Source organism: Rhinopithecus roxellana, chromosome 12 (assembly GCF_007565055.1).
Source record: "Rhinopithecus roxellana isolate Shanxi Qingling chromosome 12, ASM756505v1, whole genome shotgun sequence".
Classification (NCBI taxonomy): Eukaryota; Metazoa; Chordata; class Mammalia; order Primates; family Cercopithecidae; genus Rhinopithecus; species Rhinopithecus roxellana.
Genome location: NC_044560.1, coordinates 121,558,535 through 121,696,023, shown reverse-complemented (window position 1 = coordinate 121,696,023; position 137,489 = coordinate 121,558,535). Strand labels below are relative to the sequence as shown.

Genomic DNA, 137,489 nt, shown 5'->3' with positions numbered 1-137,489 from the left:
CCGCTTCGCGGAAGGTAAGTCGCGCGCCGCCGGCCGGGGCCCCCGCCCGACTGGGGGGGCGTGGCCAGGAGGCGGCTGGGGGCGGGACGGGGGCGTGGCAGGTCCCGGGCGGTGGGCGGGGCCGAACCCTGACACTCACCCTAACCCTAACCCTAACCCTAACCCTAACCCTAACACTAACCCTAACCCTAACCCTAACCCTAACCCTAACCCAAACCCTATGCCGCCAGGGGGCGTTTCCGAGCGGCCCGAGGGCGAAAAAATGGCGCTGGGCGCGGGCCTAGCGGCCGCCGGGAACCGCTTCGCGGAAGGTAAGTCGCGCGCCGCCGGCCGGGGCCCCCGCCCGCCGGGGGGGGCGTGGCCAGGAGGCGGCTGGGGGCGGGACGGGGGCGTGGCAGGTCCCGGGCGGTGGGCGGGGCCGAACCCTGACACTCACCCTAACCCTAACCCTAACCCTAACCCTAACCCTAACACTAACCCTAACCCAAACCCTATGCCGCCAGGGGGCGTTTCCGAGCGGCCCGAGGGCGAAAAAATGGCGCTGGGCGCGGGCCTAGCGGCCGCCGGGAACCGCTTCGCGGAAGGTAAGTCGCGCGCCGCCGGCCGGGGCCCCCGCCCGCCGGGGGGGCGTGGCCAGGAGGCGGCTGGGGGCGGGACGGGGGCGTGGCCGGTCCAAGGGTGGTGGGCGGGGCCCAACCCTGACACTCACCCTAACCCTAACCCTAACCCTAACCCTAACCATCTCTCTCAGCCTCAAAGTACCCTGGCAGTCACAGGAACGGCCATGTGGGTTCTGGCCTGTACAAGAAAGTAGGCTTTTGGTTTGAGGCATGCTACTGCACCACAAAACCAAGTTCTGCCTGACAAAGAAAAACAGTCCACTCACTCTCCCTAATATCCCAGGTGGTAATCTAAGAACAATATCTGCTTGACACCACTCCTCCTCCACCCTCCATATCCAACCTATCACCAAGGCCCTGGCAATCCTACCTCCTAAATGTCTCTCAAATCCACTTCTCTCCCTTCGGTGTCCAGGCCACCAGCATGACTTCTGCATGTGTGTAGCAGCCTCCTAGCAGGATCTAAAAATGCAAATGTAGGCCGGGCGCGGTGGCTCAACCCTATAATCCCAGCACTTTGGGAGGCCGAGACGGGTGGATCACTAGGTCAGGAGATCGAGACCATCCTGGCTAACACGGTGAAACCCCGTCTCTACTAACAATACAAAAAACTAGCCGGGCAAGGTGGCGGGCACCTGTAGTCCCAGCTACTCAGGAGGTTGAGGCAGGAGAATGGCGGGAACCCGGGAGGCGGAGCTTGCAGTGAGCTGAGATCCGGCCACTGCACTCCAGCCTGGGCCACAGAGCGAGACTCCGTCTCAAAAAAAAAAAAAATGCAAATGTAGTCATAAATTCTGTGAAAACAAAATCTTGGGGCCCCAAAATTACTAAGCTAAAGGGAAAAGTCAAGCTGGGAACTGCTCAGGGCAAACCTGCCTCCCATTCTATTCCAAATCACCTATCTCCTCACTAAGATAGGTGCACATCCGATCGCCTCCTTTGGAGAGGCTAACCAGAAACTCAAAACAATGCAACATTTGTGTCTCACCTATCTATGACCTTGGAAGCCCCCTCCCTGCTTCCAGTTGTCCCCACCTTTCTGGATGGAAGCAAGGTACTTCTGACATGTATTGACTGATGTCTCATGCCTCCCTAAAACCAAGCTGTGCCCTGACCACCTTGGGCACTTGTCACCAGGATCTCCTGAGGCTGTCACAGGTGCACGTCCTCAACCTCGGCAAAATGAACTTTCTAAATCACCTGAAACCATCTCAGATAGTCAGGGTTCACAGCTCCCTTTCCCGAACCCTCCCAGGAGCCCCTCGTGGGCGCCCAGGTCCTGCATGCTGTTGTGGCCCAGGCTCACCTGGAGCAACTCGACTCTTCCTTACAGCCTCATGAAACTTTCAGTTCCTAAAGCTATTTAGCCTGTGAAAGGAAAATGAATCTGAGGGCCCAAAAATCACTAATCTAAAGGGAAAAAAGCTGGGAACTGCCTAGGGCAAACCTGCCTCCCCTTCTATTCAAAGTCACCCCTCTGCTCACTGAGATAAGTGCATATCTGATAAGGCCTCCTTTGGGGAAGCTATTCAGAAACCCAAAAGAATACAACAGTTTGTCTCTCACCTACCTGTGACCTGGAAGCCCCTCCCTGCGTCGAGTTGTGCCGCCTGTCCCGATGGAACCAACGTTCATCTTACATATATTGATGTCTCCTGTCTCCCTAAAATGTATAAAACCAAGCTGTGTCCCGACCACCTTGGGCACATGTCGTCAAGACCTCCTGAGGCTGTGTCCCGGGCGTGCATCCTCAACCTTGGCAAAATAAACTTTCTAAATTGACTGAGACCATCTCAGATATTCGGGGTTCACAAGTCCATGCATGGGGATGTCCCCTGGGGTAGCGCCTCTCCTCCACTGAGCTCACTCACGTCCTCCTTGTGCATTTTCATCAGAAGAAAATTCACAGCTACTTGGTCCACACCTGTGGGCCCTACAGGAAACGCTGTTCTCCACAGGAACATGGGCAGCGTACCTGCTGGGTTGTATGGAGAGGACCAGGTTCCCCTCCTAATTCCCGCTCAGTTAATAACAAATGTCAACAAGTCGAGAAATTTGCTAACCCTAACCCTAACCCAACCCTAACCCCAAACCCAACCCCAACCCCAACCCTAATCTCAACCACAACTCCAACCCCAACCCCAACCCTAAACCCAATCCCAACCCCAACCCTAACCCTTAACCCTTAACCCTAACCCTAACCCTCCCTCCTCCTCCAGGAAGCCCTCCTGAGTCCACGCCCAGAGGCCAAGCAGCACCTGTGTCTTGAACATTCTGTCTTTCCTCCATGTGCCAGTCCAGCCTCATCATGGGACCCTGAGTCCCTTCAGGCTACTCACCACTCCACCAGCACAGAGCCTGGTGCTCATAGCAGCCTCAAGCAAGGTACAGATGGTAACATCTGCCCAGGACAGAGCCAACTCCTGACAGCATGTGCCTCAAGGCCTTTCAGCAGCTACAGAACCGGGCATTCCCACCACACACACCCACACACGTACACACACACACACAAACACGAGTTGCTGTCAGGACTGGTGACTTTCAAAGCACTGGGCTAAGGCTAACAGACCAGGATCCTTCTGTGGGGCCACAGGAGGCCCCCACCTCCAAATGGAAGCTGTTCCCTTGGTGAGACCAGGAACCTCCATCCCATGCACCACACACACCACACCCTCCATCACTGCACTGCTCCCTGGAGACCAACCTACAGCACCAGATCCCCACCAGAGGGTCTAAATAACCCCTGGCAGGTGCCCTTGTTCTCTAGGGAAGAGCTGGTGCCTGCAACAGGATGACAGTCCAGGGCAAGTCACAATCTGTGCCCTGCTCAGCCTTGTTCTCAGCTGCCCAGGCTCTTGATGGTCACACCTACTACCTTGGGGAAAGAGGGGGACTCTGCCAAGAGCCAGGTGCCCGGTTTACAGTTCAAATTAAATGTTTGCACAGAAATCTTGAAAACCAGTCTCGTCATTGAGAGAGAAAAGGATTTTTTCTGCACACTAAGCTGCAGCAGCAGTATGGAGGAGGCATCCTTGCCGCACAGGGCCCAGGGATACCCTAGAGCACAGGGAGGGAAGATCCTGGAGAAGAGAGGTCAGCTTGGCCCAGAACCCAGGGAGGTGCCCTCACTGCTTCTTGTCCTTTGCCCAAAGTGAGGAGTTTGAGGGGAAAAACCAGAGGCCACTCACTGGAGTCCTCCTTCTCCTGCTCCTCCCATTCAGGCAGCATGAACCACCAGCCCAGCAGGGAGGGGAGGGCCTGATGCAACCCCCAAGTTGCTCACTGATTCCTAGGCTGTGGGGGCCCAAGAGGGCCACAGAGGGGGAAGTGCAGAGCTCACTCGTCATCTGTGGTTCTGGCATGCGTTCCAGGGGGACCAGGGGACCAGGCAGAGCAGGAACCCAGAGGCAGTGAGAGCACCGAGGGCAGTGCACACACCACAGACCCTTCCCCATGGCCACAGGACAGATAGCTTCCCAGAAGGAGGAGGTAAGGCACATGGTGCGTGCAGACAGCGGCAAACCAGAGGGGCAGAGATGAGTCATGAGAAATTTACATTTTTCCATCAACAATGGAACTGGAGACATGAGAACAAAAAGAAATCAGCAATGGAAAATAAAGCTAGTTTTTCCCCATTTGAGACACAGCGTATAAATTGAAATACACTAAATACACAAAAAAGGCTCCAAGCACTGACAAGGCTCCCTTACTGGCCGCCAAACCTTCATGGAAGCCAACATCTCGGGCAGGCCAGAGCTCTGGGCAACACCTGCCCCCGACGCCCTGCTGTGGTCTCTGCATACACCTGGAAGTTCCCATTGTGCACACCGTGGAGGGCTGGAAGAACGCCGCTGGAGAGGACACATTCTGATAGAAGGTTCTCTTCACCTGAGGCCAGTAGAGGCCAGTCAGAGGCCTGTGGGGACCCAGGCAGCCTGAGGTCACTGCAGAGGCTGAGCTTCCTTCCATCAGCAGGAGGCCCGCCCACCTCATCCCCTGACACCGCCTCTCTCCGGATCTCATCACATCCTGCTGGGGGTCAATGGGGGCCAGTGGGGTGCCCACAGGGAGACGATCTGGCATGAGCCAGTGAAAGAAGTGGAGACAGAGCAAAGTGGAGGGAATTGCAGGATCTTAGGAGCTGAAATAGAGGGGTGTGTGGCTGGATGAGATCTGAGGGGTGACCCCTGAGGTGGGGAAACGGGAGACAGCCTTACAGGGAGGTTGGTGAAGTCTATTTGGCCTGTGTAATGCTCCTCCTCTGCCACGTCATCCTCCAGTGTGGCCATCTGAACATGCAGCCTGGCATCATGGATAAAGCCAGAGTCCAGCTCAAAGGCTTCAAGTATGAGCCAGGTCACCCTGACAAAGTGATCCCTGTGCTAGGCCCGCTGTGGGGTTGGGGACAGTTAGCAGGTGTTGAAGGGGGGCTGCGTCCCTCAGCCCTCGAGAACACACACATGCACACGCTCACATAACACTCACAGGAACACTCATCACATTCACGTGCACACACACACAGAGAAGGCATACGCACACACAGAAACAGCTGTGTTTGCCCACACATATATGCACACACAGGTAAACATGTATACAGGCACACACTCATCGTACTTGCATGCACACTCATATACACAAGTGTGTGCACAGAAGCAACTCACCACACTCACATACACAAGGTGTGCTCTGAAACACACTCACCACTCACATACACAAGGTGTGCTCTGAAACACACTCACCACACTCACATACACAAGGTGTGCTCTGAAACACACTCACCACACTCACATACACAAGGTGTGCTCTGAAACACACTCACCACACTCACATACACAAGGTGTGCTCTGAAACACACTCACCACACTCACATACACAAGGTGTGCTCTGAAACACACTCACCACACTCACATACACAAGGTGTGCTCTGAAACACACTCACCACACTCACATACACAAGTGTGCACAGAAGCAACTCACCACACTCACATACACACTCATACACATAGGCAAGCCCATGTGCACACTCACAGATGCAAACAAAAGGCACAGACACACTCACAGGTACACTTACATACAAAGGGAAGGCAAGGGGAGGAGGGAGGGAGGGAGGAAGGAAGGGAGGGAAAGGAAAAGGAAGGGAAGGGAAGGAAAGGAAAGGGAGAGGAAAGGAAAGCAAAGGGAAAGTGAAAGGGAAAGGAGTGGAAGGGAAGGGAATTAGAAAAAAAAATTACAGTTTTGTTAATCCTCTACTGTTAATTTTTTTATTTCATTAATTTATCTTTTTTTTTTTTTTTTTGAGACGGAGTCTCGCTCTGTCGCCCAGGCTGGAGTGCAGTGGCGCGATCTCGGCTCACTGCAAGCTCCGCCTCCCGGGTTCACGCCATTCTCCTGCCTCAGCCTCCCGAGTAGCTGGGACTACAGGCGCCCGCCACCACGCCCAGCTAATTTTTTTTTGTATTTTTAGTAGAGACGAGGTTCACCGTGATCTCGATCTCCTGACCTTGTGATCCGCCCGCCTCGGCCTCCCAAAGTGCTGGGATTACAGGCATGAGCCACCACGCCCGGCCAATTTATCTTAACTATTATTTGTCCTGTGAAAACCACAAGCTCAACTTCAATGTCTTTTTTTGTTTTTCGGTTTTTTTTTTTTTTTTTTTTTGGAAATAAGGTCTCACTCTGTCACCCAGGCTGGAGTACAGTGGCACGATCAGGGCTCACTGCAGCCTCAACCTCCCAGGTTCAAGCAATCCTCCAGCCTCAGACTCCCAAATAGCTGGGACCACAGATGTGCATCACAATGCCTAGCTAATGTTTTTTTTTGGTAGAGATAGGGCCTCACCACATTGCCTAGGCTGGTCTTGAACATCTGGGCTCAAGCGATCCCCCTACCTTTTTCTCCTAAAGTGCTGCAATTACAGGCCAGAGCCACCAAGCCCAAGCTTGCAATGCCTTTCTTCACAAAATTTAATTCTGCCGGCAGGAGTATGTAGCATGACCTTCACGTCTGTGCTACCTCTTCATTTCCTCCAACATTTGTGCTTCGCTCCATGTCAGATACTGACATGAGCCTCATGCAGCACGTCACATGCGTTCTCATTTTTCGCACAGTAGCAAAAGTTGCTGTTGCCTTCTGAGAGGGGATGCTCAGCATTTCCTCACTCCCAATGCAAAGAGCATCCAATTGCTCCAGGTGGCAGAGCAAGAGGGAAGACTTCCTCTTTTCCCTGGCCTTTTGCATTTGTTTGACTATCTCGCTGTATTTGTCACTTGTCAAGTACATGGAATTATCTCTCTCTTTGGAGAATGGAATGTGAAAGCAGTGATAAAAACTTCTGCTTGATATCATACCCAAGGTCCACCCCAATGTGGCTGGGAGCTGTGACAATGACAGCAGGAAGATGTGCTGGCAGGAAACTGTAACGCATGCCCAGGAAAGACTTTAGTTTACTGAAAACTGCCCAGTCTCCCTGCCTGGCACACACTAACCAGCGGATGCCAACTGATGTCAGTGTGACTCCCCCCATCTGACTAATACACCCCAAGATGCTATTTGTTTGCTGTTGTTTGCGACAAGGTCTCACTCTATTACCCAGGCATCAGTGCAGTGCCACAGTCACGGCTCACTGCAGCCTCAACCTCCTGGGCCCAACCTCAACCTTCCTGCCTCAGCCTCCGTGAGCAACTGGGTGTAGGGTCCAGCCCTACAGGGCTTAGTGGGTGTTCTTCCCGTGTGTGGAGACAAGAGATTGTAATAAATAAAGACACAAGACAAAGAGATAAAGAGAAAACAGCGGCCGGGCGCGGTGGCTCAAGCCTGTAATCACAGCACTTTGGAAGGCCAAGACGGGAGGATCACCAGGTCAGGAAATCGAGACCATCCTGGCTAACACGGTGAAACCCCATCTCAACCAAAAAAATACAAAAAAACTAGCCGGGCCTGGTGGCGGGCACCTGTAGTCCCAGCTACTCGGGAGGCTGAGGCAGGAGAATGGCGTAAACCCGGGAGGCGGAGCTTGCAGTGAGCTGAGATCCGGCCACTGCACTCCAGCCTGGGTGACAGAGCCAGACTCTGTCTCAAAAAAAAAAAAAAAGAGAAAACAGCTGGGCCGGGGGGACCACTACCATCAAGATATGGAGACCGGTAGTGGCCCCAAACGGCTGGGCGCACTGATATTTACTGCACACAAGACAAGGGGGCAGGGTAAAGAGGGTGAAACTTCTAAGTGATTGACAAGGTGAAGCAAGTCATGTGATTACAGGATAGGGGGCCCTTCCCTTTTAGGTAGCCGAAGCAGAGAGAGAAGGCAGCATACGTCAGCATTTTCTTCTATGCACTTATAAGAAAGATCAGAGACCTTAAGACTTTCACTATTTCTTCTACTGCTATCTACTACAAACTTCAAAAAGGAACCAGGAGTACGGGAGGAGCATGAAAGTGGACAAAGAGTGTGACCAATGAAGCACAGCACCACAGGGAGGGGGTTAGGCCTCTGGATGACTGCGGGCAGGCCCGGATAATATCCAGCCTTCCACAAGAAGCTGGTGGAGCAGAGTGTTCCCTGACTCCTCCAAGGAAAGGAGACTCCCTTTCGCAGTCTGCTAACTAATGGGTGTCTTCCCAGACACTGGCGTTACCGCTTGACCAAAGAGCCCTCAAGTGGCCCTTATGCGGGTGTGACAGAGGGCTCACCTCTTGCCTTCTAGGTCACTTCTCAAAATGTCCCTTCAGCACCTGACCCTATACCCGCCTGTTATTCCTAGGTTATATTAGCAATGCAACAAAGAGCAATATTAAAAGCTAATGATTAATAATGTTTATAATAATGATTGATAATTGTTCATGATCATCTCTATATCTAATTTGTATTATGATTATTCTTATCCTATTTTATTCATTATACTGAAACAGTTTGTGCCTCGGTCTCTTGCCTCAGCACCTAGCTAATCCTCCACCCACAACTGGGACTACAAGTGCATGCCACCACACCTGGCTTTTTTTTTTTTTTTTTTTTTTTTGTAGAGACAGGGCCTTACTGTGTTGCTCAGGTTAGTCTCAAACCCCTGGCCTCAGGCTATCCTCCTGCCTCGGCCTCCTAAAGTGCTGAGATTATAGGTGTGAGCCAATGCACCCACCCCAAAGGTGGTGTTCAAAGTTGATTTCTCATCCAACTCTGATTCTAGACTGAATGGCACAGACCCTCAAATGTGAGGTGCTGACTAGCAATCCAGGAATCCAGAGATATACCCATGATGGACAGCCCAGAGAAAGCCCCAGTGTTGGTGCAGAAGCCGCCTGCTCAGCTGCAAGAGGCCTAGCCACTTGGGAGTGTTCCTCACATGCATGTTATCTGAGGTTAGGTCTGGGAATGCCTCAGCCAGGTGCGCAGAGATGTGTATGGAGAGCAGGTGGGAGACATGGGCACCTGGACTCCCCAGCAAAATCTTCAAGACAAGCTTAGTGCAACCAATCCCCTGGGCTGTTCATAACAACCCCTCTCTGGTCCTGCAGAAGGGAGGTAGACTCATATAGAGGCTTCCTGGCAGGACCCTACAGCTGGAGACAGAGGCCACCCACTTAAGGACCTGCATCCTGCAATGAAGCCAACTCATGCCCTGAAACCCAAGCCCTTACCCAAATGGATCACATCCCCATGGCTTTCCCATGTGCTGTCCCTGCAAGCCTCTTTCTGAGGGGCATCAGGTGCCCCCCAGTACTCCCTCATGGGATCTAGGGCCTTGTGTCCAAATGCCACCCCTTCCTTGGAATGAGCCCATATCCATGGGAAAAAGAGAGTCTAGGGGGTGTCGCAGGAGTCCATGGGAAAACAGCAGAAAGGAGTGCAGGGCAGAGAAAGCAGGGAGAGTGGGGAGACAAGAAGAGAGAGGGAGAATGAGCACCCAGGCCTGGCCAGGGGATGCCTGCAACCATGAGGATACCCCACAACAGGGCTGGGATGCTGGGAGGGCAGAGCCCAGCTGCGCTGCCTCACTAGCTCACCTACCACAGATCTGCTAGGGCAGAGCATCATTTCAGAGGCAGCATGGCAAGAAGCATCCAGGGCCCAGGAGGAACACAGCTGGAAGGTGTGTGGCTGGGAAGTCCTCTCGTTCACACTCACATTTGAATCTCTTTGGGGGCTCAGCTGGCTCCATCTTTGCAGTCTGCAGGATTGAAGGTCAGTGGAAAGGTGAACGGAAAATAAGCAGGATGTCCATCTATCCCTGCTATCCCTACCTCTGGACACATGGAAGCCTCAGCAAAGTGGGGATAGTCTCCAGGAAGACCACGGAGGGAGACGCTGCACAGTGAACCTGGCTTTCTCCTGGGCTTCCACTAGGTCAATGGCACACTGTGCTCCAAGGGCCCCAGGCTGTCATAAGTCACGCTTGAGAGTTCATGGAAGCTTTTGAGAACCATGTATTTGAGATGGAAGTTCACTTGAGATAATAAATTAACACAGATTAAAACAATATTTGGGGAATTAAAGGGCTGGGCGTGGTGGCTCACGCCTGTAATCCCAGCACTTTGGGAGGCTGAGGCGGGTGGATCACGAGGTCAGGAGATGGGACCAACCCAGTCAACACGGTGAAACCCCATCTCTATTAAAATACAAAAAAAAAAAATTACCCGGGCATGGTGGTGGGCTCCTGTAGTCCCAGCTATTCGGGAGGCTGAGGCAGGAGAATGGCGTGAACCTGGGAGGCAGAGCTTGTAGTGAGCCGAGATCGTGCCGCTGCACTCCAGCCTGGGCGACAGAGCGAGACTCCTTCTCAAAAAAAAAAAAACAAACAAACAAATCTGGGGAATTAAATATAATGAAGTGGGAACATTCAGAACAGTACCACTTTCACTGAGGGAGAGAGACAGGAGGATCTTCTTTCCCCCAACAAAGTCCTGTGCCTCAGAACTCCCACCTCCAGCTCACACCCAGGTCCTACTTGGGACCTCTCTTCCCCTTGAAGAGCTCCTGGTAGCAGTTGATCGTGTTGCTGATGCCCTGACAGATGTTGAGACTGTGCTCCAAGTTGGGATCACCGTCACTGATGATCTGCAGGCCAGCACCAAAGTGTGCAACGGCCTTGGCCAGGTGCCTGGCTGTGAGCTGGCGGCACACTGCCAAGCTGTCCTCGCCCTCCTCCCAGGCTGCCCGCTCCTGCTCCCATCCCATCAACTCCTTGTTGGACGGATCCGCCCCACGACACTGCAGCAGCTCCCTCGTGTTGGCCTCTGCCACCTCCACAAAACCTGTGCTGTGCGCCAACACCATGATGTCGCCCTGGATCTGCAGGAGAGTTTCCATGAGCCAGATGCCCACATTGCCATGGACGCGCTCAGGCCATAGCTTCTTCCACCTTCCGTTCAGAGCAACTGGTAGGAGGTCAGGTGCGGTGGCTCATGCCTGTAACCCCAGCACTTTGGGAGGCCGAGGCAGGTGGATCACCTGACGTCAGGAGTTCAAGAGCAGCCTGGCCAACTTGGTGAAATCCTGTCTCTGCTAAAAATATTTTTAAAAATTAGCTGGGTTGGCCGGGCGCGGTGGCTCAAGCCTGTAATCCCAGCACTTTGGGAGGCCGAGGCGGGCGGATCACGAGGTCAGGAGATCGAGACCATCCTGGCTAACACTGTGAAACCCCGTCTCTACTAAAAAATACAAAAAACTAGCCGGGCGAGATGGCGGGCGCCTGTAGTCCCAGCTACTGGGAGGCTGAGGCAGGAGAATGGCGGTAACCCCGGGAGGCGGAGCTTGCAGTGAGCTGAGATCCGGCCACTGCACTCCAGCCTGGGCGACAGAGCGAGACTCCGTCTCAAAAAAAAAAAAAAAAAAAAAAAAAAAAAAAAAAAAAAAAAAAAAAAAAAAAAATTAGCTGGGCATGGTGGCGAGGCCCTGTAATCCCAGCTACCCAGGAGGCTGCGGCAGGAGAATCACTTGAACCCGGGAGGCGGAGGTTGCAGTGAGCCGAGATAGCACCACTGCACCACTCCAGCCTGGGCGACAGAGCGCGACTCCATCTCAAATTTAGGGGAAAAAAAAGACCAGACTTGGTGGCTCACGCCTGTAATCCCAGCACTTTGGAAGGCCGAGGCAGGCAGATCATGAGGTCAGGAGATCGAGACTGTCCTGGCTAACACAGCGAAACCCTGTCTCTACAAAATACAAAAAATTAGCCGGGCATGGTGGTGGACGCCTGTAGTCCCAGCTACTTAGGAGGCTGAGGCAGGAGAATGGCGTGGACCCAGGAGGCCGAGCTTGCAGTGAGCCGACATCCGGCCACTGCACTCCAGCCTGGGCGACTGAGCCAGACTCCATCTCAAAAAAAAAAAAAAAAAAAAAAAAAAAGAGCAACTGGTGGGAGTTCCTCCTGGGACTCGGACTCAGAGATATTGTAGACAGTGTCAAGGACGGTGTAGTCCTTCCAGAAGTCCCTTACTGTCGTCTGCCAGTCTGGGCCGTCCGCCTAGGCCATCAGCAGGCAGAAGATCCTCCGCAGGTACCAGGCCTTGAGAGGGCCGCTACATCCCGGTTCATGGGCTGGATGAAAGCCGTGGTGATCTTGGCAGGTATTCCATGCGCATGTGGTGCAAGGGGTCCTCCAAGTTCCCAGGGGGGCCGGGAGTGCTGTCCAGGATAAGCAGCACCTTGTAGGAAAGGTCGTGCTGGGTGCAGCACCTCTCCACTGTGGGGCAGAAGTGCAGGAACCACTCCTGGGAGAGGCTCATGGTTACCCAGGCTTTCCTGTGCGAGCACCACACCACGGGCAGGTTGGACTTGGAGGAGCCCTTGAGGAAACACGGGTTCTCCGAGGGGTACCCCAGCAGGGCCTTCAGCTTGAAGTCGCCGGCCGCATTGCCACCGAGCAGCAGGGTCAGGAGGTCTCCGGCGGCTTTGACCCAGGGGCCGACTCATCTTCCACAGGAAAATGAACGTCTTTCTCGGCAGGCGCTTACAGAAGAACCTGGGCTTATCCATGTTGAACACCAGCCAAGGTGGGTAGCTGCCCTCTGGGATCAACCTGTGCGTTAGCGCTGGGTTCTTGTGCGCAGTCTCCCGGTCCGCACCTGCAGCGGGGCCGCTGGCCCGGATGCGGAGCCGTGGCGCGCCTTGAAACCAGCGAAGTACCCGCGACTCGCCCCGAAGCTCTCGGACTAGGCGCCCTTGCCCTGCCCCTGCTTGAGGTTCTTGAATGGGCCGTGGACTTTCTCCTGAATGAGCACCACACTGACCTGCACGTTGCGCTGGCTCTGGTCCTCCATCCACACACTCAGCAGCTGCCCCGTGTTCTCTATCATCAGGCTGTGGCTACGCCTCAACTTGGTGGCCGCCTGCAGTGTGGCCGCCTGGGAACTCGCCCAGATCTTTGCCTTGTCACGAATGGTGGCCAAGGTGGAGGTGGACAGCCCCAGCGCATTCCCGATTCTACTGACCTTCTCTCCGGCTTCAAAGCGCCACAGCGCCTGGAGCATCACCTGTAGGTTGATGGCCTTGAAGTCCCACCTGACGCCTCGGTAATCGCGGGCGCTCAGTGGCCTCTTCAGACGGTGGAGCAGGTGTCCTCCAGACATGGCAAGGGGGTACTTGTGTTCCTGCTACTGAGCCCGCTGATCTCAGCAACTGCCCCCACTAGGGCCCCAGCCCTGACCCGCGCTGTAAAATTCGGACACAAGGCTTACTGGTGGGGAGTACTGACAGGCTTGGGTAACACCTGGTAAAGATAATTTACCAAGTCTCTCTCTTTAGGGAGCAGATTCGGGCCATATTAGGGTCACAAGGCTCACTTCCCACTGGACGTTTGCCCCATGCACTACACTAACTTCACTCTCAGGAATGCAGCAAGCTTCTGTAAACACACTAGGACTGTATAAGCTTTCCCTGCCCCCCACACTGACCATCAGGATTCCAAGTCACCTACTCCTTGGCCTCTCCAAAGATCCAGGTTGGCACCATAAACAATGAGCTGAGATTACAGGTGCCAGCCACCACACCTGACCTGAAGGTTTCTTTTTAAAGGTAATATGCAGCATGGAAAATAACCCCGATCAACTGCAGGAGAACCAGGAAAGGGAAGTGTGTCCCTCCTATCACAGGGCCCAGAAGCAGCCACCAGACCAGTTTCTCATGTGTCACTCGACCAGGGGGCAGGCCAGGAACCTTATTTCTTCCACTAACAGGATCTCCCAGAACTCTGCTTTCGCTCTTGATTTGTGAAGAGATTTACACTAAAGCAGCCCTGGCTGCTCTCTCAAAGTTGCAGGAATGCCAGTAACTCACACAGGACACCTGGTGAGTGTGGCTCTGGGGTAGATCTGGGCAGGGCCACCGTAAGAGTTCCAGTCCTTGCAGGGTTTCAGGAAGGTCCAAGAATGGCAGTCAAGGGAAGGGAAGGCCAGGCTGTGGTCACTGCTCACCTGGCAGGAGACCCCAGAATGCTCCTCAGCTGTTCTGCCCTCCTTCTCATGCATGCTTAGTCAGTGTCTGTGAGCAGATCCCTCTCTCCTTCCTGGGTTACCTGCCGGGACCACAAATAGATGAGTGTACTGTGACACAGACAATCTTTGATATCTACCTCACAGGGCAGAGCCACCCCTGGGAAGGCTGCACTGAAGGTTTCCTATATCAAGGCAAGTCTAGCTGGCAAATGGGATGTGAGCTGTTTGCCACGACCCACCTTAGCTCCCTTCCCTGGCCAACTGGGGGAACCACATAGGTCTATTGGGAGGACTGGGTGTGTAACACCCCTACACAGTGCTCAGTACCCAAGCAGGGGCTCCAGGGACGTCCAGGGACTGAAGGCCGTGAGGGGATACAGAGTACAGGCAGCCCTGAATGGCAGAGGGTGCAAAGAGGAGTGGCAGAAAGGGCAAGGGTGTGTGTTCTAGGGTAAGAAACAGACAGCAACCCACATGTTCTGGCTAGGCTGCGCAACTGACTCCTATGGATCCTCTAAAAAGAAAAGGGGAAGTTGCTCACATCACTAGAAGGGCCCCCATGAGAAAGAGTGAAAACAGTAGGGCCTGGAGCATTAGTGGGGCTTCCTTTGGAAGTATTTATGCACCTACATTCATACACATACACATGTGTGTGCCACATATGCACATGTGAGAAGGGAGGAAGGACAACAGTTAACAGTGGCTACCTCTAAAGGAGACTGGGTGTGAGGCTATAACTTTATATGCCTTTTTAAAAATTATTTTATGATACACACATATTAAATTTATAAATTAAAAAAATAAAATGGGGTCAGTGCAGTGGCTCATGCCTGTCATCCAGCACTTCGGGAGGCAGAGGCCAGTGGATTGCTTGAGATCAGGAGTTTGAGACCAGACAGGGCAACATGGTGAGACCCTGGCTCTATTACAAATACTAAAAAATGAGCCGGCGTTTTGGTGCACACCTGTGGTTCCAGCAACTCAGGAGGCTGAAGTAGGAGGACCGTTTGAGCCCAGGTTGCAGGTGGCAGGGGGGAGTGGGTAGAGGTTGCAGTGAGCCAAGATTGTGCCACTGCACTCCAGCCTGGGTGACAGAGTGAGACCCTGTCTCCAAAAGTAGATAAATCCATAATAAAATGGGAAGACAGATAATAATTGGGTATATTTCTTTCTATCTCTGGGCAACAGAAATAACTAAATTAATCAAAGAAAACCCACTTTTGGAAAGTCGGGCAGAGCCCAAGGGTGGAGAGTGAGACAAGCCTGCTGGGGTTGGGGATGGGGCTACACAGAGCCTGACAAAAGCAAAGCCAAGATCCAAGCCAGCCCAGGAGGCACAGCCAAGGCACCAGGAATCCCAGCCCCCCAACACACACTGCAGGCTGGCATGGTGGACACAGTCCACAGAGATATCCTCTGGGCCTGCCTGAGACTGTTTTAAATTGTGAACTGGGCCAGGTACGATGGCTCACACCTGTAATCCCAGCACTTTGAGAGGCCGAGGCGGGTAGATTATGAGGTCAGGTGTTCAAGACCAGCCTGGCCAAGATGGTGAAACCCCATCGCTACTAAAAATACAAAAGTTAGCCAGGCATGGTGGTGGGCACCTGTAATCCCAGATACTTGGGAGGCCGAGGCAGGAGAATCACTTGAACCTGGGAGGAGAGGGTTGCAGTGAGCCAAGATTGCGCCACTACACTCTAGCCTGGCAACAGAGCAAGACTCCAACTCAAAAGAAAAAAAAAAGTGAACTGCGTGCCAACAGTAAAAAATTGGATTCTGGCTTTCCTTGCATCACTGTTTGCCCCAGTCAAAAGCAGCTGAAATGTGGCAGCACCACCTGGTCACTTCTGCCTTCTTCTGGCCCCAGGCTGGCTCCTGTGCCTGTGAATTTGGGACCTGGAGTCCCAAGACACAGGGACAAACACCTACTCCACTATTCAAATGGCATGAGCCTGCGAAGGAGAAACCCTAAGAACCAGGAGCTGCTGACCAGGCTCGGCTGCTTAATATACCCCCTTGCCCCTCCATGGCCTGGGGTGAGGAGGGGTTGGGGAGTGCAGGGTGTCAGCAGAATGTAGCATCTCTGACCTTGTTAGACTAACAGTTCACTTGAGCTCCATCCACAAAAGGTTTGGCAGCCTCTGCCAGCTCTCCAGACTGCCAGTCCTCAGAAGCAGCCTAGGTCAATGCTAAGGAGAGAGGGAAGCATTAGTATCCTCAGCCCTACTCTAAGCACAAAGGGGCCAGGCCCCTAGACCAACCAATCAATCAGGCCAGTCATCATGTGGCCAGTGTCCCTAAGTGTTCACTGCACCAGCTCTCATAATGTCCCAGGACATTGGCCTAGGATTGTGGCTGGACAGGACATGGGCCTGCCCTCCAGACCACACAGAATGCCCTGTCCCTAGTTGACATGCAATCCCCTCTGGTATACACACACACACACACACACACACACACACACACACACAATCCAAGAGTACACCCAAATCCCTGATAAACAAGTCATTGAAACAAAGAAAATGATCGTGAGATAAGAAGCTTCCTTCAGCTGTAGCCAAGTGTGCCGTACAGGGTTAATTCAGCAGGCCTAGGCTGTCCAACCCCTGCACATTCAAAACAAAGGTCTGGCCCTTGACCCGCTCTTGGGAGGTAACCTCAAAGCCCTTGGAATATCTGCCTGTTAAGAGTGTCTTTTTCACACCAGATAGTTTATGCTAACAGTGTGATTTCTGGTGCGGGCCTTGGACCAGTGCTGCATCATCTGATCTCTGGGGGGTGCTAGAGACTTAGTAACTGCATTCAGTCATGTGGATGCCGCACGCCTGTGTGACTGAGAGACTTAGTAACTGCATTCAGTCATGCGGATGCTCCATGCCTATGTGACTGACCCCAGTGAAAACCCAGGACACCATGGCTCAGGTGAACCTCCCTGGTTGACAGTACCCCCTGTGTGTTGTCACACATCATTGCTGGGAGAATTAAGTGCTATCCACACAACTCCATTGCGAGAGGAGAACTGGAAGCGCATGCCTGGTTGCCCCTGGATTCTGCCTTATGCACCTTTTTCCACTGCTAATTTTAATGTTTCCTTTCACTGTAATAAACTACAACCAGGAGTATAACAGTTTTGCTGAGTTCTCTGAATCCTACTAGCAAATCATCAAACCTGAAGGTGGTCTTTGGGACCCCCAAATCCACTGGGATGGTGACAACCAAGAAGAGCTCAGTAGCTCTCACTCCTGGACTCCCTGACAGCAACACAAGAGCCCACCCCCACTCAGGGCCAGCCCCTCCCCTTCTCTCATGTGGGGGCATCAGGGGCACCAGCAGTAATGGGCAGAGCTGAGACAAGGTAAGGACACAGGGTGGAGGTGGGTGGATCACCTGAGGTCAGGAGTTCGAGACCAGCCTGGCCAACATAGTGAGCCCCTATCTCTATTAAAAATAGAAAAAATTAGCTGGGCATGGTGGCACACGCCTGTAGTCTCAGCTACTCAGGAGGCTAGGGCAAGAGAATTGCTTGAACTGGGAGGCAGAAGCTGCAGTGAGCCGAGATTGTGCCACTCCATTCCAGTCTGGGTGACAGAGCGAGACTCCATCTCAAAAAAAAAAAAAGAGAGAAAAAGAAAAAAGGACACAGGGCAAAGGCAGAGTCTCCATGTAAATGTTAGCCAGAGTGTGCTTGAAAACATATGGTTTCAAGGCTGAGTGGCCCTCACCATTCACAACCCATGGGGATTGCTGTAGACTGCTGTACCAATATTCCTGTGGTCATGATGCCAAATCCCTATTTATTATTTCTCTATTATTATTATTATTATTATTATTATTATTATTATTATTTTGAGAGGGAGTTTTGCTCTTCCACCTGCCCAGGCTGGAGTGCAGTGGCACGATATCGGCTCATCACAACCTCTGCCCCCCGGGTTCAAGTGCTTCTGCTGCCTGAGCCTCTTGAGTAGCTGGAATTATAGACGCCCACCACCATGCCTGGCTAATTTTTTTTTTTTTTTAGATGAAGTCTCACTCTTGTCCCCCAGGCTGGAGTGCAATGGGGCAATCTCAGCTCACTGCAACCTCCACCTCCTGGGTTCAAGTGATTCTCCTGCCTCAGCCTCCCAAGTAGTTGGGATTACAGGTGCGCGCCACCACGCCTGGCTAATTTTTATATCTTAAGTAGAGACGGGGTTTCACCATGTTGACCAGGCTGGTCTTGAACTCCTGACCTCAAGAGATCCACCTGCCTCAGCCTCCCAAAGTGCTGGGATTACAGGCGTGAGCCACCTGTCTCTACTAAAAACACAAAATTAGCCGGGTGTGGTGGTGCATGCCCGTAATCCCAGCTACTTGGGAGGCTGAGGCAGGAGAATCCCTTGAACATGGGAGGCAAAGGTTGTGGGGAGGCAAGATCGCACCATTGCATTCCAGCCTGGGCAACAAGAGCAAAACTCTGTCAAAGAGAGAGAGAGAAAGAGAGAGAGAGAGAGAGGGAAAATAGAGCCCAGCACTACAGCAAAAAAAAACAAAACAAAAAAAAAAAAACACCCCACAGGGACCATAGATATGTGCATCCAAGATGTCTCATCTGCCCCTCATATTCATGTGTAGGGAAAACCAGTCCTGCAAAATCAAGGCTTTCAATCCCCCCAGCAGTAGCTGAAGCCAGTTTGCAGCTTTTCCAACATGTGTAGAATCAGCTTCATGAAGGGTCCGTGGAGACCCCAGCACCAGCCGGCAGCACCTCCCCGGGATCCGGATCCCAGCGCCCCCACCACCACATTCCCCTCCTTTGAGCTTCTCTCAAAGACTAAACCCAACCTCTTCCCTTTGTTCACAAAGCTCTAGGAATGGATGTTGTTCCCTGCAGTTCCTACCAACATGACATCTTAGGGCTCTTTTTGTGCTTTTTTACTCCTTCAATATCTCAGTAACATTTTTAACCTTAACTTCCCTCTGTTAAAACAAGTGGTGTGTTAGCAGTTCCTCAAAAGGTCAAATAGTGTTACCATATGACCCAGCAATTCCACTTCTGGGTATACAACCAAGAGAAATGAAAACAAACATCCACACAAAAACATCTACATGAACATCCATAGCAGCATTATTCATAATAGCCAAAAAGTAAAAGCAAGCCAAATGCTGATCAAAGAATACATGAATAAATAAAATGGGTCACATCCATACAATAGAATATTATTTGCTCATAAAAATGAAGTTCCGGCTGGGCGCGGTGGCTCACGCTTGTAATCCCAGCACTTTGGGAGGCTAAGGCGGGCGGAGCACCTGAGGTCGGGAGTTCAAGACCAGCCTAACCAACATGGAGAAATCCCGTCTCTACTAAAAATACAAAATTAGCCGGGTGTGGTGGCCTGTGCCTGTAATGGCAGCTATTTGGGAGGCTGAGGCAGGAGAATCACTTGAACCGGGAGGCGGAGGTTGTGATATGCCGAGATCGAGCCATGGGCAACAAGAGTGAAACCCTGTCTCGAAAAAAAAAAAAAAATGAAGTTCTGACATGTTAAAACATGGGTGAACCTCAAAAACATTATGCTCTGAGAGAAGCCTCTAAAAGGCCACATACAGTGTGATTCCATTTAATGAAATGTCTGGAATAAGCAAATCCATAGACACACAAAGCAGATTAGTGATTGCCGGGAGCTTAGAGGGGGCTGATGGGTGACTACTAATGGGCATGAGGTTTCTTTTGGTTGTAATTAAATTCTGGTATTAAACGGTGGTGATGGTTGTACAACCTTGTGAATATACTAAAAATCCCTGAATTGTATATTTTTTTGGTATGTCAACTATAACTTGGTAAAGGTGTGCTTTTTAAAAAAGTGATATAGTTTCTACCTCCTGACAGAGAATCAGGGAGGCAGAAGACACTGCACAGTCATGCATGAGTAATCAAGTGAACAGAGGAACAAATGCGAATGGTGGCTGTAACCAACCTTCTCTCCTATCTTGTACTTGTCACCCCCTCGCAAGCACAAATGCATACACACATGTGTGGAACCCAAGCTTACAGTGAAGATGTTAGGCACTGGAAACTACAAAGCTGCTCCCTGCCAGGCCAGTCTCCTTGCTCACCTCCTCCTCCCCCCACCTCCTACAGGGAAAGGATACCTGCACTGTGACTGATGGTCTCGTGGTCCATTTCTCCAACCAGACTAGGCTCCATGAATACAAGTGTCTTTCCCTGCTGGACCAATAGGGCCTGGCATATGGCAGGCACTTGGTGACCTTGCGGGGAAGGAAAGAAGGATGGGAAAGGAAGCCTGGTCTACCCCGAGAGAGGGGGTCACATCAACCTCAAGCTCATGCCTCTGGGGGGCTCAGAGGCTGCAGAAGTCTCCAAATGTGTCACGGCTTCTAGGTCCCCCTCCCCAAGACAGGGATATTGAGGGCCCAGGCAGACTGAGGGAGGCACTCAGGGCCCAGGGTCATGAGCTGTGACCCCTCATAGATTCCCTTACCCCTCGGGCCAACTCCTGGACCCCTGTGGCTCACCAGTCTTCAACATCTGGGTGAAGTCCTCCACCAGCGCCATAGCCTCCTCACTGCTCTCAGGGCACTGGGACTCCACCCAGACCCAGATGGCAGGTGGCAGGACACCCAGGAACTGCTCCAGTACCAGAAGCCCCTCCTTGGAGAGCACCTCAGGACACAGCCACTGGTGGCACAGCTCATGCAGCTGGGCCAGGGCCTCTCAAGGGCTCACTGCTCCTCATAGTGGAAGCTATGGAAGTGCTGCCAGGGGTCTCTGCTAAGCCCAGGTGGCAGGGTCGGGGACTAAGGATTGAAGAGGGGTCCAGGATTCAATGGGAGAGCCTCATCCTCCTCCATCTTGATAATCAGGACCTCTTCCTGTTCTAGGGATGCTGGGTTAGCCACCATGGCAGGGCAGGAAGCCAGCCTCCCTGGCCTTCGCTCAGGCCACACACACCATCTGCCTGAGACTCATACCCATCTAGGCAGGGCCATGGACCACTCACAACCCTCCACCCACCGACACCCTGCAAGGCCACCTGTTGTGGGGGAAACTGTCCCTACAAAGGCTTCCCTGGCTTTTCCACATCCTAACCAGCTGGCAAACCGGGCAGGGAGCACCTACAGCCTGAACCTCCCCATCTTTGCCCTCAAGAGGATGCCTGGCACTGGGAATCTGGATAAGAGGAAGAAGAGCACCCATGCTCAGGCCAGACTGGGTTAAATGGCACGAAGGGCTGTCACCAGTCCCAGGCAAGGAAGACTGCCCCTAGGGACAGGAGAACAGCAGAAGACCAGTGCCCAGGGAGCATTTGAGCAAGTGAAGGATGCAGTCTGAGGGACACAAGGAAGAGGGATGTGGGGGACAGACTGGAAGGGCAAGACAGTGGCTGGAGCAGCTGCAGTACAGCCAGTACTGGGATCCAACAGGTGGCTCCTCCACTGGAAGGCCTTCCTTCCCCCATGGCAGACACCTACACAGCCTGAGAAGCTCAGTTCCAGTAGCCACGACCCAGATGACAGCAAGAGACGTCTACACCATAATGCTGAACAAAAAAGTATGCTGGAGCCCTCTTCACCCACCATGATTCCACTAATGTTAGAATTTCAAGACAACATTATTTTTACCTATGTTCAGAAAAGGGTCCTAAAAAACAAATGCCAGGCTGACAATTCTGGGGAAAGGATTAGAAGAGGCTGCCCATTTTTTCCTTTATAAATTTCTATATACCATCTGAATTTTCTTTGCAATAGCCATTTGTTATCACTGAAACTTGAAAAAAAAAGCCAGACACAGTGGCTCATGCCTATAATGCCAGCACTTTGGGGAGCTGAGGCGGGAGGACTGCTTGAGCCACAAGTTCAAAAGCAGCTTGGGCAACATTGGGAGACATGCCCCTATAAATATAAAAAATCAGCTGAGTGCGTCGGCGCACACCTGTTGTCCCAGCTACTTGGGAGGTTGAGATGAGAGGATCACTTGAGCCCCGGATATCAAGGCTGTAGTGAGCTATGATGTCACCACTTGCATTCCAGCCTGGGCAGCAGAGCGAGACCCTGTCTCCAAAAAAAAAGAAAGAAAAAGAAAAAAAAGAAACTTGAAAAAAAAATTTAAGAATTGTTTCAATGTCAATGTCAATCTTTTCCCTTTTCTTTTTTTTTTTTTTTTTTTTCAGACAGTCTCTGGCTCTGTTCCCCAGGCCAGAGTGCAGTGGCCACATGGCTCACTGCAGCCTCAAACTCCTGGGCTCAAGTGATCCTCCCACCTCACCCTCTCAAGTAGCTAGGACTACAGGTGCGCAACACCACACCCAGCTAAGTTATTCTGCAGAGATGAGATCTCACTATGTTGCCCAGGATACTCTGGATCCTCTTGCCTCAGCTTCCCACACCCAGTCACCAATGAGTTTTTTTTTTTTGTTTTTTTGTTTTTTTTTCTTGAGACGGAGTCTTGCTCTGTCACCAGGCTGGAGTGCAGTGGCATGATCTCAGCTCACTGCAACCTCTGCCTCCCGAGTTCAAGCGATTCTCCTGCCTTAGCCTCCTAAGTAGCTAGGATTACAGATGTGCACCACCACACCCAGCTAATTTTTGTATTTTTAATTGAGACTAGGTTTCACCATGTTGGCCAGGATGGTCTCAATCTCCTGACCTCATGATCTACCTGCCTCGACCTCCCAAACTGCTGGGATTACAGGCGCGAGCCACCACACCCAGCCCCCAATGACTTTTTCTTGAGATGGAGTCTCGCTCTGTCGCTCAGGCTGGAGTGCAGTGGCCCAATCTCGGCTCACTGCAAGCTCCGCCTCCTGGGTCCATGCCATTCTCCTGCCTCAGCCTCCCAAGTAGCTGGGACTACAGGCGCCCGCCTCCACGCCCAGCTAATTTTTTGTATTTTTAGTAGAGACAGGGTTTCACCGTGTTAGCCAGGATGGTCTCGATCTCCTGACCTTGTGATCTGCACGCCTCGGCCTCCCAAAGTGCTGGGATTACAGGCGTGAGCCACCGCGCCCGGCCGACTTCAATATTTTTCATCTGCCTCTTCTTACACGTTGGCCGAGGCTTATACTACGCGTGATTTATATTTCTAGAAACCTGAAACATTGGCATTATCCTCCTACTCACAACTATAGCAACAGTGTTCATAGGTTACATGCTCCAAATATCATCCTGAGGCGCTTCAGTAATTACAAATCTACCATCAGCCATCCCATATATTGGAACTGCCTTTGAACAATGAATCCAAGGCGGATTCTCAGTTGACGGAGCCCCCTTACACAATTTTTTGCCTCCCATTTCACCTTACTCTTCGTCATTATAGCTCTAGCAACTGTTCACGTCCTATTCTTACATGAAACAGGATCTAACGACCCTTCAGGGGTTTCATCAGACCCCAACAAAATCACTTTCCACCCCTACCACACAACCAACGATATTCTAGGTTTAATTTTTCTCCTCCTCCTCCTAATAACTCTAGTACTATTTTCACCTGACCTCCTGAGCGACCCAGATAATTACACTTTAGCCAACCCCCTCAATACCCCACGCCACATTAAGCCAGAGCGATACTTTTTGTTTGCATATGCAATCTTATGATCCATCCCTAACAAACTAGGAGGCGTACTGGCCCTTACATTCTCCATTCTCATTCCAGCAGTTATTCCCGTACTTAACACGTCTAAACAACAAAGCATAATATTCCGGTCATTAAGTCAATGCCTATTCTGAATCTTAGTGGCTGACCTGCTCCCACTCACATGAATTGGAGGACAGCCAAATATCCTTTTATTGCCATCGGACAGACAGCATCCATCATGTACTTCTCTACCTTCCTCACCCTTACACCACTCACTACCCTAACTGAAAATAAACTACTTAAATGAAAATGTCCTCGTAGTATAATTCAATACTCTGGTCTTGTAAACCAGAAATGGAGAATCTCCTCCCCCAGGACAACTCAAAGCATTCCCCCCTCACCTACCTTCACCAAAGGGAAGGACCAAAAAAACTAATTAGGGCTGAATAAGTAGCTCCTGTGTAAATTAAAAACTCAATCTTGGCTGGGTGCGGTGGCTCACACCTGTATTCCCAGCCCTTTGGGAGGCCGAGGTGGGTGGATGATGAGGTCAGGAGTTCAAGACCAGCCTGGCCAAGATGGTGAAACCCTGTCTCTATTAAAAATACAAAACATTAGCTGGGCGTGGTGGCGGGCACCTGTAATCCCAGCTACTCGGGAGGCTGAGGCAGAGAATTGCTTGAACCCAGAAGGCAGAGGTTGCAGTGAGCCGAGGTTGCACCATTGAACTCCAGCCTGGGCAATAACAGCGAAATTCCGTCTCAAAGAAAACAAAACAAAAAAGCCCTCAACCTTATTCCCTGCCACAGTTAGGGATACCTGAGGCTCAGCCATAGAGACAGCAAATACAGGAGCCTGGATGGCATCTGGACCCCATCAGTCATCTCTTTCTGCCTTCTGAGTTCTCTAAGTTTCTCAGTCAAGGAACAGAGGTAGGGGCATTTGCGGTTGCCATCCTCCCAAACTGGCCCACAAACCGGGGTTGCTGGTTGTGTGATGGCCCTCCTGCACAAGGCAGAGAGGGGCAGTCCCATTTCCAATGCCCTGCTTGTTTGCAGTGAGGACAGGGTCACTGAGGACCAGAATATGGCTGGGGAGGATTTGGGCATTTCCAGCTGATTTGCCCTGGCTGGTGATAGTGAGAGCAGATAGTGGGCTCCTTAGTGGCTGTTAGGCTCCATCCTGATGGCTGGCCTGGGGCCCTTGGGATAGGCAGAGAATTTGCAATGGCAGTAGCCATGTGGTGAACCTGCCACTTATCTCTTTCTTGATCTTTCCTATCCCATTCAGCCTGCGATATTTCCTTGTTTTTATCTTAACAAGGTTATCTAATTTCGTCTTATTATTTAAAGACCTTGAAGGCCATGTCCAGCAAAGTGGGGAATGGAATTTGTGGTTCTTGGTCTAGTGTTTGCAGTTTGTGTCTAATATCTGAAGAAGCCTGGCTAATAAAATGAACAGTCAAAATGCTGAGGCCTTTTCAGCTCTTAGGATCCATAATAGTATATTTTCTCATGGCTTCTGCCAACCTGGAGTAATATAGAGCTGGGTTTTCATTTGCCCCCTGTGTTACTTCTCTTAGTTTGGCATAGTTGACTGGTTTTTTTTTTTTTTTTTTTTTTTTTGAGATGGAGTCTGGCTCTGTTGCCCAGGCTGGAGTGCAGTGGCCGGATCTCAGCTCACTGCAAGCTCCACCTCCCAGGTTTACCCATTCTCCTGCCTCAGCCTCCCGAGTAGCTGGGACTACAGGTGCCCGCCACCTCGCCCGGCTAGTTTTTTGTATTTTTTAGTAGAGACGGGGTTTCACCGTGTTAGCCAGGATGGTCTCGATCTCCTGACCTCGTGATCCGCCCGTCTCGGCCTCCCAAAGTTCTGGGATTACAGGCTTGAGCCACCGCGCCCGGCCAGTTGACTGGTTTTATGGCAGTCTTCTTCATGCCTTCAATTAAACAAGTAATCATATGATTACAGCATTCCCTACTAGTGTTTCCCTCTTGGTAGTTCCATCTAGGATCAACACCAGGAACTGCCGTTCTCCCCAGGCCAGACTCCTGAGGGTTCTGGGCATGAACGTCGTCTGACCATCATTGAGCTAGAGACCTGAGGTAGGACTTTTCCTCATAAGCACAACAGGTGGTAAAGATCATATAAATGTCCTGCCAAGTGCTATTAAATAAAATGGTAAGTCCTCTCCATCTTTTTATGCAACAGGAAGAGTCTTGGCTAAAGGAGACAACCTTAGCTTCTAGCTGAGACAGGTCAGACACTGGGAAAGGAACATGGACTCTGATGGTTCCTACATCCCCATTTGCCATGTCTCAGAGCAGCAGAAACTTGTCTGGAGCTCAAGTGGGATCATAAGTGACCCACAACCTAGTATGTGAATGGGGACAAGGGTCCCTGAAAAGGAGTCGGAACTGGAAAACGACATCCAAGGTTGAGATGACAAGGAGGTGAGGGACAAGGAACAGATGGAGTAGGTACAGCTGAACATGAAGGTGACATGCACGGGGGTGGCCTCTTGGCTGGGTGCGGTGGCTCATGCCTATAATCCCAGCATTTTGGGAGGCTGGTTGGGGAAAGCAGAAGAGGATAAAGGAATGGTTATCTAGAATGTCAGAAGAGTCAGTGGGGCCAGAGAATTTAGCCAAGCACATTCGACAGATTTGGCGGGGACTGGGATCCAGAGAGACAGTCATGAAATCCTGGACATAAAGAACTTCAGGCTGGGCGCGGTGGCTCAAGCCTGTAATCCCAGCACTTTGTGAAGGGGTGGCCTGCCCCTCCACACTTGTGGGTGTTTCTCGTTAGGTGGAAACGAAAGACTTGAGAAAAGGAATAAAACACAGAGACAAAGTGTAGAGAAAGGAAAGCGGGGCCCAGGGGACCGGCGCTCAGCTTACAGAGGACCCACGCCGGCACCGGCCTCTGAGTTCCCTTAGTATTTATTGATAATTATCTTTACCATCAAAACGATAAGGGAGTGGCTGGACAATAGGATCATTGTAGGGAGGAAACCAGCAGTAAGACATATGAACAAAAAATCCTTGTAACATGAATAAGTTTAAAGGAAAATGCTGTGCCTTGAGATGTATATGCGACATCTCCATAAACCTTTTAGCAGTATTGCTCCAGCAAGTCCCACCTTATTCCTAAAGGCGGTTTCTCCTTACTCAGTAAACAAGGCACACAATGGGCATTACCCGGAGATGTTCCATAGCCCAGGGAGGGGCAGGAGACAAATGTTTTTCTCTTTCTTGAGATTAAAGAGAATGGTGATGACCTTTAACCATAAGCAGCCTTTAGGCACTTGTTTAACAAAGCACATTCTGCACCACCCAAAATCCTTTTAACCTTAAGTCACCACAGCACATGTCTCTTGCAAGGACAAGGTTGGAGGTAAGGTCACAGTTTAACAGCATCTCAAATACAGAACTAAATGGAGTCTTTTATGTCTACTTCCTTCTATATAGACATGGTAACAAGCTGATCTCTCTTTCTTTTCCCCACATTTCCCCCTTTTCTTTTCAACAAAACCACCATTGTCATCATGACACCGAGATTACATACTTCACAAGGTAATAGAATATCACAAAGCAAGTGGAGACTGGACGAGATCACAGGATGGTGTTAAAATTAAGGTTAAAATTGCTAACGAAATTTTGGGCACGCATAGTCATTGATAACATTTTATCAGGAAATAGGGTTTGAGAGCAGACAACCTGACTGACCAAAATTTATTAGGTGGGAATTTCTTCATCCTAATAAGCCTGGGAGCACTACAGGAGGCCGGGGCTTATTTCATCCCTTCGGCTTCAACCGTAAAAGGCGGCACGCCTCCAAGGGGGTCGTTTATAGGCCTACCCTCAGAGCGCATTCTCTTTCTCAGGGATATTCCTTGCTGAGAAAAAGAATTCAGCGATATCTCTCCTATTTGTGTGCAAAAGGAGAAAAGATATGGCTTTGTTCCGTCCGGCTCACCGGCGGCCAGTTCAAGGTTGCCTCCCTTGTTTCCTGAACATCACTGTTATCCTGTTCTTTTTTCAAGATGCCCAGTTTTCGTATTGTTTAAACACACGTGCTCTACAAACAATTTGTGCAGTTAAGGCAATCATCAGTGTCCTGAGGTGACATATATCCTCCTCAGCTTACAAAGAAAATGGTGGGATTAAGAGATGAAAGTAAAGATATAGGAAATTACAGAAGTATTAATTTCGGAGAACTAATAAAATGTCCATGAAATCTTCATATTTTTTGTTTTCCTGCTGTCACCACTTGATTCATCTTGCGAATCAATGGTGCTCGATTGCGGTGTTTCCGTCTCCATGGAGGCGCTTTTCTTTGCATCTCCAATGGGTTCATTGTAGAACTTCAAATGTCTAGTGGGTATCCAAACAGGAAGCTGATTTTCTCCTGGTGAAACACAAGCAAAACCTCTTCCCCAGGTTATCACCTTCCCTATTTCCCATGTCCTATTTTTGTTGTCTTTCCACCAAATCAGTTTTCCTTCATGTGGACTGTTCTTTTTACCAGTAAGATGTTGTTCTGCAGAAGTAGTAGTCTGATTTCTATAAATGTTTAAAAAATTTAAAGTATAGAGTGCTAGATTAAGCTGCATCTGAGGAGAGGTACACTCCTTACTGTCTCCCCCTTTTTTTTGTTTAACTAACTGAGTTTTGAGTGTTCTATTAGTTCTTTCAACTATGGCCTGTCCTTGGGAATTATAAGGAATTCCTGTTGTATGTGTGATATTCCACTGATTTAAGAATTTTTGGAAAGCTTTACTACAATAACCTGGTCCATTGTCAGTTTTAATTTTTTCTGGAACTCCCATCACAGCAAAACAAGATAATAAATGTTTTTTAACATGGGAAGTACTTTCTCCTGTCTGGCATGTTGCCCATATGAAATGTGAGTAAGTATCAACTGTTACATGAACATATGATAATTTTCCAAATGAAGGTACATGGGTAACATCCATTTGCCATAATGCATTAGGACACAGACCTCTGGGATTAACTCCTGCCTCTTGAGTGGGCAGGTGTAGTACTTGACACTGGTTACAATGTTGTACAATATTTTTTGTCTGTTTCCATGTCACATCAAATTTGTTTTTTAACCCTGCTGCATTTACATGAGTCAAAGCATGAAGTTCTTGTGCTTTTATGAATGCAGAGGATACCAGTAAGTCAGCTTTTTCATTTGCTTTAGTTAAAGGTCCTGGTAAATTAGTATGTGCTCGAATATGAGTAATATAAAATGGGAAATTCCTTTTTCTTACAGTTTGTTGTAACAAATTGAACAGCTGGTTTAACTGATTATCTATGCTATACTTAATTAGCGCTGTCTCAACTTCCCTTGTAGCCTGTACTACATATGCAGAATCTGATATAATATTAACAGGTTGATTAAAATCTTCTAACACTGTAATGACTGCAACCAACTCTGCCCTTTGAGCTGATTGATACTGAGTTTTGATTACTCGCTCCTTTGGCCCTGTGTAAGCCGCTTTTCCATTGCTGGAACCATCAGTAAATACTGTTAGAGCATTTTCTAAAGGTTTATGTCTGGTAATTTTAGGTAAGATCCAAGTAGTCAATTTTAAAAACTGGAAGATTTTTGTTTTTGGGTAATGATTATCAATAATTCCCACAAAATCAGCAAGGCCAATTTGCCATGCACCAGAATTGATAAAGGCTTGTTTAACTTGTTCCTTGGTTAAAGGAACAACTATTTTGTCTGGGTCATTACCACACAATTTTATTATTCGTAATCTTGTCTGACCAATTAACGTAGCTATTTGGTCCAAGTACAATGTAAAGGTCTTAATTGTACTGTGAGGAAGGAATGACCACTCCACAAGATCAGTATTTTGAACAATGATGCCTGTTGGAGAATGTGTAGTGGCAAAAATCAAAAGTTGGAGTGGGGCTAAAGAATTTATTCTACTTATTTGCGCTGACTGAATTTTTTCTTCCACTAATTTAATTTCTTTTGTTGTCTCTGGGGTTAATATCCTTCTACTATTTAAGTCTGGATCTCCTCTTAGGATAGAGAACAAATTTGACATGGCATAAGTAAGAATGCCTAGAGTTGGCCGAATCCAATTAATATCACCTAACAATTTCTGAAAGTCATTTAATGTTTTTAATGTGTCTTTTCTTATTTCTATTTTTTGTGGCTTAATTTTTCTATTTTCTATTTGCATCCCTAAATAATGAAAAGGATCAGAGGTTTGGATCTTATCAAACGCTATTGTTAGTCCTGCGTTGGCAACCTCTGCTTGCAGAAATGTGTAACAGTCAATTAATTTGTCTCTTGTTTCTGCAGCACATAAAATATCATCAATATAGTGAATGATATAACAGTCTGAAAATTTGTCTCTAACTGGTTGAAGGACTTGACCTACGAAAGTTTGACAAATAGTTGGACTATTAAGCATTCCCTGAGGTAATACTTTCCACTGAAACCTGGTGGCTGGTTCTTTATTATTTATGGCTGGTATAGTAAAGGCAAATTTTTCACAATCTTGCTCTGCCAGAGGAATGGTAAAAAAGCAATCCTTTAGATCAATTATAATTAAAGGCCAGTCTTTTGGGATCATGGCCGGAGAGGGCAATCCAGGTTGGAGAGGCCCCATGGGTTGAATTACAGCGTTTACGGCTCTTAAGTCCATTAACATACGCCATTTGCCTGATTTTTTCTGAATTACAAATACAGGAGAATTCCAGGGTGAGAATGAAGGCTCAATATGTCCCTTTTCTAATTGTTCCTTTGTTAATAAATGTAAAGCCTCCAGTTTTTGCTTTGGTAGCGGCCACTGATTTACCCATACCGGTTTTTTCTGTTTTCCAAGTTAATGGAATGGGTTTAGGAGGCTCTACAGTGGCCGCTCCTAAAAAGGATAGCCTATTCCTTTTCTTTCTTGATTTTTCTCAGTCTCAATTGGGACTTTAATGCCATTTTCATTTTTTCCTAATCCCTTTCCTGGTATATATCCCATCTTAGTCATGATTTTTTGACTTGTGGGGCTGTATAATGGAGCAGGCATAATGATCTCCGCACCCCATTGTTGTAACAAATCTCGACCCCATAGATTAACGGGAATTGAAGTAATCATTGGCTGAACAGTACTTTCTTGATTATCTGGCCCTAAACAATGTAAAATCATTGTACTTTCATACACTTCTGAGGCAGTGCCTACGCCGACAAGTCTTGTAACAGCCTTTTGTTTAGGCCAATTTTTTGGCCACTGATTTAAAGCAATGACAGAGATATCTGCTCCTGTGTCTACCAACCCTTCAAACTGTTTTCCTTGAATAATGGCCTTACACACAGGTCTGCTTTCAGAGACCAGACTTGCCCAATATGCAGCCTTTCCTGCCCGATCAGTGCTTCCGAACCCTCCTGTTCTTTTTATCTTACTGTTTCCAATTTTAATATAAGGTAGGAGTAATAATTGAGCAATTCTGTCTCCTGGACTGGCACTCCAAGGAATTGAGGAACTAATAACCAATTGAATTTCTCCTTCATAGTCTGAATTAACCACACCAGTATGAATTTGAACTCCTTTTAGATTTAAACTTGATCTTCCTAAGATTAGTCCTACAGTCCCCTCAGGCAATGGGCCGTATACCCCTGTGGGGATTTTTTGTGGAGGCTCCCCTGGAAGCAGAGAGACTGCTTGTAAAGCACATAGATCTACTGCTGCACTGCCACTTGTGGCGGGGGATAATTGCTGTACTGTGATAACTGGCTTATTCCCTGAGACACTTGCGACAGTGGGGGTTGTTTTTCCTGAAAACCCTGAGGAACAAAGGGTTGAATTTGGAATGCCCCAGTTTGTTGCGGGGCCTGAGGCTGGCCCCTCCTCTCATTTCCCGACAGTGGTTGCCCATTTTTATCAAATTTAGAACGACATTGAATACTCCAATGTTTTCCCTTTTTACATCTTGGACATAGGCCAGGTGGCCCTTTATCTGTTGTTGTAGTAACTTGAGTAGTTACATTTTGCTTATTTGTGACTAGGCAATTCTTTTTTAGATGACCAATTTGACCACAATTATAACATTTTCCCCCAAATGTTTTCACTTGTCCTCCTAAAACAACCCCTGTGATTGCTTGAGCCATAAGCATAGCTTTATGCATAGCTCCTCCAATTCCATCGCAGGCTTTAACGTACTCTGAGATTACATCTGATCCTGCGGGAACTCTTCCTTTTAATGGCTTAATGGCTGATTGACAATCAGGATTGGCGTTTTCATATGCCATCAACTCCACTATGACTTTGCGGGCATTCTCATTGGTAATTGACTTTTGAGCAGCATCTTGAAGTCTTGCTACAAAATCAGGGTAGGGCTCTTTAGAGCCTTGTCTTATTGTGTTAAAGGAAGGGCAGGCGGTTCCTGGGTCTTGGATTTTCTCCCAGGCCCTAAGGCAGATAGCCCTGATTTGCTCAATGGCCTCATTTGGCATTATTGCCTGTTGGTCAACAGTGCTCCAATTTTGACCTATTCCTAATAGTTGATCTGCATCTATGTTAATTGGAGGATTGGCAGTCCTATTTCTTCGGACTTGTACTTGTGCCCCATCAATCCACCAAGTCTTAAATTGTAAAAATTGAGAGGGGGAAAGTGATGATTTTGCCAGAATCTCCCAATCATAAGGAATGAGTCTATGTCCATGAGCAATGGAATCTAATAATGTTCTCATGTAAGGAGAGTTGGGTCCATACTGTTTTACTCCTTCTTTCATCTCTTTTAGCATTTTTATAGAAAAGGACTGATATCTGGCTTCAGCCACGGGAGGCTCTCCCTCTTGGGCCCCTTCTCCAGGTGGTCTTGCTTCTAATATTACTGGGAATTGCCACGCCTCAATATCTCCCTGTTTTCTTGCCTCATCGATACTTTTATGTATTGCACTACCTTGTGTACTAGGCGGTGCCGTAGGATTAAGTCTCATGGTGGGCGGCTGAGGATATGGCACCCTGCCCTGTGGCACTGGAAGTGTTCCTGGCTGTCCATACAGATTTTCTGGGGGCTGCTGATACTGCAGTTCAGCTGGCGGCCAGTATTGATAGGGTACTGGCGGCTGGATCTTACTTTCTACCTGCTGATATTGTGGACACTGTATTTGGATTGGCATTGCCGCGACAGAGACTCTATCTTTTTCTATTTGATCTTCTTTTGGAGTTTGTACTTGTTTAACCTGCATTTGAGGTTCTAAGGTTGCAGGCATCTGAGCTGTTGTAAGAGTTGGCCATCGTGGTTTAGACTCTGATGGCTTTGTTAATTCTAGATCTTTTTTCTCTAATTTTAACGTTTCAGGATATATTACCTCCTGTAATTGATTATTGTCAACATTTTGCGTTGACCGAGCCATTACCAGCTCTGCTACACATTTACAGTGTGAACTTTCTTTTCTTTTCCGGGATTCTATCCCTGCCTCTTTTTCACAATCTACTGCACAGCTTTTAGGGACATCGGAAATTGGAATGCTATCTTCTTCTGTTTGCAACGGTTCTAAAGCTACTTTAATAATGACCCAACCATTCCATACTGTAAGTGGAATGATTTTACCTTCCCTACTTGCTTGTTTTAATTCTTTGCCAATTTTTTCCCAATCTTTTAGATCTAAAGTTCCCTGTTCCGGAAACCATGGACAAAACTGTTCTATTGTTTGAAAGAGCGTATTTAGATTTTTGGTAGACACTTTAACTCCCCCTCTTTTTAAGAGAATTTTTATAAAGCTGCGATAAGAGGCATATTTACTTTTAGTTTGCCCCATTGTTACCCTAGGTTCTTCCGAGCGCACAAGCTTACCGCAAGGCTGACTGTAGACGTACTCGGGAGTCTCTCGTCGACTTGTCCTCAATGACCACGCTCCAGCGTACCTTCACCTTAGAGAAAAGCTTCCACGTTGGGCACCAGATGAAGGGGTGGCCTGCCCCTCCACACTTGTGGGTGTTTCTCGTTAGGTGGAAACGAAAGACTTGAGAAAAGGAATAAAACACAGAGACAAAGTGTAGAGAAAGGAAAGCGGGGCCCAGGGGACCGGCGCTCAGCTTACAGAGGACCCACGCCGGCACCGGCCTCTGAGTTCCCTTAGTATTTATTGATAATTATCTTTACCATCAAAACGATAAGGGAGTGGCTGGACAATAGGATCATTGTAGGGAGGAAACCAGCAGTAAGACATATGAACAAAAAATCCTTGTAACATGAATAAGTTTAAAGGAAAATGCTGTGCCTTGAGATGTATATGCGACATCTCCATAAACCTTTTAGCAGTATTGCTCCAGCAAGTCCCACCTTATTCCTAAAGGCGGTTTCTCCTTACTCAGTAAACAAGGCACACAATGGGTATTACCCGGAGATGTTCCATAGCCCAGGGAGGGGCAGGAGACAAATGTTTTTCTCTTTCTTGAGATTAAAGAGAATGGTGATGACCTTTAACCATAAGCAGCCTTTAGGCACTTGTTTAACAAAGCACATTCTGCACCACCCAAAATCCTTTTAACCTTAAGTCACCACAGCACATGTCTCTTGCAAGGACAAGGTTGGAGGTAAGGTCACAGTTTAACAGCATCTCAAATACAGAACTAAATGGAGTCTTTTATGTCTACTTCCTTCTATATAGACATGGTAACAAGCTGATCTCTCTTTCTTTTCCCCACACTTTGGGAGGCCGAGATGGGCGGATCACGAGGTCAGGAGATTGAGACCATCCTGGCTAACACAGTGAAACCCCGTTTCTACTAAAAAATGCACAAAAAAAAAAAAAAAAAAAACTAGCTGGGCGAGGTGGCGGGTGCCTGTAGTCCCAGCTACTCCGGAGGCTGAGGCAGGAGAATGGCGTGAACCCGGGAGGCGGAGCTTGCGGTGAGCCGAGATCCAGCCACTGCACTCCAGCCTGGGCGACACAGCAAGACTCCGTCTCAAAAAAAAAAAAAAAAAAGAACTTCAGACCATTTACAGGAGTTACGACAGAAAAGGTCGAGCTGTAAAACAGTACTGGGGGCAAGGTTCTCATTCAGAGGCCTGAATTTCTGACCCAGAAGTTTATAAAGCAGGCAAGCCACATTGCATAGGAAAATTAAGCATTGAAGCATTTCTTTTTGAGACTTTGGGGGTCAAATTTTTTCCAGTATTTTATTTTTTATCTTATTTTATCTTTTTTTTTTTTTTTTGAGGCGGAGTCTCACTCTGTCACCCGGACTGGAGTACAGTGGCCAGATCTCAGCTCACTGCAAGCTCCGCCTCCCGGGTTTACGCCATTCTCCTGCCTCAGCCTCCCGAGTAGCTGGGACTACAGGCGCCCGCCACCTCGCCCGGCTAGTTTTTGTATTTTTAGTAGAGACGGGGTTTCACCGTGTTAGCCAGGATGGTCTCGATCTCCTGACCTCGTGATCCACCCGTCTCGGCCTCCCAAAGTGCTGGGATTACAGGCTTGAGCCACCGCGCCCGGCCATTTTATCTTATTTTTTAGACGGAGTCTCGCTCTGTCGCCCAGGCTGGAGTGCAGTGACATGATCTTGCCTGACTGCAACCTCCACCTCCTGGGTTCAAGCAATTCTCCTGCTTCAGCCTCCCAAGTAGCTGGGACTAAAGGTGCCCGCCACCATGCCCAGCTAATTTTGTTTTGTGTTGTTTTAGTAGAGATGGGGTTTCACTGTGTTAGCCAGGATGGTCTCGATCTTCTGACCTCACGATCTGCCCACCTTAACCTCCCAAAGTGCTGGGATGACAGGTGTGAGCCACCACGCCCAGTCCTCCAATGTTTTAGAATGCAGCCCAGAGGTGAGTCTGAGGGACTAGACAGGGTCTGTCCAATTGTGTGACAGGGAAACCAAGTTGCTTGGGGCTAGTTGAGCCACAACTAGGGGCATCCTACCATGAAAAGTGCTCTACTCACATCTGCTAAAGGACCCCGAGGTGCATTTTTCTAAAGGGGCATCCTGCCTATTAGAAAAAACCTCCCAGATGGCACCATTGCACTCCAGCCTGGGTGACAGAGTGAGACTCTGTCTCTAAATAAATAAATAAAATAGAAAAAAGAAAAAACCTCAGCCGGCCGTTTGGGGCGACGGACTTTTCATCCCAGAGCCATGGCCCAATTTGTCCGTAACCTTGTGGAGAAGACCCCGGCGCTGCTGAACACTGCTGTGACTTACTCGAAGCCTCGATTGGCCACATTTTGGTACTACGCCAAGGTTGAGCTGGCTCCTCCCACCCCTGCTGAGATCCCTAGAGCTGTTCAGAGCCTGAAAAAAATAGTCAATAGTGCTCAGACTGGTAGCTTCAAACAGCTCACAGTTAAGGAAGCTGTGCTGAATGGTTTGGTGGCCACTGAGGTGTTGATGTGGTTTTCTGTTGGAGAGATCATAGGCAAGTGTGGCATCACTGACTATGATGTTTGAAGACCAGTCTTTAACATCTGATTATATTTGATTTATTATTGGAGTGTTGTTGGACCATGTGTGATCAGACAGTATCTGAATAAAATAAGAAAATACAACAACAACGAAATTAAAAAACCTCCCAGAGCTAGGGTGCCTTACCCTTGGATGACCACTAGGGTGGGCAGTCCCAGGTCAGTCCAGGCACGAATTACACTGGGTGCTTGGCCCAGGGTCTGAGGGGAAGAGGTTGAGGGAAGACTCACCGTTCCGGTGCTGTTTGGGATCACCTGGATTAAAACATCTGGAGCAGGACGGCCAGCTCTTCACAGGAGAATTTAGAGTGAGAAGGTCTAAGTCACTCAAAACGAGTGTGGATTTGCCCTAGATGAGCAGCCACTGCTAACGGCACCACACATAAAGTTCTGGAACTCTTGACCAGAGAAGGATAGGAGAGAGTCTTTCTCCCTTCCAGGCAAGGCAGCCAGCTCTGTTGACCCCCTGGCCTTCAGGCAACACCATGGAGCAGCCCTGGCCAGATGCCATCAATTACCAGAGGGCTACTGGGAGCTGGTTGCTGGAAGGCTGAAAAAGGAAAGTGAATTTAGGTCCCTCTCCAGAGCAGGTAGTGGTGGTTAGATACCTCTGAATGGGCACCTTTCAGTTTCTTTTTTTTTTTTTTTTGAGATGGACTTTTGCTCTTGTTGCCCAGGACGGAGTGCAATGGTGATATCTCGGCTCACTACAACCTCCGCCTCCCGGGTTCAAGTGATTCTCCTGCATCAGCCTCCTGAGTAGCTGGGATTACAGGAATGCACCACCATGCCAGGCTAATTTTGTATTTTTAGTAGAGACGGGGTTTCTTCATGTTGGTCAGGTTGGTCTCGAACTCCTGACCCCAGGTGATCTGCCCGCCTCAGCCTCCCAGGACACCTTTCAGTTTCACCAGAGTGTATCCCTGGCCAGAGACCTTCAGTTGTCTTCACACACTTACACACTGTCCACCAAGGATCTCGAGTAGGAAGGGAGAGGGGAGAGAGTCTCCTGTAGGGAGAGTCCCTATGTGGGCCACCAAAATGTCGTGGTCAACGGCTGCCTGAGGCCTTGGCATGCAGGTGGTAAAAGAATCTTCCACCGGGCGCGGTGGCTCAAGCCTGTAATCCCAGCACTTTGGGAGGCCGAGACGGGCGGATCACGAGGTCAGGAGATCGAGACCATCCTGGCTAACACGGTGAAACCCCGTCTCTACTAAAAAATACAAAAAATTAGCCGGGTGAGGTGGCGGGCGCCTGTAGTCCCAGCTACTCGGGAGGCTGAGGCAGGAGAATGGCGTGAACCCGGGAGGCGGAGCTTGCAGTGAGCTGAGATCCGGCCACAGCACTCCAGCCTGGGCGACAGAGCGAGACTCCGTCTCAAAAAAAAAAAAAAAAAAAAAAAAAAAAAAAAAAATCTTCCAAGACAGTAATGAGTTTAGAAAGGCAGATTTATGAGAGCAAATGGGGAGAAAATGTTGCAAGGGAGCAGCGGGCAAGACAGAAGAGGGAAGCCTGGGGCCGGGCACGGTGGCTCACGGCTGTAATCCCAGCACTTTGGGAGACCAAGGCGGGCAGATCACGAGGTCAGGAGATCGAGACCATCCTGGCTAACACAGTGAAACCCGGTCTCTACTAAAAATACAAAAAAATTAGCTGAGCGTGGTAGCGGGGGCCTGTAGTCCCAGCTACTCAGGAGGCTGAGGCAGGAGAAAGGCGTGAACCCAGGAGGCGGTGCTTGCAGTGAGCCGAGATTGCGCCACTGCACTCCAGCCTGGGCAAGAGTGAGACTCCGTCTCAAAAAAAAAAAGAAGAGGGAAGCCTGTCTGCCAAGAACCAGGAGGGAAGTTTCACAAGGTCATGCTGCTCAGGCTCAGTGCTTGCAGACATGGTGCTTGCGTGCACGTGAGCCATTTGCAGCTGACCCCATTTCTCAGGACATTTGCTCCAGTTTACCCATTTCTGTTCCTGCCAGTTAAGCCCATTTTTCCATTTTCTCTTAACTCCTTAGGGCTCCACAGGAATCTCTTAAAACCACAAGAGGAAGCCAAGAGAATCAAAAGATCCTGAGCCACCTCCCAGGCAGGATGAGGTGAACTACCCATCTCCACACTTCTCACTTGGAGACAGCAAATGTCACTGTGGGAAGCTGAATAAGGTCACCTAAACATGTCCATATCATAATCCCAAGAAACGATGAGTAAATTACCTTACATGGCAAAAGGAACTTTGTAAATTAATCTCAAGATAAGGAGATTATCCTGAGTTATTCCAGTGGCCCCGAAATATAATCACAGGGGTACTTAAAAGAGGAGGCAGAGGGGTCAGCCATGGTGGCTCACACCTGTAATCCCAGCACTTTGGGAGGCTGAGGTGGGCGGATCATGAGGTCAGGAGTTCGAGACCAGCCTGACCAACATGGTGAAACCCCCGTCTCTACTAAAAATACAAAAATTAGCCAGGCGTGGTGGCACGCGCCTGTCATCCCAGCTATTCGGGAGGCTGAGGCAGGAGAATCGCTTGAAGTCCGGAGACAGAGGTTGCAGTCAGCCAAATCACGCCACTGCACTCCAGCCTCAGGGACAGAGCAAGATTCCATCTTGAAAAAAAAAAAGAAGTCCGGGCACGGTGGCTCAAGCCTGTAATCCCAGCACTTTGGGAGGCCGAGTCGGGCGGATCACGAGGTCAGGAGATCGAGACCATCCTGGCTAATACGGTGAAACCCTGTCTCTACTTAAAAATACAAAAAACTAGCCAGGCGACGAGGCGGGCGCCTGTAGTCCCAGCTACTCGGGAGGCTGAGGCAGGAGAATGGCGTAAAAAACCCGGGAGACAGAGCTTGCAGTGAGCTGAGATCCAGCCACTGCACTCCAGCCTGGGTGGCAGAGCAAGACTCCGTCTCAAAAAAAAAAAAAAAAAATGAAAAAAAAAAAGAAAAGAAAAAAAAAAAAGGCAGAGGAAGATTTGACTTAGGAGAAGGCTGTGTGATCACTGAAACCCAGAACTTCCAAAAGAAACCAGCCTTGCTGATACCTTGATTTTAGCCTAGTAAAACTGAATTCAGACTCTAACCTTTAGGACTCTAAGATAATAAGTTTATGTTGTTTTTAAACCACTAAGTTCGTAGTAATATTACAACAGTAATAAGAAACAAACACAGAAGAGAACTTCCCTAGTTGGTACCACCACCGTGGAGTACCCAACGATAGAAGGGGATGATAGTTCTCCACACCAGATTAAGAATGATTCAGTGAACCTAAGTCAGATCCTGACCTCTGTTGGAGCCCTCCCAGGCCTTCAAGTAAAAGCCACAGTCCTCACTGGCTCCCTTGTAAGACTCAAAGCCTCCTCCTCTACTCTGCTCACTCCTGACCACATTCTCCAGACAGAGCAAAGGGGCTTTTCTTGTTTTGATTGTTTGCTGAGATGGAGTCTCATTCTGCCCCCCCAGGCTGGAATGCAATGGCGCAGTCTTGGCTCACTGCAACTTCTGCCTCCCAGGTTCAAGCAATTCTCCTGCCTCCGCTTCCCAAGTAGCTGGGACTACTGGTGTGTGCCACCATGCCCAGCTGATTTTTGTATTTTCAGTAGAGACAGGGTTTCACCATGTTGGCCAGGCTGGTCTCAAACTCCTGACCTCAAGTGATCCACCCGCCTCGGCCTCCCAAAGTTTGGGATTACAGGCGTGAGCCACTGTGCCAGCTACAAAGGGGCTTTTGTTCCTGTGGTTCCTTTGGCCCAAAGCAGGTGCTCTTCCCTGTTATCTGCATGGCTTTTCCCCTCATCTTCTGCAGTTCTTTTCAAACACAACCTTATGAGAAAGGGCCATCCTCTACCGTATGTATTTATTTATTGTGTGTCTGTCTCACCTTGTCTCTTTTACATTTTGAACCATGTGAATGTAATACCTGGTCAAAATAGATTTTTTTTTTTTAACTGTGTGTGTGAGAAAAACAGGAACAGGCCAGGCACGGTGGCTCATGCCTGTAATCCCAGCACTTGGGAGGCTGAGGCGGGCAGATCACGAGGTCAGGAGTTTGAGACCAGCCTGGCCAACATGGCAAAACCATGTCTCTACTAAAAATACAAAAATTAGCCAGGTGTGATTGTGCGTGCCTGTAATCCCAGCTACTCGGGAGACTGAGGCAGGAGAATAGCTTGAACCAGGGAGGCGAGGCAGAGGTTGCAGTGAGCCATTGCACTCCAGCCTGGGCAACAAGAGCAAGACTCAGTCTCAAAAAAAAAAAAAAAAATTAGCCCAGCATAGTGGCGTGTGCCTGTAATCCCAGCTACTTGGGGGGCTGACACCGGAGAACTGGTTGAATCCGGAAGACGGAGGTTGCAGTGAGCCGAGATCGCGCCACTGCACTCCAGCCTGGGCGACAGAGCACGACTCCGTCTCAAAAAAAAAAAAAAAAAAAAAAAGAGAAGAAAGGAAAGAAAGAAAGAAAGGGAGGGAGGGAGGGAGGGAGAAAGGGAGAAAGGGAGAAAGGGAGGAAGGGAGGAAGGGAGGAGGGAGGGAGGGAGGGAGGAAGGAAGAAAAAAAGACATGAACAAATGCCGCCTGACCGTTCTGTTTGTGGAATGACTACACCTATGATGAGTACCTCCACGGACCATGCACCTGCCTTGAAACAAGGAGGCATAGCCCACAGGGCCTTCAGCTAGGGAGACAGGGAAAGGCGGGTGGACTGGGGAAGGTTCAAGCCTGGGGAAAGCACCGAAATCTGAACCACTCTTGGGCCCATCCTTCTCTCTCCCACATTCATACCTTTGCCTGCTCTCCCATAATTGTAAATTAATTCACCCACACATTCACTCACTCTCTCCCTCCCACTCTCAACAGGCAGCCCCAAGCTCGGGGGCCTCACGAAGTCTGGGTGGATCACCAAGCTCCTCCCTCGAGACTACATTTCCAAGACAGAGGAGAGAAGGGGAACGAACAGTGGACAAGCGCTGTAAGGCCGAGGAGGCCCGCAAGGGACCTTAGGGCCGGGCGAACACGCCTCCACGAAGATCTGGGCCAAAGAACTCCTCGACCCCGGAAGGACCCAGACTCAGATCAGCACCCGCGCAGTATGGCCTGAGGCGGGTACCGTCCCGCCTAGCGGGTCTACATTTCCCGGAGAACCGCGGGGCCAACGATGGCTCCGACTGACCCACTCGGGTGCGTGCCAGCTGTGCACGCAGTGGCCTCGTATCCCAGTTCCCGGACCGAACCAAGCGGAAGGGCCGCAACTCCTGCCCCCGAAGCCGGGACCCAGCGCGGCCGATCACCCTCACCTTCGGGTCGCAGTGCGAGCCGTCTGCTTTAGCTGGGCCTGGGGGGGCTTCGGCCCTTCTCCATCGCCCCGCCTCACAGCGCAGTTCAGCGCAGTTTCCCGGAGGAGGCCGAGCCCAGGCTCGGTCTTGGCCGCGAAGGGGGAAGGTTGCCTGGCGCCGAGGAGGCTGCGTCAGGCCCGCCCCTTGCGACGCTCTCCGCTCGGCGCCCCGGGGCCTGCCGGAAAACGTAGTTTGGCAACGAGGCTGCACCGTGCAGAGTCCAGGAAGAGGCGCCAGAAGCTGTTTAGGACCAAAGGCTGACTTTCTCGCCGCCTAATGTCTTTGTCTTACATCACCCTCCCTTCCTCCTTCCTTTCCTGGGTATGTGTCACTCTTTTCTTTTTCCCTGTTTGTCCCCTAGCCCGGAGAACAGGTTCCCTTCAGACTGCCAAATATAATTTCAAAACGGTTAAAAACATGACTCTCAGTGAGCATGTGTCAAAGATTTATTTATCGTACTGAGGGAACCAGCAAGATGATTCTAGGAAGATAGGAAAGAAAGAATGAACACTGGCCGGCCGCGGTGGCTCACACCTGTAATTCCAGCAATTTGGAAGGCCGAGGCGGGCGGATCACCCGAGGTCTGGAGTTCTACACCAGTCTGGCCAACATGGTAAAACCCCATCTCTACTAAAAGTACAAAAATCAGCCGGGTGTGGTGGAGCAGCCTGTAGTCCCAGCTACTCGGGAGGCTGAGGCAGAAGAATCGCTTGAACCTGGGAGAGGGAGGTTGCAGTGAGCCGAGATTGCACCACTGCACTCCAGCCTGGGCGACGGAGTGAGACTGCCAAAAAAAAAAAAGTCGGGCGGGCGCGGTGGCTCACTCCTGTAATCCCAGCACTTTGGGAGGCCGAGGCGGGCGGATTACGAGGTCAACAGATCGCCACCATCCTGGCCAACATGATGCCATCCTGTCTCTACTAAAAATACAAAAATTAGCTGGGTGTAGTGGTGCGTCCCTGTAGTCCCAGCTACTCGGGAGGCTGAGGCAGAAGAATCACTTGAACCCGGGAGGTGGAGTTGCAGTAAGCCGAGATCTGGCGACAGCGAGACTCCGTCAAAAAACAAAAAAAAAAAAACAAAAAACAAAAAAAACAAAACGAAATAAAAGCACGAAGTCGGATACAAAACTGCTTAGTGGGCTACAAAGCGATACAATGGGCAGAAAGCATTTGCAATCTATCAGCCTTTACAAGGTAGCATCTAACTGGACAGCATCTGGACTCCTAAGTTTTCCTAACAGTTCTACTTCTGATTCTCCATCTTTTCGTGCTGTCATCTTTCTCTAGGTCTTTGAAAACTGTCAGTCCATCTTACTGTATCTATAATATCTGTCCCTTTTCTCCCTTCTTGTCTCTGTCCCTCTCCCTTCTTGTCTGCCTCGTGAGTCTGGATATCTGCATTTCTTGTCTCTGTGAACCCATTCTGCGTTTCTTTGTGTCTCTTTCATCTGCATCCCTTTCTGATCTGCCTCTCTCTTGCTAACTGTTCTGACACCCGTTTGCCCGGTCCTAACCCTCTGATCCACTCAGCCCTCTTATAACTTGGACCCGTGTTTCTATGTTTGTTCACTTATTTTCACTGTCTCTCCTCGCGTCGAGTCTCCGGCCCTCCCAGTCTGTGGGTCTGTCTCTCTCTTCCTCCCGCCTGTCCTTCGTCTCTCCTTGCCCTTGAGTCTCTGGTCTCTCTGTCTCTGTCTTTCCTCGCTGTTTCTATCGATCGGCATCTATCTGCCCCAGTACCACTCCCCACCTCCTCATCCCACGTGTCCCATTGCATTTCCAACGCCCGCCACGTCTCTGGCTTGCCCAGGCGGTGTCGGGTCGGGTCCCCAGGTTACCATGGAGACGTTCAGGGCCCGCCCCTCGCGCATGATCACAGAGGAACGTCATCGCGCCGCGCGCGCCCGTGCACACGAAGGACCCTACCGAGTACACCTCCCGGAAAGCATCGGGCCAAGCCTTTCTCCATTTTGCGGCCTAGGAAGTAGCAGAGGCCCCCTTCCTGCAGGGAGTTGCCATGGAGACGCGGTGGGGCGCCGACGGCGTTCCAATGACGGCCGTGATTGGTGCAGGACGCTGCTAATCTCAGGAAGGCCCGTAGAGAATTGAGGAAAACGTGGTGGGGGGCATGCGCGATCTGGAAGGCGGTACTGCAGTCTGTTGTCCCCGAGAGGCTGCACATGTCGACGCACGGATTCGAGGCGGGGAGCATGGGAAGAAGCGGCCAGGAGCGTGACCTGATGATTGCGACCACCGCTAGGGGACGGGAGGAGAGGGTGTAGAAACGGAGGCGAGGGTGGGGGAAGGGCAAGGAGGCGCGCGAGCTGGTGCGCGGAGCATCCTGGGAGACGTAGTCCAGCGGGTGGGGAAGTCGAAGACTGCGCGTGCTCAGGAGCGCGGAGCAGCTCGCTGAGCGCCGAGGTGAGGGCGGGGGTCCTCTGAACCGGGAGGGCTAGGGTGGGGACCGGGGTGGTGGCTGCAGACTCAGGGATTCCGGCTGCCCAGCGAGACCGGGAGCGCAGGGAAGGAATCCGGGCACTCCTTACGGGAGCGCCCAGGGCTAGAGCGAGAGGCTTGTCAATCACTGCTGGTTGCCACGACGACAGCCTTTGGGAGCCCCGCCCCCGGCTGCCTAGGCGTCTTCACGACCTACCTTGGCACGCTGGAGCGGAAGTTGCCGCCTGGACTTCTGGGAAGTGTATTTCGGAACCCTCCGTGGGTACCTACCATCTTGGCTATGACCCAAGTTTCTCCCAGGGTTTCAGGTTGACTTGGCACCTTGAAGAGTGGAGGCTTGGCCCCCAGGATCAGGTGGCCCTCGAAATCAATGCCACCCACGGGGGGATGATTCTGCGGCGCCATCCCCTTCATAACGCAGATTCCTTCACAAAGCCGCAGCTGCAGGAGGAACAGCGCGAGGAGGGAGGTCAGCCCCACTTGCAGATGCGGAAACAAGTTCTCAAAGGCACAGTGACCTGAAGATGGGCGGAATCAGAATCTCGGGACTTCCTTGCAGGCTCCTGTTCCAGCAGTCTTGGAGCCTTTGCCGACCCCCACTCCCACCCCTTGCGAAGCTGCCCTATCCTCTTCCAACCCCACCTAAATCAGGAAGCTGAGATGGGACATTGTGTAGTGTGATGCTGGGCTCAGAAGATGAGACTGAGTAGGGAGAGAGGGTGCTGCCTTGGGGCTGAGCCATACAGGTGACTGCACAGGTTGACATGGAGGATTAGGTGGAGCGAGGCTTCAAGGCTGAGAGGGGAATGATGGTGAGGCCCAACTCAGGAGCCAAATCTAAGTAGATGAGAGAGTAGAAGGTGAAGTGAGGGCTGGTGTTGGGTGGGGAGAGATGCCAGCAGTGATGCTGATGCCCAGGCTGTAGGTGTATAGATGCCATCCACCTGGTAAAAGAGAGAGCTGCAGCGCAGGAATGAGGTTGCACATGTAGAAGAAGGGAAGGATACAGGGGAGAGAAGTGTCTTCTAGACCTAAAAAACAGCCTGTGGGCCAGCATGGTGGAACAAACCTTTAAGACCCAGCACTTTGGCAGGTCAAGGCAAGAGGATCATCTGCTTGAGCCCAGGAGTTCAAGAACAGCCTGGCCAACATAGTAAGATCCCATCCCTACAGAATATTAAGAAATTAGCCGGATGTCGTGGCACACACCTGTTGTCTTAGCTACTTGGGAGGCTGAGGTGGGATGATCTCTGGAGCCTGGGAGGTCAAGGCTGCAGTGACGCATGATCTTACCACAGCACTTCAGCCTGGGCGACAGAGTGACACCCTGTCGCAAAGAAAAAAAGAAAGAAAAAAGCCTGTGTTTGGAGCAGGGAGTCTATCAGAGACTTTGCACAGGCCCAAGTGGAGAGAAGACCAGGGATACAGGTGGCTAAGGGAGGGCTTCTAGCTGCGTAAGTCTGTGGGGTGTGAATGGCCTTTCTTTGCTTCTTTCCTCATCTGCCTTCCACATGGGGTAGGTCTGAGGATCAAACAGTACAGGATACACTAGGTAGTGAAGCATTCACTGTCTACTCCTGTTGCAACAGCCTCATCCTATTTCTTCACCAGGGGCAGACACTGGCCTCAGATACCTGACCTGGTACCCTCTATGAGGCCTGCGGTGCTGGGCTCCCCAGACCGAGCACCCCCAGAAGATGAGGGGCCTGTCATGGTGAAGCTAGAGGACTCTGAGGAGGAGGGTGAGGCTGCCCTATGGGACCCAGGCCCTGAAGCTGCACGCCTGCGTTTCCGGTGCTTCCGCTATGAGGAGGCCACAGGGCCCCAAGAGGCCCTGGCCCAGCTCCGAGAGCTGTGTCGCCAGTGGCTCCGTCCAGAGGTACGCTCCAAGGAGCAAATGCTGGAGCTGTTGGTGCTGGAGCAGTTCCTGGGCGCACTGCCCCCTGAGATCCAGGCCCGTATGCAGGGGAAGCGGCCAGGCAGCCCCGAGGAGGCTGCCGCCCTAGTAGATGGGCTGCGCCGGGAGCCGGGCGAACCCCGGAGATGGGTGAGTGAGTGACCATGAATGGGGTTCAGGACTAGAGCATCATCCAGCTCTGCCTCACCCTGGGTAGCACCATGCTTTGCCAGACACACATTCTCCCTTGTGGTACAGAAGTGGCCACCTGCAACAGAGACTCTGTGCAAGGCTGCCCAGGGCAAAGGGATTCCAGGGCCAGACTCTGCAGCCCATTCCTGCATCACCTGCAGTCACATGGACATAGGAGCTGCAGGCTAGGGGGATATGGGGAAGGTACTGCAAGGCTCTGGGTGTCAGAGCAGGGGAGGGACTGCAGGTGGTCCCTTCGTTCTTTGCTCAGGGACTAGGGGAGGTGGGTCCTTGGAGGACCTAGTCAGTAGGTATTTACACGGCGGGCCCCTGGGATCGTACAGTGAGATTTGCGGCCAGCCTTACTCTCTGGTAGGACCTCTGATGGTGGGGGCATCTCCCCAGGTCACAGTCCAGGTGCAGGGCCAGGAGGTCCTATCAGAGAAGATGGAGCCCTCCAGTTTCCAGCCCCTACCTCAAACTGAACCTCCAACTCCAGAGCCTGTGACCAAGACACCTCCTAGGACTGTGCAGGAAGCACCACTGGGCCTGCAGGTGAAAGAGGGGCCAGAGGTTACAGAGGACTCAGGTGAGGGCATGCAGTGTGGGCGGCACCTAAGGTCTGGTTGGGTGGGCCAGGGATCCTGGCCTGAGCGGTCAGTCTGAAGTCCACTGGGCCAAGTTTGTCATAAATGGAATGGTTTCCATGTGCCAGCAGCCCCCACGTTCCACCCAGTAAGGTCTCCCCTACACTGCAGCCAGCGCTGTCACTACCCCTCACACACCAAGCCTGACTGCCACAGCCCTGTACCCATGAACCCCCTGGCATGGAGCAGGCTGTTGGGGTTTCCCAGCACTGATGGCATGTGGTGTTCAGTCCCCAAGGAGATCTCTTAGGCAATATCTGCTTTTCACTGGGGAACAGACAGCAGGCCGAGGTATAATTAGGAGCTGCTGAGGGATGACCTCGTAGTGTTAGGGGTATGACTCCTTTCACCTCCCAGGCAGGGCACCTGAACTAGCTGCTCACACCCTGCCGTTCCTGTGTGGACCCCTGTACAATACCTCTGATCCCCACTGACCATCTTGCTCCATGGTTCACGTAGGGCTACAGGGGCACAGACCTAAGCCCATCTCATCCCACTGCAGCTCAACCCCTGGCCTTCCAGGGTACTCTGCTTCACCTAGCCCCTAAGCTGGACCCTCAGCTACCCTGCACTGCCCTCCCCAACCCAAGCCCACAACCAGGAATCCCTCCTCTCTGCATCCCAGCACCTGGCACACCACTAAGAAGGGCAGTGGGGTGGAAACTCGCTCAGGCTGCCTGATCCCAGTTTTCCTCTAGATTTCCTGGAGTCTGGGCCTCTAGCTGCCACCCAGGAGTCTGTACCCACTCTCCTGTCTGAGGAGGCCCAGGTAAGTCCTGCCCAGGTCCATGTTCTCCTCCTTTCCCTGGGGGTTGCTCCCTGAGCCCAGCCAGGCACAGATGAGCAGTGACCACTGTGATTTCAGGGATGTGGGACAGTGCTGGACCAGGACTTTCTCCACAGTAAGACTGGGCCTGAGGGTCCCCCATGGAGGAAGCACCCCAGGGCCCTGTGGCATGAGGAAGCTGGGGACATCTTCTCCCCAGGTAAGTGAAATGGGGTGTGGTGGGACTAGGCCCTCCGCATGGACAGCACGATCTCCGCTGACCCCACTCCTCGCTCTATGCAGGCAGCCCTCTCACTCCAGTATCTCCAAGTTTCCCCATTCCCTAGATCATCCCATGTAAGGTTCAACCTCCTCTAGCATCTTCTGTCCTCAAAAAAAGCCACCCACCACTACCACTGATCCCACAGTCCCTCTACTTTGTAGAAATTCCCCACCCCAGTAAAACCTTTTGCAAGTAGGGCCTGTATTCCCCATACCCACATTCTCTCCCAGTCCTGGTATCTTGGATGGCCTCCTGGGCTTGCATCCTGCTAGTCAGGCATCAAGACAGGTAGGGTTGGGACCTGACAAGGACAGCAGGTTAACAGACAGAGCAGGTGGGCAGGAGGGACCCTGACACAGGATAGGAATCCTGCCCAATCATGCAGGCATTACAGGCCAGAGGCCCCCTGCCATCTACCTCTTAGCCACCACCTTTGTCTGGCATCATCCAGGCTCCCCCATACCCCATCTTCTGTTCTGTTCCTTCCTGTTCCTGAGACCCAGGGTCTCCTCTTTCTTAGTTCACACCTTTGTTTTAGTGGAGCTTTCTGGGTGTTCTGGTGTGGGAGATAAAATTCTGAGATGTCCCATAGAAACACATTGTCTAACCCTCAACGTTAGATTGAAGTTTGGCTGGAAGAATTCTTTTTATTAATACAGTCACAAACCTTTTTGATCACTATTGTTGGTGAGCCTTTTCAGTTTGAAATTCACATCTCTCAGTTCTGAGAAACTGCCTTGAAATGTTTATTTCCTTCCATTCTATTGCTCTGTTCCCTGTTTCTGGGATGCCTGTTACTTGGCTATTGGCCTCTAGGATGAATCCTTTTATGTTCTTTTCACTCCAATTTTCTATTCCTTCATCTTTCTACTCTATTTTCCGGGAAATTTCCTCACTTGTATCTTTCAGACCTTCTGTTAACATTTTCATTTCTGGTAGCTTTTTTTTTTTTTTTTTTTTTTAGGGTCTACTCTTTCACACAGACTACAGCACAGTGGTGCCATCATAACTCACTGTAACCTCGAACTCCTGGGTTCAAGTGATCCTCTTGCCTCAGCCTCCCAAGTAGCTGGGACTGCAGACATGTGTCACTGTACTTGGCTCATTTTTAATTTTTTTATTTTTTTGTAGAAACAGGTTCTCACTATGTTGCCAGGGCTGGTCTTAAATTCCTGGCTCAAGTGGTCGTCTCACCTCGGCCTCCCAGAGTGCTGGGATTACAGGCATGAGCTACTTCATCTGGCCTCTTCTAGCATATTTTTAATTTCCAAGAGTGTTTTCATCCTCTGAATGTTCATCTTTTTAGCTGCCTCCTGTTCTTTCCCTTGTAATGTCTATCCTTATTTCTCTGAGAACAGCAGTAACTTTTTTAAAAAGTGTGGTCTCTATTCTTTCCTAGTTTTGGCTTATATGCGAGAGAGGGGCACCACAAATCTGGCTGACAGCTCTGAGCAGGTAGATGTGGGGATTACTGGCTGGAAGGGACATGGGGGAACCCCACTCCCCAAGGAGACCCTTTCCTTAGGGAATGTGAGCAAGCAGCTTGAGTATGAGTGCATACTGCAAACAGATCCATAGGGCAATGTGGCTAGGCCACTTTGGGGGCATTCTCCACTGTAAGCATGTTTCATTCCATCGTCTGAATCCTACAGGAAGGTACCTCCAGCCTCCTGTCAGCATCCTTGGGAGAGAGACTGACATCTCAGCGTCCAATGGGACTGTTTACCTAACAACCCTGACTTTCTCAGTATGGTTTCTCACCCTTAACATAGCCTTCTGCCAGGATGGGAGAAGAAATCCAGAAGTCAATCATGGCAGTACATACTGTTGGCTCAGAATTCTGTGCGGACAGAGCCCACAGCAGCAGCCCTGCCCAGCATCTGCTTCTGAAACAGCCTCTCCAGCCTGGCTGGTGCCCTGCCCATTCACCTACATGGCCAGAGGTATCAGGTGCCTCCAACTCCTGAGTTTGCAGAATCTTCTTAGCCAGGTGCAGTCTCTCATGCCTGTACTCCCAGCACTTTGGGAGGCCGAGGCAGGTGGATTGTTTGAGTCCAAGAGTTCAAGACCATCCTGGGCAACACGGCAAAACCCCATCTCTACTAAAAAATAATACAAAAAACTAGCTTGGCATGGTGGCACGTACCTGTAGCCCCAGCTACTTGGGAGGCTGAGGTGGGAGAGTCACCCAAGCCAGGGAAGTCAAGGCTGCAGTGAACTGGGATCGTGCCACTGCACACCAGTCTGGGCAATGGGAATGAGACCAGTCTCAAAAAAAGAAAAGGAATCTTGGGAATAAAACTGTGCCTTTTCTTTGCAGCAAGAGAGGTTTATCTATTTATTTATGAAATGGAGTCTTGCCTTATTTAAAGAGTCCGGGTTTTGCTATTTTGCCCAGGCTGTTCTCAAACTCCTGACCTCAAGTGATCCTCCTGCTTCAGCTTTCCAAGTAGCTGCGATTACAGGCTTAAGCCACCACACCTGGCTAAGAGAGGTCTTTTTTATGTCTTCATCAGGAGAACATTCTGAATAGCTAATACATTCATATGTTAGGATTTCAAAAGGCACAAGACAGTATACAGTGGAATGCCCCTTCCCTGCCTGTGCCACACAGTCCTACTCTCCAGCAGCCAACATTGCTTGTTTCTTATGTGTCTTTCTAAAAAGATTCTGTACATACAGAAGCAAAAACATTTACAGACACAGATTCATTCCTTTTTTTTAAGATGGAGTTTCGCTCTTGCTGCCCAGGCTGGAGTGCAATGGCGCGATCTCAGCTCACCGCAAACTCTGCCTCCCGGTTCAAACAATTCTCCTGCCTTAGCCTCCCAAGTAGCTGGGATTACAGTCATGCATCACCACACCTGGCTAATTGTGTATTTTTTTCAATAGAGACGGGGTTTCTCCATGTTGGTCAGGCTGGTCTCGAACTCCCGACCTCAGGCGGTCCACCCACCTTGGCCTCCCAAAGTGCTGGGATCACAGGTGTGAGCCACTGCGCCTGGCCCATTCCTCTTCTTTTTTTTTTTTGAGACAGAGTCTCACTCTGTCGCCCAGGCTGGAGTGCAGTGGCGCCATCTCGGCTTACTGCAAGCTCCGCTTCCCAGGTTCATGCCATTCTCCCGCCTCAGCCTCCCGTGTAGCTGGGACTACAGGCGCCAGCCACCACGCCCAGCTAATTTTTTGTATTTTTAGTAGAGATGGGATTTCACGTGTCAGCCAGGATGGTCTCGATCTCCTGACCTCGTGATCCGCCCGCCTCGGCCTCCCGAAGTGCTGGGATTACAGGCGTAAGCCACCCCGCCCAGTCCCATTCCTCTTCTGTAAAACATACATGGGCTGGGCACGGTGACTCACGCCTGTAATCTTTAGTATGAGGAGGAACACAACTGTTGAAGAAGTACCTAAACATGGAATTACTTGATCAAAGTGTGGGATATTTGCTGTTTTGGTGGATTTTGCCACACTGTCTTCCCATTTATGCTCACCAGCAATACATAGGAACACTTGGGTCCCTGCAGTCAGGGTGTGGAAATGGCGGATTAATTCAGCCCTAGGGTGCGTTTTTCTTACTAGGAGGAGATGGAGTATATTTTATGGGATATAAGCATTAGTTACATTTCCTGTCCTGTTCACATCCTTTGCCCGTGTGTCTATGAGGTTATTGATCTTTCTTACTGATTTATTGTAGCTGTTTACTCGGGAGGTTAGTTAGCCCTTTGCCTGTGGAGAGTTTATTAGTTTGCCATTTGCCCTTTTTTAAATTTAATTTTTTTTATTTTTTAGCCATTTGTCTTTTGACTCTGATGTGGTTTTTGCTGATTTCCTTTGATGTATTCTAATTATCTGACTTTTCTTTGGCGACTTATGGATTTTCTCTCACCCACTAAAAGCCCTCGCTGCTCTCTCAGTCTTCTTAATTTAACCTCCTCCAGGTTTCCACTCTCTCCAGGCCCTGATTCTCAGTTGCAGTTGCTGGTACCTCCTCCTCCTCCCAGCGTCAGACGCTAGAGTGCTCAGTGTGGCTGGGACCCACTTCTCTCCTCTGTAGACATCCACCCCTGTGTTGATCACTAGCAGGCCCTGGGTTCTGTGTGCCATGTGTATGCCCCAGAGCCCTTGCTCAGGTTTCCCCACAGCCTGCACGAAATCTGTGTTCCTCAGATGCCCCCACAGACATCACAAGCAAGGCACATCCAAACCCTAGACCACCATCCAGGAGCCTGCACCCTCTTACTGTTGTTGGCTCTACCTCCAGCCTTGGAGACCCACTCACTTCCCTGCATTTGCAGACCATCATTTTCCACCTAGACAGTGCCCCCACGCTTGCCCTACAGCCCTTCCAAAAATGATTTTTTCCAACTTAAATCAGACCTGGAAAGCTTTTTCACAAAGCCCAGTCTTCCTCCTTGCACTGGGTTCTGTCTCATTATCACCTCATCATGGAAGTCTGTACAGATAGAATCCCTACCCCTGCCTTTGTCACCTCCATCTGCCTCATTGGTCAGTTTCAGGTCCCTGTAGTTCACACTGTGTCCCCAGGGCTGACGTGGGTCCGGGCACGGTGGGCATTTTGTCATGAATGAATGGTCCCCTTGTGCATACAGGGTTTGCGCTGCAGCTGAACAGCGTCCCCGCAGGTCCAGATAGTGTAAGCCCTCACCTCCACGTCCCCTGGGACCTCGGCATGGCTGGCCTTTCGGGCCAGATCCAATCACCCTCCCGCGAAGGTGGCTTTGCGCATGCGCTTGTGCTCCCCAGCGATCTGAAGAGCGAGCAGGACCCCACGGACGAGGATCCCTGCCGTGGTGTGGGCCCTGCTCTGGTCAGCACCCGCTGGCGCTCCCCCAGGGGCCGGAGCCGGGGCCGCCCCAGCACTGGGGGTGGGGTGGTTAGGGGCGGCCGTTGCGATGTGTGTGGTAAGGTGTTCAGCCAACGCAGCAACCTGCTGAGGCACCAGAAGATACACACGGGTGAGCGACCATTCGTGTGCAGCGAGTGCGGCCGCAGCTTCAGCCGCAGCTCGCACCTGCTGCGCCACCAGCTTACGCACACCGAGGAGCGGCCGTTCGTGTGCGGCGACTGTGGCCAGGGGTTCGTGCGCAGCGCGCGCCTGGAAGAGCATCGGAGAGTGCACACGGGCGAACAGCCTTTCCGTTGCTCTGAGTGCGGCCAGAGCTTCCGGCAGCGCTCCAACTTGCTGCAGCACCAGCGGATCCACGGCGATCCTCCCGGCCCTGGCGCTAAGCCCTCGGCCCCTCCTGGTGCGCCCGAGCCTCCCGGCCCCTTTCCGTGCAGCGAGTGCCGCGAGAGCTTCGCGCGGCGCTCCGTGCTACTGGAGCACCAGGCGGTACACACAGGCGATAAGTCCTTTGGCTGCGTTGAGTGCGGCGAGCGCTTCGGCCGCCGCTCAGTGCTGCTGCAGCACCGGCGCGTGCACAGTGGCGAGCGGCCGTTCGCCTGTGCCGAGTGCGGCCAGAGCTTCCGGCAGCGCTCCAACCTCACGCAGCACAGGCGCATCCACACCGGGGAGCGACCCTTCGCCTGTGCCGAGTGTGGCAAGGCCTTCCGCCAGCGGCCCACGCTCACGCAGCACCTCCGCGTACACACAGGCGAGAAACCCTTTGCCTGCCCCGAGTGTGGCCAGCGCTTCAGCCAGCGCCTCAAGCTCACGCGTCATCAGAGGACACACACGGGCGAGAAGCCCTACCACTGCGGCGAGTGCGGCCTGGGCTTCACGCAGGTCTCGCGGCTCACAGAGCACCAGCGCATCCACACGGGCGAACGGCCCTTCGCCTGCCCCGAGTGCGGCCAGAGCTTTCGGCAGCACGCCAACCTCACCCAACACCGGCGCATCCACACGGGTGAACGGCCCTATGCATGCCCTGAGTGTGGCAAGGCCTTCCGCCAGCGGCCCACGCTCACGCAGCATCTGCGCACCCACCGACGAGAGAAGCCCTTCGCCTGCCAGGATTGTGGCCGCCGCTTCCACCAGAGCACCAAGCTCATTCAGCACCAGCGAATCCACAGCGCCGAGTAGTTCCAGTCGGGACGCAGTCTCCGCCGTGGTCAGAACACCTATCTCACCTGGTTGTTGTAAGGCTGGCGATTACATAAGTATAAGCAGGTCCGCCCAGGGCTTGGCCACTGTAGGTGTCCAATAAACAGTAGATGGAAACTGGGTCTCCACCCACTCAGTGCCTCTCCACCTGTGCGTCCTTCACTCCCCACCCTCCAACCCCCACAGTGCTGGGCTGGTGTGCTCCCTCTGCAACCACATGGTTCCTGTGCTAGTTCCCCTCCACAACACCCCTCTTCACCCTGATAGAGGCGGCTCCTAGCATCACCTACCCCGCGTGTGGGACCGCTGCTATACCAAGCTTCCGGTATACACTAAGGGAATGGACCAGCAGCAGGTGGGGCAGAACTGCCCTGGGCAGTCCAGCCTCAGCTCTCCCTGGGCAATGGACCTCGGTTTCCCAAACCCAGAGAGGAAGAAATGTTCTCTGTGAGCATCTACCAGGAGTCCATATGTGTGTAGCATGGTGCCATGCCTGATCAATCAGGGTCAAGAGACAGCACAGCTAACTAGGTGTTAGGTGACTAATGGGGGACTGAGAAGGTTAAGTCAATCTGGCTTAGAAATGGGAAAGTTCCTGCAGGAAGCAGCTAGACCCTTAGGCCTAGAAGAACAAAGGGAAGCATTGCAACTTAGAAGCTCCAGTGTTTCCCATGGAGCTGAAACTCAGGCCTCTGAGAAGGGGGCACTGCTGAGCCCGTCCTGGGGTCTCTTAGCTGGCAGGGAAGCCCTGTGGGCCTGAGGGGGTACTGCTCAGCTGGTCTGGAGGTCTCTATTCTCAGGAGGGTGCCCCAAAGGCCTAGGAGACTCCTGAGGAGGGGGCACTGGTGTGGGTGTCTCCAAGGGGCCCAATGAGCCTGGTTCTGGGAGGTATGTAAAAACTGTTGCTCCTGGAAGGACCTGCTGTTGCCAGGGGGAAGAGATGCTGCTACCCTAGTCTTTTCTCCCTTTCCAACCCCTGTTCTGGCCTGCCCCTAACACAGCTGCAGGTGAAGAGGGGTGTTTGTGGTCTCTGCCCTGCGCAGTGATGCCTAGGTGGGCAGATCTGGAGCCCAGCCCTTCTCTGGCAACGACATCCCATAGGATTTTCCCTTGACACTGAGACCAGGGCCTCCAAGGGTTGGGAGAACACTCAATCCTCAGGGAGGTTACCAGCCTCCTGAGCCCACCAGTCCTCCTTGCTCCAAGTTAGCGCTGATAATTCCCATGATACTACCTCTCCCACCCCAGCTCAGCTGTCCAGTCGTCCTTACCCTAACAGCACCCTACTCCCTGAAGTGGTCATGAGCGGCCAAGGCTTTCTACCTATATCCACCTATCAGTGGGAGTACCCGCTGAAGAGCTGTACTCATGGGGACATTCAGCATCTCACCCTTAATACTAGAGGAACAAAGGGAACCAGTGGGGTCACAGTACTTCGTGCAGCTGGGAGCCAAGGATCCCACTTGGATCTGCCAACCCCCAGGTTTGTGGGTGGTACTGTGCCTAAACTTGATGCCTGAAACCTGCATGCTCCCCTCCACACCCTGTCATGGCTGTCCCCTGGGCCATGGGCCAAGCCAAACCCCAGGAGAGGACCCAGACAGGCCAGATTCTCCCTAGCTAACCAAGATCATGCGATCCAGCAGGAGCAAACTGACACCTTGTGATCCAGATTCTGCCTCAGGATGTCTTTGTAAAACTCCTTTACACCTAGGAAACCATTTCCTAGTTTTAAAACTGGAGGATTTTACCTGGAAATTCAGATTTTTCAGGACTTTCCTGTTCTCGTGTTTACAAGCAGCAGGTGATGAGGGTGTAGGACCCTGCAGATGGATCCCCAACCAGTCTGAGAAGCAAAGACTGCAGGCCCTGGGCCAGTTTCCCTGCCCTGTGGTGATCATTCCCATCACTAGAGCTGAAGACTTCTCCCACCCTGGCCCTAGGCACATTGGAAGGATTCAGTCAGGAATAGATCCAGCAGCAAACCAGTGGAAACGCAGCTGAGGTGAAAGTGGACAGACGCTGAGAGCGCAAGTTCAGCATACTGCAGGCTTCAGGGCAGCGTCTCCAGGACAGAGTGCCATTGACTATTTTGCCCTAGCCATCTTCCCCTTCCATCCCATTGTCCAGGTCCTTCACACAGCCCTCTCCCCCACCCCTCCAATGGATGACTTGGGTGCAGGTAACACAGGGTGAAAGGCAATTTCAAAGAAGGGGTCTGTGTGCAGCAGGGTACAGCTTGAGCCTTAAACCCCACTCAAGGTCTTGCTCTGGGCAGGTGTCAGGCTAGCCTTGGCCTGGGCATTTCCAGTAACAGAGACTTGAGGTTTGTGTGTCCAAGCTTCTTCCGGGGTGCAGCCGGACTTCCCCCTGCTGCTTCAAGTCACCCTAACCCCCAAGACTAGGGGCCTGACCTCGGGGGAAGCAGGCAAGCCAGCCTTGGCCAGAGGCCACTCCTGGGGGAGGATCTGCAGAATCAGAGGAGTGGAGCCTGGGGGACCCCGCAGGGAAAGGCCACCACACCATGCGCTCCCGGGGCCGGTAGTTTCTGTGGTGACGGCCAGAAGTCGCAGACCCGCAGAGTTCCGTTTCCTCCCGCCCTCCGAGGCACGCTGAGCTGTAATTGGATGGGAAGTTGACCCCGCCTCCATCCCCTTTTCCAGATAGTAGGGGAAGCGCAGAGACTCCAGTGCGTCTCCGCTGGAACTCGGGGCCCATGCCAATAGCGCCCAGGCTCCGCCCGCACGTCACGTTCCGTTCCAAAAGTGTCCACCCCGACAGGTCTTCCCCTACACCACTGTAACCACAGTGCTTACCACTCTCTGGCACAATACATGTTTTGTTAGTTTACCTCAATCAGAATCTCCAGGAACAGGGATCTTTGGGTTTGCGATAGGACAGTGAGGGTGCTCGACCTCGCACCCTCTGGGTAACGCCTCTAGTCTCACTCAGGGTCTTGCCGCGATCACCCTGCCTTGTCTGTGATCTATGGGGTCAAAGGCAGGCCGTGTGGGTGGCGGCAGCAGCGGAGACGACCACCCCCGCCGCGCTCTGCACATACACAACATACGATGAAGTAACCGCGAGCAAAGCGGCCCAGTCTGCCCCACTAAAAGATGGCGGCTAACCCCGCTTCCTGCCCGGCCCCGCGAGAGTCGCCGGAAGTGACTCGCAGGGCCGCCGAAGCGTCATCTCCATGAACGGAAATACCCGAGTCCAGCCGAAGGAGGCCGAACCCCAAACTCCATCGCTGAGCAACGCGGGTTTGCGGCGGCTGCGCAGGCGCACAACGCAGGCCGGGCGGGAAGGGCCAAAGCGGGCAGGCGGCGGAAATATCCGAAGACGCGGGGCGCCCGAGGCCGTTGCAGATCTCCGCGCTGAAGCCGCTGCTGCCGCGGAAGACGATCCTCCAATACCCACCCGCCGTCACCGCGGCTGCCGCGTCCTCCTTCCACCCCTAGCCGCAGCCCCTTCGCGGAGGGATCAGCTGAGCGGCAAACGGCACGGTCCGGGCAGCCCCGAGTCCCCAGCTGCAGCGGGGCCTGAGACCAGAGTGGGCGAGGGCAAGGAAGGAGCGGCCCGGGGCAGTGGGGGCGGGGCCGGGCGGGCCCGAGAACAGCCGAATTTGGCCGAGAGCTGCCGAGCGAGCGCGAGGCGCTGGGCCAGGCCGTAGCCGGACTACGGGAGCCGAAGCGGGCCGCGCGGTGGGCGCGGAGCGGCGCGGCAGGCCGGGCGGGTGGCGGCAGCAGCGGAGGAGGCCGCAGCGGCGGGTCCGAGGAGCGGAGGCGACGCGGGCGGCGGCGGGGGGCCGGGTGGCCGGGGTCCCGGGCCCCGCGGCGGCGGCAGCGGCGGCGGCGGCGGCAGGATGATCAAGCTGTTCTCGCTGAAGCAGCAGAAGAAGGAGGAGGAGTCGGCGGGCGGCACCAAGGGCAGCAGCAAGAAGGCGTCGGCGGCGCAGCTGCGGATCCAGAAGGGTAGGGGGTCAGGGGATGGGGTTGGAGCCGGAGGTCGGAGGTCAGGGCCTGAGGCCGGGTGATGTTGAGAGTCAGGAGGGAGTAATGCTGTTGCCGAGGGTCAAAAGTGGAGGGCCCCGAGTGGGGTGGGGGGGGTCGTAGTTCAGGTCTTGAGAGTTGGGATTATGCAGTCACGGGGTGGGGGTCAGAGATGGGGCCCGGTATGTGGTGGTTTAGGATATTAGGAAGGCCTGGTGTCTGGTACTAGGGACTCGGAATCTCAGAGTCAGGCAGTGGAGTGGAGGAGCTGGGGATTCGAGAGTATGCGGGTTAGACGGGAACTTGGGTTTGGGGTGACAGGCGAAAAAGAGACGGATAGTAGAGGCTAAAGGTTGGGGATATGAGTGGGAGAGGATTTAGTGTATTATGCTGGGGTCTCTGGGAATCTCAGAGTCAGACGGGTAAAGTAGGTTGGAGGATCAGGGACTCATGGGCCTGCCTGAGAGTCACAGCAATTTGGGTTTGGGGTGACAGGTAGAGGAGGGAAGGTTAGTGAGTACCAGGGATTGGAGACAGGGGTGAGGGAAAATTTAGGCTATTGTGCTGTGAACCTCAGAGTCAGAGGAGGTGGGGCAGGGGGGTGGGGGGTGGGGACTTGAGATTGTGGGGGTCAGATGGGAAGCTGGGTCTGAGAGACAGAAGAGGAAGGACAGTGAGGACTGAGGGTTGGTGGGGGTGGGCAGGATTTTTGAGTTTAGGTGAACAGGTAGATACTGGAGAGTGGAGGTCATGGATGGGGAGTCTGGAGTTTAGGGCAGTCAGAGGATGTTTGGGAGTGGGGGCATTTGGGAGCTGTGGATACAGAAGAGTTGGGGGTTACTCTGGGCCAGGAGTTGGGACACGCATACACAACTAAACATGCATGCTTGGGGTATGATGTGTATCCACAAGAGCCAAGCTAGGGAGCAGGGAGAGGGCTGGAGGTGTGGAGCACAGCCCAGGACAGAGGCCTAGGGGTCTAGGAGGAGACCATGGGGGCTCTGCTAACAAACACCTGCCGTAAGTGTCCTGCTGGCTCCCTTTCTCTCTCTCTTCCCCTCCCTCTTTTTGACCCCCACTCTCTGCTGCCCAAACCCAGACATAAACGAGCTGAACCTGCCCAAGACGTGTGATATCAGCTTCTCAGATCCAGACGACCTCCTCAACTTCAAGCTGGTCATCTGTCCTGATGAGGTGAGGGTGCATATGGCTGAATTCCCAGGAGCAGACCAAGGGTGTCCCCACTGAGAGGAGGGAGACGTGTTCTGCCCATCAGGCCCCACAGGATGGAACCCTAAAATTTTCTTCTCCCCCTTTCCCTCCCAGGGCTTCTACAAGAGTGGGAAGTTTGTGTTCAGTTTTAAGGTGAGTCCCAGGCAGGCAGGGATGGCTCCCTGGACTGATGAGGCAGCAGCTGAAGCCCTTCCAGGGACCTACCCATCTCTCCTTTCTTTTCCTGGAGCCAGGTGGGCCAGGGTTACCCACATGATCCCCCCAAGGTGAAGTGTGAGACAATGGTCTATCACCCCAACATTGACCTCGAGGGCAACGTCTGCCTCAACATCCTCAGGTGAAGGCACGAGCCCTCTACTGCCCTCCCCAGCCCTGCCTGCCAGGTCCCCCTCATGGTCTTGTGGGCACTACATCAGACTCTGTCCCTTCCCACCCCTTTGTTGTCTGTGGTTTCTTCATTTCCCAGTCATCTTCCTCATGGCCTGACCTTGGTTTTCTCCCTGGCCTGGCCTCCACACCCTCCCTCCCAGCCTCTCACATGCTCACTCTCCTATGCCCTGGATCCGACCTGCCCAATACCGGAGGGGCCTGTGGCAGTCTCCCACTCACCAAGCTCTGACCCTGATGCTCTCTGTCCACAGAGAGGACTGGAAGCCAGTCCTTACGATAAACTCCATAATTTATGGCCTGCAGTATCTCTTCTTGGTGAGTAGGAATAGGTGGTTGGGTCTGGGGAGACTGGCCTTCTGTCCCTCTGGCCTGTTGACCCCCCAACCTGTACTGGCCACAGGAGCCCAACCCCGAGGACCCACTGAACAAGGAGGCGGCAGAGGTCCTGCAGAACAACCGGCGGCTGTTTGAGCAGAACGTGCAGCGCTCCATGCGGGGTGGTTACATCGGCTCCACCTACTTCGAGCGCTGCCTGAAATAGGGTTGGCGCATACCCACCCCCGCCACGGCCACAAGCCCTGGCATCCCCTGCAAATATTTATTGGGGGCCATCGGTAGGGGTTTGGGGGGCGGCCCGTGGGGGAATTCCCTGCCTTGGCCTTGCCTCCCCTTCCTGCCACTTGCCCCTAGTTATTTTTTTTTTTTTTTTTTATTTTTTTTTTTTTTTACCACCATGTGATTAAGGTCGGCGCTGCCTCCCCCGACCCACTCAGCGATGGGAAATGAATTGGCTTGTCTAGCCCCCCTGCTGGGTGCTTGTTCAGCCCCCACTCTGGGCTGTGGAGTGGGTGGGCAAGGGGCCTGGGTAGCTGGGCCCAGGCAACCCACCCCTCCACCTCTGGAGGTCGCACCAGGCTATTAAAGGGGAATGTTACTGCATGGCCTCTGCTTCTTACTTCTATGGGGTGGGTGGGGCAGCTGAGGTCCATTAGGGCCTGCAAAGCTGGGGTGGTGGAACGTCTGGTCACAGGTGGCATTGGAGCACCCTACAACAGGCTGCCCAGTGCCTGGGGCAGCTCTCGAGTTGGTGGGGATACCAGGCCTGAGCCTGGGGTTGGTTGGGATGAAGCCTACTCTAGGATGAGAAGCGTAGGCAGGATCCAGTGACCTCTGGGTTCCTGGCCAAGAGGGCAGCACAGTGGAAGAAACAAGCCATCTCTAGCTTTGCCCCTTTCTTGTGTGGGTGGGCCCACCAAGGAGGAGGAGCCTCCTGAGGCTCCTATCTGAGGCCTCCGGCAGAAGTCAGGGTCTCACGGATAAGCTGGGCACTCAAGTGGAGGTTGGGTGGAAAGCGCCCACCCAGGTACTGGCTTGGTTGGGCCACTCGGGCGGGACTCAGACATGAAACACTGACGCGCTAAGGAAACGGGAGCTATTGCGCATGCGCTCGAACGCTGGCCCATTCCAGGGCACGTACGCACGCGCGCTCCTGGTAGCCTCCCAACCTTCCGGGTGCGGGCGGGGCATGATACGTCACGTCGTTTAATCCGGAAACGGCGGCGGAGGCGACTGGATCGAGGGGCATTGGTAGGTGGGCAAGTCGGGGAACCCAGAAAGAAGCGTGACCCGGAAGCGGAAGCGGGTGCCCGTCCCAGCTCCGGTGAGTGGCCCCTGCTGGACCGCGGATCTCGGGTGGGCGTGCGGGCGGCAGCGTACGAGGCTTTCTACTCGCCCGGGTGTCCGCTGCCTCGCTTCTCCCTGGGACCCTGTCGTCAACATCGACGTCTCCAACACCACCTTGCTTTGGTGCCGGGCCCACTGACTCTCTGTCCTCGGTGTATAGTGCGACCCAACCTCCATCATCCCGTCCTCGGTGTACAGGATGCCCCAACGCTCCCAACCGTCTCCCTCAGCATTCAGGGTTCCCAGATTGTAATGCCTTGTCCTCAGCTTCACAGCCCCACATTCACCTTTCTTGGTTCTTAGGGTCTCCGCCCATCCTGTCCTCCTCTATCAGAACCCCCACAATTGCCCTGTGCTCGGTGCCCACGGTCCCCAAAACACTAGTGCTCCAACTCGCGTCGCCCCCCGCTCTCAGTCGTATCAAGGACTCCAGGGCCTCACCCATGGGTCTGGAGAGAAAAGCTGAATTTGGAAGCCGAAACTTCTGTGGGGACATGGGGATGGAGGGGCTCGGGCCAGCGCTTGGATAATTTTCAGGTCTACCTGTCCCCCTTATATGTCCCCGGGACAATCCCAGTGCTCTCAGCTGCTCCCTTTTGGGCCCTCATTCCTGTCTCCAGTCTCAGCCCCTTCCCGTTTGGCAAGGCTCCCGTGACCCTGTTCTGCTTCTTGCTCTCCTTCTGGGCCCCCTGCCTTACAACTGGGCCTCACATCTGTCTCAGGCCTGCCAGTGGGCTTCTACCACCATGGACCTGTTGTTCGGGCGCCGGAAGACGCCAGAGGAGCTACTGCGGCAGAACCAGAGGGCCCTGAACCGTGCCATGCGGGAGCTGGACCGCGAGCGACAGAAACTAGAGACCCAGGAGAAGAAAATAATTGCAGACATTAAGAAGATGGCCAAGCAAGGCCAGATGGTGAGTGTGGGTGGTCAGGGGCAGGTTGCTGTCAATCAGGCACGGCTGTAACAGCAGTGAACAAGAGAGACCAGACACCAAACACAGGTGCTTTCAGCAAAATGAGTGGAGTGAAAGGTCAGCAAGGCTTCCCTAGTTTGAGGGTCTGGAAGGCTGCCTCCAAGGAACTGGTATGAGAGCCAAGGCTTGAGCGATGACAGTGAGCCTACAGATCTGGGCAGGGAATGTGTCAAGCAGACAGAGCAGCAAATGTTAAAAGACAGCCTCGACAAAATGGGAGATGACAGGTGAGCTTCAAGAGTTGGGCATGGACCAGACAATTCAGAATTGTGGGCCAAAGTGGGAGCTAAGTTGAAAGGTTAGGGATTACAGGGCTGGGCGCGGTAGCTCACACCTGTAATCCCAGCACTTTGGGAGGCCAAGGTGGTTGGATCACCTGAGGTCAGGACTTCGAGACCAGCCTGACCAACAGGGTGAAACCCCGTCTCTACTAAAAATACAAAAAACTAGCTGGGTGTGGTGGTGCACGCCTGTAATCCCAGCTACTCCAGAGGCTGAGGCAAGACAATCACTTGAACCCAGGAGGCGGAGGTTACAGTGAGCTGAGATCGTGCCACTGCACTCCAGCCTGGGCAACAGAGTGAGACTGTCTCAAAAAAAAAAAAAGAAAAGAAAGAAAGAAAAAAAGTAACTATAAGGATAAGTTGGCCAGGCATGGTGGCTCACACCTGTAATCCCAGCACTTTGGGAGGCTGAGGTGGATGGATCACCCGAGGTCAGGAGTTCAAGACTAGGCTGGCCAACATAGCAGAAGCCCGCTCTACCAAAAATTAGCCGGACATGGTGGTGCATGCTTGTTATTCCAGCTATTCGAGAGGCTGAGGCAGGAGAATTGCTTGAACCCGGGAGGCATAGGTTTCAGTGAGCCAAGATTGTGCCACAGCACTCCAGCCTAGGCAACAAAGCAAGACTCCATCTCAAAAAAAAAAAAAAAAAAAAACAGGATAAGGATAAGCTACAGCCAAGAGGCTGCCAAAACCAGTAAGGAAACATGAAGAAGGAACACAGCCTTTGATGGGTGAGAGGGTTTTGGCCTGAATAGGTAGGCAGAGAAGACAGCATTTCTTGGGATGGGCAAGAAAGATGTTTGGAGAGGAAATCAAAAGCTGAGCCTCAGGTTTATATGTGATTCTGGATAGTTTGAGGTGTGGGTTTGTATCAAGTGGAAGAAGGGGCAGATTCTTTGGGCTGGGAATAGAAATTGAGCAATGGCTGTTGTAAGTCAAAAGAATGACTGAAAACGTGGAGAGAAAAGGAACCCTAAGGAGTGAGCCTGGGGCCTTTCTTTTACTATTTACGAATCAAGAGAGGTGAGGAGGACCTTACAAAGGAGCCCAGGGAGTTCGTGGCCCAAGAGGCAGAGAAGGGTTAGGTCAGGAGGGAGGGACCAGTGACCACTGGGTTAGCCACAAAGTCTCTGTAAACTTCAAGTGGAATTGCGAATTGGGGTGGTGGGGAGGAACACCTAACTAATGGGGTGTCAAGAAGTATAGGATAATCTCATTCCTGTGTCCTTGATACTCTTGTCTACTCTGCAGGATGCCGTTCGCATCATGGCAAAAGACTTGGTGCGCACCCGGCGCTATGTGCGCAAGTTTGTATTGATGCGGGCCAACATCCAGGCTGTGTCCCTCAAGATTCAGACACTCAAGTCCAACAACTCGATGGCACAAGCCATGAAGGGTGTCACCAAGGCCATGGGCACCATGAACAGACAGGTGCGCTTTTCCCAATCCCCCTTCCCACTCCCACGACCCATGGGGACCACACTCACACTCCTACCACTTCCAGCTGAAGTTGCCCCAGATCCAGAAGATCATGATGGAGTTTGAGCGGCAGGCAGAGATCATGGATATGAAGGAGGAGATGATGAATGATGCCATTGATGATGCCATGGGTGATGAGGAAGATGAAGAGGAGAGGTATGGGGAAACTGGATGGGAGGGTAGAGATGTTTGCCTGGCCCTCATGGAATGCATAGCCCTCATTGAGTTCTCTCTCTTCCCTAGTGATGCTGTTGTGTCCCAGGTCCTGGATGAGCTGGGACTTAGCCTAACAGATGAGCTGTCAAGTGAGTGCTCCAAAACCTGGGCCCCATTTCCCACCCAAGGCCCACCCACAGCCCCAAGCCCTCCCTTTCCCTGCAATACTCCCCTCCACTGCGTTTCCCACTCAGCCTGATTCCCCCCTGCTCAAACCCCCCCTTTCTCTGCAGACCTCCCCTCAACTGGGGGCTCGCTCAGTGTGGCTGCTGGTGGGAAAAAAGCAGAGGCCGCAGCCTCAGCCCTAGCTGATGCTGATGCAGACCTGGAGGAACGGCTCAAGAACCTGCGGAGGGACTGAGTGCCCCCTGCCACTCCAACATAACCAGTGGATGCCCAGGATCTTTTACCCTAACCCCTCTGTAATAAAAGAGATTGGACACTAGTCTCTAGGCCCATGTGACTTTTGGCCTGATGTGGGACCAGGCTGGGGTCCCTGGGAGAACAAGTATCACCTAAGGCAAGAGGCACTTGGTACAAAGCTAAGGGTTAGGGTTTGGGGCAGGGGTGGACAAGCAAAGTCCACCTGGGGTTTTTCAGGGGTTGGGAGCTTGAGGTGAGCTGTGGGCCCTGCTCCATCCCCTCTCCCAAGATACTGGGCTCCCCCAAACACCCTGGTAGGATCTTGAGAGGCCAGTCCTCCATCTCCCAGGCTGTACTGCCCAACACTGTTTGGTCCAGTGATGGTTTAATGACAACATTCGGAGGCCAGTCCAGACCAACCAACAGAGGCAAGGGGGTGGCCTTGAAATTCACACGGGCTCAACTGTAGAGTAACTAAATCATAACACAGGGATGAATGATAATGTTAAGTAGACTCAGCAAAGGGAGACGGAAAAAACCATATTTGGAAGGTCTCAGTTCACTGTGGTACCATCTGAAGATGAGAACAACAGCTACAGCACCAAAGTTTACGAAGCATTCAGTAGAGTGGGGCTAACCCTGCCTACACAGGGCTGCAGGTCACACCCACCCAGTATCGCACAGGGTACCCAACAAGCCTCTAGTGTGTACATCCTTTGCCCTGGGTGCCCTCCCCATATCCAGAAAGGGCAAGGAGGCAGCCTTCCCCACTCCCTAGGCATCCATACACATGGGCTTGGGTAGGCTGAGGACAAGACCCCCCTCCCTCGTGCCACCAGTGCTTGATAAGGCTGAAGAGCAGATACAGTCAATAAACCAGGCCCTAGGACCACAGCCCCCCAACTAGCCAAGGCCTGAGGAACTGGTGAAGTTTTTATTAAATCCACAGAAGTAAAAACCATATCGTGAGGAACTGGGGGATGGGGCCACCAGGGAGTGGGAGTCAGGCCACCAGGGGAGTGGGGATGGGGTGACAAGACAGAGAACAGAGCCAGGCTGGGCTGGCCATGGGGGCTCCAGCCTCAGGGGCCATCACCAGGGCCACCAGACAGCTCCTGGGAACTCAGGCCAGCACCAGGCAGGCTCATCGGCGGGGGCTCCACCAGCACAGCAGAGAACTTGGTGTCACCGAAAGCCTCGTTCATGCGCGTCTCGAAGAAGCGCTGCAGGCCGATGATGGACTGCACGTCTGCCTTGTCCTGGACCAAGCAGGAATGCAGTGGATGAATGGGTCCTAGCTCTTTCCTTCACATCTCTCCCTGCCCACAGCCCCTCCGTTCCACTGGCTCACCTCAGTTAACTTGTTGAATTGCTTAAACATGCGGCCCACATCCTGGGCAAACTCCTGTGGGGAGCTGTAGGGAGGTGACAACTTCTCCTGCAGGCGGGCGCGGATCAGGGTCAGATCCAGGGTGCCACCGGGCTGGTCCTGCAGGCAGATCACACATACACACACAAAGACACACATATACATGCATAAGTTGAGGGTGAGACCCGGCAGCCACCACCCCCCCTCCACTTTCCCGTCCTAGGACTCACCAGGGAGAAGGTAGAGTCGGTAGCCAACTGATGCAGGGGGCGGCAGGGTTCATGACAGAAGAGAGCCAGCAGGACACGCTCACATTTCTACAAACAGTGTACCAGATGTCACAGCTCTGGGTAGCACCTATAAAGCCTCTCTGGGCAACCCCACCTAAGTAACCCCAGCCCTCACCCGCTGGTTGGCTGGCGAGAGCTTGGCCACCACACCAGTGCTGTCTGCACCATCCAAGCTGAGGCTGCCATCCTCCTCCTTCAGGTCAGGGAGCACATGGCAGAGTGAGCAGCTCCACTCCTCCCTAGGGTGAAGAGAATAAGGGTCTGCACATGATCCTGTCCAGAGAGCCCAACACCCAGACTAGACCCACACCAGCCTCACACTCACCCTGGTACATCCTGCAGGGCCGGCAGGTGACAGTCCAGGTGGAAACAAAACTCACACTGGTTGCACATGACCAGATCACCTGGCTTCTGGCAGACACGGCAAATGGTGGCACTGTCATCCAGGGTTCCCGGGCCACCACCTGGAGCTGAGGTACCCTCAGGAGCCACCACCTCCAGCCCTGAGCTGGTGCTGCCACTAGGTGAGGCCAGGCGGGGACCCTCAGCACCAGGACCCTCCGCAAGAGCCATAAGCACAGGTTTGGTTTCAGGGCCCTCAGTGGCAGTAGGAGGGGCTCCAATGGCAGCCTCCGTCTCCTCCTCCTGCAAGGTGGTGATGAGGGGTGTTCAACAGGGTCCAGACCTGGACTACAGCCTTCCTCCTACAGCTATAGTTCCTTGGGACAGGCTTACCTTGACAATGGCCATACCAGCCAGGGGTGGGGCACCAGGGGTTCCTGCAGGTGCAGTTCCTGGCTGGCCGGTAGCTGCAGCGGCAGCGCCACGTTCAATAACAATAAGGTTGTAGTCCTCAGTGGTACTGCCTGGGAAGACCTTGAAGACGGGTGGCTGGCTGTCAGCTGTGAGGTCCAGGTCCAGGCGTTCCAGGCTCACTCGTGGCACCTTGCGCATAAGGCCGCTCACCTCGCCCTCACCTGAGCGGGACCTGCAGATGCAGCAACCTGGCATGAGTACACCCCCACCCTCCATCCACCTCCACCCCCTCGGGGGAGGTGCCATACTTACCGTTTCACACCTGACACATGGGGCTCTGCACTTGAGTAGGGATCATCTACTTAGAAAATGGAGAAAGAAGACTGGCAGGTTGGGGTAGAAACAGCAATGGGGCCCTTCCCCACCCACTAGGCAGACCCACTCACCTGACCCAAAGCCATAGCCTTCCTGCACCTCCATAGGCTGTGAACAAAGCAGAGCCTTCTGCCTCAGTGGGACAGGAACCCTGTTGGACCCCATTCCCTGCCCACCCCTTCCTGGGTCCTCTCTCCTGCTCACCTGGCTGCTGCCAGAGCCCTGCTTGCTCAGGGGCCCTGGGGCTCTTGGAGGGGCCATGGGTGCAGGGCCTGTTGAGTTAGTGCCAGGACGCTCTGCCACAATCTTGCCTGCACAAAGAAAAGAGAAACATAAGAAGGTACAGCACATGGGGTAATAACATAGTAGAGGAAGGTAGACCTGGGACCCACCGAAGGCCTCGGCACTCTTGGTCCAGGCATTGAGGTCCCACTGAAACTTCATCTCGCCATGTGGCTCCACGGGATCCACAATCATCTTGAGGGCCCGGTGCAGCTGGAAGTAGATCTGGTTGGGAGTGAAAGGGAAGAAAGAATGAGCACACCAACAACAAACAGGGATTTGAGGTACTGGGAGCCACCTGCCTGGAACCCACCAGCTGGAAGCCCACCAGTACACACCAACTTCTTAGAAAGCAGAAGGGCTGTGTTGTTGTCACTCTCCAGAGCCCAAGAGGCAAAGCGCAGAATGTGCTCCTGGTGCTTCTGGATCTTGGTCATGGTCCAGTGCTGCCGCTCCAGGCGCTCCTGCTGCCCCTCAGTAACCTTCTGCAAATGGAAAATGTATGAGGTAAGCAAAGAAGGCAGAGAACACTAGGATCACTCCTTAACCCGGGAAAGCATCATCAATCAACAGAGGGGGCTCAGGGACCCTCTCACTGGCACAAGGATTACCTGGGCATCGTTGACCAGCACACGGCCCCGCTTATTCAGTTCCTTCATGATCTGCAGGATGGCCATCTTGACATCCACTTGCACACGCTTCTGTACGTCAGACACCTGGCGAATCCTAAGGAACAGAGCAGGTCAGGCTAGGTAGGGTCTTGCTGCCCTGGGCCACTCCACAGCTCCAGAACCCACACTTACGAGCTGCGAACCTCCTTGGTGCTCTTCTGCAATGTGGCATGTTTGTCCCCAAGGCGCTTCACCAGTGAGGCCAGGAGCTTGCGCTGGTTCCTCACTGCATCCTCTAAGAACTGGTACCTGAGAGCAGACAAATGTGTTCCTGAGCACTAAGCTAGGGAAGGGGTGACACCCACCCAACCACTATGCCTTGGGACTCACTGGTGGTCCTTGTGGGCATTGAGCTGGCAGTCTCGGCAGGTGAGAGTATCACAGCTCTCACAAAACAGCACAAGGGGTTCATGCTTGTGTACGTTGCAATAGACGGTACGTTCACCATCCCGAGACTTGGCAGGCCCTAGGGAGTCGGAATCATAAGGCTGGACCTTGCCCTTCACCACCCCCAACTCAGGAAGCAGACTAAGTTGGGGCCTCATTTCCTGCCTATTCTGTGACACTACGCCATTTATTGGGAAGATGTAGAAGGTGTGGCCAGCGAAGAATACAGGCCTGCAAGCCCAATTCCTTGCTCCCAGAAACCTCTGCCCCAACACAGCTGAGAAACACATCCCTTTCTTCTAGCTCCTAGAGGTGACAACAATGTAAAGGTAAGGATAGCCTCCGGAAAAACAGGACTACCCCCCCCCCAACCTGTTCCCTTTACTGACAACTTCTCCAAGTGGACATACTCAGAATTCCGCCTACAAACCACTCTGGACTCCTTTTCTTCTCCTTTCATGGTTAACTTCCTCCCTCTTCCCTGACAAGAGAACACCAGGGTCTCTTACAACCCAAGAGCCCAGAGAAAACCTCGTAGAGGTTCTCATACTGGGAGAGCTGAAATGTCAAACCAGGACCCTCAGAATGGTGGTCACACCCGCTCTAGAGCAGGAGCTTGGTGCTCAGCATAATTCCACCCCAAAATCAACACATTAATAACCTTCAAAGCCTGCTTCCCCATTAGAAAACCGATTAAGCACAGTGGTCCAACATACCAACCAAATCCAAAATACGTAGCATCAGTGCTCACTGGGGAAACTGACTTCCCCAGTGCCACCCATTCCTGCACCCTGACCTTTGCTTGGGACATGTGGAATGTAGGACACCCTGCAGCCCCCTGCCTATCCCTCCTGGCTCCTCAGGCCCCACAGCCGCCACCTTCCCACTATCTTCCACCAATGCTGGCCTCTGGATGGGAAGAATCACAGTATGGCTACCAAAAGGCCACTCATGGGAGGATTCTGGCCCAAAAACTAGGCTAGACTCAAAAGAGTCTCAAGCTCCTTTCCAAATCAAAGCTAGCGTGTGACTGTGAAAAGCTGCAAATGCCAAACCAAACTCTGGGTAAGTCTCTGCCAACTCAAAAGCTAAAACGCTTCCAGAAATCACCATCACTTATAACCCATGGACCCACAAAGTCTCATTTTCCCTAACAGCATCTTATACCAGATGTTTGCCAGGGAACCACAAACCCAGTAGGCCCTTCACACCATGCCTTTCCCTGTTTGCATATTCTGAGCCCTTCAACACCAGGACTGAGAACTCCCTGATAAGCTTCCTCAAACCCTCTGTACCTCCCTGCAGCACATTAAGGTCTCCCCTGTCTCCCCTTCCCACCCCCCACCCCCCCACCTAAGCCCTAGAGACTACACACCGCAACTCCAGTTTTCCTGCTTTTGGAGTTCTGCCCTCGCGCCCTTCGGGCGGCACCCCCTGGAGAACTCCAGGACCCATCCACCAAATGCAACCAACACTATAAAGGCAACTGAGGGCACATACGGGAGAGCAACTCCAATAGCCCCCTCAACCTCACGTACCAGTAGAGCGCACAGTGTGGTCCTTGGTGTACTTCACCCGCTGGTGCGCCTCTACACAGGTCTCACACAGAGGCTCCGAGCACTCCACACAGTAGCTGGTAGCTGGAGCATTATCCTCACAGCTAGTGCAGCACTGCCAGACAAAGGCAGGGTCAGAGAAAGAAAGACAACTTGCTAGATCCACATCTACACCCCAGAAAATACAACCCAAGATTAAGATTGGTCTCTTGACCCAGCCTAGACAGCCCACCCAGAGCCTTGGGAAAGTCGAGTAACAGCCTGGGAGCTGGTGTCAAGCTCCTCCTGGGTAGATGCCCCCTCCCCAGAAACCTCCCTGTGGTTGCTGAGGTTGGACGCACCTGGTTAGCATCCTGGGCGTCGGTGGCAGCCTTGTTGCCACTATCACGCATGAAATAATTCTCCACGATGTCTTTGGAGAAGCACTGTTGCTTGCACACGGGACAGTCCACCACTTCGAGAGGCAGGGATGTGGGAGACTGTTACAAGTTCCCACCCAAGTTATGGCCCCCCTCATCCCCCTGCTGGGTGGGCCCCCCGACCATTATCCCGCAGCGAGCCAGTCCCTCCCCTCCCCTCCCCGAGTCTTTTCTCCAACTTTAGTCAGATGTCTCATCTCAGCGACCAGCCCAAACCCACGTCCCTATGCACGACCCAGAAAGTACTCCCCGTGCACTGTCCGGGCCCCCATCCTCTTGCCCAGGTGGTATCCTCATCTCTGCACCCAGTCGGAATCAAAGGCAGAGAGTAGGGGGAGGGGTGGCCCCGATCACTTCGTACTTACCGGCGCCGTCGCCCGCAGCCCCGCCGTCCCCGGAGCTGTTGGCGGAGGCGGGCGCCGCGGGCCCTAGGCAGGCACTACAGGCCGAGTGCAAACAGGGCAGCAGGCGGGGCTCCCTCTCGGGTCGCAGGCGCTCTCTGCACACGCCGCAGTGCTCCAGCAGCTCCAGCGCCTCGGCGCCGCCCCCCGCGGGCGACGACACCGAGGCCGAAGCCGAGGCCGAGGCCGCGGTCGAAGAGGCGGTGGAGCGCTTTTCGCTGCCAGCGGAGCTCTCGCCCGGGCCCGGGCTGCCAGAGGCGGCCGAGGCCGCTGCTGCCGAGGCTGCCGCCGCCGAGGCCGCCATTCACACGCCGCCGGGGGCGCCCAGGGGGGAGGAGGGGCGCGGGGCCCGCCGCGCAGGCGCAGACGCGCTCGCCGCCAACTGCTGGGCCGTCGCCGCCGCCGCCGCCGCCGCGAGGCCGAGCACCGCCACGCGCCTCCTGGGCCGCTGCCCGCCGCGCGCGGGACGCTGCTGCGGCACCGCCAACTGCTGCCCGCTCGCCTCCCGAAGGCGCCGCCCGCGCTTCTTCCTCAGCCGCCGCCGAAACCCTCACCACGCGACACAAGCACTAGCACAACCGCTCGCCCGCGCGCCCGCTCGCAGAAAGAGCCAAGGCCGGGGGGCGGGACAGAAATAACTGGCGCCGACGCCGCCGCGCACGCGCATTGGGCGCCGCACGCCCGGGGGCGGGGCCCAGGCCGGTCGGGGCGGGAGAAACTGCCAGTACGCACGCGCCCACTCCGGGTCCTTCCACCACGGCCAACCCCACGTCGGTGGTGTCTTGTGGGGGCGGGGCGGGCCCTCTGTGACGTCACTGCCGCAATTTAATCCGCCAGTGGGGTGTGCGCACCTTTATAGAGTGTGATTCCCCTCTCAGCTCCACCTCCAGACCACACCGAAGCGGGCCGCTGTGCGCCCAAGCGCATGGGCAGTCCGTAAGTCTTTCTCAGCCCGCGTCTTTTCGCTCTCGTAGAGTCGTCTCCAGCCTCTGCGTCACTAAGAGTTCGGAACAGGGGGCAGAGCCGATGGAGAAGTGGGCGGAGCCAAGACGGAGTAAAGGGCTGTGCCCAGGGAGAGGGGAGGACAGTCTCCATCCCAGGAGGGAGGAAGCTCCTGTGTGAGAGCAGGGGCTGACTTTTGAATTTTAACCACGTTATAGTTAAACTTGAGAAACACAGAAACTTGCCTAAATCAAATGTAGATCACAGCCGGGCGCCGTGGCTCATACCTGTAATCCCACCATTTTCTTAGGCGAATCGGGAGGCTCCGTTTAGCCCAGGACTCCGGGGCAGCAGTGAGCCGGGATTGTGCCACTGCACGCCAGCCTAGACAACAGATCGAAAAAAATGTGGCCAGGCGCGGCGGCTCACGCCTTTAATCCCAGCACTTTGGGAGGTCGAGGCGGGTCGATCACCTGAGGTCGGGAGTTCTTGACCAGCCCGGGCAACGTGGTGAAACCCCGTCTCTACTAAAAATACAAAAATTAGCCAGGCGTGGTGGCGGGCGCCTGTACTCCCAGCTACTCGGGAGGCTGAGGCAGGAGGATCGCTTGAACACGGAAGGCGAAGGTTGTAGTGAGCTGAGATCATGCCATTGCACTACAGCCTGGGAGAAAAGAGCGAAACTCCATCCCAAAAGAAGAAATCTTTTTGTGTTTGTTTTGAGACGGAGTTTTGCTCTGTTGCGGCTGGAGTGCAGTGGCACGATCTCGGCTCACTGCAACCTCTGCCTCCCGGGTTCAAGCAATTATCCTGCCTCAGCCTCCTGAGTAGCTGGGATTACAGGCATTTGGCACCACACGCCCGACTATTTTTTGTATTTTTAGTAGAGACTGAATTTCACCACGTTGGCCAGGCTGGTCTCGAACTCCCGACCTCAGGTGATCGACTCGCCTCGACCTCCCAAAGTGCTGGAATTGCAGGTGTGAGCCACCACGCCGACCGCCCTACCGCCCTTCGCAAAAACACACACACACACACTATAAATCACAAGAGGCAATGAGAGCAATGAGTCTATGAAATCCCATCCAGCCCCCCAAGGCGTCCCCTCCCCATGATTTAGTCAGTGGCTACCCTGACTTTGATGCTTTTCCAGATGGGGAAACTGAACCTCAACAGTGGGGAATCCCAAGGAGGGAAGGAAGCAGGTCCGTGTGGGGAGAATCCCGTCTGAGGAGGAAAGTAGGGTTTGTGTGGGGAGAATCCTGTCTGAGGGAAACAGGGTCTGAGTGGGGAGGGGGACCCTGTCTGAGGAGGGAAGCGGGTCTGTGTGGGGAGAATCCTATCTGAGGAGGGCAGCAGGGTCCCTGTGGGGAGAATCCTGTCTGAGGAGGGAAATAGAGTCTGTGTGGGGAGAATCCTGTCTGAGCAGGGAAGCAGGGCGTGTGGTGGGAGAATCCTGTCTGAGGAGGGAAGCGGGGTGTGTGTGAGGAGAATCCTGTCTGAGGAGGGAAGCGGGGTGTGTGTGGGGAGAATCCTGTCTGAGGAGGGAAGCGGGGTGTGTGGTGGGAGAATCCTGTCTGAGGAGGGAAGCAGGGCGTGTGGTGGGAGAATCCTGTCTGAGGAGGGAAGCGGGGTGTGTGTGAGGAGAATCCTGTCTGAGGAGGGAAGCGGGGTGTGTGGGGAGAATCCTGTCTGAGCAGGGAAGCAGGGCGTGTGGTGGGAGAATCCTGTCTGAGGAGGGAAGCGGGGTCTGTGTGGGGAGAATCCTGTCTGAGGAGAGAAGCGGGGTGTGTGGGGAGAATCCTGTCTGAGGAGGGAAGCGGGGTGTGTGGGGAGAATCCTATCTGAGGAGGGCAGCAGGGTCCGTGTGGGGAGAATCCTGTCTGAGGAGGGAAATAGAGTCTGTGTGGGGAGAATCCTGTCTGAGCAGGGAAGCAGGGCGTGTGGTGGGAGAAACCTGTCTGAGGGAAGCGGGGTCTGTGTGGGGAGAATCCTGTCTGAGGAGGGAAGCGGGGTGTGTGGGGAGAATCCTGTCTGAGGAAGGAAGCGGGGTCTGTGTGGGGAGAATCCTGTCTGAGGGAAGCGGGGTGTGTGGGGAGAATCCTGTCTGAGGAGGGAAGCGGGGTCTGTGTAGGGAGAATCCTGTCTGAGGAGGGAAGCGGGGTCTGTGTGGGGAGAATCCTGTCTGAGGAGGGAAGTGGGGTGTGTGGTGGGAGAATCCTGTCTGAGGGAAGCGGGGACTGTGTGGGGAGAATCCTGTCTGAGGAGGGAAGCGGGGTGTGTGCGGAGAATCCTGTCTGAGGAGGGAAGCGGGGTCTGTGTGGGGAGAATCCTGTCTGAGGAAGGAAGCGGGGTCTGTGTGGGGAGAATCCTGTTTGAGGGAAGCGGGGGGTGTGGGGAGAATCCTGTCTGAGGAGGGAAGCAGGGTCTGTGTAGGGAGAATCCTGTCTGAGGAGGGAAGCAGGGTCTGTGTGGGGAGAATCCTGTCTGAGGAGGGAAGTGGGGTCTGTGTGGTGGGAGAATCCTGTCTGAGGAGGGAAGCGGGGTGTGTGGTGGGAGAATCCTGTCTGAGGAGGGAAAGCGGGGTCTGTGTGGGGAGAATCCTGTCTGAGGGAAGCGGGGTGTGTGGTGGGAGAATCCTGTCTGAGGAGGGAAGCGGGTGTGTGGGGGAGAATCCTGTCTGAGGAGGGAAGCGGGTGTGTGGTGGGAGAATCCTGTCTGAGGAGGGAAGCGGGGTGTGGGGAGAATCCTGTCTGAGGAGGGAAGCGGGGTGTGTGGGGAGAATCCTGTCTGAGGAGGGAAGCGGGGTGTGTGGGGAGAATCCTGTCTGAGGAGGGAAGCGGGGTCTGTGTGGGGAGAATCCTGTCTGAGGAGGGAAGCGGGGTGTGTGGGGAGAATCCTGTCTGAGGAGGGAAGCGGGGTCTGTGGTGGGAGAATCCTGTCTGAGGAGGGAAGCGGGGTGTGTGGTGGGAGAATCCTGTCTGAGGGGGAAGCGGGGTGTGTGGGGGAATCCTGTCTGAGGAGGGAAGCGGGGTGTGTGGGGAGAATCCTGTCTGAGGAGGGAAGCGGGGTGTGTGGGGAGAATCCTGTCTGAGGAGGGAAGCGGGGTGTGTGTGGGGAGAATCCTGTCTGAGGAGGGAAGCGGGGTGTGTGGGGAAAATCCTGTCTGAGGAGGGAAGCGGGGTGTGTGGGGAGAATCCTGTCTGAGGAGGGAAGCGGGGTCTGTGTGGGGAGAATCCTGTCTGAGGGAAGCGGGGGGTGTGGGGAGAATCCTGTCTAAGGAGGGAAGCGGGGTGTGTGGTGGGAGAATCCTGTCTGAGGAGGGAAGCGGGGGTGTGGTGGGGAGAATCCTGTCTGAGGAGGGAAGCGGGGTGTGTGCGGGGAGAATCCTGTCTGAGGAGGGAAGCGGGGTGTGTGGGAGAATCCTGTCTGAGGAGGGAAGCGGGGTCTGTGTGGGGAGAATCCTGTCTGAGGAGGGAAGCGGGGTGTGTGGGGAGAATCCTGTCTGAGGAGGGAAGCGGGGTGTGTGGGGAGAATCCTGTCTGAGGAGGGAAGCGGGGCGTGTGGTGGGAGAATCCTGTCCGAGGAGGATAGCGGGGTGTGTGGGGAGAATCCTGTCTGAGGAGGGAAGCGGGGTGTGTGTGGGGAGAATCCTGTCTGAGGAGGGAAGCGGGGTGTGTGGGGAGAATCCTGTCTGAGGAGGGAAGCGGGGTTGTGGTGGGGAGAATCCTGTCTGAGGAGGGAACGGGGTCTTGTGGGAGAATCCTGTCTGAGGAGGGAAGCGGGGTGGTGTGTGGGGAGAATCCTGTCTGAGGAGGGAAGCGGGGGTGTGTGTGGGGAGAATCCTGTCTCAGGAGGGAAGCGGGGGTGTGTGTGGGGAGAATCCTGTCTGAGGAGGGAAGCGGGGTGTGTGGGGAGAATCCTGTCTGAGGAGGGAAGCGGGGTGTGTGGGGAGAATCCTGTCTGAGGAGGGAAGCGGGGTGTTGGGGAGAATCCTGTCTGAGGAGGGAAGCGGGGTGTGTGGGGAGAATCCTGTCTAGAGGAGGGAAGCGGGGTGTGTGGGGAGAATCCTGTCTGAGGAGGGAAGCGGGGTGTGTGGTGGGAGAATCCTGTCTGAGGAGGATAGCGGGGTGTGTGGGGAGAATCCTGTCTGAGGAGGGAAGCGGGGGTGTGTGGGGAGAATCCTGTCTGAGGAGGGAAGCGGGGTCTGTGTGGGGAGAATCCTGTCTGAGGAAGGAAGCGGGGTCTGTGTGGGAGAATCCTGTCTGAGGAGGATAGGGGGGTGTGTGGTGGGAGAATCCTGTCTGAGGAGGGAAGCGGGGGTGTGTGGGGAGAATCCTGTCTGAGGAGGGAAGCGGGGTGTGTGGGGAGAATCCTGTCTGAGGAGGGAAGCGGGGTGTGTGGGGAGAATCCTGTCTGAGGAGGGAAGCGGGGTGTGTGGGGAGAATCCTGTCTGAGGAGGGAAGCGGGGTGTGTGGGGAGAATCCTGTCTGAGGAGGGAAGCGGGGTGTGTGGGGAGAATCCTGTCTGAGGAGGGAAGCGGGGTGTGTGGGAGAATCCTGTCTGAGGAGGGAAGCGGGGTGTGTGGGGAGAATCCTGTCTGAGGAGGGAAGCGGGGTGTGTGCGGTGAATCCTGTCTGAGGAGGGAAGCGGGGTGTGTGCGGTGAATCCTGTCTGAGGAGGGAAGCGGGGTGTGTGTGGGGAGAATCCTGTCTGAGGAGGGAAGCGGGTGTGTGGGGAGAATCCTGTCTGAGGAGGGAAGCGGGGTGTGTGGGGAGAATCCTGTCTGAGGAGGGAAGCGGGGTGTGTGCGGGGAGAATCCTGTCTGAGGAGGGAAGCGGGGTGTGTGCGGTGAATCCTGTCTGAGGAGGGAAGCGGGGTGTGTGTGCGGTGAATCCTGTCTGAGGAGGGAAGCGGGGTGTGTGTGGGGAGAATCCTGTCTGAGGAGGGAAGCGGGGTGTGTGGGGAGAATCCTGTCTAAGGAGGGAAGCGGGGTGTGTGGGGAGAATCCTGTCTGAGGAGGGAAGCGGGGTGTATGAGAGAACTCTGAGGGACGCGGGATCTGGGGGAGAGGAATCATGTTTGCGGGGAGAGCAGGGTCTGAAGGTAGAGGCGAACCCGCCTAGGGACTGTCAGCGCGTTGAAAACCTGGGTGGGTGCATTGAGGCCGCCCCGGGGGAGGGGTGGGCCTCAGCCCCCTGTGCAGTGCCCCTGAGGCCCTGAGGTCTCCGGTCCAGGTGACAACGGCTGGGGGCGGGGTAGGTGACAGCTTCCGGAGGATGTTTGGAAGGCCGCGAGGACTGGCGCGAACCACCGTGAAACCCATTCGCCACTCCCAAGGCGCCCACAGGTAAAGTGGGCAGCCGGGCGGGGCGTGAGGGTAACGGGGCACAGCCTCCCCAGGCCCCGCTCCCAGGTGTCCGCACGTGGCTGCAGCACGGGTGGCTGCAGCACGGGTGCGTCGGCCGTTGGGCCGGGTGTGGCCTTTGTTCCTGATGGGGACCGGGGGCCGCGGGGCTTTGTCCCCGCCTCTGCCTTTGTTCCATCTCTGGCGCGCGGCCCCCCAAATCTGGGCCCGCCCCCTCCGCGGCATAGTCACCGCCTCCGCGCCCAGCCTGCCCCTTCATAGGGCCACGCCTCGCGAGCCGGCCCGCCCCCTCCAGCCCACCACCCTGAAGAGGCCCTGGCCCCTGGCTTCCTTCCTCTGATAACAGGGAAAGTTGATGCCACAGGCTGACACCTTAAGACCGCTTGAGCCCAGGAGTTGGCTGCAGTGAGCTATGATCGCGCCCCTGCACTCCAGCCTGGGACGGCAGAGCGAGGCCCTGTCTTTAAAATAAAATTTAAGCCGGGCGCGGTGGCTCAAGCCTGTAATCCCAGCACTTTGGGAGGCCGAGACGGGCGGATCACGAGGTCAGGAGATCGAGACCATCCTGGCTCACACGGTGAAACCCCGTCTCTACTAAAAAATACAAAAAACTAGCCGGGCGAGGTGGCGGGCACCTGTAGTCCCAGCTATTCGGGAGGCTGAGGCAGGAGAATGGCGTAAACCCGGGAGGCGGAGCTTGCAGTGAGCTGAGATCCGGCCACTGCACTCCAGCCTGGGCGACAGAGCGAGACTCCGTCTCAAAAAAAATAAAATAAAATAGCCGGGCGCGGTGGCTCAAGCCTGTAATCCCAGCACTTTGGGAGGCCGAGACGGGCGGATCACGAGGTCAGGAGATCGAGACCATCCTGGCTCACACGGTGAAACCCCGTCTCTACTAAAAAATACAAAAAACTAGCCGGGCGAGGTGGCGGGCACCTGTAGTCCCAGCTATTCGGGAGGCTGAGGCAGGAGAATGGCGTAAACCCGGGAGGCGGAGCTTGCAGTGAGCTGAGATCCGGCCACTGCACTCCAGCCTGGGCGACAGAGCGAGACTCCGTCTCAAAAAAAATAAAATAAAATAGCCGGGCGCGGTGGCTCAAGCCTGTAATCCCAGCACTTTGGGAGGCCGAGACGGGCGGATCACGAGGTCAGGAGATCGAGACCATCCTGGCTAACACGGTGAAATCCCGTCTCTACTAAAAATACAAAAACTAGCCGGGCGAGGTGGCGGGCGCCTGTAGTCCCGGCTACTCGAGAGGCTGAGGCGGGAGAATGGCGTAAACCCGGGAGGCGGAGCTTGCAGTGAGCTGAGATCTGGCCACTGCACTCCAGCCCGGGCGACAGAGCGAGACTCCGTCTCAAAAAAAAAAAAAAAAAAAAAAAAGACAGGTGTACCAATATGCAGTGGTCAGGTCACTCAGACTGCACCCAGGCCAGCTGAGGACTGCCTACTGCCTGGTTGTGCCGCCTACCTGAATATAGCCATCCTTACCCTCTCTTTCTTCCTCAAACCCCACACCTGTGCGTGCTCTCCTTCCCACCCTCAGGTGTCACCCCCAAAGCCACTTTCTGAGGAGGCACTGTGGCTACATCACTCAAATTTCTTTTTTCTTCTTTTTTCTTTTTTTTGAGATGGAATCTTGCTCTGTTACCCAGGCTGGAATGCGGTGGCGTGATCTTGGCTCACTGCAACCTCTGCCTCCTGAGTTCAAGTGATTCTCCTGCTTCAGCCTCCTGAGTAGCTGGGATTACAGGCGCTCACTACCACACCCGGATAATTTTTGTATACTTTTTTTTTTTTTTTTTTGAGACAAAGTCTTGCTCTGTCTCCCAGGCTGGAGTGCAGTGGCGCAATCTTGGCTCACTGCAAACTCTGCCTCCCAGGTTCACGCCATTCTCCTGCCTTAGTCTCCTGAGTAGCTGGGACTACAGGCGCCCACCACCATGCCCGGCTAATTTATTTGTATTTTCAGTAGAGACAGGTTTCACCATGTTAGCCAGGATGGTCTCCATCTCCTGAACTCGTGATCTGCCCATCTGGGCCTCTCAATGTGCTGGGATTACAAGCGTGCACCATCATACCTGGCCAACTTTTGTATTCTTAGTAGAGAAGGGGTTTCACCATGTTGGCCAGACTGGTCTGGAACTCCTGACCTCAGATGATCTACCTGCCTACCTAGGATTACAGGCATGAGCATGAGCCACCATGCCTTGCCTTTTTTTTTTTTTTTGAAATGGAGTTTCACTCTTGTTGCCTAAGATGGAGTACAATGGCATGATCTCTGCTCACTGCAACTTCTGCCTCCCAAGTTCAAGAGAGTTTTCTGCCCCAGCCTCCCAAGTAGCTGGAATTACAGGTGTCCACCACCACGCCTGACTTATTTTTTGTATTTTTAGTAGAGACAGGGTTTCACCATGTTGACCAGGCTGATCTCGAACTTCTGACATCAGGTGATCCACCCGCCTCAGCCTCACAGAGTGGTGAGATTACAGGCGTGAGCTATCACGCCGGGCCTTCTTTTTTATTTTTATTTATTTATTTATTTATTTTAGAGACGGAGGCTCACTCTGTGACCCAGGCTGGAGTGCAGTAGTATGATTTCGGCTCACTGCAAACGCCGCCTCCCGGGTTCATCATTCTCCTGCCTCAGCCTCCCGAGTAGCTGGGACTACAGGCGCCCGCCACCATGCTGGGCTAATTTTTTGTATTTTTAGTAGAGACAGGGTTTCACTGTGTTAGCCAGGATGATCTCTATCTCCTGACCTCATGATCCGCCTGCCTCGGTCTCCCAAAGTGCTGGGATTACAGTTGTGAACCACCGCACCTGGCCTATTTATTTATTTTTTAAACGGAGTCTCATTCTGTCACCCAGGCTGGAGTGCAGTAACGTGAACTTGGCTCACTGCAACCTCCTCCTCCCAGGTTCAAGCAATTCTCATGCCTCAGCCTCCTGAGTAGCTGGGACTACAGGCACACACCACCATGCCCAGCTAATTTTTGTATTTTTAGTAGAGACAGGGTTTCACCATTTTGGGCAAACTTGTCTCAAACTCCTGACCTCAGGTGATCTGCCCACCTCAGCCTCCCAAAGTGCTGGGATTACAGGTGTGAGCCACCATACCTGCCCTCAAATTTCTGTCTCTGTCTTCACATGACCTTCTTTGTGTCCTCTCTTCCTATTTATTTATTAAATTTATAGAGACCATTTTGCTGTGTCACCTAGGTTGAGTGCAGTGGTGCCTGGAACTCCTCACCTCAAGGGATTCTCCAATCTCAGCCTCCCAAGTACCTAGGTCTACACCATGTCCAGCTTTTTTTTTTTTTTTTTTTTTTTTTTTTAGTAGAGATGGGGTCTTGTTATGTTGCCCAGGCTGGTATCAAAATCCTGCTCTCAAGCAATCCTCCTGCCTTGGCCTCCCAAAGCGCTGGAATTACAAGCAAGAGCCACTGCACCTGGCCCCTCTTCTGTCTTTTCTGTCTTTTTTTTTTCCTTTTTTTGAGACGGAGTCTCACACTGTTGCCCAGGCTGGAGTACAATGGCGCAATCTCAGCTCACTGCAGCAGAGGTTGCGGTGAGCCAAGGTCGTGCCACTGCACTCCAACCTGGGCAACAAGAGCGAAACTCCATCTTAAAAAGTAAAAATAGGCCGGGCGCGGTGGCTCAAGCCTATAATCCCAGCACTTTGGGAGGCCGAGACGGGCGGATCACGAGGTCAGGAGATCGAGACCATCCTGGCTAACACGGTGAAACCCCGTCTCTACTAAAAATACAAAAAACTAGCCGGGCGAGGTGGAGGCGCCTGTAGTCCCAGCTACTCGGGAGGCTGAGGCAGGAGAATGGCGTGAACCCGGGAGGCAGGAGCTTGCAGTGAGCCGAGATCTGGCCACTGCACTCCAGCCTGGGTGACAAAGCGAGACTCCATCTCAAAAAAAAAGTAAAAATAAAAAATCCGATTGTGGTGACAATTCTAGGGTATGGCCCTGCTGACTTCTGACCTTATCACTCTTCCAGCCACATAGGAGACCTGTTGTCCTCAACTCAGGGCCTGTGTACTTGCTGTTGCCTCTACTCAGAATGTTATTCTCTGGGATCTCTTCCTTCCCATTTCAGCTAGAGAGAATCACAAGGATATTAGCTCCAAATTCTACTCACTGCTGCATCCACTGTGCTTAGCCCAGAGCCTGCTTCACGGTGGATCAGTCATTAGCAAATGTGTGAAAGGACATGCAAATGGATGAAGATGATGACCATATTGAGCCGGTTTTGTAGATCATGAGGTTTGGTTTCTATCACTTTAAATTTTTTTTTTTTTTTTTTTTTTTTTTTTTTGAGACAGAGTCTCGCTCTGTCGCCCAGGCTGGAGTGCAGTGGCCGGATCTCAGCTCACTGCAAGATCCGCCTCCTGGGTTTACGCCATTCTCCTGCCTCAGCCTCCCAAGCAGCTGGGACTACAGGTGCCCGCCACCTCGCCCGGCTAGTTTTTTGTATTTTTTAGTAGAGACGGGGTTTCACCATGTTAGCCAGGATGGTCTCGATCTCCTGACCTCGTGATCCACCCGTCTCGGCCTCCCAAAGTGCTGGGATTACAGGCTTGAGCCACCGCGCCCGGCCTAAATTTTTTTTTTTGTTTTTGGTAATTGAGTTAAAATGTATGGCCAGGCATGGTGGCTCTTGCATGTAATCCTAGCACTTTGAGAGATCAAGGTAGGAGGATAGCTTGAGCCCAGGTATGGTCTCTGCTCACTGCAACCTCTGCCTCCTGGGCTCAAGTGATTCTCCTGCCTCAGCCTCCTGAGTAGCTGGGATTACAGGCATACACCACCATGCCCAGATAATTTTTGTATATTTAGTAGAGACGAGGTTTCGCTGTGTTGACCAGGCTGGTCTCAAACTCCTGATCTCAGGTCATCCGCCCACCTCGGCCTCCCAAAGTGCTGGGATTACCAGCATGAGCCACTGTGCCCGACCCCGTCTCTATTATTAAAGTATATATTTTTAAATGTAAAAAAATAAAACAGGCTGGGTGCAGTGGCTCATGCCTATAATCCCAGCACTTTGGGAGGCTGAAGCAGGCGGATCACGGGATCAGAAGATCAAGACCATCCTGGCCAACATGGTGAAACCCCGTCTCTACTAAAAATACAAAAATTAAGGCTGGGCGTAGTGGCTCACGCCTGTAATCCCAACACTTTGGGAGGCCAAGGCAGGTGGGCAGGTGGATGTAATACCAACACCTGTAATCCCAACACTTTGGGAGGCCAATGGTGTGAACCTGAGCTGAGATTGCACCACTGCACTCCAGCCTGGGTGACAGAGCGAGACTCTGTCTCAAAAAAAAACAAAAAACAAAAATTAGCTGGGCGTGGTGGCACGTGCCTATAATCCCAGCTACTTGGGAGGCTGAAGCAGGAGAATCACTTGAACCCAGGAGTCAGAGGTTGCAGTGAGCTGAGATGGTGCCACTGCACTCCAGCCTGGAGACCTGGAGACAGAGATTCTGTCTCAAAATAATAATAATAATAATAATAAAATTCGACCAAGCGTGGTGGCTCACACCTGTAATCCCAGCACTTTGGGAGGCCAAGGCGGGCACATCATGAGGTCAGGAGATAGAGACCATACTGGCTAACATGGTGAAACCCCGTGTCTACTAAAAATACAAGAAAATTAGCCGGGCGTGGTGGTGGGCGCCTGTAGTCCCAGCTACTCCCGAGGCTGAGGCAGGAGAATGGCATGAACGTGGGAGGCAGAGCTTGCAGTGAGCCGAGATCGCGCCACTGCACTCCAGCCTGAGCAGCAGAGTGAGACTCTGTCTCAAAAAAATAAATAAATAAATAAAATAAAATTCACATAACATGAAATTTATCATTTTAACCAGTTTAAAAGTGTACATTCGGTGGCATTTCATGCATTCACAATGTTGTGCAACCACGACCTCTATGTATTTCCAAGTCATTTTCATTATTCCAAAAGGAATCCCCATAACTATTAGCACTCACTCCACAGTCTGCCTTCAACCAGCCCCTGGCAACCACTAATCTACTTTCTGTCTCTAGGGACTTTTTAACTCTTTGGTGGAGGCTTATGATATGTAGAGATGCGTGCAGGGAGCACCTCAGATAACCAGCTGTGATAGCAAAGAATAGAACATCTCTGGCTCCCAGAAGTTCATGTCCCTTGTAGCTGACACCCTAACTTCACAGACAAGCTTTGCCTACCCATAAAACACGTGGGGCTTTACTTCTCTGTCTGGCTTCTCAGTGCATATTTATACAGCCATGTATGACCTTAGTTCCTCCCTGGCCCTTGTTGTGTAGGGTCAATGCTATAATATCCTTCAGTTGGCTTACATGTTCTCTTGACTGCATTCTCTCTCCGGCTTGGGCTGTTATTAACACAGCTGCTACAGTGGGCAATACCGTATGGGGTTTTTGGCTGGGTGCTTCTTTAACTGTAATGAGGAGCTAACAGAAGGTTTTAGCAGAAGGTGGCATGATTTGATTCCCATTTCAAGCGTTCCAGTTGGGGAATGGGTGGGAGCAGAATGGAGAACAAAAGACGAGTGTTCAACTAGATCTTTTTTTTTTTTTTTTTTTTTTTTTTTGAGACGGAGTCTCGCTCTGTCGCCCGGGCTGGAGTGCAGTGGCTAGTTCTCAGCTCACTGCAAGCTCCGCCTCCCGGGTTTACGCCATTCTCCTGCCACAGCCTCCGAGTAGCTGGGACTACAGGCGCCCGCCACCTCCCCCGGCTAGTTTTTTGTATTTTTTAGTAGAGACGGGGTTTCACCGTGTTAGCCAGGATGGTCTCGATCTCCTGACCTCGTGATCCGCCCGTCTCGGCCTCCCAAAGTGCTGGGTGGCTTGAGCCACCGCGCCCGGCCTCAACTAGATCTTTTCAATTGCTCTTTGGAATCACTAGGATTCCTCTGTTAGTTTCCTGCGGATTTTGTAACATATTACCACAAACATGGCAGCTTAAAAAAAAACTTTATTCTCTCAAAGTTCTGACGGCTATGAGAGGATCCTTCCTTGCTTCCTCCAGTTTCTGGTGGTCTGGGCTTGTCACCGCATCACTCCAATCTCGAAGGCTAACAGCTTCAAATATCTCTGTTCTCACTTCATATTGCCTTGTCTTCTATGCATCGTTGCTATGGACTAAATTGCGTCCCCTAAAATTCATATGTTGAAGCCCTAATCTCCACTGTGATGATATTCGGAAATGGGGCCTATGGGAAATAATTAGGGTTAGATGATATCCTGATAGTGGGGCTCCATAATGGGACTAATGTCCCATAAGAAAAAATGCCTTTGGGAGGCCAAGGCAGGAGGCTTGCCTGAGGTCAGGAGTTCAAGACCAGCCTGGCCAACGTGGTGAAACCCTGTCTCTACTAAAAATATAAAAATTAGGCCAGACGCGGTGGCTCACGCCTGTAATCCCAGCACTTTGGGAGGCTGAGGCAGGCGGCTCACCTGAGGTTGGGAGTTTGAGACCAGCCTAACCAACATGGAGAAACCCTGTCTCTACTAAAAAAATACAAAGGTAGCCAGGCATGGTGGCACATGCCTGTAATCCCAGCTGCTCGGGAGGCTGAGGCAGGAGAATCACTTGGACCTGGGAGGCAGAGATTGCAGTGAGTCGAGATCACGCCACTGCACTCTAGCCTGGGCGATAAGTGTGAAACTCCATCTCAAAGAAAAAGAAAAGAAAAAATATGGAAGAGCCCCATCCCAGCTTCCCCCAACACAGCAAGAGAAGAGTCCTCAGAATGAAACCTACTTTGCCTGCACCTTGATTTTAGACTTTCCCTTCCAAAACTGTGAGAAAAAATCTTCTGTTGTTTGCGCCATGTAGCCTTACGTTATTTCCTCCTCTGCCTTTCTCTTACGATTCATGTTAATTTACATGTAGGGTGCACCACATAATTCAAGGTAATCTCCCCATTTCGAGAACCTAAATCACAATTACAAATACCGTTTTTCCTAATAAGGTGACGCTTCCAGGTTTCAGAGTTAGGATGTATGTATCATTGGGGGTCATTTTCAGTTACTTCAGTCCCAGTTTCACAGATGGGAAAACCAATTCTCAGAGAGTAGAAGGGGCTGTTCAGAGCTCCACATTGTGACCGGTACAAATTCAACCCACTCCTGGACTTAGTGGTGCCCTCGCCCCTTCTGTTTGCTGCCTTCCCAAAGCATCCTGTAGCTTCCAGGGAAAAGAAGGAGAGGGGAGGACAGAAGACACTCAGAGCCCAGAGTCTTATTCCTTTCCCTGCTAATAGGAACCAGGGCTCCTGGGAAAAATAGCTGATTCCAGGATGGTACAGGGACAGACTATACAGGGAAAGTCCCAGCTGAGCCTGAGAGGTGCACAAAGAATGGTGGAAATATATTAAAAGGACATAGATGCCAAAACTGACCAAACAACTGGAGCATCAGAACAGTGACCGTCACTGGCTGATGCACAATAAATCCACACTACCCATGAGTCCTTAAGTGTTCTCAAAAAAAAGAGATCCAGAAAAATAAACCCATCTGTCACCATATGATGCTGATTTTAAGCCAGCCCCTCACTCTGATAACTTGGCATCAATCCTGCCTTCCCAAGGTGAACTGTATTTCAGGGAAACACATGGCCCCAGTTCTTGCTTACCGAAGAATGCCCACTGATAATTAGATGCTAGAATTTGAAAAAAGCCTAATTTCCCAACCCATAATGAAATCCCTGCACTGGTCAGGATTATCTGCTTATGTTATGAGGTACATGGAGGGTGTGGTGTCAACATGGCTGCGTAGGGGGAACCCGTTAGTGGACAGGGGACAGTCAGGCTGTCAGTGCCCCACATTAGGGTTGATGACATGATCCCACCCTATAAATGCTGTATTTTATGACTTATAAATTAGACATCAATACAACTATTTAAAAAGAAAGAGACGAGGTTCAAAGAAGATATACAAATGGCCAATAAATGCTCCACATCAGTGTTCATCAGGGAAATGCAAATCAAACCACAATGAAATACTGCTTCACACCCACTAGGATGGCTATAAAAATAACTGAAAATGACAAGTGAGAGTGAGGATGTGGAGAAATTAGAACCTTCATACTTTGCTGTGGGAATGCAAAATGGTGTAGCCATCATGGGAAACAGCCTGGCAGTTCCTCAAACAGTTAAACACAATCCAGCAATTCACCTCCAAGGTATATACCCACTCAACTTGAAAACAGGTGTTCAGGCCAGGCACAGTGGCTCACGCCTGTAATCCCAGCACTTTGGGAGGCCAAGCCAGGAGATCAAGACCATCCTGGCTAACACAGTGAAACCCCGTCTCTACTAAAAATACAAAAAATTAGTCGGGCGTGGTGGTGGGCACCTGTAGTCCCAGCTACTCGGGAGGTTGAGGCAGGAGAATGGCATGAACCTAGGAGGCGGAGCTTGCAGTGATCTGAGATTGTGCCACTGCACTCCAGCCTGGGTGACAGAGCAAGACTCCGTCTCAAAAAAAAGAAGAAACAAAGAAAGAAAACAGGTGTTCAAACAAATCCTTGTGCAGGAATGTTCATAGCAGCACTATTTATAATAACTAAAAGTAGGGCCAAGCACGGTGACTCACGCCTGTAATCCCTGCACTTTAGGAGGCTGAGGTAGGCAGATCACTTGAGGTCGGGAGTTCGAGACCAGCCTGACCAACATAGAGAAACCCCGTCTCTACTAAAAATACAAAATTAGCCAGGCATGGTAGTGTGTACCTGTAATCCCAGCTACTAGAGAGGCAAGGCAGGAGAATCGCTTGAACCCGGGAGGCGGAGGTTGCGGTGAGCCCAGATCACGCCATTGCACTCTAGCCTGGGCAACAAGAGCAAAACTCGATCTCGGCCGGGCGCGGTGGCTCAAGCCTGTAATCCCAGCACTTTGGGAGGCCGAGGCGGGCGGATCACGAGGTCAGGAGATGGAGACCATCCTGGCTAATACAGTGAAACCCCGTCTCTACTAAAAAAATACAAAAAACTAGCCGGGCGAGGTGGCGGGCGCCTGTAGTCCCAGCTACTCCGGAGGCTGAGGCAGGAGAATGGCATGAACCCGGGAGGCAGAGCTTGCAGTGAGCTGAGATCCGGCCACTGCACTCCAGCCCGGGCGACAGAGCGAGACTCCGTCTCAAAAAAAAAAAAAAAAAAACTTGATCTCAAAAAAAATACACTAAAAGTAGAAACAACACAAATGTCCATTAGCTAATGAATTAATTAATGGATAAATAGATGTGGTGTACCCATAAAATGGAGTAGCGTGTGTGTGCGTGTGTGTGCGTGCATGCACTCTCACAGCAAAGGTCTCTGTCATCAGGCTGGAGTGTAGTGATGCCATCATGGCTCACTGCAGCCTTGACCTCCCAGGCTCAACCGATCTTCCTGCCTCAGCCTACCCAAGTAGCTGGACTACAGGCATGCACCATCATGCTTGGATAATTTTTGCATTTTTTGTAGAGACAGGGTTTTGTCATGTTGCCCAGGCTGGTCTCAAACTCCTGGGCTCAAGTCATCCACCTGGCTTGGCCTCCCAAAGTGCTGGTCTTGCAGGCATCATGAGCCACCACACCCAGCCATAATGGGGTCTCATTCAGCCATAAAAAGGAAGTCCTAATATGTGCTGCAACATGGTTGAACCTTGAAAACCTTATGCTAAGTGAAATTAGTCAGATACAAAAATCACATATTGTATGGTTCCATTTATGTAAAATATCCAGAATCTGGGGTGGGGGGCTAGGGGAGGGATAGCATTAGGAGAAATACCTAATGTAGATGACAGGTTGATGGGTACAGCAAAACCACCATGGCACGTGTATACCTATGTAACAAAGCTGCACGTTCTGCACATGTATCCCAGAATTTAAAGTATAATAATAAAAAAAAATCCAGAATCAGCATATTTATTTATTTATTTATTTATTTATTTATTTATTTTGAGATGGAGTCTCGCTCTGTCGCCCGGGCTGGAGTGCAGTGGCCGGATCTCAGCTCACTGCAAGCTCCGCCTCCCGGGTTCACGCCATTCTCCTGCCTCAGCCTCCCGAGTAGCTGGGACTACAGGCGCCCGCCACTTCGCCTGGCTAGGTTTTTTGTATTTTTTAAGTAGAGACGGAGTTTCAACGTGTTAGCCATGATGGTCTCGATCTCCTGACCTCGTGATCCACCCGTCTCAGCCTCCCAAAGTGCTGGGATTACAGGCTTGAGCCACCGCGCCCGGCCAGCACATTTATTTAGATAAAAGATTAGGTTAAAGGTTTCCAGGGACTGAGGAGAGGGGAGAAAAGTTTTTATTCTGTAGTGAGGAAATTGTTTTAGAACTGGATGGAGGAGGTGGTACAGCATTGTCACCATACTAGAAGGCACTGTGTTGTTCACTTTAAAATGTTTATTTATTTATTTATTGAGATAGGGTCTTGCTCTGAGTGCAGTGGTACGATCTAGCCTCACTGCAGCCTCAACCTCCTCAGGCTCCCATCTCCGTCTCCAGCATAGCTGGGATTACAGGTACATGCCATCATGCCTGGCTAAATTTTTTTTTGTATTTTTTTTTTTTTGACACAAGGTTTGCCATATTGCTCAGGCTCTCATACTCCTGGGATCAAGAGATCCCCCTGCCTTGGCCTCCCAAAGTGCTGGGCTAACAGATGTGAGCCACCACATCCCGTCCCATCCTTGTTTTCAAAAGATGCTTCATGAAGTTAAAAGATGAGTTCATTGGCCAGGCACGGTGGCTCAAGCCTGTAATTCCAGCACTTTGGGAGGCCAAGACGGGCAGATCACGAGGTCAGGAGATCGAGACCATCCTGGCTAACACGGTGAAACCCCGTCTCTACTAAAAAATTACAAAAATTAGCCAGGCGGGGTGGCGGGCGCCTGTAGTCTCAGCTACTCAGGAGGCTGAGGCAGGAGAATGGCATAAACCCAGGAGGCGGAGCTTGCAGGTGAGTTGAGATCCGGCCACTGCACTCCAGCCTGAGCATCTCAAAAAAAAAAAAAAAAAAAAAGGGGGCCGGGCGCGGTGGCTCAAGCCTGTAATCCCAGCACTTTGGGAGGCCGAGACGGGCGGATCACGAGGTCAGGAGATCGAGACCATCCTGGCTAATATGGTGAAACCCCGTCTCTACTAAAAAATACAAAAAACTAGCCGGGCGACGAGGCGGGCGCCTGTAGTCCCAGCTACTGGGGAGGCTGAGACAGGAGAATGGCGTGAACCCGGGAGGCGGAGCTTGCAGTGAGCTGAGAGCTGGCCACTGCACTCCAGCCTGGGCGGCAGAGCAAGACTCCGTCTCAAAAAAAAAAAAAAAAAAAAAAAAAAAAAGGATTAGTTCATCAATGTCTTTTTTTTTTTTTTTGACATGGAGTTTCACTCTTGTTGCCCAGGCTGGAGTGCAATGGCGTGATCTCCGCTCACTGCAACCTCTGCCTCCCGGGTTCAAGCAATTCTCCTGCCTCTGCCTCCCAAGTAGCTGGGATTACAGGCGCCCGCCACCACAGCCGGCTATTTTTTTCTCTTTTAAATATTATTATTATTTTCGAGACAGGGCCTCACTCTGTCGCCCAGGCTGGAGTGCAGTGGTGCAATCTTGGCTCACTGCCTCCTTGGTTCAAGCTGCAAGGCTCTAGTATCGGTTCGAATCCTGAGAGCGTGCCAACAAACAACACAAGGCGGTGTGGAGCAACATGCTGTTGTATTTTTATTTTTATTTTTCAGATGGAGACTCGCTCTGTCGCCCAGGCTGGAGTGCAATGGCACAATCTCGGCTCACTGCAAGCTCTGCCTTCCAGGTTAATGCCATTCTCCTGCCTCAGCCTCTCGGGCTACAGGAACCCGCCACCACGCCCGGCTAATTTTTTGTATTTTTAGTAGAGACGGGGTTTCACCATGTTAACCAGGATGGTCTCGATCTCCTGACCTTGTGAACCATCCCCCTCAGCCTCCCAAAGTGCTGGGATTACAGGCGTGAGCCACTGCACCCGGCCAACATGCTGTTGTTGTTGTTTTTTTTTTTTTTGTTTGTTTGTTTGTTTTTTGAGACGGAGTCTAGCTCTGTCGCCCAGGCTGGAGTGCAGTGGCCGGATCTCAGCTCACTGCAAGCTCCGCCTCCTGGGTTTACGCCATTCTCCTGCCTCAGCCTCCCGAGTAGCTGGGACTACAGGCGTCCGCCTCGTCGCCCGGCTAGTTTTTTGTATTTTTAAGTAGAGACGGAGTTTCACCATGTTAGCCAGGATGGTCTCGATCTCCTGACCTCGTGATCCGCCCGTCTCGGCCTCCCAAAGTGCTGGGATTACAGGCTTGAGCCACCGCGCCCGGCCCCACCAACATGCTGTTTTAATGAGCGCCTGGGTGCAGAGGGGCTGAGGCCTAAAATGGCGTCAGCTCCAAGTAAGGACAGGGCAGGAGTTTGTTTTTTTTTTTTTTTTTGGAAAGGAGTCTCCCTCTGTCGCCCAGGCTGAGGTGCAGTGGCCGGATCTCAGCTCACTGCAAGCTCCGCCTCCCGGGTTCACGCCATTCTCCTGCCTCAGCCTCCCGAGTAGCTGGGACTACAGGCGCCCGCCACCTCGCCCGGCTAGTTTTTTGTATTTTTTAGTAGAGACGGGGTTTCACCATGTTAGCCAGGATGGTCTCAATCTCCTGACCTTGTGATCCACCCGTCTCGGCCTCCCAAAGTGCTAGGATTACAGGCTTGAGCCACCGCGCCCGGCCTAGGGCAGGAGTTTTATAGTCTCCTGTAAACAGGAAGTGTCCTACTCTGATGTAACTGCTATGTGGTCCCCAGGGCTTCTTTCCCTCCATCTTCAGGGGTACATGTCTTCCGGCCAGCTCTCTTCCTGCTTCTGCTATCTTGCTGACGCACGCTGCTGGCACAAATGACCTTGTGCCTTGGGACTGGGCCTGAGAAGGGAGGAGTTATTTATCCCCCCCAAGCTTTCAGGTCCCAGGGAGAATCTTTCACAAGGGATTCTCCTGTCTCAGCCTCCTGAGTAGCTAGGATTGCAGGCACTTACCGCCAGGCCCAGCTAATTTTTGTGTTTGTTTATTTATTTATTTATTTATTTTTTATTTTTTTTTTTGAGGCGGAGTCTCGTTCTGTCGCCCAGGCTGGAGTGCTGTGGCCGGATCTCAGCTCACTGCAAGCTCCGCCTCCCGGGTTCACGCCATTCTCCTGCCTCAGCCTCCGGAGTAGCTGGGAGTACAGGCGCCCGCCACCTCGCCCGGCTAGTTTTTTTATTGTATTTTTTAGTAGAGACGGGGTTTCACCATGTTAACCAGGATGGTCTCGATCTCCTGACCTCGCGATCCGCCCGTCTCGGCCTCCCAAAGTGCTGGGATTACAGGCTTGAGCCACCGCGCCCGGCCCATTTTTGTGTTTTAGTAGAGACGGGATTTCGCCATGTTGACCAGCCTGGTCTCAAACTCCTGACCTCAGGTGATTCACCCGCCTCAGCCTCCCAAAATGCTGGGATTACAGGCGTGAGCCACCATGCCCGGCCCAATGTCTTAAACACAAAGCAGGCAGGGTGGAGAGCAGCCCTTGTAAAGAGGGAGGGGACAAAGTCAGGGTGTGGCAAGTCTGGGCTGATCCCTCCTGGACTACGGCCTTGGCCACCATGGGTCCAGCAGGAAGACGGCTGGGAGAACAGGGCTGGGTGGTTGTTCTGCCTCAGTTGCCCACCTTAGTTGGGAAGCACTTCTCAGACTAGCCACTCCTGAGTGGAAAACACTGAACAATCTGACCAGAGAAAATTCACCACACCCGGGTGGCACAGGAGCCTGAGACACAGTGAGAGGGCTGGAGACGGCAGGGACCAAGACTTCATGTTGTGTGATTCCACTGATAGGAAATGTCCAGAGCAGACAAATCCATGGACAGATTAGTGGGGACAGGGGTGGGGACACTCAGGAAATGGGATGAGTAATCTCATGGAGGTGATGTAAATGTTCTTGAACAGGAGAGTGGTGAAGGTTACACAACACAATAAACGGACTAAAAATGACTGAATTGTGCGTATGGGAAATTATATGGCAGAGTTTGTGTCTGGAGGTGAGAAAGGCTGTCCCCTGGGGCTGTAAAACTGGAGCTGCCAGGCTTACACCTACCGTGGGTGGTGGAATTCCTCGCTCCAGGGCATCAAGGAGCAGTGGGTGCAATACAGGAAAATTGAGTAAGTGGACAATGGCTTTACCCTGGCTTCAGTGGATGTGTTACTTCTGGTGATGGAGCTGAGCCTCGCTGTGGCTTTTCGGGATGGAACCATCTAGGTGTCCCACAATAGGGGCTTTCCCCTTCACTTTAGAGCTTTACTCAAAACACATTTTGTGGCCAGGTGTGGTGGCCCACACCTGTAGTCCCAACTTCTCAGGAGACTGAGGTGGAAGGATCCCTTGAGCCTGGAAGGATGAGGCTGCAGTGAGCCGTGATCAGGCCGCTGCACTTGAGGCTGGATGACAGAGTGAAACCCCGTCTCAAAAAAATAATAATAGCCAGGCATGGTGGCTCACACCTGTAATCCCTGCGTTTTGGGAGGCTGAGGCAGGTGGATCACCTGTGGTCAGGAGTTTGGGATTAGCGTGGCCAACATGGTGAAACCTCATCTCCACCAAAAATTCAAAAACTAACCAGATGTGGTGGCAAGCACCTGTAATCCTAGCTACTCAGGAGGCTGAAGCAGGAGAATCACTTGAACCCAAGAGGTGGAAGTTGCAGCGAGTCGTGATTGTGCCACTACACTCCAGCCCGGACGACAAGAGCCAAACTCTGTCTCAATAATAATAATAATAGTAATACCAGGCGCAGTGGCTCACACTAGTAATCCCAGCACTTTGGTAGGTCGAGGTGGGCAGATCACGAGGTCAGGAGATCGAGACCATCCTGTCTAACATGGTAAAACCCCGTCTCTACTAAAAATACAAAAAATTAGCTGGGTGTGGTGTCTGGCACCTGTAGTCCCAGCTACTCGGGAGGCTGAGGCAGGAGAATGGTGTGAACCCAGGAGGCAGAGCTTGCAGTGAGCCGAAATGGTGCCACTGCACTCCAGCCTGGGCGCCAGAGCGAGACTCCATCTCAAATAATAATAATAATAACAACTTTGTGTGTGTGTGTACTAAAACCAGAACAAAACAAGAACATGGGTAGTTTGAGAATGTGAATTGTATACAATCAATGCTCCAGTCTATACTATATTGTCCTGTGTTTCTTGTTTTTTTTTTAAATTTGTTCGTTTGTTTGTTTTGAGGTGGAGTTTTGCTCTTGTCGCTCAGGCTGGAGTGCAATGGCGAGATCTTGGCTCACTGCCACCTCTGCCTCCTGGGTTCAAACAATTCTCCTGTCTCAGCCTCACTAGTAGCTGGGATTACAGGCCCCTGCCACCACACTCAGCTAATTTTTGTATTTTTAGTAGAGATGGGTTTTCACCATGGCCACTCTGGTCTCAAACTCCTGACCTTAGGTGATGCACCTGCCTCAGCCTCTCAAAGTGCTGGGATTTAAGATGGAAGCCACTGTGCCCAGCCTGTTTCTTGGGCTTTTTAATTTATTTTATTATTTATTTATTTATTTTTGAGACAAAGTTTCACTCTCACCCAGGCTAGAGTGCAGTGGCACAATCTTGGCTCACTGCAACCTCCGCCTCCAGGGTTTGAGCAATTGTTCTGCCTCAGCCTCCCCAGTAGCTGGGACTACAGATGCGTGTCACCACGCCCGGTTAAATTTTATATTTCTTTAATTAATTAATGTATTTTTTCATTATTTTCTGAGACAGAGTCTCACTCTGTTGTCCAGGCTGGAGTGCAATGGCGTGATCTCAGCTCACTGCAACCTCTGCCTCCCGGGTTCAAGCAATTCTCCTGCCTCAGCCTCCCTAGTAGCTGGGATTACAGGCGCGTGTACACGTCTGGCTAATTTTTGTATTTTTGGTAGAGATGGGGTTTCACCATGTTGGCCAGGCTGGTCTCGACTGGCTGGTCTCAAACTCCTGACCTCATGATTCACCTGCCTCGGCCTCCCAAAGTGCTGGGATTACAGGCATGAGCCACGGCACCCAGCCTAATTTTTGTATTTTTAGTAGAGACTGGGTTTCACCCTATTGACCAGGTTGGTCTCAAACTCCTGACCTCGGGATCCATCTGCCCGCATCGGCCTCCCTAAGTGCTGGGATGGGATTGCAGGCGTGAGCCTCAGCAACAATTTTTTTTTTTTTTTTTTTTTTTTTTTTTTTTTTTTTTTTTTGAGAGGGAGTCTTGCTTTGTCACCCATGTTGGAGTGCAGTGGCATGATCTCGGCTCACTGCAACCTCCGCCTCCCAGGTTCAAGCAATTCACCTGCCTCAGCCTTCCGAGTAGCTGGGATTCTAGGCATGTGCCACCACGCCCAGCTAATTTTTGTATTTTTAGTAGAGACGGGGTTTCACCATGTTGTTCAGGCTGGCCTGGAATTCTTGACCTCAGGTGATCCACCAGCCTCAGCCTCCCAAATGCTGGGATTACAGGCGTGAGCCCAGCCTTTGGGTTTTTTAAACTCTTCAAAATTAATCCAAGGGCACAGAACAGGTCAAGGTTCTGGGTCCCTGACAAAGTGCTCCTGATTGTGTGTTTTTTTTTTTTTTTCTTTGAGACGGAGTCTTGCTCTGTCGCCCAGGCTGGAGTGCAGTGGCCGGATCTCAGCTCACTGCAAGCTCCAACGCCCAGGTTCATGCCATTCTCCTGCCTCAGCCTCCCGAGTAGCTGGGACTACAGGCGCCCGCCACCACGCCCGGCTAGTTTTTTGTATTTTTTAGTAGAGACAGGGTTTCACCGTGTTAGCCAGGATGGTCTCGATCTCCTGACCTCATGATCCGCCCGTCTCGGCCTCCCAAAGTGCTGGGATTACAGGCTTGAGCCACCGCGCCCGGCCGGTTGTGTTGTTTTGAGTATTGTCTCAGCTTAGGTCTCCTTCTTCCTGAGGTCTCAGGCCTCTGTCCACAGGGCTGGTAGTACCTTCTTCTTTTTATTTTACATATGAAAGCACATTAAATCTTTTCTCTCTTGTAAATATTCCTTGCCCCCACCCACCTTTGTTGACAGCCCTCAATACCTGTCTGGATGCTGTTACTTTTCTGATAAATTCCAACCATTGCTTCTACCACCTCCTTAGTTCCACCAGGGCTTGGGGCTGGGCCTCCCTCCAGCCCCTCTCTAAGTTTCCTCAGGGGACTTTCTGAAGTATACAGGGGACCCTGCCGTTGCCCCTTCCCACCACCTCACACGACTCCCATGTCTTCTCTGTCCCATCAGAAGGGCTCAAGTCTTCACTGCTGCTATTTGTCTTGCCAGGGACCACCCCTCAGCCTCCACTCCTATCTGCCTTATACCAGGAAGCATTTCTGCAGGTATATGCTTAGTGCCTGCTCCTGGGTATACTCATTTAGTACTTGAAATGCCCCCACAATCACTGCGCATGGATCATGGGACCTATATTCCACACCTGGCACAACCCAAACCCACTAGGATGGGGCCAGGTTTTTGGACACAAGGACTTGAGTGTGACTGCCACAGAGGGGAAGTCTGGATGAAAGGCTGCCCGGGAAGTGATGGAGGATGGAGGGAGGTTGGGACCCTGACTGAGATGGAATCAGGCACAGCCGAGAGGTCCTGGGAGATTCCTTGGTGGGAGCTGTCTGTTTTCTGACCGATGCTGTCAGAGGGGCCCTGCCTTAGCCAGCTAAGGAGGCCCAGTCACCCTGGAGATCAGTTTCTTCTGCTCCTTTCACATCTGTGGTCATTGTGCTCTCATGGAGTCTTCCCTCAATGGCCGCCATTTCCCATCTCAGGCCTTGGGCTTAGCCTGGAGTTTTTAATATTTGCAGGCCACATTGCCCTCCTTCCTAGTTTGTCAAACCTGTGTTCTCAGGTACACATTTATTCCTTGAAATGCCCCCACAACCAGTGATAACGTCTTTGGGTTCCTATACACACACACGTATACATATATGCACACGTATACATATATACACATTCTTCTTATTATTATTATTATTTTATTTTATTTTTTTGAGACAGAGTCTCTCTTTGTCACCCAGGCTGGAGTGCAGTGGCGTGACCTCCACTCACTGCAAGTTCCGCCTCCCGGGTTCACGCCATTCTCCTGCCTCAGCCTCCCGTGTAGCTGGGACTACAGGCGCCCGCCACCACGCCCGGCTAAGTTTTTGTATTTTTTAGTAGAGACGGGGTTTCACCATGTCAGCCAGGATGGTCTCGATCTCCTGACCTCGTGATCCTCCCGTCTCGGCCTCCCAAAGTGCTGGGATTACAGGCGTGAGCCACCGCGCCAGGCCTATTATCTTTTTGAGAGGAAGTCTCACTCTTGTCGCCCAGGTCAAAGTGCAGTGGCGTGATCTCGACTCACTGCAATATCTGCCTTCCGGGTTCAAGCTATTTTCCTGCCTCAGCCTCCTGAGTAGCTGGGATTACAGGCGCCTGCCACCATGCCTGGCTAGTTTTTGTACTTTTAGTAGAGGCAGGGTTTTGCCACGTTGGCTAGGTTGGAACTCCTGACCTCAGGTGATCTGCCCACTTCAGCCTCCCAAAGTGCTGAGATTACATGCATGAGCCACTGCACCAGGCCCTTTTTTTTTTTTTTTTTTTTTTGGAGAGGGAGTCTCCCAGGCTGGAATGCAGTGGCGTGATCTTGGCTTACTGCAACCTCCACCTCCTGGGTTCAAGGGATTCTCCTGCTTCAGTCTCCCAAGTAGCTGGGACTACAGGTGCCCGCCACTACACCCAGCAAATTTTTGTATATATATGTGTGTGTGTATATATATACACACATATATGTATATGTATATATATGTATATACATGTATATATGTATGTGTTTATATATATACGTATTTTTTTTTAAAGATGTAGTCTTGCTCTTGTCACCCAGGGTGGAGTGCAATGGCACAATTTCGGCTCACTGCAACCTCCGCCTCCCGGGTTCAAGCTATTCTCCTGCCTCAGCCTCCAGAGTAGCTAGGATTACAGGTGCCCGCCACCACGCCCAGGTATTGGCCAGGCTGGTCTTGAACTCCTGACCTCAGGTGATCCACCTGTCTCAGCCTCCCAAAGTGCTAGGATTACAGGCATGAGCCACCACGCTCAGTCAATTTTTGTATTTTTAGTAGAGATAGGGTTTTACCATGTTGGCCAGGGTGGTCTCGAACTCCTGACCTCAGGTGATCCGAATGCCTAAGCCTCCCAAAGTGCTGAAATTATGAGATTACAGACATGAGCCACCACACCCAGGCTTGTCATAAGATTTTTAGAGAGAAAAGGAAAATAACCCTTGAGGCTGCAGCTCTCACCTCCCTTGGCTGCCTGAGAGAGGTCAGGGTCTGGGTTTCTCCTTCCTATGTTCATCCTAGCCTCTTGGGCAGGGTCTTCCACCCCCATCTTGCCCTAATCCTCCAGGCCCCATCCCTTGGGGTTGAGACTTTCTCTAAAGCCACCCGTGTCCTCTCCTTCCTATCCTGAATCTGTCCCTTTCTGCCCTTCACTGCTGTCAGGGCAGCTACTGTTTCCTGCTAGGACTCCTGCGTTTGCCACCCCAGTAGGTACACTGTCTTTCCTACAGCCCCTTAAACATACTAATGGGGCTAATGGGACATGGCTTCCCTGCCTCTACGCACTGCAATCTTGCCACTCAGCCCAAGGTTCATGCATTTGTCTTGCCCAAGGGAGGGCCATCCTCCCTCCCCAGAGGCCTCATGCATGCCTTCCCACCTACGCTTATGCTCTTCCCAAAACAGCCCAGTGAAAGCAGACCCAGTGGGTCCAGCAGGCCATGGTTTGAGTCTGAACAGACAATGATGATGGCAGATTATTAGACTTGTGTTTTTTGTTTGTTTTGTTTTGAGACGGATTTTCACTCTTGTTGCCCAGGCTGAGGTGCAATGGTGCGATCTCAGCTCACTACAACCTCCACCTCCGGGGTTCAAGTGATTCTCCTGCCTCAGCCTCCCAAGTAGCTGGGATTATGGGCGCCCGCCACCACGCCCAGCTAATTTTTTGTATTTTTAGTAGAGACAGGCTGGGCGCAGTGGCTCATGCCTGTAATCCCAGCACTTTAGGAGGCCGAGGCGGGCGGATCACCTGAGGTGAAGGAGTTCGAGACCAGCCTGGCGAACATGGTGAAACCCCGTCTCTACTAAAAATATAAAAATTAGCCAGGCATGGTGGTAGATGCCTGTAATCGCACCATTGCGCACCATGTCCCCCCCAGCCTGGGGCACAAGAGCGAGACTTCGTCTCAAAAAAAAAAAGTATTTACAGGTTCTGGAGATTTGGGCACGGAATCTTGGAGGGGGCCATTTTCAGAATTCTGTCCCCCATAACAGATCGACTTGCAATGTCCCAGAATCTCACAGAGTCTAGCTCAGGAGAGGCCCAGAGCAGGGTGAGGCAGTTGTCTGTTCCTGCCTGCGTTGTAGTAGAAGGTGCCGAGGCCGAGATGGGGTCCGCTCCCCAATCCCAGCCACAGCGGGCGGGCCTGGAGTAGGGGTAGCTCGCCTGCGCCTCCTGGCGGCTAGGGACCGAGACCTACTTCAGCTCTCACCCGTGTCACAGGAATAAGGCCACTTCCCCAGTTCGCAGTGGGGTTCAAACTGGCCAGAACAGGTTGGTGACTTGGGCCGGGAACTGCCTTCCCATTCTCCATCGCAGGGCGCCTGCGGATTGATCGCGCAGGCTCCGCCACGCCCCTGATCTCCTGGGCGACGCCGGAAGAGTGCTCTGGTCCAGAAATTCCTCGCAACGCAGCAGCCCTAGCCTCTTCGACTTTGGTTCCGACTGAGAGCCGCATGCTGACTGACGAGAGCCGATTGCCATAAAAATACCGGAAATGTGCCGCGGAGAGGGTTTCCCCTGCGCCGCCGCGACCACGGGCTTTGGTTCCGCTGGCGTAGGAGCCCGGAAGTGCGGCCTTCTAGTCCGTGAGAAGGAGGCGGCCACAGTAGAGCCTGGTGCCTGAAGAGGAGTCGGAGGTGGGGTCGGATGGGCATCCCCCTGCCGCAGGGCGGGCCAGGAGGCTGGGGCGTGCCAGGGGAGGGGCACCTGCGCTCCGCTAGAAGCGCACGCTGCGAACGCGAGGGGGCGCTGCAGGACCGGGGTACGGCGCGGGCCAGGGTGCGGGGTGGCCGCGGCGGGTCAGAGGGGTGCTTTGGGATTAGGGTGGGGCGCGGGCAATGGCGCAGAGATTGGGAGAACGCGCTCAGGGTAAAGCACACGGCGCGGCGAAGGCGTGGCGGGAGTGTGCGGCGCCGGACCCAGGAAGCTGGCCTGGGCGCCGGGTCTCGAAGGCTGGCCTTTGTTCTGAGGTGTCCAGGCCGGCTTTGCGGCGTCGGGACTGAGGAATGGAGCCCGCCGCGGGGCGGGGCAGGGCGGGAAAGGAGGGTTCAAGTCTCTCGGGTTGATGCGTCCCCATCGGCCGGACACAGATTGGAAGCCTTTCAGGTGCTAGGTGAATACAGATGGGGCGGGTGCTGCTTGCTGAGTTAGCCTTTGCACGGGCACAGGCCTGGCTTTTTTGAGGCATTGCACAGAAGGCTCAGAGTGGGGCCGAGGGGCGGGGTGGTGTATCCGGATCTGTAGTCTGGAAAGGCTCCCTCTGGCTGCCATGTGGGGAACAGAAGGGGAGGCGAGGGGCGTGGAGAGACCAGCCAGGTTTCTTCATCCGTCCAGGACAGCGGGAACGGGGCAGTGGAGGTGCTCGTAGTGACCAGAGGGTCAAATGTTGGGCATGCAAGAAAGCGAGGCGTCTGGCTGAGCAAAGGGACGGCGGACTGGGCATAAGGAGTTGGAGGGGTTGAATCTTGAGATCCCAGTAGAGCCCGAGGGTGTAGGGGCAGCATCAAGCCGAGCCCACTCTGGGGCTTTGTGACTCCAAGGGAGAGACAGGCTGGTGGAGGCTATACGGATGTCAGAGTCCAGCGCTCCTGCCCTCCTCCCTTAGACTGGAGGTGTGTGCAGTCTGGGTGCGGGATGAGCCGAGTATCTCATCCCTTGTTTGATAGAAGGGGAAACAGGCCGAAGGATCACGGTTTACCTGCTTGATGGACGGAGTAGCAGAACTCCTCACATTCCAGAGTCCTCTGGGGACTACTCCCTCCCCTTTCTGGTACCTGATGTTGGGCCTTGTCCGGCTTGCTCAGTGGGCACCTATCCAGTCACACACCCCTGCTCATTCCACACTTCCACTCTCTGTGCCACACCCACACCCTAGGCCCCACAGGCCCCATCGAGATGGCAAGAAGCTGGGACTGCAGGAGCCACCTCCCTGCTTGCTATGCTAGGGGCTGCCAGGGACCATGTACTGGTTTCCCTGGGGCATCTCCCAAGGTAATGCCCAACCTTTTACCCTCAGCCCTTAGTGACCAGGCACACCCAGAGCCATGCTGCCCAGGAAACAGGTCATGCCATCCCACTCCTGCGAAAGCTTCTGTATATACTAGTTAAGGTGACCTGGTTCTGAGGCAGCAATCCTGCCTCTGCATAGGGTCTCATACCTGGGGGATGTGGCTAAAGGAAACCAAAAGGAGCTGCCAGCAGGGGTGGAGGGGAAACTAGCTGGGTAGTGAGCAAGGTCTGCTCTGGGTGAGGCAGGTTAGCCAGTTGGGATGGGGGTCCTTGGCCTCTTCTACACACAGGGCTGCCCTCTTGGAGGGGCACATGGGGAGGCTTAGGGTTATTGGAGTTGGGATGGGGTGGGGTGGGTGGGTGAGTCAACATAGAGTAAGCCAAGCCCTGAACATTTTCGGGGGCTGTAAGCGAGACCCGGAGAGGGGCAGACCTTTCACACCCCTCTCCTAGGGGTGTGCTAAGGTTTGCGGAGGTAGTGGGGGGCTGTAGAGGGCCTGGCCGGGACTGAGATGGGAGGAGGAGGGAGTGCTGGAGTGTCCTGTGTTGGGACTGGGGACTGTGAAGGGCAGCTGGGGAGGGATGGGTTAGCGCGCCTTGGAGTGTGGTGCACTCTTGAGCCCTGTCCTGCAGCAAGGGGTGAGGGGACAGGGAGGTTGGGACAGAGGGGGGTCCTCAGTTGACCTCTTCCGGCCCTCCTCTTGTTCTATGCAGATGGCGGCTGCAGAGGCTGTGCACCACATACACCTGCAGAACTTCTCACGTTCTCTGCTTGAGACCCTCAATGGGCAGAGGCTGGGGGGACACTTCTGCGACGTGACTGTGCGCATTCGTGAAGCTTCGCTGCGTGCCCACCGCTGCGTGCTGGCGGCCGGCTCGCCCTTCTTCCAAGACAAGCTGCTGCTCGGCCACTCTGAGATCCGTGTGCCTCCGGTGGTGCCCGCACAGACGGTGCGACAGCTGGTCGAGTTCCTGTACAGCGGTTCGCTTGTTGTGGCACAGGGCGAAGCCCTGCAGGTGCTCACGGCCGCGTCGGTGCTTCGCATACAGACAGTTATCGACGAATGCACGCAGATTATTGCCCGCGCCCGAGCCCCGGGCACCTCTGCGCCCACGCCCCTGCCCACCCCTGTGCCCCCGCCACTCGCACCTGCGCAGCTGCGTCACCGCCTGCGCCACCTGCTGGCTGCGCGCCCCCCGGGGCACCCTGGTGCTGCGCACAGCCGTAAGCAGCGCCAGCCCGCGCGTTTGCAGCTGCCTGCGCCCCCAACACCTGCCAAGGCCGAGGGGCCTGATGCTGACCCCTCACTGTCCGCGGCCCCTGACGACCGCGGTGATGAGGATGACGAGGAAACTGACGATGAGACCGATGGCGAGGACGGCGAAGGTGGCGGCCCGGGCGAGGGACAGGCACCTCCTTCCTTCCCAGACTGTGCTGCCGGCTTCCTCACTGCTGCTGCTGACAGCGCCTGCGAGGAGCCCCCTGCACCCACTGGCCTCGCTGACTACAGTGGTGCCGGGAGGGATTTTCTTCGGGGAGCTGGGGCAGCTGAGGACGTATTTCCAGACAGCTATGTATCCACTTGGCACGACGAGGATGGCGCTGTCCCCGAAGGCTGTCCCACTGAGACCCCTGTCCAGCCCGACTGCATACTGGCTGGACCCCGCCCGCCTGGTGTGAAGACCCCAGGGCCACCCGTCGCACTCTTCCCCTTTCACTTGGGTGCCCCCGGGCCACCTGCACCACCCCCTTCAGCACCATCAGGGCCAGCCCCTGCGCCCCCACCCGCCTTCTACCCCACACTCCAGCCCGAGGCAGCCCCCAGCACTCAGCTGGGGGAGGCCCCGGCTCCCTCTGCTGCTCCCACCACGGCCCCCTCAGGCACCCCTGCTCGCACCCCAGGTGCTGAGCCACCTACCTATGAGTGCAGCCACTGTCGCAAGACGTTCAGCTCCCGGAAAAACTACACCAAGCACATGTTCATCCACTCGGGTGAGCCAGGGCGGGAGAGGAGAGGGAGAATCTCTCATTGGAGAGTTAAACCTAAGGGGGAATTCAGCACTAGTTACAGGGCACTGGAACTGTTCTGTTACTTTTGGGTAGCAGGGGGCCTGGAAATTGAGCCTTCCCCCAAGTGCACGGTATGTGGGGGAGGGGAAAGTCCCACTGTGGAGCAGCAGGCACTGGCTTCTGTGGAGGGGGATCCTGAGGCTGGGTTGGGAAGCAGGAGCCTGTCCTGGCCTTTGGAAGGGTGGTGGTGGAAACTTTAGCAGCCTAGGATGCACATGATGGGCATGGAGTCTTGGCAGGGGGTCCTGGGCAGGTTGGGAAGCTGCTCCAGGGAGCCTCCTGTGTCTCTCTGGTTTCCAGCAGTCCTGCTATGGGCAGTCAGCAAGGGAGGGTGGATTTACGGGCCCAGGGGTAAAAAGCCCTCAGAGAGGTGGTGCGATGAAGGCCCCAGGAACTCCTGAGACTGGGGCAGGAGTAGGAAAACATGGGTACAGTGTGGGGACCCCACAGCTGCAGAGGACCCCGAAAAGCTGTGCGGAGGTTCCCTCGGACCTTGGCCATGTCAGGGAGGCGGCTCTGCAGCGCTGCAGGAGAGGTAAAGAGTGGGAGGATGGTACTGAGGAATGTGGTGAGGATGCTCCCTGGGGGCTGAAATGGAGGACAAAGGAATGGAAAGCAGAAGCCTGCTGGCATTGTCAGTAAAAGCAAAACTTTGGCTGGAAAGCCACAGTGGTAGTGAGGGAGGTTTCTGCATGGGCTGGAACTTGGGTTTTGACTGTGAGTGGTGGGGAAGCCATGGTATTCTCAGCTGGGGAGTGACTGAGATGTCAGTTTATAATCACCTCTGGCTGCCTTGGGGACAACTGGGAGGAGCCAGGGGCCTGGGAATAAGGGAGTTGGGTGGTTAGTCTCCAGGGAGCTGCCAGAGGCCCCAAGGTAGTGCTGGCTGTGTGAAGTGTGTGATCTGAGCCAGGTGCCTGGGCGCAGTTAGTCTGGGGTACCCCCTGGCAGGCACTGCCTTTCAGTACCCTGCCACTGAGAGAGGCTTTTTTTTTTTTGGAGACCAAGTCTCCCTTTGTTGCCCAGGCTGTAGTGCAGTGGTACGAGCTTGGTTTACTGCAACCTTTGCCTCCTGGGTTCAAGTGATTCTTGTGCCTCAGCCTCCTGAGTAGCTGGGATTACAAGCGTGCACCGCCACACTCGGCTATTTTTTGTATTTTTAGTAGAGAAGGGGTTTTGCCATGTTGGTCAGTCTGGTCTTGAACTCCTGGCCTCAAGCGATCTGCCTGCCTCGGCCTCCCAAAATGTTAGGATTACAGGTGGGAGCCACCATGCCTGGCTGAGATACACATTTTGTTAATACCTGATGAATCTAGGGGTGCACTCAGCCTGCCTCCCCTCCCCTAACCTAGAATGAGGAGCTCTATCACACCAAGGACATTATAGTGGCCAGCGGGCAGGGGTTCTAGGCAACTGGGGCCTCCTGCAGGAAGGTGGCAGATGTGCCCAGGTCCCTCCTTATGAAAGGGCACTGGCCTTGTCAGACTGAGTTTAGGAGACTATATGGGCATGGGCGAGGGGGGCCAGGTCCGAGTGTCTCCCTGTGCCGGGTGGGTAGGGGCTGAGGGGGAGGGTCCCTGAGGGTAGAGGGAGAGCCCAGTAGGCAGTCCAGATGGGCAGCAGATATTCCAGATAGGCTGGGTTCCCTGCAGGCAGGGTACTTGCTGGATTTAGGGGAGCCCTGTCAGACAGTGGCATCCCAGGATAACAGAAAGGGGGTCCCTGCCAGGAAGGGATGGGAGAGAGGTACTTCACAGTGTATGAGGGTCCCTGTTGGGCAGGAAAGTCCCAACGTGAACGGAGGTTCTGGAGAGGAGGGGGTGTCCCTGCTGGGCGGGAAGATCCCATAGTAAGGGGAGGGTCCCCCGACAGGCATGGGATCCCGGGATAGTGGTTCGGGAGGGGAGGGGAGCTCCTTCCAGGTCCAGGCGCCCAGGGTGGGGGTGGGGTGGGGTGGCGGCGGGGAGCTGTAGAGTCTGACTTAAGTTCGCGGCCCGCCCTGTCGTCCGCAGGGGAGAAGCCGCACCAGTGCGCCGTGTGCTGGCGATCCTTCTCGCTGCGCGACTACCTGCTCAAGCACATGGTCACGCACACCGGCGTGCGCGCCTTCCAGTGCGCCGTCTGCGCCAAGCGCTTCACGCAGAAGAGCTCGCTCAACGTGCACATGCGCACTCACCGGCCCGAGCGCGCGCCCTGCCCCGCCTGCGGCAAGGTCTTCTCGCACCGCGCACTGCTGGAGCGCCACCTGGCCGCGCACCCTGCGCCCTGATGGGGCTGGGGCCTGGCCTCGCCCACGGTGAATCCGGGGCCTCCCGCACGGTCGGCCACGCCCGCTACGGGCCACGCCCGCTACGGGACCTGTGGTTCCCGCCACTAGACCACACTCCCTCCTGAGCGCAGGTCCTCTCTCTCCCTTCACCCTTTCTCCATACCAGGGCCTAAGTCCGCCTTACTCCTCTCCTCCATGTGCTTGAACCCTCCAGGTGGTGCCGAGCTGGGGCTGGTTAGGGACTAGACCACCTCTGAGAACTAGACCATTTCCTGCCTAAACCGGGCGCTCAGGCACTGGGACCCGGCCCAAGATAGGACTCCGGTTCTCGCCCCGCCCCCTCCTGGGGTGGGGGTGGGGGCTGGGGCCGCTCCCCTGCCCCGGGTGTGAGGCTGGGCAAGGTTCCTATCTCCCTACCCAAGTATCCCTCCGTCATGGGGCGCCTAAGGAGGCCCAAGTGGACCCATCATATATGGGGCCTGGGCCTCGGGACTCTCACTCTAATAAAGGACTGTAGGCCTTGGGGCGTAAACCACGAGGCTGTGAGCACCTGGATCAGTGCGTGCCTTGCTCTCATAGACAAGCTGTGGGTGTCAGGGCTCAGCGTCCTTGTTCTTGGGCGGCACCCATGCGGCCCACAGGTTGTCCTGGGCAGGGGCAGGATGGTCCACTTTGCCATCTCGGACCTCTATTCTGTAGGAGCTAAGATGGGCTACATATATAACCGGCACTTGCTTCTCTTGGATCCCTGAGTCCTGTGGGGAGGAGGATAGGCAGGCCACATCTGAGATGGGTCTCTGAGAGGGAGGCCATGTGAAAGCCCCATCACACTGCTGATTGCTGCTGTCCACGACCTTTGAGGCCCCTCCCACAGATCTTCCAGCCAGGGTCTAAGGGCCTTTTGGACTTGCGACTTCCCCTCCCCCACTCTGATGGACATGGCTGAGCACCTTGCTTGTGGTGAGCCCAGGGGGATCTTTGGGGCCAGGTTGCCCTGAGGGTATATGAGCCCCCATATATCTGCCCTTGGTGCTGGGGGCCAAGTTCAGGGAGGGCTCCGATGGCCGTGTTGGGGACAGGAAACAGTGGGGGGGGGGATCCGGGGGCTGACTGCTGGGCGGTTGGGACACCACCCCAGTGGCCAGCCAGTGTCCCAGGCCTCTGCATCCAGCGGAGAGAGCAGCCACTCTTTACTTCTCCCCTCTTCAGCACAATAGTGGCTCCTAGCCTAGGTGCCCTGCCCTAAGGATTTCGAGCTGGTGGAGTGGGGTATGGCCTGGAGGGCCATGCCCCAGGCTGACCTGCCAGGCTCCTAGGCCAATGGCAGCTCCTCTGGGTTTACCTTCTGGGACTGCCTCCTCAAGGTGAAATGCCAGGGCCTTGATGATCCAACTGCATCATGGGCTGACTTCAGTCTCCTGAACCCCAGGACTCCATCGTCATCAAAGCCAGAGGTGGGGCAGAGACTCGCAGAGTAAGCACATGGGTGGGGGGCAGAGCTGGTTTGAATCCAGGCGATGCGAGTGTTCCTCTATTTACTGAGCACTTGCTGGATGCCTGACAGGAGGCTACGATTCCTTGGATCGTGGGACAAGGGGCTTAGCCTGGCTGAGCCCCTCTCCCCAGGGTTTAAGTGGGTGTCACAGGAGGACCTCCCTGTGAGGTCCACCTTGCTGTCCTGTTGCTTTTCTGTTTGGCCTGATTGGAGTGTTCCCAAGGGCAGGGATTTCTGTGCTCTGAGTGCCTGGTACACAGCAGGGATGGGAGGGGAGGCAAGGGAGTTAGATGCCAGCCCTGGAGGGTGGATGGGGCAAGCAGGACAGCAGGAAGGGAGGCTAGTGGTGGTGCCCAAAGGGCAGAGACCTGGGAACCCAGAGACCAATGATGGAAAGGGGTCAGACCTGGCAAAGGAGGGGGCTGATAAGGGTGGCAAATAGGCAGAGAGGGGCTTGAGCCACACACAAGACCAGTCAGAGCAAACAAACATGTAGAGGAGAAAGGCTGGGGGCAAAGTCCTGGGGAGAGGACCAGCCACTGTCAGCAGTGCCAGGGCCACCACCCCTGGGGAGGAGCCATTGGGCTACTCTGAGGGGCCAGAGGTAAGCCTCAGTATTCCACAGCTGCTGCTCCTAGGGAGGAGCTGGTACCATGAGTGTCAGGCGATGGTTGGCCTTGCTGCTGCTGCTGCTGCTCCTGCTCTGGGGCCTGGGACAGCCAGTGTGGCCAGTGGCTGTGGCCTTGACCCTGCGCTGGCTGCTAGGGGATCCCACATGCTGCGTGTTACTTGGGCTGGCCATGTTAGCACGGCCCTGGCTCAGCCCCTGGGTGCCCCATGGGCTGAGCCTGGCAGCTGCGGCCCTGGCACTAACCCTGCTGCCAGCACGGCCGCCCCCAGGGCTACGCTGGCTGCCGGCTGATGTGGTCTTCTTGGCTAAGCTCCTCCATGTGGGCCTGAAGGTCAGGGCATGCTTGAGCCGGCAGCCGCCTGACACCTTTGTAGATGCCTTCGAGAGGCGAGCACGAGCTCAGTCTGGCAAGGCAATCTTGGTGTGGACGGGACCTGGGGTTGGCTCAGTCACCCTTGGCGAGCTGGATGCCCGGGCCTGCCAGGCGGCATGGGCCCTGAAGGCTGAGCTGGGTGGCCGTGCGAGGCTGTGTGCTGGGGAGCCTGCCGCCCTCCTGGTGCTGGCTTCCCAGGCCGTTCCAGCCCTGTGTCTGTGGCTGGGGCTGGCCAAGCTGGGCTGCCCAACAGCCTGGATCAACCCACATAGCCGGGGGATGCCCCTGGTGCACTCTGTGCTGATCTCTGGGGCCCGGGTGCTGGTGGTGGACCCAGGTGAGGGCCTTGGAGCCAGTGGAGAATGGAAGGGGGCAAGGTCAGGGACTGTAGGACAGGGGTCCTGGTGGGACTGGCAGAGGCCCTTGGTCCCCACCTGCCCACTTTCTCAGGCAATTATAATCAAGACTTATGAGGAGAAAGTAGTTTTCAAGTCACCACAGTTTAATTTTCCCACAATGGCTATTTCAATCCTTTTTGAGCAAAAATACTAATGATGGGATTCTTTACCAAACAACGTGGACGCTTTTCTATGCTAGCTGCAACTCTGCCTGCATCTGTGGGTCTCAGATCCCACCTCGCGACCTCAAAGGTGAGCCTTGCCTCTGTTTCTCCTCTGACCCATCCCTGCAGACCTCCGGGAGAGCCTGGAGGAGATCCTTCCCAAGCTGCAGGCTGAGAACATCCGCTGCTTCTACCTCAGTCATACCTCCCCTACACCAGGGGTGGGGGCTCTGGGGGCTGCCCTGGATGCAGCGCCCTCCCATCCAGTGCCTGCTGACCTGCGTGCTGGGATCACTTGGAGAAGCCCTGCCCTCTTCATCTACACCTCAGGGACCACTGGTGAGGGTGCCCATTAGCACCAGCCTCTGAACTCTCAGGCTGACCTGACCCCACACTTGACTTGTGCCTCAGTGTTGATCTCTGAAACCACTTTACCATCTGATTTTGACATTTGTTTTCTGTTTGTTTGGCTGTTTTGTTTGTTTTGTTTTGTTTTGTTTGAGACAGTCTTGCTCTCTCGCCTAGGCTGGAGTGCAGTGGTGCGATCTCGGCTCACTGCAACCTCCACCTCCTGGGTTCAAGCGATTCTCTTGCCTCAGCCTCCTGAGTAGCTGAGATTACAGGCACCCACCACCACACCTGGCTAATTTTTGCATTTTTGGTAGAGACAGGGTTTTGCCAAGTTGGCCATGCTGGTTTCTAACCCCTGATCTCAGGTGATCTGTCTACCTCAGCCTCCCAAAATGATGGAATTACAGGCATGAGCCACTGCGCCCAGCCTTGATTTTGACATTTGGCCTGAACTCTGACCCCCAATGTAATTTGAGAGGTCAATGCTAGAATTCTTCCTGTGTCCAGTAAACAGCCACTGAAACCTTTGGTCTTGACATATTACTCTCAGTCCAAATTCAGCCTGTGAACCCAACCACAGATCCCTATACTTGACTGCTCTCTGAGAGCCTCAAACCCCAATGCAGGCCTGGCTGTTAGAGATCTATCCCTCTGGTCAGGCCCCTCTCTGTGCTGTCATTTCACCACCCTGCCCTTGCCATGCCTTCATCCCAAGGCCTCCCGAAGCCAGCCATCCTCACGCATGAGAGGGTACTGCAGATGAGCAAGATGCTGTCCTTATTTGGGGCCACAGCTGATGATGTGGTTTACATAGTCCTGCCTCTGTACCACGTGATGGGACTTGTCGTTGGGATCCTCGGCTGCTTAGAGCTCGGTAAGCCCACTTCTGAGGATCTCTCCAATCTACAGGACCACTGGAGTAAGTGTCAGGGTGGGGCTGTCAAGGCAAAAAGACACTGTAGGTTACCCACACCCTGCGTTCTCACTTTCGAGAAGGGACACCCACCAATGAGTACCAGAGCCCCATGGACAGAAGCTTGGACGCCCACACAGTCCCTAATGGCTGTGCTTTGGTCAGGAGGTGACAAGACCTGATATGAGTGACGGTCACAGGCATCCAGGAAAGGTGGGGTGCTCAGGAGACGATGGGGATGCTGGCCCAGATTTGTGACATGGCCCCAGGGGGAGCTGGAGTAGGAGTGCTCTCAAGCACTCCATAGGGCTGTCTCTTTGGACTCTTGATTCAGAATCTAGACAGGGACCTCTCCATAGCTTGTTCTTTTTTCTCTTTTTTTATTTATTTTTTATTTTTGAGACGGAGTCTTGCTTTGTCGCCAGGCTGGAGTGCAGCGGCCTGATCTTGGCTCACCGCAACCTCTGCCTCCTGGGTTCAAGCAATTCTCCTGCCTCAGCCTCCCGAGTAGCTGGGATTACATGCACCCACCACTATGCCCAGCTAATTTTTGTATTTTTAGTAGAGATGGAATTTCACCATCTTGGCCAGGCTGGTCTTGAACTTCTGACCTCATGATCCACCTGCCTCGGCCTTCCAAAGTGCTGAGATTACAGGTATGAGCCACCGCGCCCAGCCATTTTCTCTCTTTTTTTTTTTTTTTGAGACAGAGTCTTGCTCTATGGCCCAGGCTGGAGTGCAGTGGCATGATCTCAGCTAACTGCAACCTCCACCTCCCAGGTTCAAGCGATTCTTCTGCCTCAGCCTCCTGAGTAGCTGGGATTACAGGCATGCACCACCATGCCCAGCTAATTTTTGTATTTTTACTAGAGACAACGTTTCACCATGTTGGTCAGGCTGGTCTCAAACTCCTGACCTTGTGATCCACCAGCCTTGGCCTCCCAAAGTGCTGGGATTACAGGTGTGAGCCACTGCACCCGGCCTCTTTGTGTTTTCAAACTTTTATCATGGCTAGGTGTGGTTGCTCATGCCTATAATCCCTGCACTTTGGGGTGCCAAGGCAGGAGGGTCCCTTGAGCCCAGGAGTTCAACACTAGCCTGGACAACATAGTGAGAGGCCTTCTGTTAAAAAAAAAAAAAAGCCAGGCATGGTGGTATTAGGGGAACCCGCCCCCAGTATTTCAACATAGGTTCTTTCTAGTTTCCATAAGTGTCGGCCAGCTGAGAAATAAAGAGAAAGAGTACAAAGAGAGGAATTTTACAGCTGGGCCACCAGGGGTGACGTCACATATCAGTAGGACCGTGATGCCCACCTGAGCCTCAAAGCCAGCAAGTTTTATTAAGGGTTTCAAAAGGGGAGGGGGTGCAAGAACAGGGAGTAGGTACAAAGATCACGTGCTTCAAAGGGCAAAAAGCAGAACTACTGATAAGGGTCCAACAAAGATCACAAGGCAAAGGGCAAAACAGAACTACCGATAAGAGTATGTTCAGCGGTGTATGCATTGTCTTGATAAACATCGTAAACAACAGAAAACAGTGTTGGAGAGCAGAGAACCAATCTGACCTCCAATTTACCAGGGCGGGGTTTTTCCCTACCCTAGTAAGCCTGAGGGTTCTGCAGGAGACCAGGGGGTATCTCAGCCCTTACCTCAACTGCATAGGACAGACATTCCCAGAGTGGCCGTTTATAAACCTCCCCCCAGGAATGAATTCCCTTCCCAGGGTCTTAGTATTAATATTCCTTGCTAGGCAAAGAATTTAGTGATACTGAAAATACAAAATTAGGTGGGCGTGGTGGCGGGCGCCTGTACTTCCAGCTACTCGGGAAGCTGAGGCAGGAGAATTGCTTGAACCCGTGAGGCGGAGGCAGGAGAATGGCGTGAACCCAGGAGGCGGAGGCAGGAGAATGGCGTGAACCCAGGAGGCGGAGGCAGGAGAGTCGCTTGAACCTGGGAGGCAGGGGTTGCGAAAAGAGTGAAACTCAGTTGCCAAAAAAAAAACGAAAATAGTTTGATGACATCTCATGTATCATCACCCAGCCTCAATAATTTTTTTTTTTTTTGAGACGGAGTCTCACTCTGTCGCCCAGGCTGGAGTGTACTGGTGTGAGCTCAGCTGACCACAACCTCTGCCTCCCGGGTTCAAGCAATTCTGTGCTGAGGCTGAGTCTCGCGAGTAGCTGGGATTACAGACACCTGCCACCACACCCGGCTAATGTTTGTATTTTTAGTAGAGACAAGGTTTCTCCATGTTGGCCAGGCTGGTCTCGAACTCCTGACCTCAGGTGACTCACCCGCCTCAGCCTCCCAAAGTGCTGGGATTACAGGTGTGAACCACCGCGCCCAGCCTCTTTTTGTTTTCAAACTTTTATCATAGCTAGGTGTGGCTGCTCATGCCTATAATCCCTGTACTTTGGGGTGCCAAGGCAGGAGGGTCACTTGAGCCCAGGAGTTCAACACCAGCCTGGGCAACATAGTGAGAGTCCATCTGTTTAAAAAAAAAAAAAAAAAGCCAGGCATAGTGGTGAGCACTTGTGAGCGATTCTCCTGCCTCAGTCTCCCTAGTAGCTGTTATTACAGGTGCCCACCACCGTTCCTGGCTAATTTTGTATTTTTAGTAGAGAAGGGGTTTCACCATGTTGGCCAGGCTGGTCTCGAATTCCTGACCTCGTGATCTGCCTGCCTCAGCCTCCTGAGTAGCTGGGATTACAGACATGTGCCCCTGTGACCGGCTAATTTTTTTATGTTTTTAATAGAGAGGGGGTTTCTCCATGTTGGTCAGGCTTGTCTCGAACTCCTGACCTCAGGTGATCCGCCTGCCTCGGCCTCCCAAAGTGCTGGGATTACAGGCGTGAGCCACTGCACCCAGCCAGATTTTTTTTTTTTTTTTTAATTATGAAAAGTTTGGGCTGTGCCCAGTGGCTCACCCCTGTAATCCCAGCACTTTGGGAGGATGAGGCTGGTGGATCACCTGAGGTCAGGAGTTGAAGATCAGCCTGGCCAACATGGTGAAATCCGTCTCTACTTAAAATATAAAAATTAGCTGGGCGTGGTGGCTCATGCCTGTAATCCCAGCACTTTGGGAGGCTGAGGCCGGCGGATCACCTGAAATCAGGAGTTCGAGACAAGCCTGACCAACATGGAGAAACCCTGTCTCTACTAAAAACATAAAAAAATTTAGCCAGTCATGGGGGCACATACCTGTAATCCCAGCTACTCAGGAGGCTGAGGTAGGAGAATCGCTTGAACCCGGGAGGCGGGGGTTGCAGTGAGCCGAGATCTCGCCATTGCACTCCAGCCTGGGCAAAAAGCAAAACTCAATCTCAAAAAAAAAAAGTGAAAATAGCTTGATGACATCTCATGTATCTTCGCCCAGCCTCAATAATTAACATGTTGCCAGTTTAATTTCACATGTACTTCCCTGTTTCTTTTTTGTTTGTTTTTGAGACAGAGTCTCACTCTGTCGCTCAGGCTGGAGTGTAGTGGTGCCATCTCAGCTCACCACAACCTCCGCCCCATGGGTTCAAGCAATTTTCTGCCTCAGCCTCCTGAGTAGCTGGGATTACAGGTGCACGCCACCATGCCCGGCAAATTTTTGTATTTGTAGTAGAGACGAGGTTTTGCCATGCTGGCCAGGCTGGTCTCCAACTCCTGACCTCAGGTGATTCACCCGCCTCAGCCTCCCAAAGTGCTGGGATTACAGGTGTGAGCCAGCGTGCCCAGCCACTTCCCTATTTCTTTCTAGAATAGATCAGAGCAAATCCTAGACACTATATGCTTGTAAATATTGCAGTACATATCTCTAATATATAAGCACTTAAGAAACTGTAACCAAATTATCACACCTATCAACACTAATAGTAACCCCTTAATTTTTTTTTTTTTTTTGAGACGGAGTCTCGCTCTCGCCCGGGCTGGAGTGCAGTGGCCGGATCTCAGCTCACTGCAAGCTCCGCCTCCCGGGTTCACGCCATTCTCCTGCCTCAGCCTCCGGAGTAGCTGGGACTACAGGCGCCGCCACCTCGCCCGGCTAGTTTTTTGAATTTTTCAGTAGAGACGGGGTTTCACCGTGTTAGCCAGGATGGTCTCGATCTCCTGACCTCGTGATCCGCCCGCCTCGGCCTCCCAAAGTGCTGGGATGACAGGCTTGAGCCACCGCGCCCGGCCGTAACCCCTTAATATTATATGATGTCGACTATGCTCAGATTTCTCCAATGGGCTGTTTTGGTTTGGTTTTGTTTTCAGAGACGGGGTCTTGCTTTGTCACCCAGGCTGGAGTGCAGTGGTGTGATCTTGGCTCACTGCAACCTCTGCCTCCTGGGTTCAAATGATTCTCATGCCTCAGCCTCCGGAGTAGCTGTGATTACAGGTGTGGGCCACCATGCCCAGCTAATTTTTTTGTATTTTTAGTAAAGACAGGGTTTTGCCCTGTTGGCCAGTCTGGTCTTGAACTTCTGGCCTCAAGTGATCCAACCATGTCGGCCTCCTAAAGTGCTGAGATTACAGGTGTAAGCCGCTGTGCCCAGCCAATTGGCTGGGTGTTTTTTTTTTTTTTTTTTTTTAACTATATAATTAAACAGTCTCCCCATTGTATTTGCTTGTAGGTCTCTGTTCCCCTTTCGTCTGCATTTCTTGTTAAATTGGAAACTTTCTCTAAAGGTGTTGTTAGATTCAGCTTCTTTTTTTTTTTTTGAGACAGAGTCTTACTCTGTCACCCAGGCTGGAGTGCAGTGGTCAAGCTCGGCTCACCACACTCTCCCCCTCCTGGGTTCAAGCGATTCTCCCACCTTAGCCTCCCAAGTAGCTGGGACTACAGGTGTGCACCACCATGCCTGGATAATTTTTGCATTTTTTGGTAGAGATGGGGTTTCACCATGTTGGCTAGGCTGGTGTCGAACTCCTCATCTTTCAGGTGATCCACCCCCCTCAGCCTCCCAAAGTGTTGGGATTACAGGCATGAGCCATCATGCCCAGCCCCCTATATCTTATTAATCCATGTGTCCATACATCAATACATCCATACATACATCTACCAACCCACCCATCCACCTACTCACCTACTTCTTCACTCATCCATTAATCCACCCACCCACACATCTATCCATCCTTACACCTATCCATCTTTCTACCCCCGGCCTCTGCATGTCACCACCCACCCATCCGTCTACTCACTCACTAACTGTCCACCCATCCATCTACTCACTCACTACTCTAAATGTCCACCCATCCATCTACTCACTCACTACCCTGTCCATCCATCTACTCACTCACTACTCTAACTGTCCATCCATCTACTCACTCACCACTCTAACTGTCCATCCATCTACTCACTCACTACTGTCCACCCATCCGTCTACTCACTCACTACTCTAACTGTCCATCCATCCATCTACTCACTCACTACTCTGTCCACCCATCCATCTACTCACTCACTACTCTGTCCATCCATCCATCTACTCACTCACTACTCTGTCCATCCATCTATTCACTCACTGTTCTGTCCACCCATCCATCTACTCACTCACTACTCTAACTGTCCATCCATCCATCTATTCACTCACTACTGTAACTGTCCATCCATTCATCTTTCCATTCATCTACCATATCCATCCACCTGCCCACCCATCTGCTTAGCTGGGCATTCATTTATCACAATCAAGAGTGATTTGAGCTTCGAGTCAGTGACAAGTAAAAATAAAAATTAAAAAAGTGGCCGGGCATGGTGGCTCACACCTGTAATCCCAGCACTTTGGGAGGCTGAGGCGGGTGGATCACCTGAAAGGTCAGGAGTTCACGACCAGCCTGGGCAACATGGTGAAAACCCGTCTCTACTAAAAAAAATACAAAAATTAGCCAGCCGTGGTGGCGGGTGCCTGTAATCCCAGCTACTCAGAAGGCTGAGGCAGGAGAAGCGCTTGAACCTGGGAGGCAGAGGTTGCAGTGAGCCGAGATTGCACCACTGCACTTCAGCCTGGGCAACAGAGCGAGACTCTATCTCAAAAAAAAAAAATTAATTAATATTTGCAGCCCTTATTTAGCATTGATCACTTTATACCAGGCATGGAGCTTTCCAAGCATCTTGGAGACAGGATTTGAACCCAGGCCTGCCTATGCTCTTCTAATGACAGCAGTCCTGGCTGGGCCAAGGACACAAAGATGAACTCAGTATTGTCCTGTATTTCAGGGTGTGGGGGTGGGTGAACACAGGTGCTAAAAGCAGCTTCTTACAACAACTTGGAAGCATGACCTGGAACACCCTCCCCTCTCATCTCCCAGGAGCCACCTGTGTTCTGGCCCCCAAGTTCTCTGCTTCCTGCTTCTGGGATGACTGTCGGCAGCATGGCGTGACAGTGATCCTGTATGTGGGCGAGCTCCTGCGGTACTTGTGTAACACGCCCCAGGTGAGGCTCTAAGATTAGGGCTCCATGGTGAACACCCAAGTATGAAATCCCAGATGATATCTCAGGTAAAGATTCAGGTACTGAACTCAAGCAAGTCCCTCAGATAATCCACCTCATGCAAGAACCCAGATAAGGAGTTCCAGACAAGGCTTCCAATAGTGGTTTCTCTGATAGCTGTGCTACCTTCAGCCTCAGTGTCCTCATTTGGGAAACAGGAATAATAGCCCCTACACCTATTGTGAGAATTTCCATTAAACATTAATTAATTAAAATTAAATCTCCATGAAATTAAAATTCTAAGTAACTACTCTTAGGTGAGACCCCAGATGAGGCCTCCAGTCACCTCTGGTAACGTCCCCTAGGCAAAGCTCTCAGGTCACCCCTGCAGGTAACCCTCTATTTGAAAAGACTCCAGTAACTACTCTCATGTAAGTAACCCAGGTAGATCCCTTAGGTAGAGGTTCCCCATCACCTTCCAGGTAACTCCCAAGGTAAGGACCCAGGATAACACCCCCTCTAGGTAAAGTTTCTAAGGCATGCCCCCAAAGCACCTCCTCCTCACCCTTCTGGGGACATTCCTGTAGCAACCAGAGGACTGGACACATCCAGTCCGCATGGCGATGGGCAATGGACTCCGGGCTGATGTGTGGGAGGCCTTCCAGCAGCGCTTCGGTCCCATTCGGATCTGGGAAATCTACGGCTCCACAGAAGGCAACATGGGCTTAGTCAACTATGTGGGTCGCCGCGGGGCCCTAGGCAAGATGAACTGCCTCCTTCGAGTGAGTGTGCGGGTGCCCGGTGTGCAGCTGCCCCGACTGAGGCTGAGCCCACAGGACCTATGTCGACACCCCACCCTCTACCCCAGATGCTGTCCCCCTTTGAGCTGGTGCAGTTCGACATGGAGGCGGAGGAGCCTGTGAGGGATAATCAGGGCTTCTGCATCCCTGTAGGGCTAGGTATGGGGGTTGAGGAGCCTTTCCTGGGTGGTGGGGGTGGTGACCCTCAGTCTTCTCTGGCTGGAACGAGCTGCCCAAAACCTTAACACTGGTGCTCACTAAAGGGGTATGCAGCCTTCATCTGGACCCTGAGCCAGTGGCCTGTCTTACCACCATCTGGGGGCTCTGCCTCAGCTTCTCCGCTCTGCCCAGCTCCCCTGCCTTGATCTCTCGCTCTGATTTACTGGGTCTCTGGGTGTCCATCTGATTTGTTCTTGAGCTTTCTGTGGCATTCCAGCCATTGGTCTCTTTTCCTGTACCTTGTTAGTGTCTTCGCCCAGGGCCTTGCAAGGTCCTGGTCATGTGTATTCTCACTGCCATTTGTCTGTCCGTCTCCACCCCTTGTCATCCTTTCCGTTTCTCATGGGCTGCCCGATACCGCCTGACCTAGACTTCTAATTTTCTGTGTCGCCCGTCGCGGTCTCTCAGGGTCTCTGTCTCTGAATCTCTGGATCTCCCTGTCTCTCTTTGGGTCTGTCCTTGGCAGGGCGCTGGATGATGAAGAGTCCACCGTTGTTGAAAACCTCCAGCAGGGGATTTGGCTGGTGGGCTCCAGGGGTTCTTGTTCCTGCTCCTACCCCCAGGGGAGCCGGGGCTGCTGCTGACCAAGGTGGTAAGCCACCAACCCTTCGTGGGCTACCGCGGTCCCCGAGAGCTGTCGGAACGGAAGCTGGTGCGCAACGTGCGGCAATCGGGCGACGTTTACTACAACACCGGGGACGTACTGGCCATGGACCGCGAAGGCTTCCTCTACTTCCGCGACCGCCTCGGGGACACCTTCCGGTCCGAGGCGGGGTTTCTCGGGGCGGGGCTGGGGCGGGACCACGGAAGCCTTCAGATCCTAGAGGGAGCCAGGCTGAAGAGGCGGGACTTTCCTATCGTAAGAGGGCGGAGCTTGGATTCCGGACTTCCCACGCGAAGGCGGGGCTTCTCGATTTTAGCGGGGGCGGGGCTGACCGGGCCTCCTAATCCCCAAAAGGGGCAGGCGGGGCGGGGCAAGAGGCGGGGCCTCTCGTTGCCGGGGGCGTGGTCACAAGCGCCGGCTCCAACCCTGCAGGTGGAAGGGCGAGAACGTGTCCACGCACGAGGTGGAGGGCGTGTTGTCGCAGGTGGACTTCCTGCGGCAGGTTAATGTGTATGGCGTGTGTGTGCCAGGTGCGGATGGTTCTCATTTTAAACTTCCAACAGCTTTGTGGGTGGAGGGGTCGTTATTCCGATTTTACAGGTGGGGAAGCGCTAGGGTACAGAGAGGTTTAGAAACTTGCCGCATCTCACAGCCAGTGAGCAGAGCTGGGCGAGGCTGGAGGGTCAGCTGTGGGCCCTTGAGGTGGGTCAGCCAAGAGTGACCAGACTGCTCCCTAGGGTGTGAGGGTAAAGTGGGCATGGCTGCCGTGCAGCTAGCCCCCGGCCAGACTTTCGACGGGCAGAAGTTGTACCGGCACGTTCGCGCTTGGCTCCCTGCCTACGCTACCCCCCATTTCATCCGCATCCAGGTGAGCCCAGGGTGGCAGGGAAGGTGGGTGGAAGATCATAGTCGGGGGTAGGGGTGTCAGTGAGGGGACCATGATTACTGCTGTGCAGGACGCCGTGGAGGTCACGAGCACGTTCAAACTGATGAAGACCCGGCTGGTGCGTGAAGGCTTCAACGTGGGGATCGTGGTTGACCCTCTGTTTGTACTGGACAACCAGGCCCAGTCCTTCCGACCCCTGACGGCAGAAATGTACCAGGCTGTGTGTGAGGGAACCTGGAGGCTCTGACTACCTGGCCAACCCACTGGGGCAGGGATCAAAGCCAGGCACCCCCACCCCAACACATTCTTTCAACCTGGGCCTGCGTGAATCCCAGTCTGGCCATACCCTCAACCTCAGTGGGCTGGAAATGACAGTGGGCCCTGTAGCAGTGGCAGAATAAACTCAGATGTGTTCACACAAGTCTGTATGTCTGCATGGATGAAGGAGCAATGGAAGAGTGCAGGGGCTAGTGCCCTGAAGACCTCAGTTTAGGGTCTTCCCTGTCTCCCAGCCAAGAACCTCAGCCATCCCTGTGGGATGACCCTGTCTGTGTAAGGCCAAGGGTGTGGGAGGAGCCGGCCAGCCTCACAGCTGCTCTAAGGTAGAGAGATGAGAACCCTGATTCCATCTGTGGGTCTTTAGTGGGCCACTGAGGCGGTGGCTGGGCCAGTGGATGTGGATTATTTTCCTGTGAAGTGCTGTGGATACACGATCTGACAAAGCCTGGAGGTTGCTGGACTGAGGCTAGAAGGGCAAGCAGGAAGTAACTGGGGGAGGAGTGTCCCTGGCAGTGTGAACTGCACGTGTGAAGGCCCTGGGGCAAGCTTTGTAGGTAGGGAGCAGCAGGAGCAGAGGCCTCTGGAAAATGGTAGTCTGCACAGTCTCAGGAGTTGGATGTGCTACCCAAAGCCTAGTGGAGATGTAGGTGGGTGTGTGTGGGTGCTGAGCCTCTGGCTCAAAGACCATAAGTGCTTCTCAGGGCGCAGTAGGAACTGTAGGTGAGGCTACAGACACTGCAACAGTTGTGGTGGTGCCGGGCCGGTGGTCCGTGGGTCAGCGTTGGGAGCAGAACTGGGGTGATGATGGTGAGAAAAGGAGCCCCACAGCAGTAACCCCTGCATGCAGAGGGCTGTCCGTGGGCAGTGCTTCAGGCTGTGACCTTGCCTTTCCCTTCTCATGTGTTTAGTAAACACACCCCATGGCAATGGCTTAAGCATACCTGAAAATGGCCCTGTGTGGCAGACGCACCTGAGTGTGGTTCAGAGTTCCTGGCTAAGGAATCTCAGAGATTCATTCCTTATTTTTGAGGAACATCTGGGTCCTTGGCCCTGTCCCATGGAACGCTGGTGGTACGGGGGATCCTGGCCTTTTGCTTTCAGTTAAATGAAGGTTGCCCGGGGAGGATATTAAGTGAAAATGCTATATAAACTGCATGCTTTTTGCAAGTGGTTCTCCTGCCCAGCCCACCACCCCGGACTCTCCCCGGTATGTAAGCCACCAATAAAACCCTATATCTTGTTTTCTGGCTCTCAGTCGCTTCTTTTGCCTCTTGAACCTGGTGCCACCCCATTGGAGGCAGTAGGGGTTTGGCTGTACTCTCCCGTGCCTCAGCCTCCTCATCAGGCTATGGGCCATGTCGAGGACAGAACCAGCCTTCGAAGGGAGCAGTGCAGGCAGCTGGGCTTCACAGAGTTCCTGGTAGCATTTGAGGCTCTGCCTGTCAGCCCTGCAGCCTGGAGCTGAGACAGTACCCTTTTCAGTTGGGGTCCCACTGTGAGCATCTGTTTGTCATTGGTGGTGGCTGTGCACGGTAGTTATCTTCCGCGAAGTGATAGTTGTTGTGACTTGCCATTTCTCTGCCCTGTGTGGCCAGTGGAGCCCCATGTGTTCCCTGAAGAGCCCTAGCCCTTTCATACAACTGGACTTGGATCTGGGCCATCTGGTCCTCCCCTGCACACAGTGGGTTGTTCAGTTCCTTCATACTCCTGTTTGCTCCAGGAGAGACCCTGGCCAGGAAGGGAGCTAGAGCTGTGTGAACAGAGCAGCAGAGGCCCAGGCGTTGCCACGTCTCGGGGCAGTAAGGAAACAGTAGGCAGGGACAAGTGGATACCAAGGCCTGGTATCACATGTGGTCACAGAAGTCTGTGTGTCTGCGTGGATGAAGGAACATTGGAGGAGTGCAGGGGCTGCTGCCCCAAAGACCTTACTTTGGGGTCCTTCCTGCCTTCCCACCAGGGACCTAGCTATCCCTGTGGGATGACTCCATCTGGGCTTCCTCCTCCTGTCGTAAATTAGGTTCTCAAGTTCGGTGGCATTCTTATTTCCTTCAGGAAGGACCCTGGCCAAGAAGTGAGCCTGCGGTTCTGTGAACACAGCAGCAGAGGTCAGACTGGTCACCCTTGCTGCTCCTCCAGCTTTGCCTTCCCAGATGCACAGTAAGTTCAATGTCATGTGAAAGCTGGAGCCTGGGCTCTCTTGATGGCCCATCCCTCCTGCCCTGAACACAGTAGGTTCTTGTTATGTTAAGGCCCTTGTACCCTTTGGGACCAGAGACCAGCCTAGAAGGGAGCTTGGAGTACACAGACAAAGCAGCAGAGGTTGGCACTGGCCACCCCTACTGTGGCCCCATGGTCTACTGTGTCTTGTGACCATCCCTTGAGACATGCTGGGCCCTGTTCTTCAGGCTTTCCCATACCACTGTGCTCATGGCCTGGTGCTGACGTGAGCCCAGGTATCTCCACTTCTCTTGTGTATGCCATGTTGTGGATAAGTTTTGACTGTGTCCCCATGAGGAATGCTGCATTCCTCTGGTGCCAGTTCAAGAAGCCCTGGCCCATGGGGCTATCTCACGCATTTCCTATCAGACAAAGCCAGCATCTGGAATGTGGGCTGAAGAAATCCACTCAGTCAACAGATTGTCAAATGCTTGATATGCTGGGAATGCAGGGGAGGGTGGGCACATATGTTAGATTTGAATGTGGGCATGTCGATCCCAGAGCTTGCAGTGTGGAGAGCGAGGCAGACACTTACAAGCTAGAGATCTACTGTTTTATGACCCTAAGTAGAGTTTTGGTTTCTCCACTTAGTCTTTTCATATTTATTTCTAGGCATTTCTCTTTTTTTGAGACAGAGTCTTGCTCTGTTGCCCAGGATGGAGTGCAGACGCGCGATCTCAGCTCACTATAACCTCCGCCTCCCAGGTTTATGCCATTGTCCTGCCTCAGCCTCCTGAGTACTTAGGATTACAGGCACACGCCACCATACCTGGCTAATTTTTTGTATTTCTAGTAGAGTCAGGGTTTCACCATGTTGGCCAGGCTGGTCTTGAACTCCTGATCTCAAGTGATCTGCCTGCCTCAGCTTCCCAAAGTGCTGAGATTACAGGTGTGAGCCAGTGCACCCAGCCTCTTTTTCCTTTTTTCTTTTTCTTTTTCTTTTTTTGGAGATAGTCGTGCTCTGTTGCCAGGCTGGAGTGCGGTGGCACGATCTTGGCTCCTGCCTTAGCCTCCCAAGTAGCTGGGATTACAGGCGCGTACCACCACACCTGGCTAATTTTTGTATTTTTAGTAGAGACGGGGATTCACCGTGTTGGCTAGGATGGTCTCAATCTCCGGACCTCATGATCTGCCCGCCTCGACCTCCCAGAGTGCTGGGATTACAGGAGTGAGCCACCATGCTCGGCCTAATTTTTGTATTTTTTTTTTTTTTTTTCCCAAGACCGAGTCTTGCTCTGTCACCCAGGCTAGAGTGCAGTAGCATGATCTCGACTCACTGCAACTTCCGCCTCCCAGGTTCAAGCAATTCTCCTGCCTCAGCCTCCCAAGTACCTGGGATTACAGGCGTGCACCACCACGCCTGGCTAATTTTTGTATTTTTAGCAGAAATAGGTTTTCGCCCTGTTGGCGAGGCTGGTCTCAAATTACAGACCTCGGGTGATCCAACCGCCTCAGCCTCTCAAAGTGCTGGGATTACAGGTGTGAGCCACTGTGTCCGCCAAGAGCTCCATGCTTTAAAAGGGGTCATGTATCTAGATCAGCCCCCCCACACCCCCAGATAATCATATAATCTCCTATTTTAAGGTCAACTATGGGGCCAGGTGTGGTGGCTCATGCCTCTAATCTGAGAGCTTTGGAAGGCTGAGGCAGGAGGATGACTTGAGGCCAGAAATTTGAGACCATCCTGGACAGCATAGCAAGAGTCTGTCTCAAAAAAAAAAAAAGGCCAGGCGTGGTGTCAGGTGCTTGAAGTCCTAGCCACTGGCTAGGCTGAAATGGGAGGATCACTTGAACCCAGGAGTTCTAGGTTGCAGGGAGCTATGACTCTTATCACTTTGCTCCAGCCTGGGTGACAGAGTGAGACTCTGTCTCAAGAAAACAAAACTGGGCCGGGCGCGGTGGCTCAAGCCTGTAATCCCAGCACTTTGGGAGGCCGAGACGGGCGGATCATGAGGTCAGGAGATCGAGACCATCCTGGCTAACATGGTGAAACCCCGTCTCTACTAAAAAATGCAAAAAACTAGCCGGGCGAGGTGGCGGGCGCCTGTAGTCCCAGCTACTCGGGAGGCTGAGGCAGGAGAATGGCGTAAACCCGGGAGGCAGAGCTTGCAGTGAGCTGAGATCTGGCCACTGCACTCCAGCCTGGGCGACAGAGCAAGACTTCGTCTCAAAAAAAAAAAAACAAAAAAAACAAAACTACAGCTGGTGAGGTAGCTCATGCCTGTAATCCCAGCAATTTGAGAGGCCAAGGCCAGGCATGGTGGCACATGCCTGTACTCCAGCTTCTTGGGAGACGGAGGCACAAGAATTGCTTGAACCTGGGAGGCAGAGGTTTCAGTCAGCCAAGATCGCGCCACCACGCTCCAGCTTGAGTGACAGCAAGACTGTCTAAAAAAAGAAAAAAAAAAAAAAGAAAAAAGGGCAACCATGCCATCTGACATAATCCAATCACAGGAGCAATAGTGTAACTGCCCAGTGGATTCACCTTTCCTGCTGCCTAGACAGAGCTGATTTCTCAAGACGGGGGAATTACAGTACAGAAAGGGTAATTCACGCAGAGCCAGCTGTGCGGGAGACAAGGATTTTATTATTACTCAAATCAGTCTCCCCGAGCATTCAGGGAGCAGAGTTTTTGTTTGTTTGTTTGTTTGCTTGTTTGAGACAGAGTCTCGCTCTGTTGCCCGGGCTGGAGTGCAGTGGCGCGATCTCGGCTCACTGTAAGTTCCGCCTCCCGGGTTTACACCATTCTCCTGCCTCAGCCTCCCGAGTAGCTGGGACTACAGGCAACCGCCACCTCCCCCGGCTAGTTTTTGTGTATTTTTTTAGTAGAGATGGGGTTTCACCATGTTAGCCAGGATGGTCTCGATCTCCTGACCTCGTGATCCGCCCGTCTCCGTCTCCCAAAGTGCTGGGATTACAGGCTTGAGCCACCGTGCCTGGCCAGGGAGCAGAGTTTTTAATGACAACTTGGTGGGCTGGGAGCCAGTGAACCAGGAGTGCTGACTGGTCAGGAATGAAATCACAGGGAGTCAAAGCTGTGTTCTTGTGGGGAGTCTGTTCCTGGGGGACTCAGATGAACCAGGTTATGGATCTGGGTGGGGCCAGCTGGTCCATCAAGTGCGGGTCTGCAAAATATCCCAAGCACTGATCTTAGGAGCAATTTAGGGAGGGTCAGAATCTTGGAGCCTCCAGCTGCATGAGTCCTAAACCATCATTTCTAATCTTGTGGCTAATGTTAGTCCTACAAAGGCCATCTAGTCCCCAGGCAAGAAGGAGGTCTGCTTTGGGAAAGGGCTGTTATCCTCTGTGTTTTAAATTATAAACCATATAGTTATGAACTATAAGTTTCTCCCTTGCCGGGTGCGGTGGCTCAAGCCTGTAATCCCAGCACTTTGGGAGGCCGAGACGGGTGGATCACGAGGTCAGGAGATCGAGACCATCCTGGCTAACATGGTGAAACCCCGTCTCTACTAAAAATTACAAAAAACTAGCCGGGCGAGGTGGCGGGCGCCTGTAGTCCCAGCTACTCGGGAGGCTGAGACAGGAGAATGGCGTGAACCCGGGAGGCGGAGCTTGCAGTGAGCTGAGATCCGGCCGGCCACTGCACTCCAGCCCGGGCGACAGAGCGAGACTCCGTCTCAAAAAAAAAAAAAAGTTTCTCCCAAAGTTAGTTCAGCCTACGCCCACGAATGAACTAGGACAGCTTCGAGGTTAGAAGCAAGATGGAATTGTTAGTCAGATCTCTTTCGCTGTCTTAGTCATAATTTGCAAAGGCAGTTTCAATAGCTCATCATATGCACAGGGCCTGGTATTCACTTCCTCACCAATACTTGTTATTGGCAGGGGTTTTTTTGTTTTTGTTTTTATTTTTTTTTGACGGAGTCTCACTCTGTCGCCCAGGCTGGAGTACAGTGGCGCCATCTCGGCTCACTGCAAGCTCCACCTCCCGGGTTCACGCCACTTTCCTGCCTCAGCCTCCCAAGTAGCTGGGACTACAGGCGCCTGCCACCAGGCCCGGCTAATTTTTTGTATTTTTAGTAGAGACGGGGTTTCACTGTGTTAGCCAGGATGGTCTCGATCTCCTGACCTTGTGATCTGCCTGCCTCAGCCTCCCAGAGTGCTGGAATTACAGGTGTGAGCCACTGCGTTCGGGCATTTTTTTCTTTTTTTTTTTTTAATCATAGTCACATTTATGCTTTTTTTTTTTTAATGGAAGGGTTTTTAATTTGTTATTTTGAAGGCTGAGAAATCCATCATGTTATATTGATGTGTATCTTGTTTTTGACAATGCTATGAATACCAAACAGTGCTAGGAACAGGGTGTGTGGCCACGAGTAAGGCAGGTGAAGCCCTGCCCTTGTAGTGCCCTCTGATTACTGCTAGGCATGTACTGCTAAGCATGTTTTCTTTCTGGTTTATCAGCCCAGTTTCTTCTGATATGTATTCCTGCCTTATAGCCTTTCTCCATGTTTCTATCGTGTTTTAGTCCTATTCATATTTATTTATTTTTTGAGATGGAGTCTTGCTCTGCCACCCAGGCTGGAGTGCAGTGGTGTGATCTTAGCTCACTGCAACCTCCACCTCCCGTTCAAGCGATTCTCCTGCCTCAGCCACCTGAGTAGCTGGGATTACAGGCGCCCACCACCAGGGCTGGCTAATTTTTATATTTTTACTAGAGACAGGGTTTCACCATGTTGGCCAGGTTGGTCTTGAACTCCTGACCTCAAGTGATTCCCTCACCTCAGCCTCCCAAGGTGCTGGGATTACAGGCATGAGCCACTGCGCCTGGACTTATTTGGAGTTAAAAATACCTTCTGGGTTTGTTGAGGTTTTTGTTTGTTTTCCTCCAATATTTTGCTTATCTTTTATTTATTTTTACACTGTCTTTTCATAGAGATTTAAGTTCGATTTATTAAACTTATCAGCTGTTTCTTTAGTCGTGAGGTAGAGGTGGACAGATTGCTTGAGACTAGGAGTTCCGAGTTGCAGTGACCTATGGTTTCTGAAGGGGTGGCCAGCCCCTCCATACCTGTGGGTGTTTCTCGTCAGGTGGGATGAGAGACTCAGAAAAGAAATAAGACACAGAGACAAGTATAGAGAAAGAACAGTGGACCCAGGGGACCAGCGCTTAGCATACGGAGGATCCGCACTGCGCAGGCACTGGTCTCTGAGTTCCCTCAGAGAGGGGGATGTGGCAGAACAATAAGGTAATGGTGGAGAGAGGGTCAGCAGGAAGACATGTGAACAAAGGTCTCTGTGTCATTAATAAATTTAAGGAAAGTTGCCGTGCCTTGATGTGCACGTATACACACATCTCGCTCCATTAAAGAGCAGTATTGCCGCTAGCACGGCTCACTTCCAGCCTTAAGGCCGTTTTCTCCTATCTCAGTAAATAGAACATACAATCGGGTTTTACACCAAGACATTCCATTGCCCAGGGAGGAGCAGGAGACAGATGCCTTCCTCTTATCTCAACTGCAAGGAGGCCTTCCTCTTCCACTAATCCTCCTCAGCACGGACACTTGACTGGGTCGAGCTGGGGGACTGGATGGTCAGGTTTTCCCTTCCCACTGAGGCCATATCTCAGGCTATCACATGAGGAGAAACCTTGGACAATACCGGGCTTTCCTGGGCAGAGGACCTCCCTTCCACAGTGTATTGTGTACTTTTACCAAGCATACTGCCTTCAAGCACTTGTTTAACAAAGCACATCCTGCACAGTCCTAAATCCATTCAACCTTCAGTCAGTACAGCACATGTCTCTGTGAGCACAGGGTTGGGGCTAGGGTGACATTAACAGCATCTCAAGGCAGAAGAATTTCTCTTAGTACAGAACAAAATGGAGTCTCTTATGTCTGCTCCTTTCTTTTTTTTTTTTTTTTTTTTGAGGCGGAGTCTCGCTCTGTCGCCCGGACTGGAGTGCAGTGGCCAGATCTCAGCTCAGTGCAAGCTCCGCCTCCCGGGTTTACGCCATTCTCCTGCCTCAGCCTCCCGAGTAGCTGGGACTGCAGGCGCCCACCACCTCGCCCGGCTAGTTTTTGTATTTTTAGTAGAGACGGGGTTTCACCGTGTTAGCCAGGATGGTCTCGATCTCCTGACCTCGTGATCCGCCCGTCTCGGCCTCCCAAAGTGCTGGGATTACAGGCTTGAGCCACCGTGCCCGGCCATGTCTGCTTCTTTCTACACAGATACAGTAACAGTCTCCTCTTTCTTTTCCCCCCAGTTTCACCACTGCACTCCAGCCTGGGCAACAAAATGAGACCCTGTATCAACAAAACAAATCAAAACAAAACAAGGACATCTATGCCACACGACATAATCAAATCACAGGAGTGATAACTCATCAAATTCACAGGTCCTGTTCTGCACTGCCTAACCAATACTTGTTATTGGCAGGGTTTTAGTGGTCTGTATACTTTGTGTTATTATTTAGGAAATCATTTTCAATTCTTGAGGTCATAAAATTTTTACTTTCAGCTTGGGCAACATGGCGAGACCTCATCTCTTAAAAAAAAAAAAAAAAAAAAAACACACACACACACACACACACAAAATGAAAGTTAGCTGAGTGTGGGCCAGGCACAGTGGCTCACGCCTGTAATCCCAGCACTTTTGGAGGCCAAGGTGGGTGGATCACGAGGTCAGGAGATTGAGACCATCCTGGCTAACACGGTGAAACCCTGTCTCTACTAAAAATACAAAAAATTAGCCAGACGTGGTGGCACATGCCTGTAGTCTCAGCTACTCGGGAGTCTGAGGCAGGAGAATCACTTGAACCCAGGAGTCAGAAGGTGCAGTGAGCCGAGATCGCACCACTGGACTCCAGCCTGGGTGACAGAGTAAGACTCTGTCTCAAAAAAAAAAAAAAAAAAAAAAGCAAGTTAGCTGAGTGTGGTGACAGGTGCCTGTGGTCCCAGCTACTCAGGAGGCTGAGATGAGAGAACTGCTTGTGTGCAGGAGGTCAAGGCTGCAGTGAGCCACGTGCACACCACGGCACTTCACCCTGGGTGACAGAGCGAGACTCTGTCTCAAAACAAACAAAAAACAAAACAAAGTTTTACATTTTCCTGATATTTAAAAATAAATATCAGGCTGGGCGCAGTGGCTCAGACTGTAATCCCAGCACTTTGAGAAGTAGAGAAGGGAGGATTGCTTGAGGCTAGGAGTTTGACACTAGACTAACATATTAAGACCCTGTCTCTACCAAAAAACAGTATTGAAAACATCATTTAAAATATCCTAGTATTTAATCTGGAATTTAATTTCGAGTGTGTGTAAAGTGGAAATCCATTTTCTTTTGTATGGGGAGTTCAGTTGTTCGCCAATATGCAGTGAACGTCCACGTTGTCTTCACTGATCAGTTGAGTCATTTCATGTATATCAAGTTCCAGAAGGTCTGTTCCTAGACTGACCTAGTTCTCCACTCCTGTGCCAGTACCACAATATTTATTTTTGTTTTTTTTTGAGATGGAGTCTTACTCTGTCACCCAGGCTGGAGTGCAGTGGCACGATCTCAGCTCACTGCAATCTCTGCTTCCCGGGTTCAAGGATTCTCGTCTCAGCCTCCTGAGGAGCTGGGATTACAGGTGTGTGCCACCATACCCGGCTAATTTTCTTTTGTATTTTTACTAGAGATGGGGTTTCACCATGTTGTCCAGGCTGGTCTTGAACTCCAACCTCAGGTGATCCGCCCACCTCGGCCTCCCAAAGTGCTGGGATTATAGACATGAGCCACCATGCCCGGCCACCACACTATTTTAATATTATGTAACTTAACAGTGTTTTCATTTACAATATGACAATTCTTCCCTACTTATTTTTTCCAAATTGTCTCAGCAATTCTTGGACTTTTCCACATGCAGTTTAGCATCGTTTTTTTAGCTCATATAAAATGTTTCAGTTTTTTGAGACAGGGTCTCACTCTGTTGCTCAGGCTGGCACGATCATGGCTCACTAGAGCCTCTGCCTTCCAAGGCTCAGGTGATCCTCCTGCCTCAGCCTCTCGAGTAGCTGGGACAACAGGTGTGCACCACCACACCTGGCTAATTTTTGTATTTTTATTAGAGATGGAGTTTCACCATGTTGCCCAAGTTGGTCTTGAATTCCTGGGCTCAAGCAATCTCCCCGCCTTGGCCTCCCAAAGTGCTGGGATTACAGGAGTGAACAACTGCACCCAGCTGAAATGTGGTATATTTTATTTGTGTTTCATTTACTTTATAGATTAACTTGGAGAAAATTGGCTGATTGGCTTTTTAAATTTTTAAAAAAATTTTTATTGAAAAAAAGTAGAGACAGGGTCTTGCTATGTTGCCCAGGCTGGTCTTGAACTCTTGGGCTCAAGCAGTCGGCCCACCTTGGCCTCCCAAAGTTCTGGGATTACAGGTGTGAGCCACCACATAGGGGAAGGGGCCATGAGCTACAGAACAATTTTCCCCCTAGTGTTTACAGAAGGAATGCCACCCCGCCAACACTTTTTTTTTTTTTTTTTTTTTGAGATGGAGTCTCACCCTGTTGTCCAGGCTGGAGTGTAGTGGTGAGATCTTGGCTCACTGTAGCCTCAACCTCCTGGACTCAAGTGATCCTCCTGTCTCAGCCTCTCAAGTAGCTGGGACTACAGCTTTGCACCACCACAGCCAGCTAAAAAAAATTTTTTTTTATTTTTTGTAAAGACGGGGGTCTCACTCTGTTGCCCAGGCTGGTCTCAAACTCTTGGCCTCAAGTGATCCTCCTGCCTCAGCCTCTCAAAGTGGTGGGATTACAGGGGTGAACCACTGTGCTCAGCCCCTGCCAACACCTTGGTATTAGCTTGGTGAGATGGTGTCTAACTTCTGGTCTCCAGAATTGCACAATACATTTTTGCTGTTTTAAGGCAAAAATAAATCTCATGTTCCCTGTAACTTACCAATCCCATTTTGAGCAATTTATCCTACAGAAATAGCCACAGTAGTATCCAACTGTTTACTCAACAGAATTAATCATAGGACTGTGTAGCACGAGGTGAGGAGGGAACAAGAAATTCTTTGGTCTTGGTAGAGATGATGGTGCTAGCCAGAAAATGGAAGATTCATCCAGGCATGAAAAAAAAAAAAATTAAGTGCTTGCTCACATGTATAGCACATATACTAAAACTGGAACGACGAGCATGGCCCCTTTGCGAGGGTAAACACACCATTTGTGAAGCATTCCATAGGGTGGGGTCGTCTCGCTCCTATTTTGAATATTTATGGTTACTTCATCCATCATCCCTCTGTCTTCCGTCTCCCATTTCCATATTTTTTTTCCAGACAGGGTCTCATCCTGTTGCCCAGGCTGGAGTGCAGTGGTGTTATCAGAGCTCACTGCAGCCTTAACCTCCTGGGCTCAGGTGATTCTCCCACCTCAGGCTCCCTAGTAGCTGGGACTACAGGTATGCACCACTATGCCTGGCTTATTATTATTATTATTATTATTATTATTATTGAGACATGGTCTCGCTCTGTCACCCAGGCTGCAGTGCAGTGGTGCCATCTTGGCTCACTGCAGCCTCTGCCTCCTAGGTTCAAGTGATTCTTGTGCCTCAGCCTCCCAAGTAACTGGGACTACAGGCACCTGTCACCACGCCTGGCTAATTTTTTTTTTTTTTTTTTTTTAGTATAGTTGAGGTTTCACCATGTTGGCTGGGTTGGTATCAAACTCCAAGTGATCCACCTGCCTTGGTCTCCCAAGGTGCTGGGAATATAGGCATGAGCCACCACGCCCAGCCTATTATTTTTAATTTTTCTTTTTGGAGACAGGGTCTCACCATGTTGCCCACATTGGTCTTGAACTCCTGGTCTCCCAAAGTGAAACAACGTAAGTTGCCTTACAAGAAACTTTACATTCAAACACTTCTATGTGTAAACTTCTAGAGTAAGCGTTGCCATGAGACAGTTGAATTAGGGGCCATTTTCATGATCTTCTGTGCCATCTTGTATATTTCAGATTTTTCTAAGTGAGCATAAATTACTTCTTTTTTTTTTTTTTTGAGACGGAGTCTCGCTCTGTCGCCCGGGCTGGAGTGCAGTGGCCGGATCTCAGCTCACTGCAAGCTCCGCCTCCCGGGTTTACGCCATTCTCCTGCCTCAGCCTCCCGAGTAGCTGGGACTACAGGCGCCCGCCACCTCGCCCGGCTAGTTTTTTATATTTTTTAGTAGAGACGGGGTTTCACAGTGTTAGCTAGGATGGTCTTGATCTCCTGACCTCGTGATCCGCCCGTCTCGGCCTCCCAAAGTGCTGGGATTACAGGCTTGAGCCACCGCACCCGGCCATAAATTACTTCTAAATGTGAAAAAGTTTATTAAAAAACTGCCCTCACCCCCCTGCAGCATTTCCTGCATGATCTGGCCATTTCACAGCCTTCTATACCCTGGCTCTCCCTTCTGGGGCTGGGGCCTGGCTGGAGCCCCTGGGTACTGCTCTGTCCTCTTCCTCTCTGTCCCCAGCACAGCTCTCGCTCCTGCTTGCTCACAGATCACCCACCCACAGCTCCATCTCCAAACTGGCCCTGCTCTCGGAGCCCTGAGCATGGGAGCAATGGGTTAGAAGCTCCTCAGAAAAGGGGATGGGGAAGATAGGCCTCTGAGGAGAGCCTCGCTCTCTCAGCTTCAGGCTGCATCAGGGTTCCTGCCCCCCGTCCCAGGGAGCCCCTCCTGGGGTAACCACAGTTGCAGCTCCCCTCAATATCCACCTGCAACTTGTGCATAAACCAGCAACTGGCGAGGGCTCCTTCCGAGAGGGCACCCATTTCCTGAAACCATCCCCTGTGAAAATGCCCCTTGTTTTCAGAGTAGGAAGGAGAGTGCTGAATCAAGGGCCCCAAGGATTCCCCATTGCAATCCCCACAAGCTGTGAACATCTCATACAGCAAAAGGGATCCTGCAGGTGTGATTAAGCGTGCAGGTAGGGGACAAGATATCATGAGCGTCCTTAAGGAGACCAAAGGATCGACTGGTGCCAGAGAGCTGGCAGCCCAGGCAGCCTAAGGAAGACGTGACCACTCATGGCTGGCTTTGAAGACAGAGGAAGGGACCAAGAAAAAACAAAAGGAACGTGGGCTGACTCTAGAAGATGGAAAAGGCAACAAAACAGATGCTTCTCTCCTAGAGCCTTCAAGAGGAACCAGTCCTGTTAAAACCTTGATTTTAGCCCAGTGGGACCCATGTCAGAGTTCTGACCTTCAGAGCTATGAGAATAAATCTGTTGTTTCAAGCTGCCAAGTTTGTTAAAGCAGCAACAGGAAACTAATACGGTGCATTGGCGACTCCCCAGTGACTGCCCAGAGATCTGGTGCTTCCCAGGGAGCTGAACCTTTGCCCTCCTGCTGCACGACCAGCTAACTATGGAGGGTGCGACCTGACCTGGAAGTAACCATGGCCTTGGCAACACCTGCTTGCAGCCCCTCTTCTCAGAGGTCCCCCTTGTCCAGCCGTGCTTGGAAAGGAAATCCCCTTTGTGTCTACTCAAGCTGGGACTGATGAATTCCAAGGCCGGTGAGGCTGGTGAGTGATGTGAACGGCTAAGGAGCAAGGGAGGCTGGGGACCTGGGTTCTGGGGCAACAGAGGTTTGGCCATTCTGGGATCAACTGCCCTGTGGCTCCAGCTACTGGGCAGAGACAGCAAACTGCCTATTTCCCAACCAGCAGAAGCCGGAAATCAGGATTCTTATTCAGAAACTCCGTATTATCAAAATGGAATTTATGTTAAAATTCTCACACACACACGGAGCAGGAGAAACGGAAGCCAACTGGGCTTTCCTGGGTCTTCTGCCCTCCGCACTGAAACCTCAGGCCCAGCCTTTGCACAGAGGAGTGGGAAGGCACAGTTTGTGAACACCCACCTGAGGCAAGGAGGTCCCAGAGAGGGAGTGTTGTCATCCCGGGCCATGTCACGGGGAGGGAGGGAGCCTGGTGCTTGGCAGTCACCCCACAGGCACTGGTCACCCACAGAAAGGAACCCAGACCTCCCTTCAGGAGGCAGGGGCAAGAAGGGAGGGAGCAGCTTCTTTTCCTTGCACCCAGGTCTTTTGGAGGAGACCAGACCAGGCACAGGGAACTGGCTTAGGACCCCCATTCACTCCGGCATCCCCTTCTGCCCCCAGAGTCTTCTACTGGTGCCCCAGAGGCTGCATCCAGACCGCGAGAACACCGAGGCCCCGAGTGACTGCGCTGTCTGGCTGCTCATGGAGCCTCCGGCCGGTGGCCCTTGCGGTGGATGACCAGCTGCGACTTCCAGTCGAAGGCGCGGCCACAGTCACTGCAGAAGTGGCGCCGCTGGCCCGTGTGGCCCTTGCGGTGGATGACCAGCTGCGATTTCCAGCTGAAGCTGCACCCGCACTCCTCGCACGGGTAGCTCCGGGGGCCTGTGAGTGAATGTCGGGGGTGGCGCGGAAAGGCCAGCTCCCCTTGCGGTGGCTTCTCGGTGCCTTCCCCAGAGGCTAGCCCTGGGGACTGCGCGCCTGGCCCACTCGTGTGTGTCCGGTGGTGGATGACGAACACTGACTTCCAGTCAAAGCCGCGGCCACACTGCTCGCACATGTAGGGCTTCCTCGGGGTGGCACCCGGCTCCAGTCTCGTCTCTGCGGGTGTGGGCTGAGTGGGCACTGGCGGTGTCCCTGGACGCGCAGTGGGAGCAGGAGTGGTGGCCCCAGGCAGGCCCTCCCAGGCTGCAGGCCCTGGGCCCTGGGGCGGCTGGGCCTCTGGGCAGCCGGGTGGACCCTCACTCTCATTTCCTGGGGGCAGGGGCAAACCAGGTGAGTTCCGGCACTTGGCACCCCCTCCCTCAGGCTGGGGGCTGTGGCACAAGCTCCCATGCCCCCAAGAATGGGTGGCTCAGGTCCCATCCATACAGGAGGGGTGATTCAGGCTGGATGGTGTGGGGCACTCACCTGAGCGCAGGCTTCTGCAGACACCTGTCCCCATGAGCATCATCCCCAGCTCTGACTGGGCCTGTGCCTCTGGCTGGTGGGGCGGTAACCCTGCCCGGGTGGGGGGCACAGTTAGGCATGGGGTTTGCATGAAGGAGGGGTGGGGTGGGTTCTGGCCGATGACAGGGTGTTCCTTTGAAAGGTGGGAGAGCTGGGTAGGACTGGTAACAGAGAGTCCCTGCCCAGCTAGGGTGGATGCAGGCCCCAGGGAGAGGGGCGGGGTGGGGCTGGCTGGTTCTCACCCAGGGAGACCACCGTGCCGTACTTCTCCAGCATCGTATCCCAGTACAGTTCCTTCTGTGACCGGTCCAGCAGCCCCCACTCCTCCTGCGGATGTGGCCCATCACTGTAGGCACCCTTCTAGTCCTCCCTGCCCTGACTGGTTCACATTCTTACTATCGGGGGGAGTCAGCAGGTTACCTACGCCTCATCTCCCCGTCCTGCTGAAAATGATCTCGAGGTGGCTGTTTGTTAAGTGCTGGGGTCCTCCTTCAGATCACCTGACCAGTGCGGCTGCTAGCTCTCATCCCCCTCCACTACCCCACCCTGCTGAGAGAGCGGGCTTGGCACTCTCATCCCCCTCCACTACCCCACCCTGCTGAGAGGGAGGGCCTGGCAGCATTTCAGGGACCTCAGTGAGTTTATCAAGGAATGAACTCCCTGCTTGGGGGTCAGCCCTCCTTGCCTCCTGAGTCCCACCATCTGGGGCTTTGCTGGGTTGGGAAAATCATCCTGAGGGACAAGCTGTGGCAAGTCCAGGCACAGGAAAGCGGCAACTGTGAGGAGCCACAGCCAGAGATGGTGCTGGCTGGATGTGAGGACATTGTGGGAAGTGCAGCCTACCCACCCTGGCTCACTTTCTGATTGTGCCATGGGGCTGTGGAGGGAGCCTGGAAGGACTTCTCAGGCTCGAAACACATCTCAACCAGCAATGCTGCTGCTGAAGCTCCCAGTGGAGCTGTTAGAAGCAGAGGAGCTGGGAGAGGAAAAGGCCTTGCTGCCCACACTTGGGAACCAAGTGATCCAGGTAGCAGGGGCCTCAAGCTGAGCTTCCAGGGCCAACAGGTGGCCTCTGAGGAAACCCCTGGGAGAGAAGAGACTTCGGGCATGTCCCAGGAAGACTGTCTCCATCTGGTTTCAGGTGTGGGGGGAGTCCTGCCACAGCTGGTCATCTTGTCCCCTACCCAGCTACATGCAAAAGTTCAAATCCCCAGGTTCTGGCTCAGGACCTCTGGGAGCAGCAAACCTCCCAGCTGATTTCTCTGGAGGTGAGGAAGCCAAGCCCACCAGTTCCAGCCACTCTAAACTGCATTTTCATGGCTTGAGGCCCAAATCCTTTTTTTTTTTTTTTTTTTTTTGACACACAGTTTTGCTCTTGTTGCCCAGGCTGGAGCACAGTGGTGCGATCTCGGCTCACTGCAACCTCTGCCTCCTGGGTTCAAGCAATTGTCCTGCCTCATCCTCCCTAGTAGCTGGGATTACAGGCGCCTGTCACCACTTCTGGCTAATTTTTGTATTTTTAGTAGAGACGGGGTTTCACCATGTTGGCCAGGCTGGTCTCAAACTCCTGACCTCAGATGATCCACCCACCTCGGCCTCCCGAAGTGCTAGGATTACAGGTGTAAGCCACCATGTCCAGCCCCAAATCCTTTTCAATAATAGATCACCAGTCTGTCCCTCTGCCCCAGGTCCTGTGGAGGGGTACAGCTGTTACAGACTCCACTTCTGGGCAGCAAAGAGTCACTAGCCAAGGAGCCTGGAAAACCACGGCAGAGGGCAGCCATGGGGACACTCCCTTCCCACACCTGGGGTCTACGCTTCCCACCTGGAGCGCTCACCTGAATCCTGGGAGGGTGGAAGGATGTGGAGGCTGCTTCTTGGCGTCCATGGTGCCCCTCAGGGGACTGCACTGCAAGTGGAGGGCTGGAGGGTGCTGAAGAGTGGGGCAGACGGAAAGGTGGTGTCAGGGGATGGCCACATGAGCCATGGCAGACAAGGAAACCCTCTGCTGTGTGGCATGGCACCTAGCCAGCCCCTGGCTCCTGCCTCCCAGGGCCCCATCCCAGACAGGGACATCCACATGCAGGAGTCCCGGCCTTGACACAGCCTCTCCTGGGACTCCCACCCTAGCCAGGAGTGTCCACGCTTCCTCCAGGAACCTCCCATCTCGGGTGGGACCCCAATCTCACCCATTTCCTGTCCGTCGACATTGGGCTCCTCCTTCACACTGCAGCTGAGCTGGACAGACTCCTCTATTCTGGTGTCCTGGGGACCCTCCCCAGGGGACTCCACTGTCCCTGAGGGGTGGGGGCTCCCCAATGGTTCCTCTGTCTTCTGGGCTGCAGGGAGCACCTCCTGCTTCAGGATGTGGGCTGTGATCTGAGAAGAAGAGATAGGTCAAAAGGGTTCTAGCCAGGGTCTGTCCCTCCAAGAAGCTGACGCCAGCCACACTCACCCAGCCCAACAGTTGCCCAGGGTCATGCTGTAGTCCTTCGACTAGGGCAGCGGCCTCGTCAGGACTGCCTGGCCGCTGACCGCGCACCCAGGCCTGGATCTCGGGAGGCAGCGTGCCCAGGAACTGCTCCAGCACCAGCATCTCCAGCATCTGCTCCTTGGAGTGTGCCTCAGGCTGCAGCCACTGGCGACACAGCTCACGCAGCCGGGCCAGGGCTTCTCGGGGACCTGCCACCTCCTGGTAGCAGAACCCTCGGAAGCGGAGGCGGGCAGTCTCAGGCTCCTCGAGGGCAGTCTCTGGGTCCATGAGGGGCAGGCATGGGGGACCCAGAGGGGATGGCATTTTTGCTCAAGGGGGTGGTCTTGGAATCGTCAAGATGGGCCTACAGAAAAGGAAGGGTCAGAATGTCAGCCAAGAGAATCTGGCCAGGGGAAGGCAGACACCAGGCCCAGCCCAGGGAGCTGAGACCAGGACCAAGTGTACTCTGAGGCCAGAGGAGGTAAAGCCAAGAAAGCTGCATGGAAGGAGGAGAGTCACAGGAGCTAAACAATGATGGCAAATGAGGGCAGGAGGAAGTCTGGGGGAGAAATGCTTGGACGCAAGGTGTCCAAGGAGCTTCCTGGAAATTGCAAACAGTTGGGTCCAATAGGTGACTGCTGGAAGATGGCGGTAAAGAGGTGGAGAAGGACAGTCATCAGAGTTCCAGGGCCAGGCTGAGGAGCCACAGACAGTGCCTAGCCGAGGTGGGAGGGGAGTGGTCCAGGGAGGCAGCGGCTAGAAGGGGGAGCCAGGCTGTAAAGTATGGGGGCAAGTCTCCCTCCACAATCTCGGGGATGTTGACTGGGTGGGGCCTCCCTTAGGACTGGCTCTGGGGAGGAGTCATGTGGGGCCTATGGGGCAAGGCAAGGGCTGATGTGGACACCGTGTTCGCTGACCACAGCGAACCGTGGATGACTCACACTGCCGGAGCCCGTGCCTGTAAAAACTAAAGGCCAACGCTCCACGTTGCGTGAGTCGAGGGATGGCCACAGCATCCCGGCCCTGAGGGTCTGGAGTGAAACAAGCCCACCTGGACGGGCCTGAGACCAGGCTGATACCCGGCCTATCCGAGGGATGCTCGAACTTCGGGGTCTGTTCCCCAAACGGGAAGGCAAGAGGGAGGTGTTCCAAGAGGACGTGCCCGGGCCGGCCGCACGCAGCGGTGTTGAGGGGGAGGAAAGGCCCGTGTGAAGGCTGAGCCAACGCGCGGGGCCTGTCGGGAGGTGGGCGGGCCCCCCAGGGCGCCGAGAGAGGAGCTGTGCAGGCCCGAGGGCGGCCCCAAACCCTCCCCCGGGGTGGAAAGGCTGCGCCGCCTCTGGCAGCCTGAGCTCACCTCTACCCCGGAGCCTTTGCTGGGAGGCCGCTTCCCGGAAGCGGCGCCGCGCAACGCGGGGAGCCTTAGCCGGGAGTTGCCCCGGCGACGCCGCGCCGACCAATCTCTCGCCTGCACCGAAGGCACCACCCACGCCCTTTGAACTACGTTTCCCA

The 137,489-nt window shown here is 53.0% G+C and overlaps 7 protein-coding genes, 1 long non-coding RNA gene and 1 pseudogene across 26 annotated transcripts in view; 6 read left to right on the top strand and 3 right to left on the bottom strand.

Moving 5' to 3' along the window:
- Window positions 1-33,557: 33,557 nt before the first annotated feature.
- On the bottom strand, window positions 33,558-41,943 carry LOC115892210. The gene is made up of 3 exons (XR_004052095.1): window positions 41,330-41,943; window positions 36,281-36,599; window positions 33,558-33,607 (listed from the first exon to the last, which is right to left on the bottom strand). It is a non-coding gene; the product is annotated as an uncharacterized LOC115892210 (long non-coding RNA).
- On the top strand, window positions 35,688-36,119 carry LOC104660739 (annotated as a pseudogene). The gene has a single exon (XR_747751.2). The product of XR_747751.2 is annotated as an ATP synthase subunit g, mitochondrial pseudogene (transcript).
- Window positions 41,944-42,474: 531 nt separating the features above from the next.
- Window positions 42,475-53,801, top strand: MZF1 (myeloid zinc finger 1). Of its 4 annotated transcripts, none has more exons than XM_030913015.1 (7): window positions 42,475-43,791; window positions 44,921-44,980; window positions 45,439-45,874; window positions 46,322-46,505; window positions 47,262-47,332; window positions 47,429-47,549; window positions 52,220-53,801. In XM_030913015.1, exons 3-7 carry the CDS (start codon window positions 45,479-45,481, stop codon window positions 53,650-53,652), a joined length of 2,205 nt encoding a protein of 734 aa, XP_030768875.1. In that variant the 5' UTR covers window positions 42,475-43,791; window positions 44,921-44,980; window positions 45,439-45,478; the 3' UTR covers window positions 53,653-53,801. The 4 variants fall into 4 exon arrangements, with proteins under 4 accessions (XP_030768875.1, XP_010359484.2, XP_030768876.1 ...); XM_030913016.1 differs by lacking the exon at window positions 42,475-43,791 and adding an exon at window positions 43,842-44,296; XM_010361182.2 differs by lacking the exon at window positions 44,921-44,980.
- A 3,191-nt stretch (window positions 53,802-56,992) lies between these two features.
- UBE2M (ubiquitin conjugating enzyme E2 M) lies at window positions 56,993-60,227 on the top strand. The gene is made up of 6 exons (XM_010361181.2): window positions 56,993-57,647; window positions 58,765-58,859; window positions 58,992-59,030; window positions 59,132-59,235; window positions 59,540-59,603; window positions 59,689-60,227. The coding sequence occupies exons 1-6, from the start codon at window positions 57,539-57,541 to the stop codon at window positions 59,827-59,829; spliced, it is 552 nt and encodes a 183-aa protein (XP_010359483.2). The 5' UTR covers window positions 56,993-57,538; the 3' UTR covers window positions 59,830-60,227.
- A 565-nt stretch (window positions 60,228-60,792) lies between these two features.
- Window positions 60,793-64,372, top strand: CHMP2A (charged multivesicular body protein 2A). Its single transcript, XM_010361179.2, has 6 exons — window positions 60,793-60,948; window positions 61,694-61,885; window positions 63,484-63,663; window positions 63,737-63,867; window positions 63,955-64,016; window positions 64,161-64,372. The coding sequence occupies exons 2-6, from the start codon at window positions 61,718-61,720 to the stop codon at window positions 64,286-64,288; spliced, it is 669 nt and encodes a 222-aa protein (XP_010359481.1). The 5' UTR covers window positions 60,793-60,948; window positions 61,694-61,717; the 3' UTR covers window positions 64,289-64,372.
- An 833-nt stretch (window positions 64,373-65,205) lies between these two features.
- TRIM28 (tripartite motif containing 28) lies at window positions 65,206-71,770 on the bottom strand. The gene is made up of 17 exons (XM_010361178.2): window positions 70,761-71,770; window positions 70,318-70,430; window positions 69,959-70,091; window positions 68,364-68,499; window positions 68,166-68,282; window positions 67,974-68,088; window positions 67,701-67,847; window positions 67,473-67,587; window positions 67,285-67,391; window positions 67,152-67,188; window positions 67,018-67,063; window positions 66,685-66,937; window positions 66,275-66,594; window positions 66,065-66,188; window positions 65,890-65,976; window positions 65,642-65,779; window positions 65,206-65,549 (listed from the first exon to the last, which is right to left on the bottom strand). Exons 1-17 carry the CDS (start codon window positions 71,098-71,100, stop codon window positions 65,373-65,375), a joined length of 2,505 nt encoding a protein of 834 aa, XP_010359480.2. The 5' UTR covers window positions 71,101-71,770; the 3' UTR covers window positions 65,206-65,372.
- A 27,102-nt stretch (window positions 71,771-98,872) lies between these two features.
- On the top strand, window positions 98,873-105,378 carry ZBTB45 (zinc finger and BTB domain containing 45). 6 transcript variants are annotated; one of them, XM_010386946.2, is made up of 3 exons: window positions 98,873-99,128; window positions 101,215-102,493; window positions 104,584-105,378. In XM_010386946.2, exons 2-3 carry the CDS (start codon window positions 101,215-101,217, stop codon window positions 104,838-104,840), a joined length of 1,536 nt encoding a protein of 511 aa, XP_010385248.1. In that variant the 5' UTR covers window positions 98,873-99,128; the 3' UTR covers window positions 104,841-105,378. The 6 variants fall into 6 exon arrangements, with proteins under 6 accessions (XP_010385248.1, XP_030797800.1, XP_030797802.1 ...); XM_030941944.1 differs by having other exon boundaries at window positions 98,891-99,253; XM_030941943.1 differs by lacking the exon at window positions 98,873-99,128 and adding an exon at window positions 99,252-99,604.
- A 395-nt stretch (window positions 105,379-105,773) lies between these two features.
- On the top strand, window positions 105,774-127,057 carry SLC27A5 (solute carrier family 27 member 5). Of its 8 annotated transcripts, none has more exons than XM_030941939.1 (11): window positions 105,774-105,800; window positions 106,205-107,676; window positions 108,031-108,240; window positions 108,968-109,126; window positions 115,441-115,565; window positions 116,150-116,344; window positions 116,431-116,521; window positions 117,145-117,343; window positions 117,618-117,715; window positions 117,923-118,053; window positions 118,142-118,489. In XM_030941939.1, the coding sequence occupies exons 2-11, from the start codon at window positions 106,989-106,991 to the stop codon at window positions 118,316-118,318; spliced, it is 2,073 nt and encodes a 690-aa protein (XP_030797799.1). In that variant the 5' UTR covers window positions 105,774-105,800; window positions 106,205-106,988; the 3' UTR covers window positions 118,319-118,489. The 8 variants fall into 8 exon arrangements, 3 of the variants coding, with proteins under 3 accessions (XP_030797799.1, XP_030797798.1, XP_010385249.2); XM_030941938.1 differs by having other exon boundaries at window positions 105,776-105,800; window positions 106,050-107,676; XR_004060354.1 differs by lacking the exons at window positions 105,774-105,800; window positions 118,142-118,489 and adding exons at window positions 120,403-120,507; window positions 126,791-127,057 and having other exon boundaries at window positions 105,990-107,676.
- Window positions 127,058-132,258: 5,201 nt separating this feature from the next.
- Window positions 132,259-137,489, bottom strand: part of ZNF446 (zinc finger protein 446) — a 7,268-nt gene continuing 2,037 nt past the window's right edge. Inside the window, exons 1-7 of one of the 3 annotated variants that reach the window (XM_030941945.1) lie at window positions 137,032-137,489; window positions 135,963-136,344; window positions 135,697-135,886; window positions 135,346-135,440; window positions 133,750-133,834; window positions 133,469-133,558; window positions 132,259-133,312 (exon numbers count right to left, since the gene is read on the bottom strand). The exon at window positions 137,032-137,489 is cut by the window's right edge and continues 172 nt beyond it. In XM_030941945.1, coding sequence (XP_030797805.1) covers window positions 132,762-133,312; window positions 133,469-133,558; window positions 133,750-133,834; window positions 135,346-135,440; window positions 135,697-135,886; window positions 135,963-136,304 — 1,353 coding nt within the window. In that variant the 5' untranslated portion in view covers window positions 136,305-136,344; window positions 137,032-137,489 and the 3' untranslated portion in view covers window positions 132,259-132,761. The remainder of the gene's footprint in view (window positions 133,313-133,468; window positions 133,559-133,749; window positions 133,835-135,345; window positions 135,441-135,696; window positions 135,887-135,962; window positions 136,345-137,031) is intronic. The other 2 variants (XM_010386948.2, XM_030941946.1) reach the window with 2 other exon arrangements.

Coding starts and splice junctions, on each gene's coding strand:
- MZF1 (XM_010361182.2), top strand. CDS start 45,479: ATGAGGCCTGCGGTGCTGGGCTCCCCAGACCGAGCACCCCCAGAAGAT. Junction 45,875..46,321: donor CGGGCGAACCCCGGAGATGG/GTGAGTGAGTGA, acceptor GCATCTCCCCAG/GTCACAGTCCAGGTGCAGGG. Junction 47,550..52,219: donor TGGGGACATCTTCTCCCCAG/GTAAGTGAAATG, acceptor TTGTGCATACAG/GGTTTGCGCTGCAGCTGAAC.
- UBE2M (XM_010361181.2), top strand. CDS start 57,539: ATGATCAAGCTGTTCTCGCTGAAGCAGCAGAAGAAGGAGGAGGAGTCG. Junction 57,648..58,764: donor GCAGCTGCGGATCCAGAAGG/GTAGGGGGTCAG, acceptor GCCCAAACCCAG/ACATAAACGAGCTGAACCTG. Junction 59,031..59,131: donor AGTTTGTGTTCAGTTTTAAG/GTGAGTCCCAGG, acceptor TCCTGGAGCCAG/GTGGGCCAGGGTTACCCACA.
- CHMP2A (XM_010361179.2), top strand. CDS start 61,718: ATGGACCTGTTGTTCGGGCGCCGGAAGACGCCAGAGGAGCTACTGCGG. Junction 63,868..63,954: donor GAGGAAGATGAAGAGGAGAG/GTATGGGGAAAC, acceptor TCTCTTCCCTAG/TGATGCTGTTGTGTCCCAGG. Junction 64,017..64,160: donor CCTAACAGATGAGCTGTCAA/GTGAGTGCTCCA, acceptor CTTTCTCTGCAG/ACCTCCCCTCAACTGGGGGC.
- TRIM28 (XM_010361178.2), bottom strand. CDS start 71,100: ATGGCGGCCTCGGCGGCGGCAGCCTCGGCAGCAGCGGCCTCGGCCGCC. Junction 67,588..67,700: donor TTCTGCTTTCTAAGAAGTTG/GTGTGTACTGGT, acceptor ACTCCCAACCAG/ATCTACTTCCAGCTGCACCG. Junction 65,550..65,641: donor AATTCAACAAGTTAACTGAG/GTGAGCCAGTGG, acceptor TGCTTGGTCCAG/GACAAGGCAGACGTGCAGTC.
- ZBTB45 (XM_030941940.1), top strand. CDS start 101,215: ATGGCGGCTGCAGAGGCTGTGCACCACATACACCTGCAGAACTTCTCA.
- SLC27A5 (XM_030941939.1), top strand. CDS start 106,989: ATGAGTGTCAGGCGATGGTTGGCCTTGCTGCTGCTGCTGCTGCTCCTG. Junction 108,241..108,967: donor CTACACCTCAGGGACCACTG/GTGAGGGTGCCC, acceptor CTTCATCCCAAG/GCCTCCCGAAGCCAGCCATC. Junction 117,344..117,617: donor CGCCTCGGGGACACCTTCCG/GTCCGAGGCGGG, acceptor CCAACCCTGCAG/GTGGAAGGGCGAGAACGTGT.